Genomic DNA, 140,327 nt, shown 5'->3' on the forward strand with positions numbered 1-140,327 from the left:
ATAATAATAATAATAAATTATCATTATATGCTTTAATTAAACAACAAAGTTTCTAAGTGCTCCTCAAGTAAAACAGGATTCAGAACATTTCAGGACATTCGGTGAATCAAGTCAGACAAATCCTACAAGATACCTGAATGAAATTAAAGATAACAAGAGCAACAATAACAACAAAAAGAAACAGATTGGTGGCAGCTCAAATTTATTTTTAAAGATGAGGGTTAAAAGGTGATTTAAAAGATGTCAGTGATCCTGCAGCCTCAGATCCACGTAGAGGGAACGCCAGAGAAAAAGCCCGCTCACCATTAGTCTCTCAGGGAGAAGTAGGTCTGTCTGCACTCAGGCTCACAGTGGAGCAGAAATTCAACAATGTAGCTGTGAGCATGGAACCATGAATGACTTTCAAAGTGATCAGTAAAACCCTGAAACCACTTCTAAAACTGACCTGTGACCAGTGAAGACAGACTCAAACAGTGTTTTGTACCCATTGAAGGCTGGGCCTCTACGGTGCCTGGGGCAAAAGTAACTCCAGTAAAACATCTGGTGAGATCTTGTCTTACGTTAACCTGTCCACTGGGTTCTGCTTGTTGCCATAACAGCACCACTGTGAGCTAACGGACCCTCCAATCACTGGTCAGCTTGAGTCACGTGATTGCACCCTCTAAGTACACCGAGTATCCTCCAAGCTTTTGCCAAATTAAAATGAAAAAAGGATAAAGACAAAAGAACGGCGGAGAATTTATAAAGTATACCAAAAATAGGTGGTTTCTTCACTTCTGTTAACAAGTGCTCTGCTAAGGCAGCTACTAGGAACGAGGACAGTATGACATGTCTTCACCTGTTGAAACAACTACCGTTAATGTTATCAGCCAGGAGGACACAGACCCCTCTCTATTGGTGGCAAACATGGAGTAAGCTAGCGATGTGACTCCGAGGACCAGCTTGGACAGCTGGAGGCCCCCACTTAGCAACAACGGCCCCACAGTCCGTTAAGGGAATCAGCGATGTTTAGACTGTGAGCAGCCTCTGCACCTTTACACTCGCAGGAGATCCTGCACCGTGAGGACTCGTTAAGGAAGAGGTGATCCACTAAGGGCCTGCAGCCTTCCAGAACTGGGCTGCCAAATATCCTGCATTGTAGGGGAGTCTGGAATTGGGTGTAAGACACGCTCTCTCACCAGCTATTTACTTCATTGCCATGTCCAAAACACCCAAATTGTGCCAAGGGAATGGCTACTTTACTCGCCATCAACTGGTTCAGTTCACTGCTATCTCTGCAAACTCCTGCGACAACAGCATTGACAGTCACCTGACCTGGAGTTCATGTCAGTGAAATGCCGACTCTACCACGAGAGCTAACAGTGGTAATTGTCACAGCTGTTTACATACCACCTGACGCTAGCGTTTACACAGCTCTCTCTCCTGCTAAACATCAGCGTGTCCACCCTGATGTTCTTTCGAATTTCGACCAGCATGTCAAGAGTCCAAGTAGAGGGGAAAACAATATTTATCATGTGTACTCTAATATCAAGCACGCATACAGAGCCATACCTCTCCCTCACCGAGGCCAGTCACACCATCTCTCCCTGCTACTTTTTCCAGCATAAACCCCCCTCAGTCGGCAAACAAGACCCATTATAAAGACTGTCACTACTTGGCCTGAGGATGCACTTTACCAGCTACAGGACTGTTTCGAGCACACTCAGTGGGATGTGTTTGACCATCAGGATCAGGCAACAGTTACAGAAACTGTACTATCCTATATCAAGTACTGGCCTTGAAGCAGTTCAGCTCCTCTCTCTGTGCCGGTCTGGCATGCTTTGAAACACAGTACTCAGCCACACCACTGCAACCTCCTCTGGCCTCCAACATCCCGTCACTCACTTTAGAGGGGCAGGATGTGAGATGGGTAATCAGGGCGGTGAACCATAGGAATGCTTCTGGTCCAGATGGAGTAGTCGGGACGGTGCTCAAAGAATCAGCTCTCACAAGTCTTCACTGACATCTTTCATCTCTCTCTGGCACAAACTGTCACCCCACCCTGCTTGAAATCAGCTACAATCATCCCAGTACCCAAGTGCTTTGAGAGACTGGTTCTACTACACATTATAGCCTGCCTCCCTCCCACCTTCGACCTACACCAGTTTGTCTACAGGGCAAACAAATCCACGGAGGACATCATATCCATAGCTCTCCATTCTGCGCTGAGTCACTTGGAACATCGAAGAAACTATGCAAGAACGCTCTTCATAGATTACAGCTCAGCTTTCAGCACAATCATCCCAGACTTACTGGTTTCCAAACTTTCCAGCTAGAGCCTTCCCACACTCACCTGTGCCTGGATAAAAGACTTCCTGACCAACCGGCCCCAGACTGTGAAACTTGACCCCCACCTCTCCATATACACACTCAGCACCAGCTCTCCACAAGGCTGCATGCTGAACCCACTCCTGTACTCCTTCTACAACCTTTGACTACAATCCAGCCCATCCAGACAATTGACAACTGATTTTAGGAGGGAATGAGTCTGCCTACAGAGGTGAAGTCCTGAAATTAACAGCGTAGAGTTCAGCAAACAACCTGGCACTGAACATCACTAAAACCAAGGAAATGATCATCGGCTGAGACTACATATTTCTCTGTCTTTTGAACAAAGGGATCCCTCTGAACTCAGTTTCCCAGAATCCTTACATTTTCACAAATAGGTGCTAAACGCACCCCTGGACCCAGATTTGCAGCCACCATTGGCCAGTGTGACACATGACCCTACAACCTCAGGTTAACAAAACCAGAGCTCCCCCACTGCTCTCTCTCTTTCTCTGGACCCCTGAGGGTCCAGCTCTCTTTCACCCTGGGCTCTGCTGGAGAGCAGTTCAGCACTGCACCTCATCTCACCAGGACCCCTGAGAGTCCATTTACAGGCCTGCAGCTTTCTCTTCCAGCCTCAGTGTGGCCTGTACCAGAGCAGACCACCTTTTTCATGGCAGCGACACGAAGCTCTGCCCTAACCAAGTTTCTTAGCAGCAGCAGGTATGACCCAAAGTCTGCCAGCTGATCTTCAGAGCAACAGGAGCACACCAGCAGGTTAGCACAGAGCTGCTAACTAGTAAGGAACAAATGGCCTGGTGGCCATTTTGTAGGGAGTCACCATGTGGTTCTCTCACCTGTTGTAGTCCTCCACGCTCCTACCTTTGCCTATTCACATGCACACACACACTCTCCCTGCTGTTTGATAGCTGGTCACAGTCACTTGGTTAGATCGTTTGTATGTCATGTTTTAGTAAATGTTTTAATCCACATGCTGTCTTCTTTAATGTTGTATAAGAGTGAATACTGCCAACCTCTACTCTGTGAAGAACTCAGAAATCCCTCAACTAACTGTCAATGTGGTGATGTTGGTAGTAGTTATTAAGTTAATTATTAATCATAATACCAAATTGACCCATTAATCAATATAATTATTAATAATCTTTGATAGTTATTATTTCTGACAGCCAAATTGCCCCAGAAATGGTGCAAACCCCAACATTTTGGTGCCGCCGTGTGAGGCAAGGTACCATTTACAAACATGGAGAGAGTCCACTCTTTCAAATTCTTTGGCGTCTTCATCTCTGCCGACCTCTCCTGGACTGAGAACACCACAGCAATTGTCAAGAAAGAACAGCAGCGGCTACACTTGTGTGTTCTCAGGAAGGACAATCTGGATGCAAAGCTGCTGGTGACATGTTACTGCTCCTCCATTGAGTCTGGTGCCATACAGTGTTGACTTTGTGATACGTCAGCTGCACAGAAGATCATCAGCTGTCCTTTCCCCTCCCAGATGGACCTTTAAGATATTTTTTCCCAGATGGAAAAACACCCTTCCTACGGTGAAGCATGACAGTGATGATGCTCTGGGGCTGCTTTGCTTCTTCTGGCTCTGGTAACCTGCAGCGTCTGGAGGGCAAGATGAATTCAATCAAGTATCATGAAAGCTGAAGCTTGGGTGTCATTGGACCTTCCAACAGGACAATGATTCCAAGCATACATGAAAGTCCACCAAGGCTTAGCTTCAGAAAAAGTCCTGGACGATACTGGAGTAGCCGTCAGCTTCCTGACATGACTTGATTTTACTATCGAAAATCTCTGGTGGGATTTGAAGAAGGCAGTTACAGCACATAAACCCAAGAATATTAGAGAGCTGGAGGCTGTTACCCATGAGGAATGGGCTCAGATTCCTCAGGAATGCTGTCAGAACCTGGTGTCTGGCTATGCATCAGGTTTGCAGCAGGTCATAACAATAAAAGGGTGCTTTACTAAGTGCTAAAGATACTTGTCAAGATGGAGTTGAATAATTTTAAGACTGCAGCAGTCATTAAAAAAAGTGGCATTTTGTGTTGAAATTGGAGAAACCACCAGTAATATTAGTTTTGTTGAGCTATTTCAATTGTTCTCGTTTTTTGTCAGTTTCACCTAATTTCCAATGGGGGTTGAATAATTTTAGGTGTGGATATATATTTCTACTCTTCTAATATTCCACTGACTGCAATATTTATATATTTTTCTTTTTGGTATGTTTGAACTGAACTACTGCACTTTGGATCTCATTGTACATTATATAATGATAATAATGGCTTTCTCTTCTATTCTATTCTTCTAATGGGTGAGAAATCTAACCAAGCGATAGCCGCATAAATCAGACAAGTTAGATATTTCTCTGTAATCGTTGGCATACACCGACCAACTCACGATTGTTTTTTTTACCTGTGGGCAGTGTAGTAGAAAGATTCATTGGGCTTGAGCCCATCCACAGCCACGCAGGTATAAGCCTAACTGAATGGATAAAATGGTGTCACACTTGGGACAGGACCTGTTAAACTGTCATGGGCAAAGTTACGATGATGCTAGGAATATGTCTGACAAATACAAAGGCCTCCAGGCACACTTAAAAAAGAAAATCCACTAATCCATCATACACAATGTGCTGCCAAATAGTTGAACCTCGTAGATGTCAACAACATTGAGGTCCACCCTTTTTTTGAATGGCTATGATCTCTGTATACATTTAGCAGCACCTCAACCCATTGTTGGGTATAAAGTGCCATATTCTAAAATCGCCCTGCAAAACTACATGTGTGTCTACATTGTGTCTGTCCAAACGGATAGGTGCCTCCACAGGTGTGTGTTAACTCTTTGGTGTTTTTTGAGAGGGACTGTAGCGATTGTAATGTGTGAGAAACAGCTGCTAAACTGAGCTCCACTTATCCCACAGATCTGGACAAATCCCAGGCACACAATCTCATTCAGGTCACACATTTTGAGTGTACTGGACTTAAGACATTTCTACTTTGCACTACAAAGTGCAACTGTGTCAAACTGTGAGGGTGAGAGGTCATTTTCTGTTTTAAACTGGGTTAAAAATGAGTTGAGGACCACAATGCAACAGAGACAGCTCTCTGCACTCTCCCTCCTGGCCACTGAACATGATCTCAGCATGTGTGTCAGTATGTAATGTATGTCAGTTAAACATGCTCTGACAAACCATGTTTCTCATTATTTGGTAGTGAAATTTGCCAAAAATGTTATTTTTGCCAGATTAATGCTGATGTGTTTTCATACATATAAGGTTATATGTGAGTGAGTAACCGTGTTGTATTTACTAGAATTTGTACCATAGTTCTAGGAGTTCAAAAAACCTAGAATGATGTGTGCATCTGTACATCATCATTGCTCCTAATTAAAGTGCTGATTGTCCAGATTGTTAAGCATAGGATATATTTAATGGAGGCTACTTCAGGCTACTGCACTGGGCTCTTTAAAATCAGCAAAGCCTGATTTGTTACATGTGATTAAAATTGATCATTAAAATGCACTTGATGATTATCATGTCCACAATGTGATAATTGTCCTGGGGGTAGGGTGGGGTGGTGTAGGGCCACTTGAATGTTGGTGCCCATGGGCACAGTGAAGTGTTAATATGGCCCTGGCTGAAGGCGATAATTTTTCTTGTGGCTTAACTGTATCCAATGAGTTCCTGTAATCTAGCTGAGAGGAAACAAAAGCGTGGATGACCTTCTCTGTCTGGCCAAGAGTGAAATATCAGACCTTCTATGATAAATGCTTTGAGGCTCCTTGTGGACTGGTTTGTGGACAGCTATTGACACTTGTGTTTTTGCTGTGGTTGACATTTGTCCTCAAATGAACTATAATTACAAATGGGAAGCCTGTGTATTACTCAGTCAGGCTAGATACTAGACCAGTATAGCACTGGGTGGCAAGAAAATTGAATGCAGTGTAATTAATGTGTGAAAAACGTTGGGAAACTTGTACGTTCTGCTGTGTTCCTGGAAAGTGTCCCATTGTAATCTCCCTTCTTCCTCATGGCTCATGGCTCATCTTCTTCCTTCTTCCTCATGGCCGTTAACTGGTATGGGCAGAGTATTGTGATCCAAATCCAGATTTAGACATTGTAAGTATTGTATGTAAGTATTTCATCATTGGCTTATCTGAAAATGACATAATGACTCAAAAACAAGAATGAGCAGATGGGGAAGTTTTCTTCTTTTCACCTTTTAATCCAAAATATATGGAAATCAGCAGGTTATGGAACATACAAAATAATGATATAACCCTGACATCACAGGAATAACCATCAGCCGTCAGGTGTGATGTCACCACCTTGCTTCACGTGTGAGACTTCTGTCGTTTCCAGAACCTCTTGACCTCACTGTGTCCCTGCGGTGTCACCACCATCACCCTGTGAGCCACGTCCTGCCACACCAGACAGCCCAGACCCTGCACCACAACAACGTCATTAAAATGCAGCAGGCCACTGGAGGAACGGACAGTATCAGCACTTCCCTGCCAGGGAATTCATTCCAGAGCTACATCATTAAAGAGTGGTCAGGTGGAAAGGCCAAGGACATGGAGGAGGTGGATTACTTTAGAGCTACTGTGGTTTATATTAGGTGACTTCAGTTATTCCTGCAGGGATTACTGGATCATCAGAAGAGTAAAAACTAAGGTAGATAAAATAAGAACAGGATACGGTGATGTTGATGTTGACCACGACCCACAGGTGGCCGTCTGAGCGAGCCCAAGAAAAACTGAGTAGGTCCCCAATACAATGTGTGTTCCTTAACAAAACCTGTGTTGGACGTTATATGGTTATGGCCACGTTCATGTTTGTTGAAAATGTATCTGAATACATCATTGATCAGTGGCCATGTGAGCGAACTGTCAATATTAACTTCGTATCCTTGAAAGTGGTGCATGAAAATGTATGAAAGGAAAAAGAAGATGGTGAGCAGTGTTGATCTACCGCTGCCTCGGTGTGTTAGTGTTACTGTGTGACTTTGGTGTTTTAAAAATGTAGTTTGGATTCGAACGATGTTAAAACACCAAAGTCGGTTTCTCCTGTGTTCTGTGAGATAAAATGACTGTTTTTGCCAATGGAGTCTGGTGGTTTTGTAGAGAGCAGTTTCAGGTACAAAAGAAACATTGAGAAAATCTGTGATTACATCATTAACATGCTGTGACACAGCAGCAATCAGTGACAGCACAACGTTCAGAGACATTATGTAGAAATCTAAAGTGATTCTAATCTATATAACATCATCATATCATAAAATATTATATTATTCAGTCATGACAAGAAACAAACTCCAACCTGAGCTCTGTCCCGCAGCACCTCAAAGTCAGCTTGGGAGAGGAACTGGTTATAGAGCACTCCTGAAGGAGACAGGGACAGTAACAACACAGACAGGGTATACATGAGCTGAAAGACCACGTCAATCCTCAGCTCTCTATTACAGCTGCACAACAGGAGTTACACCTACTGACTGAGTGAAGCCGGTGGGGGTGGGGGGGTGGGTGGACACTGTGCTGCTCTCACTTTCTCTTTTTAACACCAATACTGTTTACCCCACCAATTATTTCCAGTCACTTTAGTGTGCTGTTTTTTCAATCTACATCTATAGTAACTGTATGTATAGAACATTCATGAAGTCCAGTGGCAGAACTCTCCCCAACAAATGACAGGATCCTGTGTTTCTGACCCAATCAGACAAAGTTAAACATTCTCCAGTTGGTCCTGCAGGTCCTGGAAACATTTTACAATCACTCTCTGTATCTTTTAGGTCAGACCACAACAACTGAAAAATGCAGAATGACAAAGTCATGAGGGAGTAACTTGGAGATTCAGTTGAAATTGACACACAGACACACACACACACACACACACACACACACACACACACAGGAGCATGCTCACCCTCTGTGAACTGCAGTCGATCTCTCTCCAGCTCCCACAGTCTGATCTGATCTGTTATGGTTGGAGGCAGGACTGGGGTCTGAAGCACACACACGGAGGATGAAGACCCATTAAAGGCCAACCAGTCACTCATATTAGAATGAAGTGAGAGAAGAACTGAGGGGTTTGAGGTACCTGTTTGAGCATGACAGGGTGAGCTCTGGTCCTTAGAAAGTGGATAATCTGGAGGGAAAAAAGAACTCTTGCACATATTCAGTTGAATTAGACATGCTTTAAGGGAGCCTGGGTCTGTTCGAGGTTTCTTCCCGTTAAAGAGGAGTTCTTCTTGCCACTGTTGCTCAATATAACATCTGATGCTGCTCATGTGGGAATTCTTGAATCCTTAATGTTGAATTCCTGAATCGTTGGGTCTCTCTCTAATTAAAGAGTTTGGTCTAGACCTGCTCTTTATGGAAAGAGTCTTGAGATAACGCTGTTGTGATTTGGTGCTATATAAATAAAGATTGATTGATTGATGATATGCACGATTTCTATAAAAAAACATTTTGGTTAAATCTTAAGAAAAGCTCACTGTAAAGTGGACATTCTAAATATAAGAAACATAAGTGAGATATGGTTTTGATTTATCATCACTACAATTAGGAATTCTAAAGCATTTTACACGATGAGGGTCTGTATGAATATGCCAGCAGAGATCACAACAGTGAGTGGGAGTCATTTCTCTCATGTTCCTCTGGGCATTGCCTTTTCTTAACCATCTACTCAGGTGTGAAAGAAGAGCCACTTGCTGACTTCTGTGTAGTTTTGTATTGTGGAGGCAAAATGAAGAAGGGGATTTCTATGCACAATGCATTTTAGCTGGACAAAACCAGTTTGGATTGGTTGGCGGTTCCATGGTTTTCAGAATCAGGTGACTTTTTCCTAATTGACAGTTTTGTAATTCAAGAATCAGTTCACATTTTTTCTGCCTTAAAAGTCATTTCCATTAACTGGACAACTAATTGTCACTGTACTGCCGTAGCTGTAGCTTTTAATCAATGTGGATAAATATCTCGGTAGTATTGCTAAATGAATGCATCGTCACTAAAGCTGTTTTAATGTTAGTGATTTGTTGGGTTGAACTTGACGGGGCTGCACTTCAATATTTTCACTATGGGTCAGGCTGCTTAAGCTTCTCTGGCTTGGCCACACAATACGGTGAAACATTATGCTTCACAGAGAACATAATATGTATCCTTTGAAAAAAACAAATGGAATTCTAGACCAAGTTTCCTTCAGACTTTAATGCCCCAAAATGCTAAAATATCAGCACCATAAACATGAGAAAATGTTAATAGGGGGGAATGAGGCACTATTATTATATTATTTATTATATTATAATATATAGTATCTATATATTTCTCTATCAATATTTCTGCCATTTATGTTGTTTTAATGAGAGAACTATAAAAATGAAGGGTGCCTACAATGGATTTATGTTACAGTTCCACTGGTCAGGATTCCCCCCCTTAAACTCCCTAAACCCTCCCTGTGGCAGTAGTTGAGTACCTGTTGTGCAGTGATGCCATTGGCAATGGCCTGTTGCACTGACTCCCTTGTCACCTGAGCCACCACGACATTGGGGAAGTGATAGAGCATCTCACTGAAGAGAGCCACCAGAGCAATCTGAAGCTCTGAGTCTGGGAGGGACACACACACACACAGTCAGTCAGTGCAGGTTCCAGAACATCACGTTGGGCAGCAAACATCTTAAACATGAAAATATGATCAAATCTATTGAGAAACACTGGATGAGTGATGGTAAACATTAGGTTTCATTCTGAACAAAAGCAGACACACATACTTGTGTAGGCGTAGATGCGATAATTGGTTTCTACCACAATGAAGCCTGCATCTCCAGTACCAGGAGTGGAGGCCAAGTTGGAGGAAGAGGAGCAGGAGGAGGAGGAGGAGGAGGAACTGGTCGTGACTCCTGCAGCCAGAGTTATGGCCAGTCTGGTGGGATAGTACCGCCGCGACTTCCTCTGAAGACAAAAGTCAGACAAACTAACACATTAGAACAATACATACTCTTAAATCTAAATCTAAACTAATCTCACTCATTTCCTTTTGTTTAGTTCACTTTCAAACACATTCTAGTCTCAGCAAATTCTGAATTCATACGTCACATTTCACTGTCATTCATCAGTCACATGATGGTTGCTACAAATTACTGAATGTAAAAATGTGATTTTGGCTTAAAATGGATAAATCTGATGTGCCAAAATCTATTGCAATCAACCTTGGAGATAGTTGACTGAGAAGTGCATAATTCATGTCACAAAGTCAGATCTTCCTTGCTCCTGGTCAAAGGAGAAGAATGCTTTTACTATGTAGATTAGTCTCCAAAGTATGAAAGTGCACATACAGACTGGAGTACGGTGGCAACTGCCATCAGTGTATGAATGTTGTGTGAATGTAATCTTTTACTATTTGGCAGCAATAATCTCAAAATTGCCTCCAACAGATCATGATGGGACTTTGCACATGCTGCTTGGCACTAATATGAACACTCAAAACACTTGACAGTTGTAAAATGTCTTCTGTGGCTCCGGAGGAGAAAATAACCTTGATGTTGTCATAGTGATGTCACCAGAGTTTTGTGATTAGAATCAGAACATTTAGGACAGGAAGTCTATTGCAGCTATTGAAACTGCATTATGGGATTTGTAGGATTCAGAAACTGAAAGTCAGTATGTGTCTGATGCGTGAATCTAGTTTTTAATGCGTTTCTTTGGAGTATCCCTTTAAAACGTATGGATGTGTTTTATAGTATTATTACTGCGGGTGCATACAGTATGGTGCTGTTTGTGTTACTTATTGCTATAATCTACCTGAAAACATCTTTCATATTTTTATTTTTAACATGTTCTACAGCTGAATGCTTCTTATATGTAACAATAATTATAAAAATCATTTATGTGCTTTTTATTTCAACTGAATGTTTTGGTTTGTTTTCTAGTTAAAGGGAAGCATGGTTTGGTGTATACCATCACTATGCTACTGCAGTGACCCTGCTTCCCCATGACCATCATCACAGTTTCTCTCCATCTGAAGCAGATGATGAGGAGGTGCTGCTGACAGGACTGTGACTGTGACTGTCGTGGATCTGTGCTCTCTTTCTCACCATCTCACCTTCCTCTGGAAGACCAGTCCAAACTCCCGCAGGTGCTGCAGGAATGTGAGTAATGACTCGCTCATGCCCTCTACTGAGTAATCCTGAGGCACACAGACAACACATGATCACTAACAACATCAGAGTCAAATTAAGCAGGAGCATTGTCATTTTGCTATCCTGCAGCAAACTGCTGTGCACTCACTCTGCCCAGAGTAGAGAAACTGAGCTGGAACAAGAACGACAAGATCTCCACCAGGTCCATCCCTCGAGACTGGAAAACACAAAGTATGAAATATGTATAAGTGCATGTTCTCATTCATCTACAAGTCTAATAACGCTGGGCAGAAAACATTTAGGTGGAGTGGAATAACCTGTGCTCTAATAGCTCACATGGTAAACTCTTCCACAGCTCTAACTCCATCAGACCAACAGTCATATTCACCATTCTGCTAAGTACAATGGTTCACTGTAATACAAACACTGATTCAATCACTACACTCACACTTCCTGCAGATATTAGACATAAACAGCCTTAAAAGGGAGGGGAGGATTATTACCTTGGAACTGCTGAAAGGCTTTTGATGTCTAACACCTATGCAGGGAGTGTTGAGCTAACTGACAGCAGCTTAATGCAGAAATGTACACTACCCTTGAGTAAAAAGGGAAGAAGTGTTGAGTGAACACAGTCGACCATAATCGACCACTGTCAGTCTTCTATGGGTCCTCTTTAAGACATGATTCATCACCAGTTACAATAAAAAGACAGATTCCATGATGCCTTACTGACTACATGCTTTTTTCCTTTATATCCAGTCATTTGTATGAAAATATCTTACCTCGGTTTGCCTTTGATACTTTGAACACAGTCCCTCTCTTTTTGTTAGGAGTATATATTAATGCTGACTTCAAATGACACTCCTGAACAAAATATGCTTGCTCAGAGTCAGAGGAACACTGCAGAGGCTACACTACTGCATCCACCCAGCATTTCCTGAGGTCTGAAGCTGGGGAAGGCTCTCAAAGACCTGGCAGAGGAGCCTCCGGGCTCAGGCTCTGAGGAAAGGACAAGGAGTGGGCAAAGCAGAGGGACATCTCCCCTGCTGCTCTGCCACCTTGAGATGTTCTGAGATTAAAGGAGCCAAACATGAGTGAAGGGTGGTTCAAAGCTGATGACCCTGCAGCTGGCACAGTGGCACTCAGCAGTGCATTGGGCAGGAATGTCCAGAGAGGTCCTATCTAGTGACTGAATGATCGATTAAGACACAGTCCCTGAGCAATTAAGTTTGACAAATGTATAACAGCACTGACAACAACACCCTGGTGAGTATTCGTAATAACAACAATGTACAGTATCCAAAGCTCTGTGGATTCTTCCTTCTGTTCGTGTCCTCTGTTTGACTGAAGTGGAGCAAGACTAGGGATCACAAGAAGAGAATACAGTGTGGTCGGGTCACCTGGAAATAAGGTGGCTGTATTAGGCCAGTGTCATGTTCTACTAGGAAATGATTGATTACTGAGGTGACAGAGCAAAACAGAATGAGATGAATTTACCTGCTGCTGTATTTATGTCTGTCAGTCAGAATTAGTTTCCCCATTAGTTAGTTACAGACATTCTTCTCCACAAACAGGGCACTTAGAAATCCTGACAGTGGATCACTGTGACCCAACCTGCTTGAAGATGCATCATCACAGTAATGGCAGGCTCTAGAGACTCCGTGGCCTTAATGGTACATTGGCTCAACTTATCTAAAGCTTATCAGGTCAAAGCAGCAGGTGACACACAGGTACCTGAGCAGTTTTGAGGTACTGCAGTGTGAAGTACCACAGCTGTGACGCTGTGTCCAGTAGGAGGAACTGGAAACCAGCTGAGGTGATGTAGGGTGCCTCTCCTGCCTCACTGACAAAACAGAGAAGATGACAGCAGGACAACATGAGGTCACACGCAGGGTCTCTGAGGTCTCCTCTTTGGTGACCTCCCTCAGACTTAAAAACATTTCTCTGCCTGGATTTCCCATAATGCAACATAAATTGAAGAGAACATTCTATGAATAGTCTGGTGTTTGGGTGGATTTGAGCTAAGTTTGAAGGGTTACAGGTTACTTGGAAACATTAAAGTAAAAGTAACATGCATTTCTGCAGTTAACATTCAACAAAAGACAGTCTGATGATAAATTTTTGTACAATACTATATAATACTGGGCCTAACAACATACAACACAAGCACTACCCTGCTGCTTTAATTCTATGGCTTCTATAATACACAGAGAAGACTGGTGACTGGTGTGGATGCAGCCTCGTTCTTTACTCCATCATCACACAGCACTGAGTTGATATTGTGCCAGTTGGTCAACCGAAGCACATTTAAAACCCGTTTGAAATTTAGAAGTGTGTCTGTGTTTTAACCAACTCATGAAGCCAATGTTGATTACCCAGCTAGGTGGAGATGAGAAAATCTGTTTTTACTTCAGTGGATCCGTGGGCACTGACTAGAAGTGAGAAGCTGCTTTTGTCTTATGTTTGAATTCAACGACCTACCATGTTAAAACTATGATTTCCCAGTGCTTAAGCTGCCACCAATGTCTTTGTAAACTGCATATATACAATGTTCCAATGGCAAGCTTGATAGGCAGGCTTCTACCACACTATCAATACTAACATCAACACCTACAAGCTGAAAAGGACCCTTTAAACTTGGTTCTGAAACAGCTGTGCGGCTCTCCACGTACCTTTTCATGAGGCCTGCTTGAACCAGCAGCTGAGCCAAGTCCTGACTGACTGCAGCACAGGGAGACCCCACCATGAAATGCAGGATGACCTCCCAGCGTTCCATGGCGTAGCGGTCAAGACTCTCAATGTCCCGCGCGTGGCGGTCAGGACCCAGAGTGCTGCCCTCATCTGCCCACGATTTGCCCCTGAGAGTCAACAGAGCAGTGACGACAAAGTGGTCACTGTGGCTGCAGTGCGGCACTTCCATCTCAAATTCATCTAGTTAGCTTAAACAAAGTCTAAACTGAAGAAATGAAACCTGGAACTAACCAACTGCGTCCTGGCTGAGCAGGAAGTGGAGGGAAGTAAAACCCAGCATGCAGCGGGTGTGTTTGGTTACAGTTATTTCAGCTTGTACATCCGGTGAAGACCTACCCGCCAAGCAGAGCTATCCTTAGGTTGTCTTTGAACACTGGGTTTAAAATGTATCCCTGCAGACCACCCTGCAGCTGCTGACTGTGCCAAAGGCGGAGGCCTGCCAACACTGAGACGCACTCATCATGATCCCTGCAGGCAGACGCCAAAGACAAAGAAAGAAGAATCATCTGAACTGGTTATTACTCTGCCATGTGCAGTCCGCTCTTCTTCTCCCACTGAGCAGGTGATGGAAAAACTGCTAACTCTGAATGGGGTTATTCACTGTTCCAGCCTTTCCAGTTCTTTTCACCTTTACGCCTGAAAGAGAATTCCTGTGGTGACGCGGTCCCACACACAGATGGAGCCCATTAGCATGTCTGTCACAGTCTAAACCAACAGATTTACAGGACAGACACAGTAACAGCAACAGAGAGTCATGTACAGTGGCAAGAAAAAGTATGTGAACCTTTTGGAATTTCATGGTTTTCTGCATTAATTTGTCATAAACTGTGATCTGATCGTCATCTAAGTGAAGGGGATTGACAAATGTAATGTGTCTAGAATAATCTTTCATGTCTTTATTAAGAACAACCTCATAGTGCTAGTGGAAAAAGTATGTGAACCCTTGAGTTAATGACCTCTGATTGGAGTCAGGTGTTAGCATACCTGGAGTCTTGTTAAGAAAAGGAGTTTGGAGGTGTGGACTAGAGCTACTTTGACTGAGAAAAACCATTCAAACTTTTTGAGTTTGCTCTGCACAAGAAGAATATGCTTACGTGAGCCATGCCTCGCCAAGAAGAGCTTTCAGAGGATCTACGATCAAGAATTGTTGATTTACATAAAGCTCGAAAAGGGTCACAAAGTGATTTCAAAGACTTCAGAAATTCTCCAGTCTCCAAATGGAGACACTTTGGGACTGTGGCTACTCTACCAAGAAGTGGGCGCCCTGTCAAAATGACCCCAAGAGCACAACGAAGACTCATCAGTGTGGTAAAGAAACAACCCCCGAGTGACAGCCGAAGATTTGAAGACGTCATTGGAGCTGGCTGACATCTGTCTTCATGAGTCTACAGTACGTAAAACATTGAACAAGCAGGGTGTCTATGGCAGGACACCACGAAGGAAGCCACTGCTTACTAAAAAGAACACTGCTTCACGCCTGAAGTTTGCGAAAGAGCACAGTGACACTCCACAGCGGTATTGGCAAAATGTTTTGTGGACTGATGAAACTAAGATTGAACTATTTGGAAAGAACACACAGCACTACATCTGGAGTAAAAAGGGCACTGCATCATCATGAAAACATCATCCCAACCGCTAAGTATGGTGGAGGAAACATCATGATTTGGGCCTGCTTTGCTGCAAGCTGGCTAGGCCCTGCTGCATCATTGAGGGGAAGATGAACTCCCAAGTGTATCAAAAAAATTCTTCAGGATAATGTGAGACTGTCTGTACGTCAGCTGAAACTCTGTAGAAGTTGGGTGATGCAGCAGGACAATGACCCAAAACACCGGAGCAAGTCCACAACAGAATGGCTTCAGAAAAACAAAATCAGCCTTTTGGAGTGGCCAAGTCAGAGCCCAGACTTCAACCCAGTGGAGATGTTATGGAATGACTTGAAGAGAACCAGTTATTAATTCCAAGGGTTCACTTACTTTTTCCACTACCATTTTGAATGTTGAATGAGTGTGTTCAATAAAGACATGAAAGATCAGAATTTTGTGTTCACTTAGGTGATCAGATCACATTTTATGACAAATTAATGCAGAAAACCATGAAATTCCAAAAGGTTCATACTTTTTCTTGCCACTGTAGAAGTAAAACATGCAGCAGAAACCCTGCCTGACTTAGAGGACCCAGCATTAAGCCGACCGCAAACACTATTTCCATCTTCAATTCAAGAAGCGTCCAGATAACAAGTGTGTTCATGAGAGTTTGGCTGACAGACAAACCTGATGAACACCCTGAAACGGTAGAAATGTGGGGGAGAACCCAAAATATGAGGTCATTCTCAGATACTAGTGGCTCCTTCTCTTAGATATTGAATGAAAATTGATGATAGAACTATAATTTTAGAGAACATTCAGGTTATTGAGAAACCATTAATGTCTCTAGCTGTTCTCACCTTTTAATTTTCACAATAAAGACTTAAACACTTTAACACACATGTAAATCAAATACAAACTTAAGAAAAAGAAGAAAAAACTAAACATGCCATTTCACTGTGTCTTTATGATGGGAATGGGTGTTTGTATCATATGAACAGTATGGAACCTGGACTGACTACAGTGGTGACTCCTCAGTAACAGATCAGTGGGTGGAACATGACGTGAAAAGGTAAGTAACTCACTTCTGACTGTCTTTCTTCACCCACAATGCCACTGCAGCCTGGGGGAGCGGCTGGTCCAGTAACAGCATACGCATCACATAATTCTTGGCCAGAGAGGGGAGTTCCCTGGAGAAGAGGATCACACAGTGGTCAGCAGTCATATGACCACATCACCATCACAGCCATGAGCACAGCTTGTGGCACAGCCAGCAGACCTGTAGACAGCCAGACATGTTGCTGGATGGTTGTACAGTCTGTCCAAAATCTCAGGACTCAGCTCTCTCAGGTACTCGTGCAGATTCTTACACTGCAGCTGGACACGCAGCTTCATTATCTGCCAAAATAAAGAGGAAGGTCATTAAATGCACCGTGACTGTAACGGATAAAACCCGGTTCTCCTGAAGAATGTCGCACCAAACTCCCTTAAAAAACGAGACAATATAAGGTTTCTTTGGTCGTCCTTAACTGGTCATTGTGATCTAATAAAAACTGACTGAAGGGTGTTTATTCTTTGGATCTATCCTGTAATTCGGGACACCTATATTTACCATATAACCTTTAGTTAAGTGTGCAAACAGCTTATTCCTAAATGATGTGTTTCATTCGTGGCAGTCACTAACAACAAGGCAGCTACACTGAGCAAACGTCTTCAAATGACCTTGTTGGCATGTAAATAAAAGGCATTATTTACCGTGAAGGTAGATATAAACTTTTGACGAATTCTTGACGGTAAACTTATTTAATGACACATAACAACTGCATTATTGTCGACCAACAGCTCTCCTGCGCTCTTCCGCTAAACGGCCATGTTCGCAGGTCATGTGACCTTAGAACGCGCGCTCTTATTGGTCATGCTATTTTCGACGGCGATCGTTGTGCATCTTCGGGGACAGTGCCGCCCCCTGTTGGACGGAGTGTGGACCATCACCTCATTAACGATTAAAGCTGAACATGTGTTAGAGGCACACACGTCATAGAGATCATTCCACTCTGCAGGATTTGAATGTGAATCTGTGTTGTGTAACACTCGGTTGCCGGTTTATTGGGAACATCTGACTAAAACTAATACCACATTCCTCAAACAGTGCCATCATTTAACTCAGCGGCCTTTATTTGAAGCAGGCTTGTATTAGTGGCAGGCCTTTATTTCTAAAGGTCATATTTTAGTGAGAAACCTCACTGTTTCTGATCTGAGACCATTTTTCCTGGGATTAACACTTCATCAGAACAAAGAGTTGAAAATAGCATTTTTATTTTAGCATTACAGCATTTATTTTATTCATTTTTGTTTTAATTGAAGTGATGGGCGGGCTGTGACTCAGCGGTAGAGTGGGTCGTCCCTCAATCAGAAGGTCGGGGGTTCGATCCCCAGCTCCTATGGGTCAGCATGTCGAAGTGTGAAAGAACAGTCTCCTCCATATTACATTCCTCCTGGATGAATGATGGGTGAATGAGGATGTGATGTAAAACGCTTTGAGTCGTTGAAATAACTAGAAAGGAGCTCTACAAATACAGACCATTTACCATGCAAATGTACATAAACCCTATCCTGCTTAACTGGCATACTCATATCACCACAAGTTTATCCACCCTTGTTTAGGCTTTTATTGGTTTGCCAACCCACCCTAGGTCATTTTTAGAAGCTTTTATTTAAGGAAATACTAAATCATTCCTTCATGAGAGTTCTAGTGGTCTGTTTTTGTTGGTGTCCAATCCACTATGACTCAGAGAGCTTTGCTGTAACTCAGTACAGTTCAACAGCACCACAAACTACATCCTCCACATCGATAACATATGTCCATGTTGGGTTTACAGCTTGTTTGATGCCCCAACAAAATAATGAATGCAGCTTTAAAAACATTTCAATAAACAACTTCAGCTACACAAATGTCTCATCTTAAGTAAACAGTTATTGTTCAGCATCAAAGTTCAAATCAGAAAATGGTGTTTAACAGAAAAAAACTAACCTAAGATCCTCTTGCAGGAGCTTTTTGCAGCTGTGAAATGTACCTCACATTCATGAATCCATTCGTTTATTCATTTGTAGAAGATCATCAGTGAATGAGCTGCACCACGCTATGTTCATGAATACTGAGCTGTGACACACTGAGTTCCAGAAAATGCTAGAAAGTGGAGTTATTCAAAGTGTGAATGCTAATAATAATAAATAATTAACAGGAACAGTTGGTGAGACGCTCTGCAGCCTCATCAGATAAACCAGAGGTGAATGCTCTGCTCCCTCACACTTCTATTCACAATCTGTGTGTCTGAAAGTGACAGTGGCAGACATGACAGCAGGCACACAGAGAGCAAGGCAGGCGACGAGTCAGGTTTCCTCTCAGGAATCCTCCTTCTCTTGGTGCCTGTAACACCAAAATCAAAGCATCAGCGGTGGATCAGAAAATGTTCAAACTAAGTTCCACCACACACACAATGCTTTACCTGCAGTGCATACAAGTGAAGAAGACCGTCTGTCCTTCATCTGCAGATCTCATCTGCCTGGTGTGGTAAATCATCCCCTCTTTATTACAACGAGAGCAGCGTCTGTCAATCTAGAGGGGGCGGGCGACCTCATTAGCACAGTGTCCAGCTGTACGATCACACCCAGCAGTGAGTGAGCACCAAACACTCTTCTTACCACAGGGCCCTTCAGTTCAGAGTCTTCCTCGTCCTTTAGGGCCACCGATGACTGCTCCACAGAGTTGAAGATGATTGTAGAGTGGATCTCCTGACCTGAGAGCTCTGGACAGTAAAATACGTACATTGCAGAGTTAATTAAACATTTGCCTTTAATATCAACACTTTGCATATTTTGCAATGAAAACTGTTCACTGTGACATTTGTAGATTATTCAGTCTAACAAAGACATTGCCCCTGAAGTGTTTTGAAGACACATTTTCAGTGCGTGGAGCACCACATACTAAAGTCCATTCACCTCCTTTGTGTCTGGGAGGCAGAAATGTCAAAACATACCAGTGAGGGGAAGTAAGGATGCAGCTTTCTGTAATCTGAACCACTGACATTCTACAGAACAAGTTCCATTGTAGGTTTATTATTCCAATATTGGTGCAAGCTGTACATGATTACAATGAATGTGTAGTCTTTTGTCTCTGTGCTGCTCACAGTCCTACTAATGGACTGTGACTGGGGGCTTAGGGAGGACGGGACGAGGACAGGGACAAGGACAGGGAAGGACAGGGATGGGGACAGGGAAGGACGGGGACAGGGAAGGACAGGGACAGGGAAGGACAGGGACAGGGACAGAGACAGAGACAGGGACAGGGACAGAGACAGGGACAGGGATAGGGAAGGACAGGGACAGGGACAGAGACAGAGACAGGGACAGGGACAGAGACAGGGACAGGGATAGGGAAGGACAGGGACAGGGACAGAGACAGAGACAGGGACAGAGACAGGGACAGAGACAGGGACAGAGACAGGGACAGGGACAGGGACAGGGACAGGGACAGGGAAGGACAGGGACAGGGAAGGACAGGGACAGGGACAGGGAAGGACAGGGACAGGGAAGGACAGGGACAGGGACAGAGACAGAGACAGGGACAGGGACAGAGACAGGGACAGGGATAGGGAAGGACAGGGACAGGGACAGAGACAGAGACAGGGACAGAGACAGGGACAGAGACAGGGACAGAGACAGGGACAGGGACAGGGACAGGGACAGGGACAGAGACAGGGACAGAGACAGGGACAGAGACAGAGACAGGGACAGAGACAGGGACAGAGACAGAGACAGGGACAGGGACAGGGACAGGGACAGGGACAGGGACAGGGACAGAGACAGGGACAGAGACAGAGACAGGGACAGAGACAGAGACAGGGACAGGGACAGAGACAGAGACAGGGACAGGGAAGGACAGGGACAGGGACAGGGATAGGGAAGGACAAGGACAGGGACAGGGAAGGACAGGGACAGGGACAGGGAAGGACAGGGACAGGGACAGGGACAGGGAAGGACAGGGACAGGGACAGGGACAGGGACAGGGACAGGGACAGGGAAGGACAGGGACAGGGACAGGGACAGGGACAGGGAAGGACAGGGACAGGGACAGGGAAGGACAGGGACAGGGACAGGGAAGGACAGGGACAGGGACAGGGAAGGACAGGGACAGGGACAGGGACAGGGACAGGGAAGGACAGGGACAGGGACAGGGACAGGGAAGGACAGGGACAGGGACAGGGAAGGACAAGGACAGGGACAGGGAAGGACAAGGACGAGGACAGGACTTAGTACCTGCCACAGGGATGCAGAAGGAGCAGCGGGGGCAGCGCACTGTGTCCTGGATTCCTGGGAGAGGAAGTATGTTCCCACATTCTGGGCAGAAGTTGGGATCACCACCAAAATATGACATCTCTGAAGAAAAGCAGAACGAGCCCCACACTGTTATACACTAGCTGCTGTTTCATTCTTTGCAATGCACATCAGCAGAGTTGTCATGTTGTCCGTAATTAAAACTTTGGAATAAACTGAGTCGTTACGTAGTATTAGCTTGGTCTTGTGTGTGTTTTGTTTGCTTTCTAAGTCAGATAGTAGTTAACACATTACCACGAGGCTATGTGTCCATAACAATCTAGACTACACGACTAAGGCGAGCTGGACCACATCTCACCAGTTAGCTAGCTGGCTAATGTTATATTCAACCAAACATTCGTTTGAGAACAGAATATAGTACATTACCTGTTTGATATGGAAATGATGTTACTGTCCACAATTACTCTGCAGGTACTGTGAATTTGGCACCTGCATGGTCCACGTACTGCGGGGTCCTTCAACTCCTCACCGTCGCATGTTGACACGTCATTTGGGCACGCCAGCGTTAGCGCCTATTTTGACCAGACGCTGTGATTGATTTTTATTTCTCGGTATTTCAAGGTATGTCGCTAAAAGTCCTTTTAACCTACAGCATTAGCAGCAACTTCCACGTAGCAACATGTGTGTTGAAATGTGTTGAGGTTCAAAGCTGAACTGTGAACTGGTTGAGAAGGCGGGTTGATGTGTGTTAGCCGTTGAGCTAACTGCAGCGAGCTATTGAAATAGTTCCTTAGGTTTGGCTGACAGGTGAACGTTCTTACAGTAACTACATAACCTAATAACCCCCCCCTTTATTCGCCTTTATAAGCTAACCAAATACCACATGCTTCCCTTTGTCAGCAAACGTTAGGTTAAGTCAAAGGAAGGAAAAATACGAGGTTTTTTATCAAGCTGTCTAAACTATATTACTCTATAGATAGCGACAACACTAAGATAGAGCTCCTGGACTGTTCCATCAAAATAAAAGCACAGAAGTTTACAATAAACCACATACTTAAAAACCTTTTATAAAGGAGGCAAGTTAAAGGGGGAGTTCACATACTGAAAACATCTGATCAAAGTGAAGGGTGTCAGTCAGTTGGCAGGCAACAGAGTTGAAATAAATCATTCATCAGTCATTAGGAAAACCACCTCTGTTCAGGCTCGACCATCTCCTGGACTGTGACCCTCTGGCACCGACCTAAAGATGACCATCTAAGCCTAGAGATGAAAAACATCTGGGTAAAAATAATGTCTAATTTGAACAATTTCTACAGGGTAGAAGGGTTATCCCTTCGCTACCTGGTGCTAGGAAAAAAAAGATAACCGTTCTAAACTTAGAAATAATGCAGGAAAATGTTTTTTTCTTTTCTGATTTGTTGATCAGTTCCAGACCCCCCTGACCCCCCTGACCCCCAGGCTGGGAGCCCTCAAGGTTGAAAATGTGTTAATATTGGTTAATATTTATTTTCTAAATGATTTTAATTTCTTTAGTAAAATCTTTCTCCTACAAAGTGTTCTATTGCTATTCACTATAAAGACTGAAGTGCCAGCTGTTAATGTGGCTGAAGAATCTTTCAAGCTGCCTGTAAAATAATGAAGACACTCTATTAACAGGCACTCGGTGCATTATTTAGAAATGAAGCCGCCAATTCAATTCTGTTCTTTTTGATAAAGAGACGGCTTTTGTTTAACAGTGAACCTCAGCTGCTGCTAAGAATTATTTTCGTCTGTTATTTGTCAGTGATTAATCAATGATTTCATTTATAATTGTATAGACATTAATTATAAAATATAGAAAATGCAGATAATAAATTGTAATGATGTCTTCAGAAAGATCACTTAGATCATGAATCGAATACCAAGATTGTGGATGGTTTTAAGTAGACCAACAGTTCTTCTGTTGATTATTTGTTTCAGCGTTGCGATGTGTGTCTGTCTGTGGTGGAGGTGTTGAGTAGGAAATCATTTTCATTTAGTTTGAAAAAACAACAGATGTGTTCAAGTCTTAGTTTAGTATCCAAAGAAAACTAAAGTCTGTCTAAAATGTAAAATGTCTTGCAGCTGTGTCAGGATGGCTGAGACGGACGTAGACAACGAGCTGTTAGACTACGAGGAGGATGAGGTGGAGGCTGGGGGGGTCGGGGATGTTGGAGGTGCAGGTGACATGTCGATAAGGAAGGAGGGAGTGAAAGGCTCCTATGTGTCTATTCATTCCTCTGGATTCCGAGACTTCCTGCTAAAACCTGAACTGCTCAGAGCCATAGTGGACTGTGGGTTTGAGCATCCATCTGAGGGTGAGTAGTCAGTGCCACACGGGAAAAGATACAACCTTTTCTCATTTTCATGGTCTCTCTTTATAATTTTCCTGATAAAGACTGCTGTCAGTTCATGCCTTAATAGAGACGTGTTGCATGTGTGCGTTAATTACAGTCCAGCATGAATGCATTCCTCAAGCGATCCTTGGTATGGATGTGCTCTGTCAGGCCAAGTCTGGGATGGGGAAGACTGCAGTGTTTGTTCTGGCCACCCTACAACAGCTGGAGTCTGTCACTGGACAGGTGATCCTTCCTCATGACTCGCCTTATCTATGTAATAATCCTGTCATCAACAGCCCCCCCCCCACACTTTAAAAACGATCCTTTTGGCTCACCCTCTTTGTCAGTTTGATTTACTGAGGAAGTTTCTGCTATCAATTTTGCATACTGTGAAAGTATCCTATGTTGAAGAAAAAGAGGATATTGATTGTACCTGTCTTTGTTGTGCTCCAGGTGTCTGTCCTGGTTATGTGTCACACCAGAGAGCTGGCCTTTCAAATCAGCAAGGAGTATGAGAGATTTTCAAAGTACATGCCCACTGTCAAGGTAAAACACTGTAACCAGACTGTTCCAATAGCCCAAATCTTGACTGTGTCACAGCACATATAGCGTGTGTGTGTGTGTGTCTCTCTACAGGTAGCAGTGTTTTTTGGAGGGCTGTCTATAAAGAAAGATGAAGAGGTGCTGAAGAAGGACTGTCCTCACATTGTGGTTGGGACACCGGGGAGGATCCTGGCGCTGGCACGCAACAAGACACTCAACCTGCGTCACATCAAGCATTTCATCCTAGATGAGTGTGACAAGATGCTGGAGCAGCTCGGTCAGTAAATCTGTCCACCCATATGCCTTTCTAAATTTAATGGAAAACTCCATCTAAAATACTGGACAGTGTTAAAAGCAAGCTATTGATGATGTTCTTTGCATTTCTGTGTCCATTTTAATTTGGGGGTGTATTTGTCTGTTGCACAGTAATTCTGACTGTTATGTAGAATTACTGTAAAAGGTACACAGGGTTAAGATAACTATAGTGCTGATGCAAATTTTGGTTTTCGGTTTGGTGTGGGGGCACACACACTGACAGCCCTGCTAAAAGCAGAGCGCAACACAGCTGCAGAGCCTGCAGACAGGGTAGAGTTGGACAATATCACAATATACAGTACCGTATAAAAAGTTTAGACACATCTTCTCATTCAATGTTTTTTTAAATTTTTATTATTTACTATATAATAGATTAATAGTGAAACATAAAAACTATGAAGGAACACATATGGACTTAAGAAGTAAACAAAAAAGTGTTAAACAAACCAGAACATGTTTGATGTTTCAGGTTCCTCACAGTAGACACATTTTGCTTTGCTGGCAGCTTTCCACACTCTCTGCATTCTGGAGGGTTCTCAGTTAACACATGCTGTTTGAGAGCATCAGTTGTGTTGTGCAGAGGTAGGGTTGGTGCACAGTTCTATACAGTGAACAGTCTTATTCCACTACTCTTCTAATCCATATTATGGTAAGAACCACTCAGCTAAGTAAAGAGAGACGAAAGTCCATCATTACTTTAAGACTGAAGGTCAGTCGATCCAGAAAGTGTCAAGAACTTTCAATGTTTCCTCAAGTGCAGTCGTGAAAACCATCAAATTCTCTGATGAAACTGGGTCTCATGAGGACCCCCCAGGAAAGGAAGACCAAGAGTTACCTCTGCTGCAGAGGATAAGTTCATTTAAGCTTTCAGCAAATCAGCAGCACCTCAGATTAGAGTCACATAAATGCTTCAGAGTTCAAGTAGCAGACAAACCTCAACATCAGCTGTTCAGAGGAGACTGTGTGAAACAGGCCTTCATGGTGGAACTGCTGCAAAGAAACCACTGCTGAGGAAGAACAAGAAGAAGAAGAGAATTTCACGGGCCCAGAAACACAAAGAGGACTTTAGACCAGTGGAAGTCTGTACTTTGGTCTGATCAGTCCAAATGTGACATGTTTGGTTCCACCCCCCCCATGTCTTTGTGAGACACAGAAAAGGTGAGAAGATGGTTCAGAGTGCTCAGCACCTCTGGGAGCTCCTTCAAGACTGATGGAAAACCATCCAGGTGACCTCATGAAGCTGACTGAGAGAACGCAGAGAGTGGGCGAAGCTGTTATCAAAGTAAAAGGTGTCTGCTCTGAAGAATCTGAAACATAAAACATATTCTGGTTTGTTAACACTTTTAGTTTACGACATCATTCCATTTGTGTCCCTTCATAGTTCTGATGTCTTCAATATTAATCTACAATGTAGAAAATAATAGAAATAAAGGAAAACCATTGAATGAGAGGGTGTGTCCAAAATGTGACTGGCACTGTATACATCATGAGGTGATACAGGTGTTGACTGTCATTCCTTTGGCCATACTGTTTATACTATCCATCCCTTTCCTATATCTGGATGTATTAGACCATTATGAAGAGGACTGCTTTATGTATGGTCTCAGTTTGGTGAAGTACTCTGACCTGTCACGATGCCCATTAACAGTTACAAGACATGCAAGATATGTATTTAGATCACTATGAGAGCTAGACCTAAAAATGGACCAGGCCAGGCCAGTTCAGTGGTACACGTGTTGGCCAATAAGTTACGAGACCGAAACGCCACAGCAGGTTTGAGGTGTTTTAGAACACCGTCTCAGTTCCATAGTTGGTCCACCAAAGAGCAATGACTGAAAAACATCCCAGTCCGTGTACATCTTAGTCACAATCAAAAAAAGGTCAAATATGAACAGTTTGGTTGTTGTCTGTGTTTTAAAATGTTGCTGTTGCTGATTGAGAAATTGTCATCAGATAACATGAAACTCCCAAATAACAAGGTCAGTGTTGGCTCAAAAATCCAGCATTGGCTGGGATAAAGTAAATACTGCAATCAGTTGCCATGGAAATAACTCGGGTGCCATTTCCATGATAAAATGATGGACTTCTATTTTTGTCAGCCATTAGCAGGTCTCCTTCAGTGTAATCCTATGTGCTTTTAGTTTGGGTTAGCACAATATTACATCAGTTTGAAGTCTTTTGTCACACTGCTGAAGTGTAGTGAGCTGTAATTTGAAGACTTCATACTCAGTGCATCTAACGCACAGCTACTGTATCTCCCTTCCAAGCTAGTTCTTTGGCTGTGTGCTGGTAATTTAAAAGACTGGATCAACATTTTCGGAAATTTGTTTATTCACAACTGAATTACGAGAAGCAAAGCGGGTTCAGGGAAGGAACGGGCACCATGAGAAGATGGCTATAAAGGAACTCACTGCCATAATTAGGAAACATGAAGGCAACTAAGGGTGGAGCTTTGTTCTGTATTCACTACTACTGAGTCAGTGTGACTGACCGATATACTGACATAATACTGATCTCAGTCACTGTTCTGCTCTTCAGACATGCGCAGAGACGTCCAGGAGATTTTCCGTTTGACCCCCCACGAGAAGCAGGTCATGATGTTCAGCGCCACCCTGAGTAAAGAGATCCGTCCAGTCTGCAGAAAGTTCATGCAAGATGTAAATACGCCTGCACACAATCATCCACCATGCCTCCTCTTGCTCCCTCCACACCTCCACTGCTCTCCTCCCTGCTGTGCCACATCTGCTGGAACAGCGGATAACACAGACCGTGTTGCCCTGCGACCTCCGTGAATCAAGTTACAAGCAAGAAAGAAGTTTTACTCCCGACAGCCCCCTCAGTGCGTGGGGGAACGTCTGGCCACGGTGCTGTCGTGTCACAGGCCTTTGCTACTGTGACCGACCAATGCTACGCATCTGACGCAGCCTATAAACATGCTGCACTACTTTAGCTCGCCCTGGCTTAAATCTACAATATGCAACTTTTGGTCTTGAGGCAAGTGTTGAGGCCGGGAGTGTGCTGTCAAGTCGCCACCCCCACTCCCTACTCAAACAACATTCATCATGAGCCAGAGATATCAAAGAAGGAGCAGAGAAAGCCTGAAATCCTGTTCTTCACTGTTTCTCTACACTCTTGTTCTCACTGCTCTGTAGCCATGCAGCCACACATCCATAGAGGAGATTTACAAACCACACCACCCCAGCTAAATGAAAAGTGTCAGACCAGCAGGGAACCAATCACACACACCGTCTGGAAGTGTACCATAAAGATTTGTTGGAGTTGTATATTACTGTTCAGACAAGTTGCATACTGTAGCTTTAAGGCCAGACCAGAAATTGGCATCGCTGTCTGAATTGGCATCAGTACATAATCCTTCCTGACTTTAATCCCAGGAAGTATTATGGGCCATAGGTTTACCTGTCTGGTACCCCTATGTAGAGATTCAGCTATGAGCCATGTCCCTAGACCAGGGCCCGTATGTATCAAACCTCTGCTCACTAAAGAATGCTCTAAAGACTTGGAGCTCTTGAAAAATTCCTCACTAAAGGTTATAAAAAACACATTTAACTCTTAATTACAGCGTAATTAGAGGAATCTTTTCAAATCACTCACACATGCTCATGCAGCCATCTTGGACTGGGGAAGGACCAGCCCACTTTGTAAAGTAAGCTGTGAGCCTCTAGCTCACACCCTGGTCACTCCCACTTTGTGTCCATGGTGGATGTATCAGTTTGTAATCAGTTTATCAGTAACTTGGTTAAGGCCAAGTCTCTTGGGTGAAATGGACCATGCATGCACAACATAAAGTGAAAAATAAAGGGTTAGGGTTAAACTAGTTTAAACCCAGGCCCTCTGAGGTCTCAGGATTAGCTAACAAGGCCCTGTCACTTCAGCTTATTCTGCACCCAATGATGGATAAGGAATTTACAGAATTAACAATGAATCAAACTAACTGCCACACTGTGGCCCTGGATTCTTTGGGGCCCCTGAGGATCTGAAACTTCAGCACAGGTTTTGGGCTCTGTCTATTAAATAATTCAGACCTGTCTAGGACCCTTACAGGCTCCTTTTATTCCAACTTGCTTTGTGTTGAGCATGAACAGCAGTCTTGCTTACTTATGTTTGAGTAAAAGAAGTTAATGTGTCATATCATGTTACACTTCAGACCAACATTGCAGTTTGATAAATACGGGCCCAGGGGACTAAATTGCTCTCTATAATGCAAGGCTGATTATAAGAACTGCTGCTCTTTATGTCCAGCACTGTCAGCCCCCCCGCTGCTGGAAAAGTGTCCCCACTGAGCCACATACACAGATACAAGAATGTCTTTGTGGCCTTACATGGCACACATCAAGCCTCTGCAGTAGCAGTAAACAGAATAAGTGAGTGCACTGAGGTGTAGAACACACTAATCCTACTTAGAGGGAAATACAACTGAAGAAGACAGGAAGATACATAACCCCAACAATAAAGTAAGGTCAGACAGCTTGTAGTGGAGCACACGCTGTTAACTGCACCAGAAATACCAAAGCAAAGAACAAACCAGATACCTTGCAGCGAACATGTAGATCTTTTGGCTTTGGTCTGAACATCAGATAGTGTTTTGGCTAATGACAAACACGAGGCTTGTGCTGGCAGGACACACTGCTCAGGAGATTTGTTACACCTTCACAGAAACGACGCTCCACTGTAATGCAGAAATAGGTTAGAAACAGAAGGTGTGTGTCTGATAAGCACCTGCTAGTGCGGTGTTTTTAGGCCTGCTTGTTGTGGTAGACTAGCCAGTAGAAGGGTGGGCGTAAATATGGAGGCTCACTCAGACGTCACTCTCTGGTAGATGACTTGTCAGACTGTGCTTATCTCTTGAAGCTGATGTGTTTGCTTCCTTAGTTCCTGCACAGACTGATGGACCCTGCTCTTCCACTCAGCTCAGTGTTTTGCTTTGTTGGCCTTCAATCCTCCATCGGTATCAGACCAGCCGGTGGTCTTAGTGGAGCGTCTGGTAGCCAAAGAGACAGATGTTTTCTCAGCAGCCGGTGCAGCCCAAACCGGAGCTAAAAGGAGAGTTGATGCTGGACAAACAGCACTCCAAATAAATGCCCATGTTGCTCCAGGCCTGTAGGGTGTGTCAGTGTGCCAACACTGTATCAGTGTCATGTTTGAGTCGTGCTATGTGCTTGGAGCCCTGCACACCTGCCTGCTGCTCTAGTGAGACATGCACCACGTGGGGCAGTCTGTCTGTCTGTCTGTCTGTCTGGAGTATTTCTCTGAAACACTCTCTGGACCAATGAGTCTGTGAGTTTGGTGTCAACTGTTGAGAAATCTAGTTCAGCTCCAGTTGGTGGTTCTGGATTGAATGTCAGTTTGCAGGTTCCAGCTTCTCTAGTGTGAGAATTAGTTGCTTTTCTTCATCCTGTCTGATAGTAAATACATATGTTTGGGTTTTGGACTGTTGGTCAAGAAAAATAAGCTACTTTTATGTATCACCTTGTGCTCAAGTTAATTCTAAATGCAATATTTACTGTATTGGGATTGAACACAGGGCTCAGATGATGCACTGAACTATAGATGGTTCCACTGGAGTCCTGACGACTTTACACTGATGGAGGAGCTGCAGGTGTTATATTGATTCCTCCAATAGGCAGATTAGACGAGTGTGTAACCTGAGTTGATCAGGATGTCTGCTTTAGTCTGCAACACAGTGTGTGTGTGTGTGTGTGTGTGTGTGTGTGTGTGTGTGTGTGGTTATATCTGTGTGTGGGTGTGTGGTTATATCTGTGTGTATGTGTGTGTGTGTGTGTGTGTGTGTGTGTGTGTGGTTATATCTGTGTGTGTGTGTGGTTATATCTATGTGTGTGTGTGTGTGTGGTTATATCTGTGTGTGTGTGTGTGTGGTTATATCTGTGTGTGTGTGTGTGTGGCTATATATGTGTGTGTGTGTGTGTTATGTGGCCCACAGTGTTGCCTCTCTCTCTCTCTCTCTCTCTCTCTCTCTCTCTCTCTCTCTCTCTCTCTCTCTCTCTCTCTCTCTCTCTCTCTCTCTCTCTCTCTCTCTCCTCTGTGCTGCCTGTCCTCCTCCACAGCCCCCCCCCCTGTCTGAGCTATATGTCCTCTCACCTGCTGCCTTCTTTTGATGCATTTTCCTGCATCCTCTCACCTCAAACATGTCTGCTCTGATGATCTATCCTGTAAAGCCCCCCCCTACACCTTTACATTCTGTCTCACCTGCTGTAATAAACTCCACTTCCACACTCCCTTATTTCCCCACCCATGTCCTTCTTTCAATCTTCTCACCCCCCCCTAACCCCGTGCGACTCCTGCCCGCTCCAGCCCATGGAAATCTTTGTGGACGACGAGACCAAGCTGACTCTGCATGGGCTGCAGCAGTACTACGTCAAGCTGAAGGACAATGAGAAAAACAGAAAGCTCTTTGACCTCCTGGACGCACTGGAGTTCAATCAGGTACTGTGTCCTGTGTCAGCCTGCTGGGTGTGCACGCACCCCCTTCTGAAAGTCTTGTTGTGGACTTTGTGGAGGGGGATTCAACACTAGGTGAAGGCTCAGTGTGTGTGTGTGTGTGCATGCTCATTTAGTACAAGCATGTTTAGAAGGGACAGACTTAGAGCTCTTTAAGGCTCGAGCTTCAAATGAAGTAGGTTGTGCAATGTGACCATGACTAAAAGCCAAAGTGTCAGGAAGAAGGGGGGGGGGGGGTTGTCACCTGCCAGGCCACTTCTGCAGTTGCCATCTACTGCCTGGACTACTGCACCCCCCCCCCCCCCCCCCTCCCTGTGGCCCACTGGCCCTACAAGAAGTGATGGGAGAAGTACTTCATTGGAAGCTTCTGGAGGTCTTGCTTGTGGAGGTAGATGCACAGGGTGAGCATGCAGAGGCCAAGTGTAGCTGAGTCGGCGTGCTGTGTTGTTCAGGTGGTGATCTTTGTAAAGTCGGTCCAGCGGTGTGTAGCTCTGGCTCAGCTGCTGGTGGAGCAGAACTTTCCAGCAATCGCCATCCACCGAGGGATGCCTCAGGAGGAACGGTGAGTGAGCCGTCAGACACACTCATTACATTTCACCTCATTATCACTCATATATCACATCACATCACATCACATCACATCACATCACATCACATCACATCACATCACATCACATCACATCACATCACATCACATCACATCACATCACATCACATCACATCACATCACATCACATCACATCACATCACATCAGAGATCATGCTGTGTCCTGTGTACTGAGGTCTCAGGGGGATATAATGGAACACTGAAGCAGTCTGTTCTCGGTTGTGTCTGTAGCTTGTCTCGCTACCAGCAGTTCAAGGACTTCCAGAGGAGAATCCTGGTGGCCACCAACCTGTTTGGACGAGGGATGGACATCGAGAGAGTCAACATCGCCTTTAATTATGACATGCCAGAAGACTCTGACACTTACCTGCACAGGGTAAGGCTCTCTCTCTCTCTCTCTCTCTCTCTCTCTCTCTCTCTCTCTCTCTCTCTCTCTCTCTCTCTCTCTCTCTCTCTCTCTCTCTCTCTCTCTCTCCAACACTCACACTCACACACACACACACTCTCACTGTAAGCCACTGTTGGTTCATACCTTTTCAGTGTACCTGACCACCTGAACTAGATCTGTAAATGTGTGTTACAGTGGGTCATATTCAAGTAATGTAAAATATTATATATGAAATATAAAAACTGTCAGCAGCTGGACAAGCCCCCTCAGTGGGTTCAGTGGGTCACACAGTGGGTCACACAGTGGGTCACACAGTGGGTCACACAGTGGGCTCAGTGGGTCACACAGTGGACGCAGCATAAGCAGAGGAGCTGGGCACAAACACACAGGTCCCACTACAGAACCTGCCCACAGTGGAAAGGACTCACCCTTATCACCCTTATCACCCTGATCACCCTGATCACTCTTATCACCCTGATCACTCTTATCACCCTGATCACCCTGATCACTCTTATCACCCTGATCACCCTGATCACTCTTATCACCCTGATCACCCTGATCACTCTTATCACCCTGATCACTCTTATCACCCTGATCACTCTTATCACCCTGATCACTCTTATCACCCTGATCACCCTGATCACTCTTATCACCCTGATCACTCTTATCACCCTGATCACTCTTATCATGTGGACCTGCACAAGCACAGGGTGACCCCCTACATGTGTTGTGCTTTCGTTTTATTCCATAAGATCAAATCTAGTGTTGAACTAGATTTAGTATTATTGGAGTGAAAGCAGTGAAAGATTCAGACGTGAGCTGGTGCTGAACGGTCCTGACTGACTCCCCCAGGGGCTGTACCCAGAACCTCATGTGGCCAGTGAGCCTCTGAATGGATTGTACCACATGCCTCCATTGACAGTGATGGGGGGGGGTGTGTTGTAGGTGGCCCGGGCAGGCAGGTTTGGCACAAAGGGCCTGGCTATCACGTTTGTGTCTGATGAAAGCGACGCCCGCACACTGAACGACGTCCAGGACCGCTTTGAGGTCAACATCAGCGAGCTGCCAGAAGAAATCGACATCTCCTCCTACAGTGAGTTCTCCTTCACCCTTTGGATTTACTGAAAGTGTATTCTGAGCCCCCCCCCCCGGCTAACCTTCCCGTGTGTCCTTGCAGTTGAACCAGCACGATAGACGGCCGGGGCTCCCTGCGGACGCACGCTCGCTGTATGTGCAGTTTCACTTTCATGGTAGATGCAGATGTTTGTATGAACCCTGGCATGTCAGACAGCAGACCCCCCCCCCCCAGCCTGTGATGTTCGCTCTGTGGAAGGAAGGCAGCAGTACTGTGGTGGTACGGCTCCCTCTGCAGGGGGAGAGAACACACTTTGTGTTAGATTCTCTGTTGTGTTTCACCTTGGAATGTCAGGATGTGTTCTAGGATATTTACTTTTCATGTTTAGTGTCTGAAGGATTGCTGCTTCTCTAGATGGGAGAGGTGGGGGTGTTACCAGAGGAACGGTAGAGACGCAGACATGACTAAACTCTGTTCACTGCTGTGTGGATTAATAAATCTGTTTTTTTCCTGGTAAAGTCTCTCTCATTCTTCATCCACCTGTGCATTTTACTTTTGTCTTCTTATCAACAAATCCCACAAAACACCAAAACCACCGATGTGTCCTCTGTCAGTCTGTCAGTCTGTCTGAGGCCCAGAAAAAAACACACCTCTCAGAAACATGGCTGTGCAGTAGAGATGTCTAGAAGCAACAGAGCACTTGGTGGGGACTACTTTTAGTGGCGGACTGATTCTCATGTGCTGCTCTAGTGAGTGTTTCCAGATGTGTGTGCAGAGCAGCAGCAGGCTTGGCAGATATAAAACGTGGCCCTTGTTTGTGTTTGTGAGACAGGAAGTGACGCAGAAACAGGACGGTGAGGGACGAAGCGGAGACATAACTGCTGATCACAGCTGACTTTGCTGGACACATAAGCATGCCTGTATTTTTTTAAGTCTTGTTTCCAGAGGTGGTCCATGGGCCAGAGCCCAAAATGGAACTCTGGTAGCATTCAAGTCGGCAAAATGTAGTTTTCTCTTCTGTCTGTTTCCTGCTGTTAATGGTTCCTCGCCATCATTATTAATGTGTTACCAGGTGGAAACAGGACGTGCCAATTCAATGATTTCTCTTCATCTCAGCAGTTAATCGCATTTGTCACATTTTTGTCCAATAATATTTAATAGAAGTTCCTAAAGCTTCCAGTGGGGGTGGTGTGCTTGGAGACGTGGGTCTACTTTCAGTAAAGAGATAAATACCCTGTGTCAGAAACAGAGACATGGGAAGCTGCAGTGCACAACAGTGGGCCTGAGCAGGGAAAAGCCTGATCTAAAGAGAAAATGAAAAAGCTTACTTTGTAAAGTAGGAAGCAGACACAGAGCTCGAGAAGAACTGTGGTCAGTCTGTCAGCGGGTCGATTGGACTTGCACTGGGCACACTGCTGAGTGATGTGTGTCAGACAGGAGTTAGAAGTGAGTAAACCCTGAAAGATAAGAAGGTATACGTGGTACACCTGCCTGCACTGCAACACGAGTGATGAGGATCAGTGAAGTGTGTTCTGTGTTTTTTCCTAATGAAGTTCATATCAGAAAAGACTGATAGGTCGAACAAAAAAGTCCACAAGGGACCAAGAGCTTGTTGAGACCTGGTAGGACTTGAGGGTGAATGTCCAGGATCCAAGCTGAAAGACACGAGGCTTCATCTTATCAAAGCCACAGAACCTGTCTGTCTTTCTGCAGCCCTGTCGAAGAAGCACTGCCGTTCAGTACTGACAGCACAGACGGAGTGCAGCAGTGTGTTTCTGTGAATGCACAGAGAAAATGACCATCTTAGCTTTACATGCATGTCCAGCACTGATCATGTCGGAGACAATCTTACCTTTGCCTGGCAGGTTTCAGTTCACATGGATCAGTTTCCCACTGAAGTCCATTAAAGCAAGTCTTCAGCCCACAGCTTGTGAAGGTCGTATGTTTTATTCATCTGCTTTCGTGCCACTGTTCCAGCCTAACTCAGTGCTAAGAGTTTTGGCTTTGCAGGGCAGCACTGGCATAAATATTGGCACGTAATGTAATATTAATAGTTACGTTTTCATTATTGTATAATCACCTGAAAATAAGAATTGTGTTTTCATTATCTTTGAATGATCTTTTGTAGCTACATAGACAACAAATGCTACCACACTGCGCTGCCATGAGTGGGCCTTTTGTGTGTTTTCCCTACAAACAACCCAAGGACATTCTGTTCTGGCCCATGGGCTAAAAGTAAGTCCACGACTCCACTATTGAGTCGAGGTGTAGATACTCCTGGTCACATATGACTTCAAAAGGTTGTCCAGCCTCATTTTTACTTGAGTTAAAGTACTGAAGCTGCTTTTAAAAGTACATTTTCTTTTTCATATCAGTGCATTGTTGTGTTGAGTTGTTGCCACAGTGTGTTTACCCACTGACTGGCTCATAGTGCCTGTAGGACATGGTGCACAGCCTGTAGGACATGGTGCACAGCCTGTAGGACATGCTGCACAGCCTGTAGGACATGCTGTACAGCCTGTGGGACATGCTGCACAGCCTGTAGGAATGCTGCACAGCCTGTAGGACATGCTGCACAGCCTGTAGGACATGCTGCCAGACAGTCACTTTGACACGTTTTCTCAGGACTGCAGTGAAGTCATTGTGTGTTTGACCTCTGACCTCATCCACATCCGACACGGTCACAGTGAGACAGGGACACTTCGTATATCACTGCAATACATTTTCTGGGAGGGTTCAGCACTCTTTAAAAATGCTTCCTTGCGGCGGTGTCACCACAGCAGCTGATAATGGGACTAAATCACCATTTTGTTCACTTCAGAATGCTGAACGACTGTGAGACTGTGGAGCCATGCTGACATGTTAGCTGCATATAATTATATCACACAGGGTGTGTTCAAATGTATTTATGTGCCATGTATGGCCCCTGGGCGTTTGGACACACCCTGGTAACATCAGTTAGCTCCACTACAGTGTGTGCAGTTAGACTCCAGATGTGGGTGAAGTGCACAGAAAGAGTTTCCTCACTTTGATCAGTACTTTCTGAGGCCAAATCTTCCAGGACGCCAACATTGCAGGGGACATTTCTGTGCCGATATAAGGCTCAGCCGTTCCTTACAAACCCGCCGTTAACCAAGAGGCACCTCGATGCTCCCAGACATGAACACAGCTGTCAATCACAGACCGACTCCTTGTACATGTGGACAGATATCAAAATAGTTGCTTTTATTTGTACTGTATTAAAGTTATAAACACATCAGGCAGTGGTTTTACACATCACCGTACAGACCTGGGATCAGTCCATCTCCTGGATAATTTCCCAAAGCTAATTACAGTACAGTGATAATCATTCCTCCAGCCACTCCACATCCTTCTTGTTGCAGAAACAGACCGGACAATCAAGCAGTCAGAGGTTTTTCAACAAACCTACACTGAGCACACCTTGGTTTGGATGTCATGTGGTTACATCCTGTCCTGTATGAGGGCGGCTGGGTGGCCATCAGGACCACGTTTGACTCAGTCAGCTTGGAAAACCTGTTAGAACTACAAGTCGACGACAGCGAAATCATTTCAAAATAGCCTTCAAAATCATCCTTCATATTAACAATGTCCTTCTACACATCTAGACACAGAGTTCAGTCCCACCCAGAGAGGTGTGGTGGGAATGCACATCCTGTTACCCTGAAGCTAGAATTACAATGAGGTTTCCTTCAGAAAGGCAGTTCTCTTCAAACATCCCACTGATGGAGGTAAAACCCAGAACCCTTCCACGTATCACAGAGGAAAAAAGCCTTCCCACCCCACCTCACCGTGCTTCAAGCTACGTGCTCGTCTGAAGCACCTTGAGGAACTGTGTCTGTACACCACCGGTGACACCACCCAGAGACTGACGGGTGGGGGGCTTCCACCATCTGTCTGTCCTGTTCACACCTGCTGCATTACCAGGCATCTTTAGTGACCTGTTCTCAGTACAGGTGTGACTGCATCCCGTTCAGGGCCACATTGTTTTAGCAGTGTGCACACATCAGAAGAAGGTACGCCTATATGAAGGCGACTTGTTCTTTTCTTAATCAGAACTGTGTCCTGCTGTGGATTTAGAGGTTTCTGGTGGAGCTGCTGAGCTCTGTTAATCAGCACCTTCATGTCTCTGACACCCAGCAGCTCCCTCCTGCTGCTCACTGAGACTTTGCTCTGCACTCTAGCAGTGTCAAAATTCTGGATCTGGACTGATGTTAGAGATAATGTGATAAAGTTATTGTGACACACCAGGAACAGACAGCCTGTTAAAAGGGAGCTGTTGTTTAAATAGATGTGTTAATTATGAATTAACTAATAAACAACATTTTAAATGAAGTGTTCCAACTCTTATCAGTGTTTGTACAAACCAGGAGGGAAGTGACATGTGACCACAGGTGGTCACTGCCAGCTGTGGACAGATGTGTGGAGAGCTCCATCAGTACAGATGTGTGTTAGTGGCAGGTGTGAACAGGATCTCTGAGTGCAACACCATGGGGGACAGAGCGTCTGGTGGGGGACAGAGCGTCTGGTGGGGGACAGAGTGTCTGGTGGGGGACAGAGCGTCTGGTGGGGGACAGAGCGTCTGACAGGGGACAGAGCGTCTGAGAGTGTGCACCGTTATCCATGTCTGTGAGCTGGCCACAACAGATGGCACCTTCACCTGTAAATCATCATCACACTGCTTTCACGTTCAGAAGCTGCTCTAAGGACAGATGATCCATGAGAAACTCCTCCCATACTGTTCAAACCATTCTCAGGGCTCGTTTCTTTCGGAGCATCATTAGGTCTGTAAAGCTAAAACATGCTTTAAGTTAACCAGCAGAGGTCGGTCTCTTCCCTCCCAGTCAACACCAACCGTGTTAAGTTATGTCTTCTTGCTAGTCGCAGCAGTGCTGCACCCGATGGATGGAGGTCAACACTATGTGGTTAGTACAGACTTCAACACATGAGACTATGGGCTGCACCTTCATGTAATGACTGTCAGCACTGCACGTGTTCTCTGTTTACCACCTGAACACTGTAGAGGCTTTGCACGCCATCGCTGATTAGTTTCATAGATTTAAACAGGAGTGTGATCTGAAGAGTTGGATCAATTCCAAAACCTTTGCTAAATGTAAAAGAAGATGACCTAAAGTTTTTACATAACACTGCTTCTCTCCCGTAGAGATGATCTCTCTGCCTGTGTTCGGCCTCCAGAGTGTTCTCTCCATCACTGACACTTTTCTTCCTGTTGACATTTCACATTATTTTCTGCTACCAAACTCAGTTTCCAGCTGCTGCAAACCTGTGAGTGTGATGTTAAGTCTACATTTGGCCAGTCATTGACAATAAAAAAAAAAAACACCAAACAAAATGGGCCCAGAAAGAAAGGCACGTCACCGATAGGTGTTTTCAAACAGTGCTTGAAGGTGGAGCTCTCCTTTCCTAAAAGCTGTACCTCTTAGTCAAGTCTGTGTGGCTGTTGGTCTTGCTGATCCTAAATGAGCACCCTGTTTTAGAAGCTTCCCTCTGCAGTTTCAGTTCCTTCATGAACCACTGCATCTGCTGCTGCTATTCTTTGGTCTGAGAGGGTGCTCCTCTGAGTAAGGCTCTCTCCCCTCTTCAACACCATTTCTGTTGTAGTCTGGATCAGCCTCTCAGCTCCAGCTAATGTCATACTGCATCCAGCCCTCTGGTGGAGCCAAGAACACCCGTCGACCCCGGTACAGGAAGCTGACTACGCCCCTGTAGCCTGTACGAGGGACTCCAGATTTTAAGTCGTCCATCACCCCCAGATTTCGAGAAAAGACTTTAAAACTGTCCCGGCTGGAGTACTGCACCATATACGGCCCAGGGCCTTTTAAGCTGCCCCCTTGTTGCAGGTCCTCAATCTTCACCAGTGGTGCACTGTAAACCTCTTTGATAAACTTCTCATCATACTTCTCTTTTAGCAGATAAGACAAATCCTGTTTGGTGAAAGGCACAAATTCAGTGTTTAGCTTAATGTAGCGAAGATACTGGTCAAAGAACTGACCCAAACTGACGCCTTTACGGCCAAAGGTGATAGTCCGGGAGATTTCCGGACGGATGCAGGAGCGGTCCTTGCGCTGCTCTGGTTGACGCATCCAGTCGTCCCAGAAGGCAGAGGGCCATTTGGGTTCCAGTTCATTCCACATCTCTTTCAGCAGCATCCAGCCCAGACCGGGGAAGAAGTCTGTTCTGTGGAGGAGCTCGGCTTTGGATGGATCCACCAAGGCGTCTCTGCCATTATCGTTCCAGGCAGAGACGCACCACAGGGTGGGGTCAGAGCGCAGGATGGGGTACAGGGCTCGGAAATATTCAAAGAAGTCCGGTGCCACCTAGGAGGGAAAGGAGGGACACGCACAGGAGTGAGATGATACTTCTTCAGAGAGACAAACAGACCAAACAGTTCAAAGGACTCAGTGAAATGTCAACAGCATGTGGGAGCACAGCAGCGTGACAACAACAGGAAGTACAGCAGGTCAAAGCTGAGGCAGGAAGTTGACAGTTAGACTAACACCGTTACGGTCTCTACCCTGTCGCATCGCATGCTTACTCCTCATTCTCAGCCCTTTATGATGCTCCTAGCTGTTAATCAGTGACAGAAACAAACCACAAACATAAAACCCAGGTTGTGCTGAGAGTATTCCTTCAAATGTTTGACATTTCTTTGCTCAAAGTAAACAGCAGCGTCAACCTTCCTCTGGTTTTATTAGGACTAATGCAAAGGGAAGGAAACAGCCAAAGCTGCTGACGGTGAGGTTTGTGGTCCCACACTGGTTTCTGTCACATCCTCCTTCGGAAGCCTGTCCCAACAGATCTTGTTGACCTGAACCTTAATATTTCTGTTCATTTATGGTTCCTAATGAGTTTGATTCAGAGACACTCAACAGACATTTTAACTTGGAACTAAACACAGAAACGATGGCTCCATCCCAACAGTTACTGAAGTGCAGCAGAAACTGCTATTAGTGACACTTATATTTTCTAAGTCAAGACGTCCGCCTTGAAAAAAAAAAGTCACTTGAAGTTTAGCTTCACTCAACAAGTGTCCACCTGCTCGTGTGCGTCCTCCATTACAACAGCTCTGAGTCTGGGAGCACTGCTGCAGACAGTATGCAGTGTCCGGATAGACAAAGCCATTTTTATGCCTCGAGGGCCACAAAAAATCTGTGGCAGCAGTTACAGAGGATATCTCTTGTCCCACAAAATCAAGTTATTGTAATGTTCCAATACAATCATGTAAATGACTCCATGTACTGACAGTAATGTAAAATAGCTAGTTTTGTGATGAGACTGTTAATACTGATGTGTCTGTGTGATTTGGGTAAACAGCATTTCACTGTTTCACTGCACAGGGTGGAGCAACTTTCCTTTAGTCCACGGGAAAAGGGAAAAAGAAGTGCTGATTTAAAGTTTCTCTCTGGAACTGCTGTTTGAAATCAAAGTTACCTCAAGTTCCCTGTAACTTGTTTCCTGCTGCTGGGGTACTTTTTCCCAGCCAAGTGTTCACTCTGGTGTTTACTGTGTGACAACACAGTAAAATCGGTAAACTGCTGCTGCACATTTTGTTGTTTGTGTCTCAAGTGATGAATGTTTGAGATGATTGTGAAACCAGAGGGACCAGCTCCAGTTATCATTAACCCACATTAAGCCTCATTCCACCATGGAAAGACCATCCAGCCAAGAGACTGCCAGACGTGCTGGTAGGAGCAGGACGATTACGAGCTCATGCTGTGACTACAGGCACCGTTTAAACTCTCAGACTTTTACTTTTTGTTACGACTTTGCTGGAGACTCCAGCTAAGTATACAAACCCTTCATACCATCAGCCATCAGACTGCACAACACCGCAGCACCCAGCACCTCCTGGCCACAGAGACTTTATCATGGTTCACTAAACCACCAATAGCTTTGCCATTTTGCACATAATGGTACATTTGCACTACCTGTGGACACTGTGTACATTTCTTTCAGATTGCATATTGCACTATATTTTATTTTGTACATTTCTATATTTGTATTTTTTGCACATTTGCATTGTATTTTGTATATTTGTATTTTTATTTCTTCACAATTTTTTATCTCCTTTTTCTTTGATTCAGATGTAGCTGTTGCGTAATGAGAATTTCCCCCTTGGGGGATAAATAAAGGGGCATCTTATCTTATCTTATCTTATCTGCCCAAATGAATGTGAAATAAGCAATATTTCCATTTGATGGAAATATACAACTGCAATGAACATTGGCCAGGACAAACAGAATGAAGCTGCCAGTATGTGGATACAGATGGTTTTTCTAACTCCAAAGTCCACAGACTGTTTCATAGAGTTCTGCTGAACTGGTCTGTAACATTTGGTCACTTTGATTTACTGTTAAATGAGTCAAAGTGACTTAGTGTTATGAAAAATACTGCTGTGTGTTTTCTTTGTGATAGTTAGGGTACTTATGATCCTAACTATCTGATGTCTGTTTGTTGAGAGAAAAGCTGGAATCGGGACATGGTTAGCTTAGCTTAGCATAAAGGCTGGAAGCAGAGGGAAAGAGCTAGCCTGGTTCTAGCACAAAAATACACACGGCACTTAAAAAGCTCACTGCTGGGCATGTTGAGTGTGTTTCATCCGTACATAAGCAAAAACAGATGGACATGTGGTTTCACAGAGTTCCGTTTACTTTGCCCCAAATCACCACAGTGACAGCTGAGGCAGCTGGGAGCTCCTTCAGACTTTGCTTCATTGTTTTTAGTTTTTTCGACTATATTACTGAAGCATGTATGACGTGTGACAGAAATGCACTCAACAGCACTGGAAAAGGAAGCACAGAGTTTGGATTAAGAACAGCGGACATTGAGAAAGTCACTGCCCACAGCATCTCCTAACCATCCTAACCATCCTAACCAGCCAAACCAAAATCTGCCACGGGTGGTACGCCCACTCCAGGAGGAGAGGGAAGAGAGGTGGGATCAGAGCCAAACTAACCTACGGCTGCCTAAGGCTCACGTCTGGTCACAGGAAAATGGGATGGATGAAACAGGGAATCAGAGGCTGTTGTTGCCCCTAGCTTTGCAGAAATCTGATTCCACCATGACACAACAAGCTGCTGCACTTGACAGGCAGACGTGCGACAGGATAACGGAACGAGAGGAAGAAGCCTCTGTGTTTGTGTCTCTAACGATTGGTGCTCAAACAGTCAAAGTTGATTGACGATATTACCCAGATGTCAAATTTTTAAATACATATCGTAAATATTAGTGTTAATTTCGTTCACAGAAACTATGACCAACTAGTAACTATGATGTCAGTGACCTTTTTCTGGCTGCAGCACAGTTGCTGGAGCTGATGGCGTCTGTTTTAGTTTATGCTGCAGTGTATTTCGGCAGCGTCCCAGAAGTGGCTCGGCAGATACGCACCAGGTCTTTTTTTGATGGAAGCTGCTGCCACATCAAGCAGCACAGATAAGCTGGTCTGAAGTCAGGCAATCAAATGGCAAATCAGCTCAGTTTTCAAAACAAAACAATTCAATTGTATATTCCATAACCACATCAATATTATTTTATAATCAGTGGTGGATTTCAGTGGTTTTAACACGATAGATGATGAGACTTTTGTCTTGATGTGGAGAAACACTTTGACTGTAGCTGCTGTCTGTAGCTACAACAAGGTGGGAAATACATCAAACAAACACATTTAAACCTGACAGATAAAGAAACCTCCTGTTTGCTCATGTTAGAAGCACTAAAATCACAGGAAAATGACTAAATCAACAAAACATGGGCAAGTCAACTCATCAGCCGGGAAAATGGTTCAGGTCTGAGACACTTCCGGTGAGAAGCAAAACCGGACACCAACTGTCACCATCAACATGCAATACTGTTCAAGTAGAAAGACAAGACTAAAATGTAGTTAAACAATAAAAACTGAACAGAAATCTCTTTATTTATGTTGACAAAAAAAGAGTTTTCCCCCACTGCTCCAGATGCATTAAACTCTGCATAGATTTATAGTCACACCTATGCCTGGTTCTGTTTTATAAATCACAATCATTGTGGAACTGATGGCATGGGAATGAGCCTCATTCCACTCCGCCTGTTAACCAAAAAGGGAAGTAGACACACCCTTAAAAATCCACTGGCATGTTGATACTTTCGCCCACTCCGGCGCTCAGCAGACCGGTCAATGAGGAGGACAGCAAAGACTCACTAAATCGCTGACGCATCAGTGTTGGTTCTCCAACAGCTGTCATTATACAGGACGGGCATTTCTGATGACGCTTTGGAATTCAGGGCAGTGGTTTAAAATGCTTTGTTAATTGGCTCATCTGGACTGAGCTAATTCCCATCATCAATATTTCCTCCGGAAGGACACTTAAAGTACCATCTGACTACTCTGAACAATCTCTTTAAGCCAACAATAATGGGAGGTGTGGATGTGGGTGTCAGTCTACTTAAGCACAGCAGCTCTCTGCTCTGTCCAAGTGTCAAACATCTGGACCAGGGGCTTCATGCACACAAAACAGGGCCTGAAAAAAGGAGTCCCCCACTTCCCACGCAAAAGTCAGGATCTATAAAAACATGGCACCTGTATGGAAACTGAGCCATGTGTACCAACATTCATCATGTCGACCACTCAGTGTTTTGACACTACGTTCACTTTCACCCATTCACACATCATTCATACAGGAAGAATCTTAATTGATGTGGAGACTGGTCATTCACACACATTTACACTCTGAAGCACAGCTGCAGTGGCAATTGGGGGTTCAGTGTCTTGTGGACTGGAGGAGCTGGGGATCGTAGTTCCCATTTTACCTCCGAGCCACAGCCATCCACAATTGAGGTGATGAAGAACTGAAGAAGATGTAGCCAAATGACGCCTCTCGCACATTTTGTTTCACTTTAATTTTCACTTCACTTGGTGCTCGTGTAGTGAGCCAGAACTATTCCATCAGCACCTTTCAATCCTAAAAGATAAAAGCCTACTCAAATCTCAAACACACTCTGCGCAGTGTTTCATCAGTGCTGTGTCAGCATTACAAGCCAGACAACTAAGAGAATGGCTCATTTCTATGGATCAACAGTAATGAGGTGCTTTGCATTGACCTTTCATGAGTGAATGTGAGGGTTAGGGGAGGGGACAGGAGTGCACATTTCCAGGTGGACTGTGATTTATAAAGGGAGCACTGTCTGCAGGTGTGCCTACACACACTTTTAGAAGTCTGACCACTTCTTAACACAAGCCTTCTTCAGCTTTTGTGCTTACATACATTTTAAGGATGGATCCTGAGCACTGGTTTAGAAATGAGGCCCCTGGTGTCCTGCAACCTTCAGCCTTGGCCCATCTACTTTTGAAATGTTGACCATTAAGAAGTCAACAGCCTCTGGATTTTGGGAAATGACCCAAGATTTGCAGCAACAGAAATCTACCATAATGTGGCTTGTGCAAGCTACTGCCAACGAGCATGTTCTACAGCTGTCAACACTACATTCTCAAATCAGTTTAAGTCCTTTCAAGCCTGCAAACAAACAAACCATTTTTCCTGTTTTTTCACATCCCAAGATTTCAAGTGCTAGTTGTAGCTGCTTAGCCACCTGCCTCTTTTGTCTCTCTCTCTCTTCTTTACGTCTCTCTACTCCATTTGGGGATGGCTGCCAGTGAAACCCCACTGCCAGCATCACATAGCGTCATATTGTTTACTGAAGCCTGAAAAAGAACACTGAACATACAACACAGACCTCTGTGTGTCTCTACTGTCGAACTCTCGAAGGCAAAATGCCACAAAAAAGTGAGCAATGTCGGATTACGATGCCTACTGTAATGTACAGTAATGTGAATAAGAAAGAAGTCCGACAGCACTTACCTCCAGGTCATCTTCCACGATGACCACGGTAGACTGGGAGAACGTGTTGAACACTTGATTAAGTGCCCAGCGGTAATGTCTGGCGATTTTATAATAGCCCTGGAACTTCCGGTGCTCTGGCCGGACTCTGATGTCAGACAGGTCCGGCTGGCTTATGTGCGTCACTTGATCTCCATATGAGCCAATCACACGAGCTGTCTCCGCGTGGCCACAGTCCTGGCTTACAATAATTGGATATAGTTCTGGAGAAGGGCGGTACTGTATCAGTCTATCGAGGCTCCGTTTTACCGTCACTCTGTCACAAGCAATAACGAGAATGGGAATGACGACTTCTGGGCTGCCAGTGGAAGTCACTACTTTATTGTTCTCAGTCTCTTCCTTTATTTCAGTGTCCTGCTGCTGTTCTAACTTAGAGTCTGAAGCTACTGTATGAACAGGGTTCTGTGTTTGTTTTACTTCAGATTGGTCCCCGTCGTCCACTCTGTCTTTGAGAGGAAGGGGAGGCTTCGATGACTGGTGGACAACCTTTTCTTTGACTTCTTTTGCATCTTCTGTTTCTCTTTTCCCGATGTCTTTCTGCCGAGCCCACACAGCCCTGTGACTTTCAATCTGCTTCAGTAGCTTTTTCTGAGTCTCAAGCTGAATTTCGACCTCCTCTGCCAGCCGAATCACCTCCCCAGCCAGGTTGGCCCTACCTCCTTTACCTCCGCCCATGCCCCACTCCTCCTTTCCTCCTGGTTCGGCTCCACCACCCTCTCCGAGGCGGCCGATGGGAGGGCGACCCCAAAGATAAAGTAGAAGCAAAGCATTCCAGGCCACAAACAGGAAAGCACCACATAGTATTAGGGAGCCTTTCTTGCGAACCATGGCCCAATGACACTAGAAAAGGGATGGGGTGGTGGAAAAGGCCGCAGGTAGGGAACAAGTGATGGAACCAGAGTGAGAATCCAACAGTGTCAATATCAGATGAGCAGGAAGTTAATAATTTCAGGGTGTCAGGATGAGGACTGTCCAATTTAAACTCAATTTACATGATCTTACTGTACAATTAATGTGTTCCATGAAATCTTCTAGTTACGGAACAGGACTGTCTCAGGACTGCAGATGTTCAAGAAGTTGGAAAAGTGCAGTAAAATAAGGGAAAGTAGAGTCACTTTGGGTTGTGTAAAGTCCTTCGATATTATTCTTCGGCCATTATCCTGAAAAAAGAGCAAGAAAACAATTTATCAGTGAAGAGTGAATGTAGCTTATTTGAAATTGAAATAATGAAGCAAAAACAAAAGCCCTTTTCTGACATGTACTACACATCTGTAAAACTGTGAATTAGTTGCATTCTTTTGTATGACATGTTTGTGCAGAATGTCCGAAACAACCAAAGGACACTAGATACAGTAGATATACTAGATATCATACACTAGATATGAATTATTACTCATTACTTGTCTTATTGTAATTTCTGATCAGTAGCAGTGATGATGCAAGTAGCGCACCTTCCATCTCTGACGCACTAAAATCCAAAAGGATGCAGTAAACTCACTACATTTCTTCCCTGATAATACTACATAGTGAACAACAAATCTGTGCTGAAGTCACAGTAACACACAGGGTCAGTCAGGCTGTGCTGACCAGAAGTGGAAGTAGTATTCAGGTCCATGAGTAAAGCAAAAGTACTGAAACCACACTACGAAAATATTTCACCATGAGTAAAACCTCTGCACCCTAAACATCACTAGGGCAAAATCATTGCAAGGGTGCCCCCGTGGCTCACTTGGCAGAGCGTATACCATTAAGGCTTGGCCTTATGCGGTGGCCCAGGTTCAATTCCAGAAGTTCTTTGCTACATGTCCTCCCCTCTCTCTCCTCTCATATCTTATGTTTGTGGATGAATATTCCCACTGCCTTCATCTGTATATTGCATTTTCCTGCAGTAAATGTTTAAGGTTGAGTTCACCTAACTACTTTATCCACTGTTTGGTTCTTTAATCTGCAGCAATGCATTATGGTCTGATCATCACCATGTTTGCAACATTGCTGTCCTGTGAGAACCATGCATTTCTAAAAATGTGTCATGAACTCAAAAAAACAGAATCTCATATTAAGCAAAATACACTTTCGACATTACATCAGAGGTCAGGGTCAAGTGCATGCGGGGGATCCTGGCCTGTCCTTCCACCACCTCTGGAGACAGTTCCACCATCAGCAGTCTTATTTTACCAATAAAGGGATGAACTTTTAAGAAGGAAGATGGTGCTTTTGACTTGCTCTTCCTTGGTCTTCACCTCTACAGTAAATGGTCTGTATTTGTATAGCTCCTTTCAACCACTACATTTCAACTACTCAAAGAACATCCTCATTCACCCATTCACACATCATTCATTCAGGAGGAATCTAACTTGGAGGAGACTATTTTCACACACTTCAGGAACAAGTCGGGGTTCAGTGTCTTGCCCAAGGACACTTCGACATGCAGACTCATAGCTGGGGGATCGAACCACCGACTTTCCGATTGAGGGACGACCTCTGAGCAACAGCCGCCCTTGCAAGGCCATTTCACTCCGCTTCAACAGCTACTAAAGTATTTCCTCCACACTGGCTGGCTAACCACAGTGCTACCAAGCAGCGCCACTCATCTGGTGGTCTTTGCTGGTAAAGCTGTTCAAACCCCCGGTGGTGTAGCTGCATTGCTATGGGAATGTATTCCCCCTCTCCAAGTTACTCCGGTGAGTAAGCCGTTTACAATCAAGTCATTTCACCTTTCTCACTTTGCAAACATTGTTAGCAGTGTTGATTGGCTCGACTAACATTTTTAGCTTGGGAAGCCATCCTGTTGGCCAGTAGCTGTCCAGTTGAAGAGCAGCTCTTAAAGATTACGGTGACATACAAACAGCTACAGCTGCCAGTCTTTGGAGCAGGACACCTCGCTGGTGAGTGTCTTTTCTACACCTTATTCATCCCCCATTAGGAGTTTTCCCCCATCATCCACTGCAGCTGGCTGGCTGGAGGACAAAGCGAGGGATGCAACTCATTTTGTTGGCTTTAGCAGTTGGGCTTCACCATCAACCACAGTAGCCTGGGCCCAGCAGCCGCGCTCTCCACCATTTAGTGTGCATGTGCCCTGTCCACCATCAGGTCCTATACACCATGGTAGCAGATGTTTGCGCATAGGTGTGAGGCCTGGGGTCTCAACCTGTGCTCATGTCCTCTTCAGGATATTCTAGATTTTCTGTAGGGCCTGCTTGAGAACGGTAGTGCTGCTTCCACTTTGGTGGTGTTTGCAGCAGCAAATGACATCAGGTCATGATGGGTAGGACCGCTTCATGGCTAGTGGATCTAGTGGACCTAGGTTTTAACCAATAATGAAGCCTGTCAGCGGGTGGAGGACATAATTACCTGGATGTAACTCCAGTTCTATGAGTATGTGCATAGCCCTCTCACTACAAGCCCAGCTGGTCTCGATTGCTGTTGCTGAGTCTCAAGGGAGACGACAGGGATACTGCGCCCTGATTGGGCTCTAAGTACTTATTTATCTTTCTCAGGTGCCAAGGCAGAGCCTCATAGGGGGTAAACCAATGACGAAGCCTGTTAGAGTGCTGTGCACATGCTCATAGAGTTACATCCAGGTAACTACTGTTTTACGTAAGAGTTCATAGAGTTCCATAGAGTATATTTTAACTGGCTGTCAATAAAGTGCTTTATTTAAAAGTCCTGTGTTGATCAACTATATCATGTTCTTTCTCAAAGGCTTTATGTAATTTAACAGGTGATAAGAACACCCTGCCAGACTCTATACTTCAGGGTTAGGGCTCTCTGACCATGTCGTAAGAGGATCTGTTGATCAAGTGACCTCCTCCAGCCTTTCAGCGGGCCAACATCCACTGAAAACATCCTAAATCCACCTCCTGTGTTTTTAAGCATTAATCCATCTAGACCTATTTTAGTAGGTCCTCCATATGCCTGGTCCATAGACCTACTAACTTGACAATGCGCCTGATATGAGACCGTTAATACACGTGTGTTTAAAGAACCTCTACCAATCAACTGCTCCTCATCCATTACGTCGCTTTCAAAACCACAGAAATAGAAACAGCTCAGAACGCGGCCAGTGTACAGTCCGAGAGAAAACAAGGCAATCAAACTGATTTTATCTCTGATGTTGCTTGTGTTGCATGCTGTTAGGACACGGTGTAACAGGAGGAGAGAGCTGTGAGTGTTTAAATGTACAGCAGACCATTAAGCTGCTGTAATAAACAATATAGAAAAATAAACTGGGCTGAGACGGAGCAGAAAAACAGAAACGCTGGCAGCCAGAAATGAGACAGTACGATTAATGCAGTGGTCTGGTCACAATCTGGACAGCCATTTCTGTGGCCTCTGATTTAGATATTAGATAGGTTTAGATACGTTTATTGAGATTATTGTGTTTAGACACTTAATTTGATTAACTTTTCATGTTTCATGCATTAATATTTACCTTTTTTTAGACATTGTAAGTATAAATAATTTTGTGTCTTCCATGCGCAGCTGAAAGTTTGTTGATCTATATTCATCTTGTTCATCATTTTTCAACCCACTGTCTCCTAATTGTTGATTAAAACGTTGATTATATTGTTTTGCCGTCATACTATTGGTTTTGCCCTTGGTGCTCTACGTTTTGGCCACGATGCTCCAATAAATTTGTATTTATCAAAGGCCAAAGGCTTCTTCCTGAGGCAGTGAGAGCTCATTTCGATCGGCCAGTAGAGGGCAGTGCTGCCTTGCTAAAGCATGTAGACCTCTAGTGGACGCTGACTCCCTCTTTGTGAATGTGTTTATGTGCTCATGTGAATATGTTTGTGAATCGCCATAGTGATTCACGAGCCCGGTCCCCGTGGATCCTTTTGAGACTATTTTACTGAGCTGTGTGTCACATCCAAAAATGTTGCATTACCACCATTACACTTATCTAGCGGAAAGCGCTCGGCCCTCCCTGCACTCGTTCATTTTATTGTGATTACTTAATTATAAATGCACTATAATTCATATACTTAATTATTAATTTGGGATGCTGTCTACTTGTGGCAGTGTGTGTGCCGGGGTGTGGGTGTTCAAATTATTTATCGTTGTATGGATATGACATGACCTCTATGGTCATATCTCACAGCCCTACTATGATGCATGTTCTAACATGATGATTTACATGTAGCATCGTGTGCACATCTTGACTGGTCCGTCCCTGGTACCTCGTGTTATGCTGACTGGACTGGTTGTGCAGAGGTATCTGAGCTGAGCTGATTGAAAGACTAGACATCATGACAAGGAAGTGTAATTATACATGTTATAATATCTATCATCTCTCTCTTCAGCTTTTTAAACTATCATCTATTTGTAAGTTGGCTGCACTTTATACTACTAACTACTAAAAACTGACAATTTATTATACAGTCAAAGTCCAACCTGTCGTGAATAAACAGGCACAAATGCTTACACAGCGATATCCGGTCAAATAAAACCACCACTGTCAACAGTGTTTGTTGCGGTAAATCTTTTCTTTGCAGTAAAGAAGAAGGTCACACCGACTCCTCCACAGGAGCTCCTCAGCATTAGAAAAGCCTAAACCAATTAGTGCTGATAAATATAGGCCTGCAGTAATCTTGTAAGGATGGATGTTTGACTACAAGAAACAAATGCTCTGATTAGTGAAGGGTGCTCTGCCAGCTACTAACATGTCCTACCTGTTCACCTTCAAATCACCAACACCTTCCGCAGAACCCCACGAGTCTGAGGGGCAGAAGCTTGTGGTCACATCCAGATCTAACACAGTATAGCGTACAGGAGGAGCGGCACGTTGTGCAGCTTTTGCCTGAACTCTTTCTTTATGCATCAGTGACATATAAAGATTATCAAGATGATGAAAGGGTTCTCAGTAATGTCGCGACACTTTAGAAATAAATCAAAGTTTACAGGCATTTTTAGAAACCACTACGGTATATTAGCAACTGACATTAAACTTCTCCAAAGATTTTTCACATTAAAAGCTAGTCTTTAACCCAGGGTTAACTGATGTCTATAAAACGTCCGACTGTTATGAATATGCTGATCACTCAGAGCCCAAAGTCATTACTTCAGATTCTTTTTGTCCCATCAGCAGAGCAGAATCCAAAGATATCCACATTACAATTTCGACCGGTCTGAGCACCCTCAAACTGTGGAGCTGGAACATGAGCACAATTGTTCAGACGCTTTGCTCTGATGTCTGCTCTTTGTGATATCAGCGCAGGTAGGCTAACTAGCCGAAACACATCAGGGTAATAGAACGGCACCACAAACTAAATCTACACCTCTGAACAACAGTTTGAACACTGAACCCCTCATGAGGGAAGGGGGTATTGCAGGACTGCAGTTAGATGTTGCTACCAGACTGGAAAGGGGGTTCACCTTTTACTAATGTGCTTTGAAAGAGTTGATGGACTCGGAGATGACTCTAATGATCACCTTAACAAAGACAGAGGCCACCTGAACTCTTTGTAGCAGACTGGCATTCTAAGGTAGAACCTTTACCTTGAAAACACAAGAAAACCGCGTGCAGACACTCAATAACGTTGAGGAACATAGATGAAGGAGTAAAGAGGTGAAGAGGTGAAGGGGAGAAGGGGAGAAGAGGCAGCCACAGGCAGAGAGCAGAGCAGTGTGAGGACACACAGCAGGAAAATCAGATGAAGCTCAGGAACACAGAGTGAAATGAAGCATACCTGGACCGGAGCAGCCCACAGACCTGTCCTGCTCCCTTTCAACACTGGAGCAGGGTTAGCTTTACACAAGAGGATCTGATGGTGAACGGGGGGGAGGACGGGCACAGGGAGGGAACTGTTGCTCCTCTCTTCCCAAAGTACACCAGCACAAACTCTTCTTCTTTAACCCCCTCCTCCCCAGGTGACACACACACCGTGGAGCTGGCCGATGGGACCAAACAGGAGCCTGCAGACGGTGCAGCAGCCAGCTAATAGTTCACATGACTAACTTCCATCGTAAAGGCCAAGAGGACTGGCAGGTTAGGCCAGCACCCCGTCCTGTCTGCCCTGGGACTGAAGCAGCAGCCTGCCTGCGCTAACAGGACCAGTCAGTAGCGTTGTGTTGACATGAAAGCCAGCTGTCACTTCTTTGAAGCTATTTAGCTGACTGACACCCAAATCTCGGCTAGTAGCTGCGTTCAAACACGGGACCTGATAGATGTGACTGCGGCAGGGGCACAGCCAGGGTTCAGTCCTCTCCAGTCACCAATGAGCACCAGGGACACGAAGCATGTCTTCGTAGCAACCAGGCTAACAGCTGACGTGGTGTTAGCTAGCTGGCTAATGTCGGACAGCAGTGCTAAACACTTTTTCATTCATGGGCCGTCCTGACCGCAGACACAGCTGTAGCAGCGGGAGCCACGGCTCCCTCCCCCCCTCTCTCATGCCGGGCTCAACGAGCCGGGCGGCTCGCCCCGAAAAAGGAAAGAACGCTGCAGCACTCACCGGCTAGCTAGCTAGCTGGCTAGCTAACATTTGCCAGCAACTCTTGTATCCCTTCGGTGTCACATTCGCAGCTCATCTCTGTGGTGGTGTGCGGCGGGCTCGGTGCTGCCTACACCTCCACCCCTGTTTGCCATGACCCCCTCGGCTCAGCTCTCTTCCAACACCGGTGGCTGCTCGCGGTGCGGGTCCACTTCCCTGCCCTCACTTGGTGGAAGAGCACCGTTACTCCAGCCGGCTGTGCCCGCACCTCAGGCTGCCTCTCCTCATGTCGGCGACGATGACCGCATCTTTCATGTAACTACACTAAACTACACTTCCGGATCAGGGTTTGATCAAGTTGACGCGAACCAAGTCTTTTCGCCAATAGTTCCAGTAAATTATCAAATTAAATGTAATTTTCAAATTAAATGTCATCAAATTAAATGTCCTTTTCCACAGTCTATGGTACTTCGATCCAGAATCAGTTTCTCCGTGAAGAAGTGCTGCACTTCTATAAAGTTTGGGGACTTTACATTCAAAGAAGAGTCAGAGCTGAAGAGGTCGAGCTTTGTGCCCAGCTCCCAAACAGGCCTACATCTCCCATAAGTCCAAGTAGCATCCGTCATCAGAGCACCCTTTGCAAGTCAGCTGTGCCCTAATAATGGTATTACACTGCAGTGCTGTTATCAGCACATAACCGAGCTCTTCCCGTGGTTTATTACCAGCGGTGTCAAACAGGAGCTGCCCGGCCTGCAGCACTGCTGTAGTCCTGCACTGGGCCCCAGGGGCCACCTCTGGCCTGCTGTTTCTATACAGCACACACATGCTATGGACGCACTTCCTTAGGATTCATTTGGCTTACTATTGTGTACTGGTTCATATACCTACCTCATGGGTTTTATGACCGTTGTGACTCAGCTGCAGTTACAACACTGCCGCTACTCTATAGTTAGATTGATAGAGTTGGTGCCATGTTTGCAGCACACAGTGGCACTTCAATCCTCACCAGACAGCTATTTCCCTGGTAACAAGGACTGTATGTACAACTACTTCACCCCGATATGTTGGACCCTGATTCCCCCAAGTGTTGCCCCCACAGGGAAACACTTTTAATCAAATCAGAAAGGAAAAGATGCAAGTATTTTAGAAACAATGATCAATATGAAGGATTGTTAAGAGAAATAACATTTAGTGATCACACGACAGCACATAAATACATATTGATCAGGAGCGACCAATGAACCGCTACAAGCGGCCATCGCACTCCTGTGCATTAACCCTTTATGTCCCATTGCAAAGATACCTGCAGCCTACACAACTGCAGGTGAGCTGTTGGTTGTACAGCACAGTGTTGCACTGAGAGCCTGCATTACATTAACCACATCATGGTGACAGTATGCAACATGTCCTTCATTCAAGCAGCGTGGACGTCTCTGCCCCACACCATAAGGCTGTGAAGTGTAGCAGTCCTCTGGTACTGTGATGTCCATTGGCTGTAGTTATTCTGCTGTCTGAGTGTCTTGCAGGACCCTCAGCTGGTCCTCGATGGTCTTCAGTTCCTGTTGCAAGGCTGACGTCTGAGCACACAGGGGGAGGAAGGGTGCAGAGTATGAATCACACCAGGTGGTCAATTTTATGTTAAATAACATATAGTTATAGCAAGCAGTAGAGAACTACAGTATAATGGATACTAGCAAACCAATAATTAAGAAAAAGTGATTATATGATAATAATTAGAATTAAAGATTTTATATTATAATGTTAGTAAAAATATAAATATATAGATATAATAAATACACATTTATATTAGTTAATACAGCAAAACAATAATCTATATATGACTATATTGCTATAGTCAAATGATATTTCATCATTTGGAATTTCAGAGACAAACTTTTGTTCCAATTCATTTTATGGAGAAAGACATTTTGAAACAAAATTGCTATAATGAAATAAAAATGAATTGTAAGAGTGTTGCTACAACATATATCACAAGCATGAGGAGGTTATCTTTCAATATGTTATTATCATGTGGCTTTATTGAATATCAGCCTCTCTGGGCTCCCATAATGTTGTGGTGCTGTTACATCTGATCAATAAGAGCTTCCAAACTGCAGCAGTGAAGATATCGCTGGCTTTCAGAAAAACAGAGAGTTGGTTTTTGCCACCTCTGCTTAAATCCAGTTCCATGAAAAGATCTTCAGACAATTACCTTGAGCTACACAAGCTACTGTAGTAGTTTGTTAGAAATATCCACCTACTGAAACAAACCACCTGTTGGTAAGATGACACAAGGTGACACAAGACAACTGTGTGGGTGCACACAGGACTGAGTCCACAGCCTCTCTGGAGGCTCTGTGAGCTGCTCTGGGCTCAGAGTGAGATCAGTAAGCAGCAGGAACAATGTTCACTGTGTTCACCATCATAGCTTAGTGTGTTAGCATGTCACCATGTCACAAATACTTTGGTCATAAACCAAAGTCAACAGATTCAAATGTTGAGTTGATGAGGGCGCTGGGTCATTAAATCAGAGAACATTTATGTCTGTGCCAAATTTCTCACTGTTCACTGTTTGAGCCTGATCACTCATAACACCCTAAGGGTGTCATTAGGGTAAAAGGCCATTAGGAGGCATCCTCTGGGAACGGTGACCGTCTTCATAATAGTTTGTATTTCTGAATACGTGAAACACGCCGACCTGCAGGAGGCACTAGAGGGAACTCACAAAAACTCACTAAAGTCATTGAGGTATACCCTCTGGATAACGAATGCCTGTGCCAAATTTACTGGCAATTCATCTGATAGTTAGTTATTGATTTCAGTTTGGACCAAAGTGGTGGAGTGACAGAACAACAATGCCATCCATAGAGCCCTACTGCTAGTGTGACACAGTGCAGACAAGAAAAACCTGGGCAGATCCCTGAAGGTTGGACAGTTTCCTAAACTCTGGCAGCCATTTCATTTGGTTTCTCTGCTTTTACTTATTTATTAGTGGCAGCATTGCAAAGAAAAATGTAACACAACATATGACCTTCTCCCCTCGTTCAGACCAATGATGAACGATTGTAAATAAAAGCCCAGTGCTCACCTTACTGTCCATCTGCTGCCTGACCTGGGCAGGGACCTTGGTCAGGTAGTCTGGAGCCTGGACTCTGCTCAGCATTTCCTCCAGCTTCGGAACAAGCTTGTCTCTGCGCTGGGAGAGCTGCAGGATCTGTTTGTCAATGTTCGTTCCACTCTGAGAGAGGAAAGCATATGGGACCGTCTCTTAGACATCATCAACACCATTAAAAGCAAAAACAGTGCACTGCAAAGTTAATACAGAGCCAATTTCACAGTCAGTTTCTAATGACTACCCTAGGGTTAGAGAGTGGGCAGAGCTCACTGACAAGGATGTCAGTTGAGTTTTCATCATTTTGGCAGTGATGATGCATTTGGTTTTTATCTGTCATACATCATGCACACAATAATACATAATAATTAGCTTTCAGAAAAATGTATTGTTTTGAATGAGAAACATGGCACTGTGATTGGGATGGATCAGAGGAGTTTTTCTGTTTGTAGTTGGGGGGGGGCTCTCAGTGCGTCTTTGCAAATCACTCACACACCTGCACTGTATGCAGGACACTGCTCCATATGTTTGTAATGGTTGCTGAAACACAAGCTTGTCTAGAATGAGCTACCTTTAGCTTTGTCTTAATGGTGCGTGTGCTGTGTGCAGTGAGCGCTGGTGAACAACATGACTCCAGTGAGCTCAGGGGTGTTTTGCTCCTCAGAGGACAGTGTTCCAGGACGTGTTACCCAAGAGGCAGATGGCTACGCAGAGACAACAAGCACTTGACATGTTGGTTCAGGCTAAAACACATAGAAATATTTAGCACTACAACATTCTCACTTTGCATTGTAGATTAATTAGTTAGTAGTTTTTTTGTGTAGAAAATGTGAAAAAAAGCCCTCTGAAATTTCTCACAGTCCTCAAGACCTTGTTTTGTCAGTCAGTCTGAAACCAAAAGATATTTAGTTTACAACGCTAGAATCTAAAGAAAAGCAGCAGATCCTCCCATTTAAGAAGTTGGAACCCAAAAATATTAAACTTTCTTTGCTAAAAAAGTATCAAACTATCAAAATTGTGTGTCATTCATTCAGCTGGTCTCCTGATATTACAATCAGCCCTGCATGTGCCGCTTGAATGTGCTGCCTGATTGTAATGTTTGTAGTTGTGAATTTCCATGTGGTCGTGAACGTGGATTCATACCTGAACATGAAGGTGTAGCTGACACGTGTGGTCCACCACGCCAACGAGGCTTCCTTCAGGTGGAGGAGTGGAGTGGACGGGGCCTGCTCCGGGAGGACAGTAGATATGGAGGTTGGAGATCCGGCCTAAGGTCCAGACAGCTGAGCCAAAGTGAAGGAGGACTTGGGCCTGGCTGGGTGAACACACCGCCCACACTGAAACACAACGTACAAGCAACATGGAAATGAATCACGTTCACCACGATCGAGATCCATCCATTCATCAATATGCCTCATCATTTTGGTGTTTTGTATGAAAACAGAGCTAGATTTATATCTAGAAGTCTTTGGGTTTCATCAGTCAGGTTAGTTTTGAAATGGTTCTTTTTGACTGTTAAATTACTTACTGGCAGGTTTTTCTTTGGTCATGCCACACTGGGCTCGCAGTGAGCGAGCCACTCGGATCACTTCCTGGACCAGCAAGAAATCTCTTTCCTCTTCAGGGAAATGCCAGTGTGCCTGGCAGGATGGAGAGGTTACAAAAACCAAAGCATCAGCTAAAATACACAGACAGCTGAAGAGCCAGCCAAAAATAACAGAACACATTTGAGTAAAAACAAACAAGACGAGAGCAGAGTATTAACTCATGGTGAACCATCTGTTTTCCTGTGAAGTCAACCAGTATATCATGTCTAACACAGGTATATGTTATACAATCTAAATGTGTAAGCCAACCGCAGGATGACAGACTTGGTCGGTTTATCTGTCCGGGGAGAAATAGTATTGTGTGTGTGCCCTAGGTATAGTAGATGGTTCCATAGAAAAAAATACTGCAGACTAGCACAACATTCACACACACTCCCAAACTCACCCTTTAATGGGCAGATGTAGACAAGGAAAGGAAAACACTGAATAAACGAGTGGAAATATACAAAAAATGATTTGAGTTATATGAGGTTTGACTCTGAGTCAACCTATGAAAGATTCTGGAGCCACATGTTGAACAGCCCTCTCTCTCCTCCCACATCATTAGGGCCTGAGCACCAGGAGAACCCTGGTGTGAGGAACCCATTGTCTTTATCCAGATTATTCTTATTTTCTCCTACTGAATCATATTTTTGAGGGGCTTAGGATGCATGAAAACTCAAGAAAATTGTAATAAACATCAGTCAACTGGTGAAAATTCAATATTTCTGCAGTGATTGTGCTCGGGCATGGTTGATGGACTCCATAGCACCCCCACATGCACGCTGACTTTGGGATAAAGTCACCTTCATGGTGACAAAATTAAGTGGAATCATTGCTTTGATCTTTAAGAACGCATCAAATGCTTGTGCGTGGCACCTCGGCTCTGTTAATTACTACTATTTCTATTTTTTCATATTCATTTTTAAAGTATTTTTAGGGGTGTTTGAAAACTCACAAAAATGTACACATACATCAGAAGTTAATACCTGATATGGGTCTTGGACTTAAAAGGGCAAGGTAATCTTTTTTCTCTGAGATTATTATGATGCACGCACTTTATTTAATGTTGTTGACAGACTAACAAACCCCTCAGCACCAGTCGCCCTGAACTGCTATCCACCAAATCATGCAAAGACTTCACATCCTTTTTTACAGAGAAAATAGTAAAGATCAGACAGAAAATCTCTTTCTCATCTCTGGGCAAAACATGTATGTCACCTGTGCCTCCATAGAAAACCACTCCACTTTTTTCCAACTGTAGATTAGCCTTGACAGCCTTGACAGACATTGAGTGTAATCTTAAACCCACTACCTGCTGCCTTGATACCTTGTCTACAACCCTTTGTAGAGATGTTTTTATTGTCAACAGTTCTCTTCAGTCAGGCCTTTTTCCTCGGGCCCTGAAGACAGCAGTTATTAAACCGCTCTTGAAAAAGCCTAATCTAAATGCCTCAGTGATAAATAACTACACACTCATATCAAACTTGCCTTTCCTGGGAAATGTCATTGATTTTTTGACATTTCAGTCTGGTTTTAGACCACAGCACAGCACTGAGACTGCACTTGTTAAAGTTTTAAAAGACATCCATCCGAGTAGAACTGCATCGAAAATCTCAGTTCAGATTTTATTGGATCTCAGTGCTGCATTTGATATGTTGACCATGAAATACAGTTGGACAGATTAGAAAAGCGGATGGGACTGTCTGCCTCTGTGTTAAACTGGCTCAAATCTTACTTACAGGATAGGGACTACTTTGTGCCAATTTGTAATTTAAATCTGAGAGAACAAAAACAACATAGGGTTCCTCAAGGGTCCATTCTCGGACCTCTTCTTTTCAACATTTATATGCTTCCCCTTGCTCAAATCATTGAATCTTATATCATAACATCTCGTATCACACTTATGCAGATGACAACTCTATGTAAGTGTGTCCACATGACTACAGTCCCTTACATTTGCTAAATAAATGCATCAAACAGATCAATGAGTTCAGCAGGTTGGACTATTGCAATAGTGTCTTAAGGGTCTTAATAAAATTAAAAAAAAAAACTACATCATCATCATCCAGAATGCAGCAGTCAGAGTCCTCAGTAACACCAAGAAGGTGGAGCACATCACACCAGTTCTTAAATCCCTCTACCGGCTTCCAGTATGCCAAAGGATAGAATTTAAAATCCTATTACCTTACCTTGCCTACAAAGCAATAAACGGTCTTGGACCCAAATACATAACTGACTTACTTATAAGGTCTGAGGCATCCGGACCCCTCAGGTCATCTGGTGCAGGTCTACTCAGCGTTCCCGGAATCAGAACTAAGCAGGGTGAAGCAGCTTGTAGTTTCTATGCCCCCCACCTATGGAACAAGCTTCCTGAACACCTAAGGTCTGCTAAAGCTGTCAGCACATTTAAATCAGGCCTTAAAACATCACTGTTTACTGTGGCTTTCCAATAATAGAGCTACATAACTTCTTTTTATTTGTAACTATTTATCCACGTGTTTTTATTGTATTTCAGTGCATCTTCTCTTAAGCTTTAACTATTCATTTTCTCGTGCTTTTATGATCTTTTACATGCAGTTTAATGTTTCTGTGTCTTGTTTTTATTGTGTTGTATGTTCCTGTAAAGCACTTTGAATTGCCTTGTGTCTGAAAGGTGCTATATACATAAATTTGCCTTGCCTTAAATCTGCTCGAGGGCGCCCCCGTGGAAAATGTCTAAGTCACTGCCCCTTCCTTAGGATTTCCCAGTTTGCACTTCATTACATATTTGTTGTCTGAATTGAATGATCATAAGTAGTACAAGCACTCAATGTTTCTTGTGTTACTAACATCGTTACTTGTGTTGCTACTTTACACAGATACACTAAGTAACTGACTCTGCCCCAATTTTACATGCTGGACAAGAGTGAGAATAAAAATGAAAATTCAGAATCACCTAGATTGGTCGGCATCCAGAGAGGGTGGCAGCAGACCCATATGCACAGGGGGCAAAGGCCTGTTCAACGCTATTTGGAGCTTTAATTATCTATCCTTTGGAAGAATGCTGTTCATACCTGCAGTTTCACACACATGTATGACAACATGCAGCAAAGCTTCTCTGGAGTCTCACAGTGGAACAGCTTTACTAACAAACTGCATGTCTGGGGTTCCTGTCATCCTGTCACCACGGCTCTGGTGCCTTTTCTGCATGCAGCACAGTGCACCCCGTACTGTCTGTTTGTGTTGGTGTTATTAACATTGTTCTTGTTATATTTCCAATAGACGTGTACCATGTTGTGTTATTTCGGCGTATTGTGAGCAGTGTGAATGTGTATTTTCGTACGGTCACCATGTAAACTGTGTGGACCCCAGAAAGAAGAGCTGCTATGCAGAAGCTAACGGGGATTTTCATAAACCAACCAACCAACCACAGGAGTAATGCACACAGTCACACTAACTTTCTTCAACAAAACCTATGAGAAAACATATGAAGTGATCTCTGTGTTTAACTGTTGTGCAGTGTTCTAGCGACTCATCCCAAGCTGAACACAGACAGTGAAGAGTAGTGTGTCATGCAGGGAGGGTTTAGGAAGGACAACTGGATTCACTGTTAACCTCACAATAGATGAGACTAACACCTGTAACCATAGTAACTGTACATGACAAAAACAGTGAAAGCCTCAGAATACTTGGGCCTAAAAAAAATGGCTAAAACTAATATTTCAAGATTAATATGAAGAAGAATTAAAACAGGAATCTGGTCTGTGGATTATTTAGGGCGCCAGGGACACTTTCTGATAAGATAAGTCACAGTCATATTGATTCTCTAATGTTTTAAGCAAAGGAAATTACACTCAGCTCCATTTTATTGTGGCAGCAGCAGATATTTGTATCTTTGTGTGGTCTGACCCTTATGTATGGGCAAAAAACTGCCTCTGTTCTGTTGTGTTGTGTTGGTACAGTTGAACCCCAGTGTAATATTTACATGATGTAAATGTGCTTGTGGTGGCTGTGGGGGGGGTTTGGTGGTGCCAGTCCTACCAGCTGAGAGGAGTGAGGATACCGCTGTAAGCACAGGCTGCTCTGGGCAGCAGCTCCACGTCTGAATGGCTGGAGTCTCTGCCACAGCTCCTCAGTGATGAAGGGCATGAAGGGGGAGAGCAGAGCTAGAGAAAGAGAAACACAGTGATAGAGGACACTGCTGGCCACCTGCCTCGATCCCCCACTGGGCTCTGTGTCAGTCTGTTTCACTGCCCCCTCATCCTGCTGGACCAGTACAGGCTTTAGATACTCCTACAGGAGGCACAGAGGCAGGGAAGGAAACAACAGACACTGGTTACATTTCTACAAAGAGGCAGCTACTGTCAGTTCAGCTCAAACACTCAGCTTTGATTCAGATCTGTCTGTTTACACCAGTCATTAATACCCGGTATTGCCTCCCTCCCATGAAAACATCAGGTACAAATGTCACCATCCTCTTTAGACTGAGCAGTGATTAGATCACTGCTGTCACAAAGGAAGCAAGTCTAAGCTCTAATCTGTCCTTTGTTTGAAGTCATCAAAAGAAGTTCTGCTCCTCACCATGTAGACGTCACAAAGGCTGTGGATCCAGAAGGAGTATAGCTCAGATGTGACAGTGTGCAGCTCATAGGCTTCAAAGGCCTGCTCACACTGCACCACCGTGCTGTAGAGTCTGGAGCAGATCCACCGCTCCATGCTGCTTACAGGAGTCAGCTGACAAATGGAAAAGGGTCGAAGGTTTACATAACTCTCCTCATGAGCAGACCACCTAAAGTCATCAATTTTCTTCAAACATCAGTTGAGTTGATTTGATTTGGGGGGGGGGGGGGGGGGGGGGTGCACTGATGGTGATGGTGTCTGTGCACCCTCCCTGGCTATGGTGCTGTGAACAGTCACTGCAAACAACTGTTGGTCTTATCAAAGTGACCTCTAGGGACCTTTGGCTAAGATAGGCTAACCATGTCCTCAGTCAATACTGCAGTGGTTATGTGACTGCAGAGTTGGTTGTGTGAGGGTTAAAAACACTGAAACAAACAATTGACACAATGCCCCCATATCCATTACATTTGGGATCATTTACCTGAAACAACTAAACGTATCTGACGTGAGGGGTTCATAAAGTACCAGTCACATTTTGGACACACCCTCTCATTCAATGGTTTTCCTTTATTTCTATTATTTTCTACATTGTAGATTAATATTGAAGACATCAGAACTATGAAGGAACACAAATGGAATGATGTCGTAAACTAAAAGTGTTAACAAACCAGAATATGTTTTATGTTTCAGATTCTTCAGAGCAGACACCTTTTACTTTGATAACAGCTTCGCCCACTCTCTGCGTTCTCTCAGTCAGCTTCATGAGGTCACCTGGATGGTTTTCCATCAGTCTTGAAGGAGCTCCCAGAGGTGCTGAGCACTCTGAACCATCTTCTCACCTTTTCTGTGTCTCACAAAGACATGGGGGGGTGGAACCAAACATGTCACATTTGGACTGATCAGACCAAAGTACAGACTTCCACTGGTCTAAAGTCCTCTTTGTGTTTCTGGGCCCGTGAAATTCTCTTCTTCTTCTTGTTCTTCCTCAGCAGTGGTTTCTTTGCAGCAGCTCCACCATGAAGGCCTGTTTCACACAGTCTCCTCTGAACAGCTGATGTTGAGGTTTGTCTGCTACTTGAACTCTGAAGCATTTATGCGGCTCTAATCTGAGGTGCTGCTGATTTGCTGAAAGCTTAAATGAACTTATCCTCTGCAGCAGAGGTAACTCTTGGTCTTCCTTTCCTGGGGGGTCCTCATGAGAGCCAGTTTCATCAGAGAATTTGATGGTTTTCACAACTGCACTTTAGGAAACATTGAAAGTTCTTGACATTTTCTGGATCGACTGACCTTCAGTCTTAAAGTAATGATGGACTGTCGTCTCTCTTTACTTACTGAGTGGTTCTTACCATAATATGGATTAGAAGAGTAGTGGAATAAGACTGTTCACTGTATAGAACTGTGCACCAACCCTACCTCTGCACAACACAACTGATGCTCTCAAACACATTAAGAAGGCAAGAAACTCCACAATACTTTATGCTTGTATTGTGTATTGTAAGAGTGCTGGAAAGGAGGCTCCACCCTCTTGTCGAACCTCGGATCCAAGAGGAACAATTTCCGTCCTGGTCATGGAACAGTGGACCAGCTCTTTACCCTTGAGGGGTTGTTGGAGGGGTCATGGGAGTTCGCCCATCCAGTCTACATGTGTTTTGTAGACTTGGAGAAGGCCTATGACCGTGTCCCTCTTCAAATCCTGTGGGGGGTAGTATGGGGTACTGGGTTTGTTGCTATGAGCCATCCGGTCCCTGTGTAACCAAAGTGAGAGCTGTGTCCGCATTCTTTGCACAAAGTCAAGCTCGTTCTCAGTGGGTGTTGGCCTCTGCCATGGCTGTCCCTTGTCACTCATCCTGTTCGTGATTTTCATGGACGGGATCTCAAGGTGCAGCCGAGGTGACCTCCCGGTTATGTCCCACCGGGAGGAGACCCTGGGGCAGACCCAGAACTCGCTAGAGGGATTACATATCTCATCTGGCCTGGGATCGCCTTGGGATCCCCCAGGAGGAGCTGGAAAGTGTTGCTCGGGAGAAAGACGTCTGGAGTGACCTGCTTGACCTGTTGCCAGCGTGACCCGACCCCGGATAAACGGAAGATAACGGATGGATGGAAATCTCACAAATGAACTCCTGACAAGGCACACGTGATAACTGAAAACCATCCAGGTGACGACCTCATGGAGCTGATAGAGAGAATGCCAAAAGTGTGTCAAACGGTCATCAAAGCAAAAGGTGGCTACTGTGAAATATCAAACATATTCTGGTTTATTTAACACTTTTTGTTTACTAAATAATTCCACATGTGTTCCTTCATAGTTTGGATGTCTTCAGTATTAATCTTTAATGTAGAAAATATCAGTATTGCTCCTAAGGAAGTATCCAACCTACGTTACTACGTTAACAGTATTTACAAGTTGGAAACTGGAATCTGCTGTAATTACCATATGACATTAACACGGCAGTACACACTGTTGTATCATGCTTTAGTTACCACAGACAGACAGGACCATAGACTAAATCACTGGTGGCCTTTGTGTTTTATGCAAGCATCTAATTCCACTGTACTGAAAACGATGAGGTCTTTCACTTTGTTCAGTGCTGATTAAAGATCCTTCATCATACACCTGTTTCTGGTGTAGTGTGTTATTACAGGCACACACTTTCTTTGGACTTTATTCAAACAGAGGTTTACACTGAAGCCAATCCTTCCTTCCACAATCTGAGCATCTCTCTGAGCATCTCTGTCTTCCTGCTTTGCACCATTAATGGATGTGTTTTGTTGTAAATCAAGTCAGCCCAGTGCACCGCACACAAATATTTCCTGTAGTCTTTGTGGAAATGATACAAAGTTCTGAAAAGTAATTGTTGTAATATCTACAAGCTTAGCTTTTTCCAATAGCAATGCATCAGTACAACCATGTCTTTGCTGTACCTCTTCCAGCAGTCCCACTGGTGCGGTGTTACTTAGCACGCCTAGTGTGAATCTCAGCGTCTGCCACATTTTATTACAGAAGTGTCTGCAGCTCAGGACCTGAGAGATGGACAGGCTGATGTCTTCTCCTAATAGAGAGGCAGAAAAACAGTGTGACGAATTCGCAGTGTGAAAGTAAACAGACTTTTAAGGTGAATATTCTGCCCCACTAGCTGCACATTAGGTTCATTAGGTTCAGACCAACTTCAGCCCTGCATGAAGAAATGCAGCCCTCTCACTCATGTGAATGGGTGCCAACACAGAACACTCATGCAAACAAATGCAGGTCTGGGCAGCAAAAACTTGTCAACAACACCTTCCATCCACCCACATGTGGATCCATGGTGGATTACTTTGCAGTTCAAACTGTGTATTCTCATGGTTTTGATCAGGATTTGTCATTTGACTCCCACATTAAACAGATCTCCAGGACTGCCTTTTTCCATCTATGCAATATTGTTAAAATCAGGCCCATCCTGTCTATGAGTGATGGAGATAAATTAGTCCATGCATTTGTCACAGAATGCAGGTCTACTGGTGGTTCCTAAAGTCCTCTAAAGTAGTGATGGAGCCAGAGCTTTCAGCTATCAGGCTCCTCTCCTGTGGAATCTCCTTCCAGTTTGGGTTGGGGGGGCAGACACCCTCTCTACATTTTACATTACACACAAAGCTTATAGTTTAGGGCTGGCTCAGGCCTTAGACCAGCCCAATGCTGCTATAGGCATAGACTGCCGGGGGACCTCCCATGATGCACTGGGCTCCTCTCTCCTCCTCTTCCTCTCCATCCTTATGCTTCATGTCTCTTTAATGTATGTTACTAACTAACTGAAAGCAGTTAAACAGCCAGTTAAACAGCTGCATTTCACTGTCACAGAGTGTGAATGAACAAACTGAAGAGGAGACACAGAGCAGACCTGTTGGACTAGACTGGGAAACCAGTGAGTTACAGCAGGTCTGTGAAAACCAAGCAGCTTTTCACTATAGTCCCTAGCAGCTTATCTCTGTTTGTCAAGCTAGCTAAGGTACACCCCACCTGCTTTTCCTGCTGCACACATTTACTCTTACAAACATCTTCCCGGGCAGATAAAGTGAGCAGAGATGAGAGTCACTCACCCTGAATCTTGTGAGAGCAAAGGGCGAATCTCAGAGCGTCAGTCCCACACTGAGGGATCCCCCCAGGGAAGTCTTTCCTCTGTGGGGAAGCAGATGGAGCAGACAGATAAGAGAGGAAGTAATGAGCTTGCTTAGTCAGCCAGAAAGAAACAGACAGAGGAGAGGGGAGCCGACCTGTGCTTCCATGGCAACCAGCTGCTCCCTGGGGTCAAGGTTTCCCTCCTTAACTTTCTCTTGAAGTCTCTAGAAGGAAAAAGAAAAACAAGGAAGAAAGAGTTTCACAACAGAAAGTCATTTGAAGGAATCTGAGGAGACGGCTGTCTTAGTGGGCTCATTCCTACTTCCAGCTGTCACTTCAGCACACAAGAGCTCATCAGCTCTCTGACAGTTTTAGTCCTTTCACTGGCCAGAGGATGCACCATGCCATCCCTTTTCATAAACTTATGATTATGGAAGACATGCGTGTCTCTTTTACTGGCTGCTTCACAGCACAGAGTCACAGCATGAGAGTCCTGCCCATTCATTTACAGATATCAAATATGGCCACCTACCTCCAGAGACACTCCGTGTATAACATCTAACGGGTCAATGACATTTCCAAGAGATTTACTCATCTTCCTGCCATGCTTATCTCTCACCAGAGAGTGAAGTAGAACCTGAGAGGCATGATGGGAACACACAAGGCAGAGAGAAAAAGCATCAGGATGAGCTGGCATTGTGATTCATCCATAGCTTTTGTAGAAATGCTGTTTATTTTGGCTTCCTCATTTTCTCTGTACTTGTTTAAAGGGAAGCTGTCCAGTCAGCTCGGTGCCCAGCATGACCATCCTCGCCACCCAGAAGAAGATGAGGTCACTGCCTGTCTCCAGAATGGAATTGGGGTAGAAGCTCTGAAGGTCAGCGGTCTGTGAGGGGTGAGGGTGTGGTTATAATAACAGTAATAGTAGTTGTAATAATAATAATAATGCCCCTGTTTTTGAGGACTGTTGTGCTGGAGCAAGTGCAATACCTGCTCAGGCCAGCCCAGCATGGCAAAGGGAAACAGCCCCGAGGAGAACCACGTATCTAGGACATCAGGGTCTGACATAGGGAGCATGCAGAGGTAAGCAGTAAAGAAACACATGTGCATATTTAGTACAATGACTAAATTCCCTGTGTAATAGGAGGCCTGCCACAGGTTGGTTGTGAAAAACATACGCAGACATCTGCCAGTTGAAAACTTCTCATGGAAGTCTGTGGCTGCCAATAATATAATGGAGGTCAAAGCCAAACACAGAGAGCCGGGCACAGTCAGATTTATAAACTGTACAGAAAAAGACTCATATGCAAAGCTGCACGCTGAGCATTATGGAAATGACCACACAAAACATTTTACATTTCATTTTCAATAGACTACAGGATCTAATTCAAATGCCGCTCAGTTTGCTACTTCATTCTCAATTTTATACACCGTCTGCCTACGTGAAAATGAAAAGGTGGGGTTTTTATTTTCATTTTCAAACATGACCATGAACATTTACTGGTAGAAGTATAATTCAAGTGATGTCATACACCAAGCTTACATACTGTGAATAAGAAATCTATTTTCAGTTGATTGAATCACTTCAACTTAATATTGGCAGCCAGACTTCCAGATAGGTGCTTCTTGGTAAACTATTTAACGGCTCGTCTATATGGCCCCTAAATATGTTATATCCTACATCCAGTGTCTGCTTAGCTAAACTGTCCAGTACAATCAGCTGTGCTAAAGCACTGGTAGAGATTGTCTTAGGTGCAGAAGCACTAGTGCTAGGGGTGGATGTGACGGTAAAAGCCATAACAACAGATGTAAAAAAAAAAAAAAAAAACTCTGATCAGAGGATAAGTGACCATTTCCTTTGTGAATGTGATGGCTACAGGAGTGGAAGGTTTTAATCAGCTGACACAGCAGCAAGTGAAGGAGTGAAGCAAAGGTGAGTCACCCTGAGTTAAAGTGATGGTTTGTGGCTTCACTCCATATTTGACAGCAGCTCTCTGTCGGGCCTCATCCTCGCTCCGTCCCCAGACCCACTGCTCCTACCAAATACAACAGGAAAACACACCCAAACCCATTAATCATCCATTTCTATACCCATTTTCTTCTATTCACTTGCACTGGATGAACAAACCCTGCCAGTCTAACACACGGACGACACACATTGTTCAAACACACATATCCATGGAGCCAACCTCTTGTTTGTCAGTGGAATTGGGAAGCTCCACTTGGTAAGCAGGGATCTGGTGTCCCCACCAAAGCTGCCTGGAAATACACCAATCACTGCGAGGCAAACAGAGATACATTGTTGACGACTCACACGTTGAAACAAGAGCTCATTCATCATCAGAGTGGTGTCACTTCATGCACACGTCACACCAGAGACAATGACACACACTGCTATTGTTCCTCCTGTTTAAATATATGCATTCTGAAGTCAGAGTTCAGGACAGTCTACCTAATGTTGGACAGCCAGTTCTTCCAAGTCTTGGTGTAGAAATGAGGGATGATTTCCAGCTGTCCGTCCTCCACAGCCTGACAGGGACAGAAATGATCACATTCACATGTTTAGTGTTTGCAAAGGGTTGAAGGATCAGAAGACGCTACATAACTACTCCATTCTTCACCATGTTCACGTGATTTCACCTGAAATGGTTAAAGCACGTGATGCAACTACCACAGACTTTAAAAATGGAAGTAGCTTCCGGGTCTGAAAAGTTCTGTCTACTGCCCAGCAGGGGGCTGACTGCAAACAGAAGTCTGATTGGATTTATCATTTTCCTGATGAGTTTCTGGTCTCAGTCTCTAGTTTACAGTCTCCTTCAGCACAGCAGGATGTTCATTTAGTAAATTATGGTCCCATTAAGAGGTGATAAGGGGGGGGGGGCTTTAGGGCAGGGCAACATTGTGATTAACCAATCAGAGGCAGTCTTTGTGGAATGAACATCACTTCTGGCTCCAAAAAACCAAAATGGCAAAGCCCAAACTTAAGGCTTCAAAACCACAAACCAACAAGTGACTACATTAGAGTCTGCATGTGTGGAAATGAGTGCGCATGTGTGGATGTTTTGTGTGAGAGGCAGAGAAAGAGATGGGCACAGTGTGAATGTTAAGGTCAGCGCAACAACAACACACAATATGACTCTTTATATACATTCAAATATATGGTATGGACAGTCTGGACAGACTGGTGCAGCGTCAGCAGTAATGCAGGCGCTGTATAAGACCGTGGTGGTGAGGAGGGAGCCGTCTCTTGCAGCAAACATGTGTCAGCCTTAAGTTTTAAGATGGTTTAACATTTTTGTCCACTTTCAACTACAAACCCTTTATGCTCAAAGAGTGAGCTATATATGAACATCGCACAGCTTACCTGTATAGCTTTTTTAGCCATTTCATCACAGCGGACGAACCACTGCTTCTTTAGAAGAGGTTCAACAATATCTCCTGAGCGGCTGAGACAGCGATGGAGGAGGAAAAAGAGAAACCACAAACATATCAGAACATTACCACATTACCAGAGTTTCAGGAAGATGAAGAAAAGGAAGGAGAAGCTTATTATGACATTGCTGGAAATACCTTTGAGAGTAAATACTGTATTTGTGACTCCATCTGTACATAGAAGGTTTGTGTACTTACCCTTAGTCAAGATATTTTATCTATCGCGTATGTCTGGAATACAAACTAAGGTACACTATGGTGCAAACATGGTGACAGAGGCCAGTAGCTCCCATAAACTCACTACTAGAACATGTACTGTCTTTGACAGAAATACACTCATCAGCATCAACAAAGGAAGCGTTAGGATTGGATTAGGTGCAGTGGACCACACTGAGATGATCACAGCCTGCAACATCTTCCAACCAGTGGAGCAGCGGCAAGAGGAGAGAGCTGTGGTAAGAGCTAAGTGAACCTAGCATAGACCTGAGGCTAAGGACTACCTAGCTCGACTCTCCCCGTCCTAGAGACTCGACAGTGTCGGGGTGATACTTCTATGATGTCAGTGTAATATTGGTGAGAGTGTCAATCTGCCAGCCAAAGCCACAGACTCTCCAGGTAACAGGGAGCAGATTTGTCTCTCAGCTGTCCGTCACACAGCAGTTACAGCTGAGCAGAGCAAGTGGACCACTCATTAGACACCCATAGACAGGAGAGGAGACACTGCTGCTGTGCTATTGACATTTTCAACATGTTGCATGGAAAAAAAGCTGCAAACTCACAGACTAAATGGGCTGACTGGTTTGTGCTCAGTTAAAAAGATCTTTTCCTGCGTTCACTCTGTGATTTTTTGTAGAGAAGCTTTTTCCTTCTGAAAACAGTTGTTGGAAATGTTGCTACTAACAGGACAGAGAGTGTGTGTGTGTGTGTGTGTGTGTGTGTGTGTGTGTGTGTGTGTGCTCCTCTACCTGCAGACGGGTAAAGTCATGGCGTGACTCTTCTTTCCTCTGAACAGCTTCTTCTCAACCAGGGCATCCACAACGAGCTGCCGGGCATCAAAACGCTTCACTCCCTTAAAAGAGACAAAAGGAGTCTCAATGATGACACAGTTCCAGGTGTGTTTTACAAGGCTCGCTCTTTAGTTGAGTGCAGCCGACATACCCAGATCAACCAGATCTCTCCTACACCTCATATGATAAATCAAGGTTTACAGATAGGAACGACGGAGGGCTTCATGCACCTTCAGCCATTGTCCACAGGGGGGAGTCATGGTCCCGTCCACTCCGATCACAGTGAGGCGCGGCAGTGAATGTCTCTGTGACAGCAGGAAGTCGGTGTGGTCGTGAGCAGGAGTCACCTTCACCGCACCTACACACCCCAGACACAAGGAGCTGATCAACAAAAACAGGAGCAGCCCTGCGATAACCACGCAGTGAGCCTGATGTTCAGTTTGATGGGCTTGTGTCAGGGAGGGGTGCTGCTGTCACCAGTTCCTATCTCCATGTCCACCATTGGATCAGTGATGATAGGCAGAAGTCTGTTGGTGAAAGGGTGTCTGCACAGCTTCCCATGAACAGCCTGAGCAAAGGGGACAAAGTAGGAAGACATGAGTACATCTCAACAAATGTCCCGTCGTATTCAGTTCTCATTTATTTCTACACTTCAGATCTGATCTGGTCAATCATGCAGAGTTAGGAGACACATCTAATTCATTTGCAGGGAGGATGTCAGACAGGCATGGAGCCTGCTTTTAGACACGCAATTCAATATGGCGGACTTCCTGTTGGGTTTAGGTCATGGCTCAGAGAGATTTTTTTTTAAAATCTCGGCATGGTCCATATGCCGAGTGAATTTTGCACATTTATGTGAAACTTAGCACAGGGGCTACTTTGTTGAAACTCTGTTGGGGGCGCCGTTGAGCCCTCTTGCCACACCCAAACCCATAAACTGCATCAGATTACACATTTCAGGCCTCCAGATGTGTAATCTAAGGAGGCTGTGGTTAACCTGCTGGGAGGGGTATGTCAGAGAATAGAATATATCCTTTCCTTTTGCCAGTAGGTGGCGCTATGACTATGATTCAAAGTTGGTCTGTAGATGTCTTCAGACCTGGACTGTTGTCAAACATGTGAAATTCAGTAAAGTTAGGTCCTTGTGCAGTCCAGTTACAACAGTTTGTTTGTTCATGGCAAAGGATCGAAACTGGCCACGCTGCCACACCTACGCTCTCACGGGTTTCACAATGAAGCTTCATCAGACTCTGAAGGCTATGCTGACCACGTTTTGAAGTGGATCAAAATAGGGGATGCTATTGAGGCATTTTGCCACGCTCAAGTCCAACAGCCATGCTTGCAAAGCTTGGTGAGTTTTGGAGCACGATAAGCCCGTCACAAATGCAATAACGTGACAGAATGATAATAATTCCTCAGATTTATTTCCATTTTAACCTAATTCTTTTATCTACCTGCCTCCTTGAGGTGAACACTTGTTTCAGCCTTCCTGTGCATCATTGCTGCTCTAGTTTTAAGTCACACCACTTGTGTGTCATGTTTCTACAGCCAATCAAACCAATGCTTCTATACCTAACTATTGTTTTTTTCTGCAGGTTAATGAATACACTTTGGTCTGTTTGGCTGAAACGATGCAGTGAATACTTCGAACAAACTGGAAATATATTTTGGCCAATTCAAATTGAGTGAAATTCCACGACTGTCTCACCCTCAGTAAAACATCAATCACTAATCGGTACGAGCCTGATATCGTGGATCATCTGGGTGAACAGCTACAGCCACGTCTCCCAGCATGGTCTCAGGACGGGTGGTGGACACTGCCACCTCTCCATCTAAAGAACAGGGGAAAGGGAAATTTAGCATCACATACACCAGAAGGAGCCCAAGCACAAGTATCATATCTCCAGGCAGTCACACCTACTCACCGTGGCCCTCTACGGGGTACGCAAAGGTCAGCATGGTTCCAAACTCCACCTTGTTTTCATACCCAGGAACAGACAGCATCGTCTTCCCACACAGCTCCTTTGAGTCAACCTGACAGCAAAGCCACAACATGGTTCAACAACCCTCTACAACCGTACAACAGCAGTGGAATCCAGACCAAAATGAATGCTGATCCTGTCAAAAACATGTACAGTAGGTGGATCAGGGAGAAAAATGTTAAAGCCTCTGTCAGAGTGTGCATCATGGTTGGTTTATAGGAAACAGTGGAACTCATCCTGCTGTTTGAGCCATGTTTACCCAGCTACAACATCCAGTATCCACACGGTGTGTCATACTATATGTTGCAACATTTGCCATCCCCTAAATGTGGTAAGCATACTTCTGTCCACCTGAGGAATGTACTGTGTGTCCATGTGAAGCAGATTCACCTCTATGTCAGAGATGGCCGACTCCAGAGCACAGCTCCAGTTGACCAAAGCCTCGGAGCGATAAATCAGCCCAGAGTCACACAGCCGGACGAAGGCCTCCGTCACAGCCCTGCTGTAAGCCTGGACTCAGAGAAAGCACACAGCTCAAAGCTGCTACTCTTTAGCTGTGGTTAACGTTACTACACAAGTCTGCTCACCACTCCTTATAGAAAATACATACAAATGTATATAATTACTGTAATATAATTAAGCAGAAAGAAGAAAACTTACATTGTATGACGCCACAGTAGTATGTATGTTGACAATAACAGGTAGAGGTTTATTCACATTTAATGCGTCCCATGATGGAAAAGGGCACTGCTTACTGAACTGAGAGAATGGACTACAAAGCTGTTGGCTCAGCTCAGTTCACATTGGAGGGAAATATTTGAAATAATGCTGTAGGACTCTACATGTGTCTTTCAAACTAAAAGTGGCAATTAGAATTCTTCAGAGAAAAGGAAAAGTGACGTACAGACTAATGGACACCAGTCATAGAGCTGTGACCTCCCACGGCCAGTGTACAGCATCTAGTTTATAGTCCACTCTGATGGACTCATACTCACCGCTATGTGCAGTGAGCAAAATCAGACACATTAACATCGTGCTTTCATTTCAACAACCGACGATACTCTTACAGTTTAGTCCATTCTCTCACATTTCTACCTGTTTTTCTAATGTGGAACTCCTGGGGGGCTCCATTCTCAAAACCCCATCAGAATGATCTAAAACAACCCCATTCCAATTCTACACATGCTGGTTTTTCCAGCTGCTATGACAAGTGAGTAAAACCCTGTAAGTGCCTGGAGTCTTACTGGATCCATAGTGAAACACGCTCTGCTCCAGTCCAGAGAGGCCCCCAGCCTCCTCAGCTGCTGGTAGATCTCGTCTCCTTTCCTGGGACACGCAGGAGCAGAAGAACTCCGCTCACGGTGTGGACCACACAGCAGATAAGGAGTGAGGATGTGAATGTGAGGACTCACTCGTTCTTCCAGTTCCACACCTCCTGTAGAAATTCTTGCCTGGTGAAATCTTTTCTGTGCTTCCCTTCTTCCCTCAGAAGTTTCCTCTCCACAACAGTCTAACACACAGGAAAGAGTACATGACACGCACTCCAGAGCAGGTAATACTTTGCAATGGCAAAAACATGCTGTAGATATGATATAAAGACCTTCAGTTACCACTGAACAATCAAACAATTAATGTGCTTCTTTTCTCACATGTTCCAGATGTGTTGAAGAGTCATTCTATGACCAGAGCTTTGAGGGGTGTCTGGGATATGAAGTCTTTTTGAATGCAGCCTGCCATAAAGGGCCAGCTGCATAAATCAAGTTAAGCTCATTAGCGCTAATTGACATGTGGGAATAACTGAACTGTGATTCTGGAGCAAGTTTTCTGAGAAGCACTTTGTCTAATGGACTTGAAGAATACAAATCTAGAAAAGGCTTGTGTTTCAAATGTACCATGCTTCAAAATAGTTTTTGTTTGTATAAAAATGAAATAGTCCCAGTGAGAACTGGGGCGGTGTGTAGACACTACGTGGACACGCACAGACGTCTGTCACAGGTCTGCATGTCCTCTCTGCTGCCACTGGGTGTCACCACAGGCTCAACCGCTCACATTATACACATGAGGGCTCCAAACAGACAGCGCCCAAGAGACAGGCTGGGTCTCCACTGCGCGTTTGAAACGGGTATTTAGAGTGAGACAACTCTGGTCTTCACTGTTTACAGAGGAGGCTAAGTGATCAAATCAAGCAGCTTAACTGTCATCAGATGTACTGACATGTCCTGGTCAAATAAACCGGTAGCACTATTAAAATCTTACTACAACATTTACAGGCCCATGCACATTAAAACTGTTGCTGGGTGCTGTAATTGTTCGTGCCGTCCATCTCACTCTATGCAAAATGCTTTCCAAAGCTATCATGAAGATTCAGCAGCCTGAGTGGATCACATCAAATGGGGATTTTCCAAAGTTACAGAACCAACGGGCACTGTGGGTTTGTCTCCCATGTGTTATCCTATGGGCCAGTATGAACAGGAGGAACATTTACAGCAACCAACAACCGTCAGCTTACATGTGGGCATGTGACAATTGTACAATAATCCCTTAAATCCCAAAGTGTCATGAAAGAGAGAAGAAGAAGAGAGGAAGCTGTCATACCTGAGTTGCAATACCTGCATGGTCGCATCCAGGAAGCCACAGGACCCTGTAGCCCTGCATCCTTCTCCTGGTGGATTACACAGCAACACATCAATCCTTAACTGGTGCCAACTGATACTTCACACAGCATGCTGAATACAGGGGTGTTGTGGGCAGTTACCGTCGAACCAGAGCGTCCTCTACAGCTACAGTCAGAGCGTGGCCCAGGTGCAGAGTCCCAGTCACGTTGGGTGGAGGAATACACAGAGAGAAGGTCTGATCCACAGGCCCAGAGAGCCTCTCCTGACGGACACACAACACGGCATGTTAAAGTTTGTTAACAGAAGACAGACAGACACAGCTAACCTGCTGTATGTGCAGCCACTGCTTCCATTACACATTGTTTTTGTCCTCGAACTCAACTGTCCCTCGTGAAGTCCAAAATCCCATCAGTGATTTTTTTTCTCAATTATAGAAAAGTAAAAAATAATAGTAACTTTATTTGTATAGCACTTTATATAAAATAGTTAAACAGTGCAGAGGACATGAGATTTAAAGTTACATTACCAGACAAATTCCAAAAACCAATAAATTAATTAAATACATAGGACAATGTCCATGACATATGACAGCATTCAAATCAGTTAGAAGGTTTAAAGATGTATTTTAGCTGCTGTTTCAAAGCAAGTAATGAATTGTGTATTGAGAATATTGCCAACAGTGATTCACTCCACAGTTCAGGTGCTATGACAGCAAGCACACTCTTCCCTGATTCAAGTTTTCCACTGATTTCACTGACTGCCAGGCTGGGTGGGGCAAATATCATTAGGATTTCAACAGGCATGGCTGGAATGGAGCCAGCATTCATGTCATAGTTTCACCTGGGTGTCACCTGGGTCTATGACTCAGATTCATTTGGGAACAATAAAGAAACAAGAGTGCAGTCTGAATCAAGTTTATCTGGAATTTCCATTGAACAGCTAAACCTGGTTAGAAACATGCAGTTCATGTTCATGAAGAAAATGCTTGGATCCTGTTTTACTGCCTTCCCTAGTATTGTTCCCCACTGTGGCTCCTTTTGCTTTCTGTCTCAGGCTGTTAGTGGTAAAACAACAGCGTTACTGCTTTATGCTGTTATGCTGCTGGCACGAATATTGTGACCAGATCCCAACAAACCAAAGGTGGGACAAAGAGCAGGCCTTTGCTTGTGCAGGACACATTACCAACGCTGACTGGTGCTCGCACATTTTGACAATTTTGACATTTGCTCACAGTGCAGTAATTAACATGATTAATTACAGACATCAGATAAATTAAAGGTGCTTTGTATGCCAGTTTCAGTTGTCAGATGAGTTTTCTTTATTTATTAAGTGTAGGCGTTTTAGAGATCATTTACGGACTGAGCAGCTTGTCTCTCTGAGGGAGAGAGCCACAGTTAGCACCTTGACCTTGCACTGTCTTTCCTCACAGCCACTGGATGAAAGCCTGCTTCTAGAAAAGTATCAGGTGTGCATGTCATATGGGAGGTGGGACAAGGGATAAGAATGCTGTGTAGTCCTGCATAAAGTCTAGTCACACTAGTCATGAACGAATAGGTTGGTTTTATGCAAAGAATTTCTCCGTCTCTGCCGAGAACCAACTGGATTCTGATTGTTAAGGCGTTTCATTCCAGTTAGGTGTGTCAGATTCTGACCAATTCAAGTGAACATTATTTCTGACTAACGTTTGAGCTGAAGGACATTACATTACTTCATTTATCTAGCTTTTATATTTTGATGGGTTTTGCCATTCTAGAATGCTCACATGTCGCTCTGGAGTGAAGAATCCCTCTTTGTCCCACCACTGGTACCAGCTGGACTCCACATACTCTGGACTGTATGCAGACGGGAATGGCACGCTGGTGTCTACAAGAAGAAAAAAAGGTTTCTAAGTCTGCAGACGGACACAACAGGTCAAGCTGTCAACACCAATGACAGGAAGTGTGCATGCGGACTCCTGTGGGTGACTTATTTTCCAAACATGCATTTCTCTGTCTGATGTGTAGGTTAGAAATCTAGTCTAATTGTGTGCCGTTCTTGTGGTGTCAGTTGTATATAATCTTTTGGTCTCATTTCCTGTTTTCTTGGATTTCAGCCATTGGTATTAGTAAACTGTGCTGTGGCAAGTAATTATTAGTTAGTCTATTCTTATGTCACAAAAATATTCTTTTTTGGACTAGGGTTTGTGCACTCTAATGTTACATGCACCTAGGGTTGTTGTAGACTAATCTAATACCAGGGTTTGGTTTCAACGTGGCCCACTCATAGGAGACTGCCCTCCCTGCTGTCACAGCAGAGAAAACACCTGATCTTCCGCTCAACCCTCCATGAACTGGAGTCTCAGGTTCTGTACTCAACTTGCTCACATCGTACCTCAGGATAGGGTCACTTGGAGACAATGTTTGTCTGAACCTTGGAGCATTACTACTGGGGACCCTCAGGGTTCTGTTCTGGGTCCCATCCTCTTTTCTCTGGACACCAAGTTACTGGGCTGTCATTCACTCACAGGGGTTTTCCTACCACAGCTATGCAAACAACACTCAACTAATAGTGCATTTTCTCTCAAAAACCCTGGTGCAACAAGACCAAGCTGATCCTTTGACATCAGCACAGCAGAAACTGTACACACCCTCTGTCACCTTGGCCCAATAAAGAAAAAAATCTCTATCTCTCATTGTAGGTTGATGTTCTTGCATAATTCTTGTAATTCTTGAGTTGTATACACATGGTTGAATCCATCTTTTGTCAAATGCTTTGGAAAAATGTGTCAGCTAATGAAGTCACCTCACCTTTCTTTGTCCCAGGGGGTGTTTGAGCAGTGTACACTATCCTCTGCTTCTCACTCCATTTCACTCCTTTATCTTCAGCAGTCTGGAAACAAAATATCAGAGTTAAAACAGGGTTAGGTCAACAGAGTTTATGCTATACCAGTCATTCCTTTTTAATATACTTCTGTGTATTAGGACAGTGTGGACAATGTTACAAATCAATGAACGTCACTCTTTCATTCCCATTTTCATTTCTCTATCATTTTATATTTACATTTGTCATTAACATGCAACACGGCGGTTTGCACTTCAAGCCTGGGTCCTTTTTGTGTGGAGTTAGATGTTCTCTCTGTGGGTTCTCCTTGGCTTCCTCCCACAGTCCAAAGACATGCAGGCTAACTGGTGACTCTGATTATTATGATAAATTATTATCATTTATTTATTTATTCATTTTTCACTGTGATCAAGTGTTGGGCTGTCATGTATTCAGTTTTCTGGGTTAGGCAAAACAGATTCTGTGTCTGGTTATTTCATCCATTTTCCGTTTCTCACTTCATTTACAGATGTTATGAAGCATATACAGAGTTGTAGGAATATATCCATATAGCTACTGGCTGTGACTAACAGGCTGCGACATATCCTTTAGATATTCATGGTCCTAGAGGATCAACCCTTAAATGTGTATTTTCAAACTCTAGTTTCAGTTTTATGAGAGAAAAGACTTGAAGGCTAAGAAGTAAGTGTGTTCTGTTTTAGAAAGTGTACACTGCTTCCCCAAGCTTCTCTATGGGACATTTTCAGGATTGTCTGCCACGCTTTGGATGAGACAATCCCAGACAGGGCTAATGTGAAGCTAAACTCTAGTTTTTGGTTTGTTTCTTTGTCGTTTAAAAAAAAAAAAACGTTTGTTCAGTGACAAACCTCAACGTTTGTCATGCATTATTAAGACTTTAACAGTATGAGAGTTTGTTAGTGGAAGGAAGGAGACAATATACTTAGTAAACAAAAACCTCATGAACATAGCTGATTCATGACTTTTCTTTAGAAAGCTGTGAATAGATTTATTTAAGTAGCTACTCTGTGCCACGGGGGGGTGCCGCTAAGTAAATGGTAAATGGTAAATGGTCTGTATTTGTACAGCTCCTTTCTAGTTATTTCAACTACTCAAAGCGCTTTACATCACATCCTCATTCACCCATTCACACATCATTCATACAGGAGGAATGTAATCTGGAGGAGACTATTCTTTCACACATTCACACACTGAAGCTGCTTCAGGAGCAAGTTGGGGTTCAGTGTCTTGCCCAAGGACACTTTGACATGTTGACCCATAGGAGCTGGGGATCGAACCCCCCTCTGATTGAGGGACGACCCACTCTACCACTGAGCCTCAGCCACAGGTCCAGGCCCTGCTGCTGCCCTGATGACTTCATGCATGTGGCTCTTTCCTACTTACACTGTGTTCACTCGACAGTATGGCCGCCTCCCGCCCTCGTCTCCGCCTCTGTTTCTCGGCGTGGGGCCGTGCAGAGGAGGCCGGCTGAGGTGAAGAGGAGGATGAAGGCTTCGGTGGGTTGCTGGAACAGAGTCTGGCCGCTGCTGCCCCCCCTGCCAGCCTCAAACTTGGGACAGCGCCTGCCCTCCACATCCTCCTCAATAACACACTGCAACAGAGGCAGAGGTGTTGTGTAAAAGCTGTCTTTCTGATAAATTAGCTACACCTGAAATAGGTTTATTTACGGTGACAATAAATAATAATAAATGACAATAAAATAGTTAATATTTGACCCGGGAAATTGACTTACTGTGCTTTCAGTACAGAGTGCTGAGGCAGCCCAGCCACGACCTTTAATTTAGCTCCTCCGAAACCCGACAAAGGACATTACCGGGATGTCGCTAATTATATGCACACATTACATTATTGTATAAAGTCGTAAAAATGTATCTCTTTATATGACTCACTCATAAGTTTCCTTTTATTGACAGCATGAGAGTACTGTTTGCTGACGGACCAAACTGGACGGACAACAGGAAATACTTTCTGTCCGTCTGGAAATATCCTCCCCGCATCATCACTGCTGTCAAGCTGAACTTAATAAGAAAGAGCGCTTCCTGTCTACGCATAAAAATAAAGCTATTTATGGACACAATGTGAACCCAAAATGCAGTATTAGTGTCTTAAATGCTCTTACGTTGCATACATGATTATGATATAACGTGATGGCTTGGTCTGATTTTATGTGTATTTGTGCGACGCAACAATGTTAGCTGATAGGCGTTTTGATGTGAAAACATTTCACTTCCGTTTTGAGTCTGGTTCTCTCATTTGGCAGCTTAACTTTGTGTTAGCCACATCCCACCAAGTGTTCAACACCTCATAATCTTCCGGTCAACAACCTTAAATCTTAATACAGTTTGTGATTTTAAAGCCCAGGCCAGTCATTGTAGCTATCAGAACGTTAGCTGTGCTACAGCTGCTGCCTCCGGCTCTGTCCCTTCTTAAAGCTAGTTAGCTAACGGTAAGTTAGCGTTAGCAGAGCAGCTCCAGGTATGGCGGAGGTCCCGGGGACATCGAGTGAGACGATAACGGAGACAGTCCAGACCAGCACACCGCCGCCGCCCCAGCAGGTAAGCGACGAGCGGCCGCTCCTGCAGATGTTCCGCTAACCAGCGGTTACTTCCTGCTGAGGGCTCAGCCGTCCGCCCGCTCCAGCAGCAGTGAGGCCGCGCTAAGTCCGAGTTATTAGCCTGAAGTAGGCGGCTCGAATGAAGCCGCCCTAATGAAGCTTCTCTGGGGAGGGAGGCCTGTGTTCTCATCTAGATGTGTGCATGAACAAGTACATCTGTGAACAAGAGGGCAACAGTGCAGAGCTGCTGGAATAAATCAGGGATGACTATGTGCAGATTACAGGATGTGCATGTCCACAGTGAATGCGGTGTATATACAGCATGCTTAGATTTGTGTATGATAATGATGATATGTTAAAGTGTTTATAACTCCAGCAATAAGCCTACTTTAGAATAAATAGATACAGTGGCTGTTTCACTGTTTCTGACATTGCACGACTGATGCTAACTCTTCATCAGAGTGAAGGATTGAGGGTAGAAACTGTTCTTGTTTCTGGTTGAGCTCTGTAGCGCCCCCAGAGGGGAGAAGGTGGAACAGGTTGTTTCCGGGTTGTGATGGTTCCTGACTGTGGACATGTAGAAGTCGTGGGTGGGGGTCAGGTTGGCACCAGTGATTGTCTCCGCCCTCCCGACAGGCTGTTGTAGTGTGTTCCTGTCCTGTTCGGTGGCCGATCCAAACACAGGACAGACTGGAAGACTGCAGAGTAGAATGGGATCACAGCTGCTGAGGCAGGGCTCCTCCCCAAGTCCACCGTCATCTCCACGGGTTGGAGTTTGTTAAGCTCCAGGTTGTTGTTGCCCACCAGAGGGCCGGCTGGTCCAGACTCGTCGTCATCCCGATGACATCAGTGGCCGCTGTGTCGTCTGCAGACTGCAGGAGTTTAACAGGGGCACCAGTGCTGACGGTCGTGGTGCTGGATGTGATGTTACCCAGCCTCACCTGCTGCCTCCGGTGTGTCAGGTGGTCCTCTGACAGGTGGGGGCTGGCACAGTGAGCTGGGTGAGATTGCAGAGGACTTCTGGGATCCACTAACAGGATCCTGGTGTGTGCCCCTGGTGAGGTGTTACAGTATGCTGTCCATCCCATGTTGACCGCATCATCCACTGACCAGTTTGCCAGGTAGACAAACTGCAGGGGGTCCAGCGGGGGGCCCGTGATCCTTCAGGAGGGCAACACCAGTTTCTAAGGATTTCATGAGCACAGAGGTCAGGGTGATGGGCCTGTGGTCATGTCATCCTGTGATGGAGGAGTCCATTTCCATTTCTTGGGGACCAGGATGATGGTGGAGTGTCTGGAGCAGGAGGGGACTTGACACAGCCCCAGTGATCTGTTGAAGAGCTGTTGAAGACAGCAGCCAGCTGGTGTGGCTGTTCTGTAGTGTGTATGTTGAACTTTTCTCTGAATGAATGTAAACAGCAGCAACAATGTAGTGTTGATAGTATGGTCTTCATCTCCACATCTGGAAAACACTGTCCATCAGCTTTCACTGCATCATGGATGCTGTAGGTGCTGAACATGATTCACCCACTGAGTGCAGCAGCTTGATTTGGGGGTTATTAATGTCTATAGTCAAAAATCTGTGGACAAGCCCTTTCTTGTTCCAACGTTACAATGTCCCAAAATCGGAGAAATGGTTGTCCCAGTTTGGTGTGGAAGAATTGGGACGTTTAATGGGAACATTCACATGGCCACATGCACACTAGAGAACATGAAAACACCAGAGAGAGAGAGTTTTTTGCTGTGTGATGGCACAGTTAACTACATTTGATGCCCAGAGTCTCACAGTAGACCTCTAACACGTTACAGGAGGGACGGAGTCTGACAATCAAGCTGAGGAAGAGGAAGACTGAAAAGAAGGTGGAGTGGTCGAGTGACACGGTCGACAACGAGCACCTGGGAAGAAGGTCCTCAAAGTGTGAGTTTGCCTCCCTCAGCAGCACACACCGACATGGAGTTCACGTTTCTTTGCTGCTAATAAAAGCAGCTTAAAGTCTTGTCATTTTATAGGCTATCAGACATTTCTACCCACACGTCTGCAGGCCTTTGGTCTTTGGTCAGACACCTCACTATGGGACCACCAGCAGCTGTAGAGCTGAGGAAACCAAAGCAAGCCGACATCCACATTTAGTGGTCAAACGTAGGAGCAAATGGTCACAGTGTGACGACCACAACCACAATCAGATTGCAACAGGAAGTGATGTAGAATAGACAGACGATACTCTTTTTGCCTTGCCTCTTTCTTCTATTTACACTCAGTTGTAGCCTTCATGTTACATTATACTTCCAGTTTGTATCACCCAAGGGATGATGGGAGGTGAAGTTCTGAAACTTTACACCGACAGAAGCTGTCGTTATCCCATACATCATGTGCATGCTTTAATCTTAATCCTCCTCCATGCTGACACAGGGCGACCATTAAACATTAAAATGTAATAACCTCCTCGCTACACAACATCAAACAGCAGCTGCACAGCTGTTTTTCCCACACACGGTCCCTGTCTCTGTGGCTCAGTGAAGGCTGATCAGTCCTAACCCTGGATTTTGTGTTCCAGGCTGCTGTATTTATGAGAAGCCCCGACAGTTCGGAGAGTCGTCCTCTGAGAGTGAGGGAGACGACGATGAGGAAGGCTGTGGCAGTGCTCACTGTATCCTGGGCCACGGCAGAAGAGGCCATGGACAGAGGGGGGGTGAGGGGGCCACAGTGCCCCCAAACTCTGGAGGGTCACACACCCACTAATGAGCACCGCACGCTGATTGTAGGGGGTGGGGGTGGTCTGAGGGGTTTCTCACCATGACACATTGCAGAACTGCACTCTTCTTTTAATTTAGTTCCATGGTTAAGGTACAGGCAGGCCTACCGCTGGGCTTCTGGTGCTGGTGTTTTCCTGGTTTCCCTGGCACCCATTGGTTTCCACTCATTTCACTACGCTCTGAAAAGACGCAGCAAGCTTTGTAATTCATCACAGTGGACATCATGTTTGCTTTATTTTTGCCAGAGTTGTGTGGAATTGCAGCAGATTAATCTCATCATCAACTCACCTGCTGGATATTTTTTTACACGCTTTGTCCAAAAGCCCAAAGATATGTACACTACAGATCTATGTGTTCGTTAAATGGCTCAATCTCATCATTTTACCGTTTTCCCACCTCCAACAGTAAAACACCACAAGTGATGGATTACATGAGCTAAGCAGGTCTCAGCCTCCACAAGCATGATTTTTCTACTGCCTGAATGTGAGGTTCTAAAAGTGAAAGAGTGCAGCATGCTTTGGAAAATGGTCAGCAGCAGTAGGTCATCAATGTGATGAGTCAATAATCAATATGTGATGAGTCATTAAGCAGCAAACACCTGTCAGAAGACTGCTATGTACCTGTATGGTGTAGTGATGTCACCATGTACTACAGTAGTGAAATGATTTTGCACGTTTAGCCTGTTTTCTCCGTTTTACTACATTCACAGCTATGTACATTAAACTGCACAACACTGTCGAGCACACGCTACCGTTGAAGAGCTCCAGGTCTGTGAAGTATGATTTTCACACTGCAGTGAGTGAGTGGAAACGGCGTGGAGTGCTCTGGAGCGTGCAGTATGTGAAGTGTACAGTGTGGCTTGTCCTGACGGAGCTGAAGCGTGGAGCAGCTCTAGTTCTCAGTGCACAGCCACGTGCCTCCGGCCGGGCTCCACGCTCGCAGCGCTCCCCGGGAGACTGTGGAAGGCAGCGTCCACGCGTCAGGAGCTCTGTTTACAGTTAGAATTGTATAGAACGCTGCACTCTCTTATTTATTTGCCGTCTTCACTCTAAATGAGCTCCTAGCTGACGTGCAGTGAGGCGCTGGGTGTAGTAACAGAGCAGTGCGTGACAGGCAGAATGAGTGTTTAGACAAGTACACGCTGTGTCTGATCGGTCCACCGGTTGTGTGTCCATGGCAGCGGAATGATGTGGTCACTATCAGGATCAGAAGCCGGCCCGCCCCCTGTTCCTCCCCCTCCTGGTACGGGGATCACATCGTTAACTTGTTTTAATTGTAGATGACTTCATGTTAAGCCTGCATTTTCCATCTTCTCTAGTTCATCTTTAGCTCCAGCTGTTGTCATAGCAACCAGCCTTTAAGCCCAGACCTGCAGAAATGCAGATCATTCAGTGAGCTGGACCCTGACCACCGAGTCACTCTCTCCTTATCAGGGCGTCACAGGTCCAGGACAGAGTTAGCGTTTTAGATGAGATGTCAGATGTCAAGAAATCCTCAGATTCACAGAAACCCCATCAACTCATTTGGAACTTGGAAATCCTTGATTGATCATTGATTTTTAGGCAAAGCTTAGTTTACGGTGGACAATCCTAGAAATGACGTGCATCGGAAGGGTTGGGTTTGACTTGTTTGTCTACAGAGGACTTGATGCGTAAAGGAAGGTTGGCATGTCGAAGCCTGTGAGGACGAAGAAGAAGAACAGTGCTTCTCTGTTAATGCGTTCATTGATGAAGCGCCCATGGGTTCTTAAATATGTTCAGCTGCATGCCTTTTCTTTTTAAAAACTTGACTCCAGGCATGTGTTTAAAGAGGTCCTGCAGATACAGACAGGTTTTATTGATGGAAGGTGAAGAGGATAAAGACACAGCTGTGATGTGATGGGTGGGGGGGGGGGGGGGCACTCCTGAGCAGAATGTATGCATATGTAACTCCAGGAGAGAGAGCGGGTGGTGAGGGGGCGTGGCTGCTGGCCCAGGCTCTGTACTGACGTCTGAGCTATGACCAAAACTCACCAGGTAAAGGCACCATCATCATCATCATCACCATCATCATCATCATCATCATCCAGCCCATGTTTTAGACCTTGTTTGATATGTAACAGTAGTGTGGACGACACCACTTAATGTATTATCTATACACATTGTTATATATGTACATTGTTCTTGTACTGGTAATGCACCTTTCTGTATATACTATTAGACACAGTGAGAGCAGATTTAATGTGAAATAAAGTTTTGAGCTGTGATTAAACTGGTTTCCAAAGGTGTGCTTTGTGTGACACAGGAGTGAGTCACTGGAGTGAGTCACAGGAGTGTGACACTAGTGCTCACAGGCAAGTCATACACACAACATGTTTCATTAAATGGGCACACAGAGAGCCTGAGGCCAGGCCGCAGTGGTGGTGCAGCATGGAAATACTGTAGCAATGCTGACATGGGGCTCCTGGGGGCCCCTGGGTCCTGGGGGTCCAGGGAGTGACCAGTTAGATATTCACTTGGCTACTGGACTAATTGAATGCTTGAAACAACATTTTATAGAAGTTTGCCATAAAGCCCCATGTGATGCTGAAACAGCTGGAAACAGTCTGACCCAACAACATGTAGAATGTCATGCAGTTGACACTGAACTGCAATGAAGGTGTGACTGGCTCTACATTCACTAGGATGGGGGGGGGGGGGGGGGGGGGGGGGGGGGGGTTGCTGGCTCCAGGAGGTCTGCAGTGTCTCTACATTCTGACAGCACACTGACATGGATGGAAGCGACGTCAGAAATGAAGCCGGCTGACAGTACAACAGGAATCCTGTAACTAGCACGGTCAGGACGCTTTGTGTTCTGCCTCTGTGCTCTCCTGTGGCCCGACCATCCCAAAATAATAAGTGCATTTGTTTCACTACATATAGGATTTAAAGAAATGCCCAGGGTGTCAAAGCAGAGACGGAGATGGTAATAAAAGCTGAGTTTTATTTAGCTCAGTGTCATGTTGGGTTCAGAGTGGCCAGAAATAACATACAGTAATAGTCCCAGCAGATACCTCCGTCCTCTACTTCTTCCAAGGGAAATGACACTGGGGTATCACAGAGCTCCTTATTCAAGTTTATTTAGCTCCAGTGATCCTGCCATTAGGCTGCTCATATAAAAATAGCTTTCCTTACAAGAGATAAGTGTTAATATCACTGCAAAAAGCTCTACATGAGCAAATGTTGGACAGAAGGCAACAAGACCGTGTTGATGAGTCGCTTAGGACTCAAATTGTGTGCAGAAATTTGGTGCAGTGCAGAAAAGCCCAAGATTAATCATCTTTCTTTCTGCCGACAACATTCAAACCAAACCGTGAGACATTTTCCATTTGTGTGCACATATGAAACAATTGAAATAACACATTTAAGCCCAGCTTGGGTGTCTGATGATGCTCCAATGCTGACAACACTTTGGCAGTTGTGCATTTTTATGAAAGTGATCTTATTTGTTTTCTACGGTTGTCCTATGACATGTACACAAACGGACCACAGCATTTCATTGGACTCAATCGTTTCATGTCAGTCCTCCGGGCTGTGATACAGGTGAGCTCATCTTTGTGCCTTTACATCTGAAGCATAACCAACAAGTACAATAATTGTGGAGAGTGCAGCCTACATTCCAAGGAACATTTCAAACATGGCACAGAAAGGAAGTGAGTACAGAGGAGGGTGCTGCTGATGTGTGAGGGTTTCTGAACACGTTGCTCGTTGACATGGTCACAGGTGAGGAACATCAGTGTAACATACTTATGCTGCTTGTGGTGAGGCTTCAGAAAAAGAAAAGAAAAGAGAGAAAATCGATAGAGAACAAAACAGACGGGCCAGCACAGAGGATTTCTAGTGGGGAGCAAGCAGCAACCATCAGAGCAGAGTGCCGAGGTCACTTCCTCTGTGGCTGAAAACAACGTCAGAATCACCATGTGAGGCCTCCGCTGACGTGGCGATGACTTCTGCCTGTAATATGGTGAATTCTGCTGCGTGTGCTTGATTGACGGGTCAAACCTGTAGGTCAGCGGTGATGGTTGCTACTTGCTTGTCCCTCCTCCCAGTCTTCCTCCCACTTGATCCAATTTGGGTTTTGGCTCCAGTAAAGGCACATTAACATTGGCCTTGTGTTCAACATTTCCCTGCACTCTTCCCTGAAAGGCATGTCATGTTACAGTGAGTGTAATACTGTACGCAGAAAGTTAATAACTTCATATTTCATTTCCAAACACGGAGTGTTCGAGTCTCCGGAGCTCATCTGTGTGAATTTGCAGGTCGAAGTCGACGAAGGACGACGGACTAATTGCAGTGAGTAAATCCAAGCCGGCTACAGTTTAATCACTTCATAATAGGAAGAATATCTGCAGCAAGGCGTGCAATGTGGCTGCACCTCAAGGTGCTACGATGGGAGAGAGGGGACCAGTGAAGAGCTCAGTGGCTGTTGAAGTGGTGTGTCCTCTGGTGTTCTACTCACTGACAGTGTCATTGCTTCAGAAAGCACCTCATCATTTTCACCGTCATGTTCCTCTAACTCTCGTGTGTGTGCGTGTGTGTCCTCTGTCTGGTGACCGTCTCACAGGGACTCAGAGGAAACGTGGTCCTACGAGACGAAAAACTCGATGGAAAACAAGATCAAATGCAACACAGTGGACTCCCTAAATACTCGGGATTATCCTAAATTTGCATTTCATCAACATCCATGACACCGAGAACGTAGTGCGGCTGTCGGCATGGCAGAGACAACATGAAGATCAGTGAGGACAGACGTCGTCTATAGTGTTGGACAGTAGTGTGTGACTGAATGAAAAGTTGAAGGAGTGTGTCACATTGCTGTGGAGTCCCAGAGTCCCACTGCGTTGATGTCCAACACTTGGAGGAGGTCTGATACAGGTGAGCTGATGTTAGTGGACTCCTGGATAGACAGCAACTTCTCAGTCTGTAGAGAAGACACAACTCTGTTAATGGAGACAGTCCAAGGGTGGGGTGGGGGGGTGTAGCAGAGGTTGATGCACTGCCACTCAATTTTTATTTCTGTAAAACTGCTCACCTACACTATGAGCCCAACCACACCTGACTCAACTAAAGCGGTGTTTTCCTCTGCTTCTAGGATGAGGGCGGCTTCAGAGTTTGAAATGTCAGAGCATGATGTTGCTGCTGCAGTTAACAAAACTGTAGTTATGTACTCTAATGATCTCATTATGTGTTTGTTTAGCTTAAAACATGTTAACACCAACCTAAAGGTACAGTGTGCCCCCTCGAGGTGACCTGTTGATGGTTGGTGTGCTCGGCTCCTCTAGCATGGACCTGCTCATTGGTACGCTGTATGTGTTTCTATTCCATTCATGACGTCTGGCTAAAGGTTGTTTCAACATGGTGGGTGCCGATGGCCCACTTCTCTGTGAACAGATGATTAGGAGAAGCGAGGCAGTGGGGGGGTGAGAGGCCTCTGGCAAAAAAAAACCAGTGAATTATCCATGACTCCCAGAGGAAAGCCTCCTTTCTGTCAGTGGTTTCACACAATGTCACACCACTTTTTCTATGGTAACAGGCTCAGAATAGATTCAGGACGGCCTGGCTCTGTGTGTGTGTGTGAGTGTGTGTGTGTGTGTGTGAGTGTGTCCATAATCCCCCCGTTCTTCTGACAGTACCTGAATATGAAACATTTCAATAACCATACATTGAGCCACTCTGGTTAATCCTCACACTGAAAACCTGTAACCCCCCCATCACCACATCAGAGGAGTGATAGGGCTTACCTTCACTTTAACTTGTGTTCTCCTCGTCTTTAGCAGGCAAGCTTTTCTTTAAGCTCTCTACTGTCTCTCATTTCATCACTCTCCTTGCCCTCCTCAGTCTTTTCTTCTTTCTCTTCCTCTCCAAGAAGGACACTCTGTCGGACACTGACCGAGATCACCAACGCCTGCACGATGCCGTAGATCAGCGCAAACTGAGGGAGGTACTCCTGGATCAGCCACAGCAATCCTGCCATTCCAGTGGTGGAGACAAAGAACATGGCCATACCATGAAACCACAGCCGCAGCGCTCCCTGGACCCCCAGCACTTCTAGCATCAGCTTGGCAGGGGGGGACACGGTCCACAAGAAGCCGACAACAAACAAGTCAAACAAGTGGCGGAGGAAGTTGAAGCAGATCTCGTGGTGCTCTGGTAGGATTTCCAACTTCCAGCTGTGTGCAAAGAGTCGAAAAGGAGACGTGAGCGGAGAGGAAGGAGGCGTAGGAGACGGCGGCGGCGTTCCGTAGTCTGAAAAGTCCCCGTCCACATCACGGTCCCACACGTCTCCACGTTTCCTCTGCCGCAGCTCTTGGCTTGGCTCTCTCGGCCACAGGCGGTAGACAGTCGGAAGGTATTTATTCCACCATCTAGACGCCTTCTCCGTCTCCCGTTTCCCTGCACCCACATCTTCAACTTCCACGGGCTGAAGCTTCTCCTGCGCCTCCCAGTACTCCTCTACGGAGCTACTTTGGTCACTCTGACTCCTCCACCCCCCCCAGATCCAAGAGGTCCACGCCCTGAGACCACGCTGCTGCCCCCCTGCTCTCACGGTCGTGGCCATCTCTGACCTGGGACTGCTGCCCCACGAGCACACCCACCCCCACGCTCTGCCCACCACAGCTGTCATGCCTGTAGGGAGGGGTGTAGGCAGACGGTCCTCTCAGCTCCTCTGGCTTCAGTTCTCCTGGCAGTTTGATGGAAAAGCTCGTCTGTCCTGTCTCTCACCTCCAGCTGCTAACTCTTGCTCACATGGACTGAGGCCTGGGGCCAGGGACACACCTCAGGGAGTGTGTGAGCAGACAGCCTGATGAGTCAAAGCTCCTCTACATGTCTAGTGTTGCTTTGACGTGGCAGCTGCTGATAACTCAGCATGGACTTCAGGTAGATCAGTTATCTGTCTGTGACCGGGCTGGGGGGGGGCGAGGCTTCGACTTCAGCACGTCCGTCCAACTTCAAGCCTCTCAAACCTGCAGAGGAAACAAAAGACACCGAGAGTTGGTTTAAGCAGCTCCCCCTCCACCCCCACCCCACGTCCACACAGAGGAGAGCTAGCTGACGGCACACAGGCCGGGACAGCTAGCTGCCCGCCGGGGGCACGACACAGGCGGCTTAGCGAACAGACCCCGGTTCTGTCACGGTTTGTGCTTTACCCGTTTCAGGTGTGACTCTGGTCCGACGAAAACAAGCTCACCTTCAGCGACGTTAGCTAGACTTCGGCAGACCCCGGCTAACGTTAGCCCTCCTTGTTAGCATCCAGTAGAGCGCCCACACAGAGCGGAGCTGTGGTGATGGCGGGCTGGAGGCACAGACGTGTTCATGTGTTGGAGTCAGAAGTCATCTTCCAGTGGGGGCTGCCGAGTACGGGGCTGCGGCGAGCCAGCAGGAAGAGCCAGCAGGAACATCCGCCTTCCTGCCAGGTCGTTCACCTGATCTCAGAGCGGGGGGGGGAGGACGGACTGCCGGTCCGGACCGGCTTTCACAATAAAATGCACTAAAATACTTTTACTGTTCATGTACCAACATGTCCCCGTGCTGACACTAAACATGTCCCCAGGAAGTGCTTAAAGTCCGCAGTGGTGCCGTCAGGAACTGCCAGGTGGTCCCGGGTGTCCTCTGTCTTCATGTCCCCCCCCCTCTCAGGCCTCCTGATGCCTTCACTGACTGCCCAGAAGCGGTTTCTGCACACGAGGCCGTGAGCTGGAAGTTCACCAGTACGACCGTAAAGGCAAAAGCTCATTTCGGCTGTAGACCAGCGGTAGAGGTTCGATCCCCAGCTATGAGTCAGCATGTCCAAGTGTCCTCGAGCAAGACACTGAACCCAAACTGCTCCTGAAGCAGCCTCAATGTGAATGAACAGTCTCCCCCAGCTTAGATTGCTCCTGAATGAATGTGTGAATGAGGATGTGATGTGAAAGTGCTTGAAGTGGTTAAAGAGACCATTTACTATTTCTGGGGGACAGATGCCTTCATGTGGGCAGCTGAACAGCTGCTGTCTGCTCAGTCATGATCTGCAGCCACTACAGCAGCAGGAATACCAGGGAGTACACTGACCCACCCCCAAGTTATGTAGCACTCACACCAGTGAACTTAGTTACTTTCCAACTTAAAGCACATCTGAAGCTGTGTTTTGCTCTTAAAGTTCATTTATTGGAAGCAACCTGCAATCACTGAGAAAACAAAAACAGTCAGAGTCCTTGAGTTGTCAACAGTTTATTTGATTTGTTAAATACATCTACATGTCATGTCAACAGTCAGCCTGTTGTAGAGCCGACAGGAACATGGATCCTGCTGTGACAGGTCGACTCTTCAGACCAGTGGAGGGACGAGTATCAGTCAGCAAGGATTCCCTTTCCAGGCTCAAATGGCATCTACCACCTCTGAAGCTTCTTCAGGTCCCAACTCACCATTTGCAGCACCTGAGAAGGGATATTAAATCTTTGGGTTAATGTCTCAGCACTTTAGTGTCCTCACCCTGAAGAACAAGAGTTAGTCTGCAAGGAAACTATGCAACCCCCCCAGTCTGAGTGTCTCAGTGCGCTGCGAGTAGACATCAGTTAAGATCAGTAGAACCTTATAACTGCATCATCATTGACCAAACTCAGACACAAGAGCTGCTACAGGATAATTACACTTAAAATCCTATCCCATCTTAGCAGGGCCTCTGACAGATGTACTTACAGCCGTGGAAGCAGTGATCACGCCGACTCCCAGAAGTCCGTGGATGAGCTACAAGACAAAGTGACATCATCAATACCACTGTGTCAGAACAGGATGAGGTTCAGAGACTACTGTTCACATGTTTTAACCCATTTACTGCAGTGGCCAGCTGTGAAGACAGCCCACATGAGAACAGTTCAGTGAGGCCCTTTAGATACATTTTCCAAGTAGTTGGTCAATAACTCAACCTTAAAGCATTCCTCTCCATAGTACTGAGGTAGCTGAAACCAGACTCCAATACTCAAATTATTCTAAGGGGACACTTAAAAGTTTAAAGTTGGGAGTGTTTTGAGTCTGGCTATCAAAAAATGGCTATGTTGATAGTAAAACTACTGGGCCAGCCGTCATCCAGTCTACATAAATGGGTTTAACACATCTTAGTGCCGTTATGTGGTCAGTGCACTGTGAAGAAGCTTCATTATTTTTTCAGAGACTCTAGTCTATGTAATCATCATTCCACATAACTGAGGAGCATAGAGAGGAGGCCTTTAGGTCCCACACTTACCGAGGAGCGGTCCACGTCGTTGCTCTAGCTTCCACACCTGCAGGGTACAGAGAAGTCTTAGAACTAGTCGGATTCTGAAAAAATGGCTATGTTGATAGTAAAACTGGGCCAGCTGTCATCCAGTCTACATAAAAGGGTTTAACACATCTTAGTAGTGCCGTTATGTGGTCAGTGCACTGTGAAGAAGCTTCATTATTTTTTCAGAGACTCTAGTCTATGTAATCATCATTCCACATAACTGAGGAGCATAGAGAGGAGGCCTTTAGGTCCCACCCACACTTACCGAGGAGCGGTCCACATGTCGTTGCTCTAGCTTCCACACCTGCAGGGCACAGAGAAGTCTCAGAACCGGTCGGACTCTGCAGTTTTGTAAGGACGATGAGTAACATGCATGTTCAGTGCATTGAAAGGGCTTCATGGTTAAGTCAGAGACTCTAGTCTTAGGAATCATCATAGTAGCATTTGGTTAACGTCTCATTCTGTGCTATCCCACCAGACACTCACCGGCTCATGGCACATGGCATACAGTCCTCTCTCCTGAGGGGGCCGCTGCAGCCATCTTTACTGTGATCCTGAAACAGAACAGTCATTCCATTACACACAAGTTTGTGAATACTGTCTGGAATGGTTTATTTATTTCCCCTTTGAATTGAAAGTTAAATCAAATATCTGCACCAGTTCTAAAAGCACAAAAGAGGGTTTAAAGTCTAGAACTACAGGCATGACTTTCATACATTTTTAAAGCTCTTGGTATTTGAGTGGCATTTAATCCATGTGGTTCATGGAGACTGAATTGGAATTTAAGAAAAGCTGAAACATAAGACTAGTCACATTTATTATTGAGCTGGGGTTGGACATGGTGAATTCCTATCTGCATTCGTAAAATGTTGGCTAAGCCCTACAGAAGGTGCTGCAACATTAACACCAGTGTCCTTACACCCAGGAGATCACGGATGTCCTTCGATGCCCTCACTGCCACCTTTAAGGATTAAATCTCATTAAGTCTTATTCGAGACTTGTCAAATAGTTTCTCTTTAGTCCACATTTATTTAGATAAACACTTCCCACTTAGGTAGCATCTCCAGGCCAAAAACAATCTACGCCCTGGTGGTCTGATGAGCACTCACTTAATTTATCCATCGGCACATGCGGTTCCCCAGTAGATCCTCCCCGGCCTAGTAGGCTCCCTCTGCAGCGTGCCGGGAGGACAAAGACCAGACAGGTGGGGCTCGTTACCTCCATGGTGTAGTCCCATGGCGGTGCCACGTGCTGCCACTGTGGACGGACGGGCCTGCCTGTCTGCCTGTCTTCCTTCCTGCTACTTCTGGGTCCTTTGGCACAGTGACTTGCGTCACTAAACGAAGCTAAAGTCCCTCACATTTAAACTCATAAGTCCCGTTTACCTTCCATTAATTTGAGCTGACATACTTGTCGACGAGCCCCACCACCTCCTCACCCTGTGAGCAGTCAAAGAACAAACCACTGTCCGCCCCTGGCTTATGTAGGGGTCCTGCGCAGCGCAGCACGGCGTGCTCTGGGTGCCCTGGATACTGCCTGTTTGTAATACCACCAGGTACACACCCATAGACTGTACAGAAAAGCATATACAGTCCATGTACACATCAGATACCGTGAAGTAAATGCACCTTTCCTAAAAGGGAAAATTCAGGAAAACCTTTAATAACTAATAACATTTAATGTAAAGTCATTATGACCGTATAGTTTAGGACATGTGGACGGTGGTTTGTGGATTACATATCATATTATATCATAAAGAGGTATAGATACAGATACTCAACCTCCACCAGGATACAACTATGAATTCACTTCTTATTACTACTTGAGACTACTAATTGCACTTTAGAGGACCATGGCTCATTTCAGTACGTAATCTCTTCTACAAACGCTGGCTAATTTTATTTTAGCTTATTTCATTTGAGTGTACAGTTGCCGTATGTCCCACCCACCGTCACGCCTTCGTGGGTGCCAGGTTCTCCACGGTCGGAGGGGAAAGCTCCGTCTCAAGCACGGTGCCTCGTCACGGGTTCTCCTACCCGGATCTGGCAACCTGCGCAGCCCCCTCTCACTGCTGTCGTCACTGAGGTCAGGTAGACGGAACGAAGATGGCGACCGCCTACGAGAGATACAATTTGTAAGTTCATATAATGTGGTAGTATTTTTAAATCCCTCTTGTTATTTCCAAGTGTGTTAAAATGCGAGCAAGCGGCGCAGGCCGTGCTGAGGCGGAGCAGCAGCTGGAGCTCAGGGGACTCTGTCGGTCAGGCTGAAGTTGTGACTCGGCCGGTGGAGCAGAGACGCGTCAAGTTTCTCTCCCAGACGTTCGTTATGTATCTTAAGTGTGTCGTAATGGCATCGATATTAGGCCGGACAGCAGGAGGTGTGCACAGCTGTCAGGGGCTGCGTGTCTGTAGTCACAAGACGGCCCCATGACGATGGCGGTGGTGGTGAGGGCTTCTGTCGCGGGATGTGGAAAGTTAGTGTAGCTAACGTTAGCCGGCAGCAGAGCGTTTTCCACGGCTGTCTGTGTCCCGGTCTGCGTTCAGGGGACTCGGTGGGTCCGCTGTGTTCCAGTCACACACACCGTTCCCTTAAAATGGAAGCTGCTGCTTGTACTGCTGTCTGTGAACCCCACGCTGACTTTTGGTGGTATTTCGCGTCAGCTGAGGCCTTTCCAGCTTTTGCAGCTCTGCGTACTTTTCCAGACACACCTTGTTGAGCTCATTCCTGAGGAGCCTCTCCCCGGCAGGTGTAGCTGAGCTGGCTTCCGCAGGTGAGGAGGACGGAGAGCCTGCATGGTTAAACTAAAAGAACCCTACCACTGCTGTGCCCCCTCACAGCTACTTAAAGGCCACACGGCTCATTGGAATCCTCAATCCAAGTTTAAAGAAAGGGGATTTTATATATCTTGTGATTTAGCAGCTGTCTAAATATATGAAACGTGAAGAAAAACTTCAGACTCGTGGCCTCATCATTTATGTGAAGCTTGGCTACAGATCTGCCCGAGACCCTTTACAGGGGGGTAAGGAAGGGAACAAACAAGACCCCACATCACGCCACGTCACAAGTTCAACATAACCAGCCTTTCACTGGAATCCTGGCCTGGAAAGGGCAAACGCTCGAGTGTTTCACAGAACAAAAGCAAAGAGAGGACAGGCAGAAAAATATACACAACTTGTGTAGAGGAAATGGGTTTACAATGGTATTAGTCCTCTCATGACCCCCCCCCAGATTTAGCTTGGCCCCCCGTAGAAGCTTCTGAGCCACAGTTCAGGAACATTAAAATATTAATCTATACCCTACTAACATGTCTGACTTTCAGATTGAGTCTCAGCATTTCAGGCAGCTTGGTTTCTACTCTTTATCATAGTGCGCTCATTATTTTGGAAGTCCGGACCTCGATTGCTCCTGGTGAATGTCATGTCTCAGTAATGCTGCTTTGTGCTGTTGTAGCACAGGCATGCTGAGTGTGCTCTAGATTATGCATGTGCAACAATAGAATGTTTGTGTGGTTGTGTCACGGCAGCCGCTGAGTTTCTCACCACATCACCCCGAGCTCCGAGCGTCACTGCAGCTGAACAAGAGGTCACATTTTTCTGCTGCAGGGATTTAAAGTCGTGTGTTCTCGAGCTGTTGCTAAGTTCTCTGGTCCATTTAACACTTTGAATTAAGAAACGTTCCTTTTTTTTTTTTAGGGGTCTGATGCTCATTACTAGAGCCCTGCTGTTTCTGTTCTCCCTCTCCTTGCATGGTTGGACCTCCTGCTTCTCTTTGCTGCTCCTACACAAGCAGCTGACCTTTATTTTGGAGGAGAACATTAGCTTCCGAAAGCCTAATATGCAATTTATAGGGATGAAGCTGACCAGATATTTCCAAGCTGTAATCTTACTTTTCCATCTGCCTTGTCCTCTCCCAGGCACACAACCCCAGAGAAGTTCTTCATCGAGGCCTGCGATGAGGGGGCTGATGCTGTGCTGGCAATCGACAGGGTCTCAAATGAGATGACCCTCACAGGTACAAAGTCTTTGCACTGCCAGCCATTAAGCTGTCCAAGACAAAACTGTTTAAGCTATTTGAGACACACGTGTAGATGCACATCTCAGCTCTCATACAGTGCACCTAGAGTGGTTCCATACATGTTGTAGTTTTTTGAGCAAAAAACGTGCAGGACAATTTGAAGGTGTTTGCCTGCATGTCCACAGGGTTTGACATACATTAAGTCAGAGGTGAAGTGGGCCAGAGGAGAGGGCCGGTGCTCCAGGAACATTAGAACCATGTTGGTGGGACTCTGAGCCTTAGCGTTGTCAACAGGTGTGCCGACAGAGTAAAACCAAACAAAGCTAATGTTCACAATGGTTACAATGGAAAAAGCAGATAGCCGATAAGCAGTCAACCTCTAACACACACCCACGTTAGGTGGGGTGTCATCATCGAGTCTCCTGATTCTGTCTTTGTGCACCATGATAAGTGGTGATAAAGGTAAACATAGAAGCATATGGCATATTGAGATTTTGTCTTATCAGTCTGCCCTACAGTAGATAGTTGACACACCTAGCAGGAAGTTGAAAATCCAGATGAAACATCAAGTTAAACGATGAGTGATTTTATAAAGAATCTAACTTAAACCACTGTGGTGCTTTCACAGGTAAAAAAGATGTTCCTCCCTCAGCAGTCACCAGGCCTATCTGTGGCATCATGGGAACCATTCGCCTGGTAGCAGGTAGGTATCGTGCATACACAGCATTGTGTTGTCAGTCTCTGAAGCCTGTACAGTACAACAGCTGTGACTGCCCCCCCCCCCCCCCCCCCCCCCCCCACCACCACCACGCAGGGATGTATCTGATCGTCATCACCAGGAAGAGGAATGTGGGCAGCCTCCTAGGCCATGCCGTGTGGAAGGCTGTGGATTTTGATGTGATCTCTTATAAGAAGACAGTGCTCCATCTCTCAGAGATCCAGGTGAGCTAGAGGCTGCAGTGCACGCTAGGTGCACAGATTTGCAAATGAATCATACATGAAGCATGTGACTTAAACATAAACTGCTCTGGAGAGGGGAAAACATGGGATGTGTGAAGCGATGGGGAGACTGTACCACTTCTCACATCAACACAGGACACGTGCAGAAATGCCATATGTCCAGCATGTTCTCTACGCTTTGTCCCACCACTTGAGCTGTGACTGATGCTCCTTTAATGATGACATCTAGTTGGCACCTGACTGTAGCATTAGCGTCACTTACTGCTTGTATCACTGTAACAACTCCCAATGTTCACACAACAGTAGCGGATGGAAACACACATAAATTCAAATTTCTCCAGCCAATTTTCATTTGGAAGGAAACATGGCTACAGATTGTGTAATCCACACTGGAGTAGATACTGTAAGATTTTGAGCAATGAGTTTAGTTCTTTTGACAAGCGTGTAAAGTTCTAGGCCTTCCTCAACATCACCTTTTCTGATTTTGGCAGCTTGGTGAAGCTCGTGTGGCCACGAGCCATGAGTCTGTCAGCAGAAGTGGTGTTTGATAGGCCATCACGGCTGCTCCATTCACTGGTTTGGAAACTGAGACAGTTTGTATAGGTTTCTGCCAGGCGCCCAGTGTCTGTGAGTGGCAGCTCATGTTTCAGGAGCAGCCATTCTTTGCAGTGTGGAATCACACTGTGCTATCTAATTTCAGAGAAGGGGCAGTGCATTATTAATCTGCTGCTGCTGCTGCTTCTATTCTTGGTGTACTAATTAAAAGAGTAGCCATGGCTGAAAATGATGTGGTTCATGGTAAAACACTGTGTGCAGTTCAGAAATAGCGATGGGAAACAATAGACTATTGGTTGCAGTAAATTAGACGGTGTTGCTTATATCATGCAGACAAATACTAGTGATACTAGTGATACTAGCTGGGTATTTATTTTGTTGTTGTTTTGCGGTTGTAGCACGAAGACACTAGTCTAAGTATAGTCGGTGGTAAACAGGATGGCTCAAAGCTGATCTAGTGAGAGGAATGGAAGAAAGCAGATGGAGTGAGTGAACAGTGGAGGGATGGAGGTGTAACTGGAGGCTTCAGTCTATGTACTAACTGGCTTAGCATCCAGATCCTATTAGTGCAGCAGAGAGGCACAGAGCTCAAAAAGCACGAAATACAGTGCTGTTGATTCTCTCTCCAGAGGACTGTGTGGAATGGTGGAAGGCTGTGCTATGCTTGGCCAGCAACCGCCACTTTCTAACCATGAACGAGACCTTCAGTGGCCCCTCATGCTGCTGCCTGATGAGGCTCACACTGACAAGGCTGCAGATTTACCAGTGAAAAATTTTCCACCCTTACTCTGAATGTGAGATATTGACCAAAAGCAGGAGGTAAAATGCTTGTGTCCAATGGCAAATTCAACTTGTTTGTTTATACTTTATTTATATTTATGGACATGTGTCCATTAAACACATTGCAAGATTGAGGGCAATGGACCACAGTGACGTTGTCATACTTTCTCCACCTACCTAATTCACAGGTTATATAGTGAATGATGCTAGCCATCGGCACGGTGTGCTGCCACTGTCACAACAATAGAAGCCGTCAGATAAAGGTGAATGACAGGAACAGTGAAGGGTCGAGATTTAGTGTCCCTATGAACAAAAAGGAACGCTGTCATCTTGCCTCAAACACAGTGCCAGTCACTGAATCTCAGCACCTCGTCCCCTCACCAAGGTTACCTGGAGCTGGTCAGACACACCAAAAGAAAATGAGACTGACTAAGTGGAAGGTGTTTTGGACTTGATGTGCATTAATTTTGTAAAGGAACAGTGCACACTAATTTCTGCATTTTCGTATGTGGTTTTGGGTTTAGGCCTGGAGCCTTTATGCCTGGCTGTCCATACATGCCTGACATTGCCCACATGTTGTGGAGAGCATTCACACTCCCCAGTCTCCAGACCATTTAGATTTTCCCACAACATGACCATTCCTCTAGCAGCACCCAGTTTATTGTTCCACAGCAATCTCAGGTTTCATGGAACTTTGCCAAGATGTTCCATGCATTGAGGTATATAGATTTTAATTGTGTGTGTGAAACAGAAAGCTGGCATCAGACTGGTGCTTTGTCAGTAAATAGTGGCTAGAGTTGGGTATTAAGAGAGGAAAGGTTAGAACCTAACATATACAGTGCCATGGAGTTCCCTGTAAGCTCCAACATGAGTCTGCATAATGAGTCTTCCTGAAAACTAAGTCTGTTTTCTGTCCTCTTCTAGTGTCAGGAGAACAAGACTTTCCTGTCCATGATTAACAATGTGCTGACTACAGACGGGTTTTACTTCTGCACTGACTACGACCTGACACACACTCTGCAGCGGCTGGCCAACACCAGCCCTGACTTCCAGGAGATGAGTCTTCTGGAGAGGGTGAGATATCCAATAACGCACTCAGCAGAATTTTTCACCAATCCTTAATACTTGCAAGTGTAGGTATGTGAGAGTACGTGTAGGAATGTGTAGAGTCATAAATGAATGTTTTAATGTGCACAAATGTGTTCTTCTTTTTTACATTGGAATTCACTTCCTTTTTGCACTACAAAGGACTTGTGAACAGGCCTGTGTGTGAAAGGGCCAAGTGCTCTGTAGAAGTCAAAAAGGAACGACATGAATGAGCAGCAGTACCAGAGAAACAATTTGTTTTGCATCACATTGAATTGTGTTAAATCACATTGTGTTCAGTTGCACTGCATCACAGTAGGGGGGAATCTAACTGTTGTTGTTTCATATGTATTCCTAACACATGGGATCGCTGGCAGTGCGTCAAGTTGCGCATCACATTGCCCTCACTGATGGAGATGCACGTTTCTTGCACACATACATGGGCTGGCTGTGGCTCAGGAGGCAGAGCGGGTGGGCCAGTACCCACCTCCTCCTATCCATATGTCCGTATGACAGCAGTGCCCTGCGTGTAGCTCCCAGCTGTCAGAGTGGGTGAAAGCTTTCTAGAAATGTAGCCATTCAAGAGGAAGCTGTGGGGCTGACAGTCCCAGTGGAGGGAAGTCAAAGGACTGAGACATGAAGTAACACATCAGTGGCTCAGCTATTTCCTTGGAAATTGTTGACTGTAAGAACAAGATAAAAAAAATTGCCATCCCTCAGGTTTTTGTCATTGTATTATGGTTATAGATGGTTTGTAAGGGATCACAGTGTAGTGGAGATTCTAGGTCTATTATTTTTAGATGAAAAAATATATGACAATGCATTCACTTTTAAATCTGTAAATTACTGCTCACATTATTCACCTGTAATAGTAATATGTGTCAGAGGTCTGTTTTATTCACAGTGACTTCATCATTAGCTAATAGTCATTGTGTTGTGTCTGGAAGGGATTTATTCTGTGCTCATGTCTTACTCGCTGAATCGTGTTTCTTGTGGTTTTCAGGCGGATCAGAGGTTTGTGTGGAATGGGAACCTCTTGAGAGAACTGGCTGCACAGCCAGAGGTAACGGGTATGAGTGTAGAGCTGGGGCTCATTTAGTGTGTGTGTTTTTGTTCTTATTTGATTTCACTGGAATGACACTATTGTGTGTCACTATTTCCCCACAGCTTCATAAGTTTGCTCTCCCCATTGTCCATGGATGTATCCTTTTCACCCAATGTCTAGTGTTTTATCTTACCAACAACACATTAGTGGTGTACCAGACTGCAGTTGATCCATGCTCATGGCTCAAAGTCTTTCCTTGACCTTGTGATCCAGTCATTGTCATGAAGCCATGTCGTATAAACGGGAAGATCTTTGAGTGGATCCTCATATCCAGGAGAAGCTGCTTCCGGGCTGGTGTCCGATACTACGTGAGAGGTAAAAAAAAAAAAAAAAAAAAAGGGTGATGGTCACATAGTTACATGCAGACTAGTGGGGAGCAAAGGAGCTGATGGCCAACATATTTTCAAAAACAGTTTAATCTCCATCCGTTGCCTCATATGGTGTGAGATGAGACACTAGTGAGTGCTCATGAACGTTCACTGTGCTGCTGTCTCTTCAGGCATCGACTCTGAGGGCCATGCTGCTAACTTTGTGGAGACTGAGCAGATAGTTTTGTATGAAGGAGCAAAGGCTTCATTTGTACAGGCAAGTATGAGGACGGTCTTTTTAGTTTAAATGTTAAAGCATTTAAGTTTGAAAAGAGCAAGATTAATGAAATCACTTTTCAAGACAAACTTTTCTTTTCGTCCACAGACACGAGGCTCCATGCCCTTTTACTGGAGTCAGAGGCCCAACCTCAAGTACAAACCTAAACCTATAATCAGCAAAACCACCAACCACGTAAGAGCGGGCCGTTTCATGTTTCTGTGCTTGTTGAAAGGTGTGAAAGTCTGATGTTAACCACTTGGAAACTTTGTGTAGATGGATGGTTTCCAGAGGCATTTTGACTCCCAGCTCCTCATCTATGGGAAGCAAACTATTCTGAACCTGGTGAGGAACCCTTTCTCAAAGCTCCATTCATTATTTGTTGAAAAGCAAATCTAAGACTTCCTGTTTTTCCAGGTGAACCAGAAGGGCTCAGAGAAGCCACTAGAACAGGCCTTTGCCAAGATGGTGTCTGGCATGAACAACGGTATGCTCAAGTAAGTGTCACTCAGTGCCATCTCCAACTTCAGTGTTCACTGAGAACACTGACTGTTAGTGATGCAACATGAAATGTAGCGAATTAACGCAGAGTTAGAAACAGAAGTCCTGATAATGGAACACAAAGATGTCCAGAGAGGAGCTGATAGCCCCATGTTCTAAATGTCTGTGTTGACTGGGCGAATGTCAGGGGGTGTGAGAGGTGTTACAGAGGACAGAGGGCCGGTTACAGAGGGACAGAGGGCCGGTTACAGAGGGACAGAGGGACTGACTGGACCGGTTACAGAGGGACAGAGGGACTGACTGGACCGGTTACAGAGGGACAGGGGGACTGACTGGACCGGTTACAGAGGGACAGGGGGACTGACTGGACCAGTTACAGAGGGACAGAGGGACTGACTGGACCGGTTACAGAGGGACAGGGGGACTGACTGGACCGGTTACAGAGGGACAGGGGGACTGACTGGACCGGTTACAGAGGGACAGGGGGACTGACTGGACCGGTTACAGAGGGACAGGGGGACTGACTGGACCGGTTACAGAGGGTCAGAGGGACTGACTGGACCGGTTACAGAGGGACATACACATGGCCTCCTGTAGTAGATGTTCTTAGTCACTCTCCTTGAGGACTGTGATGACTGCGTGTGTTTCTAGCACCACTGTTTCAAATAATTGCCCATTCATCAAACCTGACCTGGGACACTGTCTCCTCTGTCCTCAGCTACATAGCCTTCGACTTCCACAAAGAGTGCAGCCACATGAGATGGGACCGACTCCAGGCCTTGGTGGACCATGTTACTGAGACACAAGAGGAGTATGGGTAAGTATAGCAGGAGCTGTTCAGGGCTGATATGTAGCTTTGTCCTGTGAGGGACGATACAGACGTGTGTGTGTGTGTGTGTGTGTAGTTACTTCATGGTGAACATGGAGGAGAAGACTGTGGCCCAGCAGAGAGGAGTCTTCCGCAGTAACTGCATGGACTGTTTGGACAGGACCAATGTCATCCAGAGCCTCCTGGCCCGCCGCTCCCTCCAGTCTCAGCTGCAGGTCTGTGTAAACGCTGCTCAGCCTCGTAGAAGAGAGGGATGGTGCTGCCTCCAGTAGTTCCTGATCACTGACACATTAAAGAGCATTATCCCACCCTCCTTTAGTCCCTTGAAGAAAAAACATTAATATTTTTGTGCATTTTGCCACTAAAAGTTTTTCACAAGCATTATCTCTTTTTCCTTGGAAACAGCTGAGGCTTTGACTAATACCTGGAACAATCATCACTATCCCTTGAGGATCTTAAAGGTTAAGGTTCTATAACCTCTATGTTTCTATATAGAAACATTGTTCACTACTCCAATGCATAGGACTTAAGTGCAGGAGTGTTCACTTTAGTATTGGTATTTTTTGTTTTCCTCCCTAGCCTTCACTTTTTTCACTGGGCCATTTAACTGTGTTGGTTCTTTGCTCATTAAGCTATTGATGATCCTGATTTAGGCAATAGTGCTACAATAATAATAATACGTCCACCTGATTAATCAGAAATTATATGTATTTCAGAGTTTGCACACACTTTCATACAGTTAACTTTATTCTGTACTTCTTTCAATGTGCGGCTGTCCGAGTCTGGCCGTTTACTTTGCAATCCTGTCGACAACGCAAATTATGTTGTGGAATTTTGATACTAAATTACATATAAATCATCATGTATTTTTACCACAATATTTCCATTCAGCTCAGCTCATAGAACCCTTTGGCTCAGCTGTTAGCCACAAAGCTAATGCAAGGTAGCAAAATTCAAAGTCAATAACGCTGTGTACAGTCGACAACAGTGAATATAACCTGACAGCCATGTCCCTGTCCCCAAGTCAATGTCAGCATGTTCACCAACAGATGAATGACCATGTGTAACGTCACTGTCAGCCCCAGCCTGAAGCAGCCAGCTGAAGGTGGGATGAGAGATGATCGCTTACACCAAGTTTACACTACAGGACTGTAGCCCCACACTGTGTGAACTGTAGACACGCCCAGAGGGGCAGTGTACTTCCTGCAGCTTGTGTGTTACACTCCATCCTGTGGTCTTGTCCTGTGATGCCAACGCATAAATTCAGAACAGACTTGCATCACTTTTTAATAGACACCCTGCAGCCAATCAGAGTGGAATATTCACCCAGACTTCCTGATAATAATAATAACTAGCCACACAACACTGGGCAGTTTACTGTGCCAGTAAACTTTAGAAAGTTCACCAGAAATTCAACAACAGTGAGAGAAGAGTAATAAGTAAGTAAGTTAGTTTCCAATCTTAAGACTAAACTTTGGAGTTGGTGTGATATATATGTTTTCTTTTGGAAAGATATGGAGAGGTTAAGGGATTTCCCCTGCTGCAGCAGTGTTGTGCAGCAGTAGATGCTGAGTGTGTGTGTGTGTGCTGTGTCTGTGTCCACAGAGACTGGGCGTTCTGAACGTGGGTCAGCGGATAGAGGAGCAGGCTGAATTTGAAAAAATCTACAAGAACGGTAATGTCTGGTGTATTGTGGACTGCTAGCATGAGTTGTGTCATGAGTAGAGTGTCTAGCTTCTGAGTGGGCCCTCACCCTTCTCTATGTGTGATCTCTAACCAGCATGGGCTGACAATGCCAATGCATGCGCTGTACAGTACGCAGGAACTGGAGCCTTGAAAACAGACTTCACAAGGTAACGTCCTGCACCACACATCAGTCCCTCTGCACTGTTATTATCATGGCTGTGTTTAATCTAAGTTCATCTCTCCATTAGGACGGGGAAGAGGACCAGGTGGGGGCTGCTGATGGATGGCTGGAACTCCATGATTCGCTACTACAAAAACAACTTCTCTGATGGATTCAGACAGGTGTGAGGTCTGCGACAAGATCTGTTGGAGTTACAACATCACTTAAGAAAGAGTTTTTACTGCCAAAGCTCAGAGAAGTCTATGGGAGAGCTACACGCTAAGCTTCCCTCACTCTGGCTGTGACAAGAAAAACAACACACAGTACCTCCACACAATGATTTATTCACTCCACACGTTCTCTATAGCAGAGTATTTTAAAGTTATCAGGTTCTCCTGGTCCTCCTGCTCAGGCCATCCTCTAAGCACTCAGCCATGTTTAGCATTTCAGTGAAATGGGCCCCACTAAGAAAATGAGTTTGATTTAGAGTAGTATGTATGATCAGTCCAGTTCAGGTGTCAGTCTGTTTTGTTGGTTGCAGGACTCCATTGACCTGTTCCTGGGTAACTTTGCTGTGGATGAGTCAGATGGAGCCACTCCTCTCCGTGTGCAGAAGGACTGGAAGTTCCTCACGGTCGGTATCACAGTGTGTCTCTGTTGTCAGCAGCGGTGACTGGGTCCGACTGTCCAACCCTGACCACTTCTGTTCTCTTTGCAGCTGCCCATCATTATGCTGGTGGCATTTTCCATGTGCATCGTCTGTCTTCTCATGGCCGGTAAGTTCTGTCCTCCTCAGTCTCCACCTGTACCACCTGTGTAGGAGGGCCAGGGGGGCTGAAAGACAGAGCGTTTCACTGTCCTTGTCCTCATTCGTTCGTCAGTTGAAACTGATGTGGGGTATTATGGTGTGTTTCCACCAAATGTGAAGCAAATTTTTCACGGAACCAAATTAAATACAAAGTCAATGCAAAGGCACGACTTGAAAATATTCAACTTGAGCAAGAGTTGCAGAGAAGGCTTCAGTGAACGTATCCTGCAGGGGAATCGACAGGCTGTTTCAGTGAACCAGACATGGAGCAGCCCGGACGTATTCTGCAGGCACCGGGAGCTCAATGACGAGAGAGCTGGAGAAAAGCCAGCGGGAAAGTCACATAGTTAGCATAAGCACTAGCCCCAGTTAGCACAAACAGCATTAGCAATGGTGGAAACACTCGTGGGTGGGAGGTCTGAGGTAATGGGATAAAGGAGTGTTCAGGTTGGTGTGAGCAGGCGTGGAGCCTGAGGAGGCGCCTGCTGCAGTGCACAGCCGGGCTTCGTAGCCTGGGAGTGATTGTGATAGATGGACAGCTGAAAGCAGTTTCTTACTGTGGCTCTGAAAAGAAAGACTGACGGTGGTTTGTGTTGCAGGCGACACGTGGACAGAGACGCTGGCTTACGTGATGTTCTGGGGAGCGGCTAGTGCCATCACGGCCACCATCATCCTGTTTAACGGCCAAGACTTTGTGGACGCCCCCAAACTGGTTCACAAGGAGAAGATGGACTGAGTGTGTGTGCGTGTGTGTGTGTGTTGTGTGTGTGTGTGTGTGTGTGTGTGGAGGTGCTGGGCCCAGCAGGCTCACATAACTCAGTACCTTCACCAACCGGCCCCTCGGTCTGGACACTGACTGGCCTGCTGTCTCTGGACGGCCTCCACTGTCCCATCCAAAGCCGTGGATCTGTCTCCTGTCCACAACATGTGTGACCTTGTTCTGTTAGACTGCACACACTCCTTCACACATTTACATTCCCCACGCTGCGCGTCATACGGAGGGGGTGTCAGGGCACAAGAGTGGGCTGTTTGAGTGTTCTTCTATAATACTATAACTCCACTGCTCATTTTCCTCTTTGTTCCCATCCTTCAAATGTAAAATGAGTAAAGATATTGGACCAAGCGTTAATGTTTCAGTGAAGGGCCCAGCACACCCACACAGGTGTTGTAGGTGACTCTGGGTGATTGGACTGTCCCGCCTTAACAGATCTGGGACGCTGCCACTACAACTACACTGCACACCATCATTTGATCCATTATTGATATAAAACTGTTGATTAGCGCAGCTTTAAAGATACTGAACATAAATGTCGTCATCCCAAGCAGAGGATCTGTTTGTGTCAGTGAAACATGTCCCATCGAAGCATGACGTATGGAACTGATGGACACAGAATGTACATGTTGAGTTGTGATGGACCAATTCTTACAACCATGCATATGAAGTAGGAGTATGTGTCTCCTGTGTATGTAGGTGGAGTGAAAATGAACTCGGGAGATGACTTGAAATGTGCTGCCTGCATTCGGCTGCTAATGATTTCTCCGAAGGTACCGAGTGTGTCTGTAGCCTGGCTCCAGGTGGCTGCCCTCGTCCTCTGTCTGCTCAGAGATTGAGAGGGGCTGCTGCGGGGTTCATCACACTGGTTTGTTCAAACTACTGGAGAAACACTTTGAATCCAACTTAGAGCTTTGTGGTTGTGTTCAGGAATGAGGAGGTTGTCTTCCTACATCTCTACTCAGGCTGTGATGACCTCATGTCCTCACTGTTGTGGTTGTATCTCCTGGGTGCAGCTGAGTTCTGTCTAAATAGCTCACAGACATCAACAATGGTTGTTTCTGATTAGCCAGAGAACAACTACAAGTGATTCACATGTTGGATTTTTAATGCCTTTTATCATAAGATGATAATTGTATTTTGTAGCTGGTTTCTGTTTCCTCACGTCTTTCTTTCCATCAGTAGCAGCCGATCTTTCCATCCCATGTACATAATTGTCCATCAACAGTGAGCAGATAACCGGACCTTTTTCACGACACTCAGCCACTCACTCAGTTGAAGTCATCTCTATAAATCATCTTCTAACAAGCTGTTCAAGTGTGCGTGTCTGTGCCGTGCCTGTGCAGCTCCTGTGTCCAGGACGTGTAGGACGGTAATGACCCGGTGTGCATTGGGCCTGCACAGCTCTGCTGGGCCAGGAGCAGACCTCTGTAGTGCTCAGTGGTACGAGGGCACCAATAAATGTAGGGGTTCCAATTATGTGTGGACAATTAATCCTCTGCCTCATACGGCGGCACCAAAATGTTGGGGGTTGGTACCTTGTATGGAGCAATCAGAAATAATAACTACCAAAGATAATTATATAAATTAATGGGACTTAGTGTAAAGTCCACCTCGATAAACGAGGAAAAAGATTTAACTGATTCAGTCAAAACACTAAACTATCAATTTGGTATTATGATTAATAATTAACTTAATTATCAACATCACCACATTGACAGCTAGTTGAAGGATGTCAGAGTTCTTGACAGAGTAGAGGTTGGTAGTATTCACTCTTGTACAATATTAAAGAAGACAGCATGTGGATTAAAACATTTATTAAAACATGACAAAGTCAAACATTTAAACAGAACCAACTGTGATTAGTTAACAAACAATAGGGAGAGAGTGTGTGTGTGAGAGTGAAAGAGGGTGTCAATACATTAACAAGGTTAAACCATTGCTTAGCCATGTATACAGTAATATAAAGCTATATATGTCCAGTCAGAGTTTGTTACCAGTCCTCAAAGGGAAAAAAGAAGGTCGTTCAGTGTGCTGCTTTCTCAGCCTGTTGATGAACCAGGCTGGAAGAAGGTTGTGGGTCTTTGTCCTTGCTGTCCTGGTTGCAGGTTGGAGGAATCTGGTCGCTCCTTTGTTCCTTACTAGTTAGCAGCTCTGTGCTAACCTGCTGGTTGCTCTGAAGATCAGCTGGCAGACTTCAGGTCATACCTGCTGGTGCTGATAAACTTGGTTCAGACGGGGCTCCGTGTCGCTGCCATGAAAAGGTGGTCTGCTTGGTACAGAACACACTGAGGCTGGAGCTCTGGGAGGAGAACTCTCCTCAGTCCAGATGAGGGGTCAGAGAGCTGATTTCTCCTCCGTCCAGGAGAGAGATCAGAAAAAGAGTGAGAGGGTTCTCTGGTTTTGTGGCCTGAGGTTGTAGGGTCATGTGTCCCACATTGGCCAATAGTGGCTGTAAAGCTGGTTCCAGGGGTGTGTTTAGCACCTCTGTGTGCAAACTTAAGGACTCTGGGAAACTGAGTTCAGAGAGGGAGCCCTTTGTTCAAAAGACAGAAACATGTAGTCCCAACACCTCTCTGAACGTCGGCACCACAAAACACTAACGCTGTGCTGCGTCACTCTGTTGAGACTGTTCGATAACTAATGGTCAAGTCAAAGCGGTTTACCCCAACATCATCCTTTCCAGTGAGTCGGTCAGGATGTAAAAACCTGTGGGCTTCCAAAGCCCACGGGGAAGCTGCTCTGCTGCAGTTTCCTGCTTCCTCACAGAGGTTTGGGCTTTGTGTTGCTCAGGTCTAGAGGAGAATGAGTCCAAATCCATTCTGGGATCACTGCCTTACACATGTGCCCCTCAGTGGAGAGGACACGGATGCTGGAACCTGTAGATCCCACGAGGCTCTGAGACCCCTCTGATGTTCCGTAACACGACCCTGTTCTCTGTAGTTTTAGGGGAGTTGGTCTCTGGACTTCATTCCTGCAGACACCGTCTCATGTACCATACCAGCAGTACAGGCCGTGAAGTGATGCAGCCTGCTGGTTTCACTGTGTTCTCACCATGCTAGCGTTGATCTGGACCTGGACTCTAAGCTCTTGTGACATGGAGGTCAGGCTCCACTCGAACAAGAGAACCTGTGCAAACGGTGAGAGTCTGAGCGACAACATGATGACCTTTGTGAACAGGAGGGGAACTTGTGTGAAGAGGGTCTGGTTTGCACTAGATAATAACTTGTTCATATTAACTACCTGTGCACCCCAGATTTTCAAACATCATCTTTGGGGACTTCAGGACTTCTTCAGCTGTGTCTCATGGTTTTTATCTATCACTGGTGTTGTATGTGTGCTTGATGTGGAGTTGCTAGTAAGCTACAGTAGTAAGTGGACCTTGAGTAAGGATTGTTTTCTGTCAAATTACTTTTCACAAGCTCATGAGAACACTTCCCCTCATATGTACTTGGTGCAGTGTAGGTGAAACCCTGTAATGCCTGTCCGTATGTAAATGAGAGACGTGTGATTACAGATAATATCTGATGCTGCTCATGTGGGGATTCTTGAATCCTTAATTTTTAATTCCTGAATCGTTGGGTCTCTCTCTTCATTAAAGAGTTTGGTCTTTCCTGCTCTTTATGGAAAGAGTCTTGAGATAACACTGTTATGAATCGGCACTATATAAATACAGATTGATTGACTGACAGATGGACATGTGGACGAGCAGTGACAGCCAGGCAGCAGCACCTTATCAGGAGTGTGTGTGGGCACTGGTCCCAACTGTCATTACAGTAAGAAAACAGCGTAAACACACCAGTGGAGGCCACAACATGTTAGTGGGACAGAAAGCTGCTCGTCTTATGATGTGTGTGGTGTAACATGCCTTCACTGTACTGCAAGCTCACATGGTCTTCATCTGGAACAGGGCCTCAGAATCACTCATGGTCTCTTCTGTTTTCTCTGGAATGTGGAGGGAGTTCATTCTTCATTTGAGATAAATGAGTGAATAAATACATAATCAAGTTTTCAAAATGAAATGCTTTTAACATCTGTTTGCAAACTGTACAAAGGATCATCAAGACACTGGTGCCAAGTGTATCACACACAAGGAAGGAAGGATCCAAGCGAGGATCCAGGAACAGTGTAAATTGCCTGCTGTTAAGTTACATAGTCTACCTAGAACACATGAAGGACACCATCACCTCCCTCTCCTCCTTGTCCCTCCCTCTGACCTCTTCGTCCACTCCCTTCCTCCCCTAAATGAGCAGCAGAGGCAGACTGCTTCAACTGTGATGATCGCTGAAGTCCACTTTAGCAGTAACACTGCAAACACTGTCCATCCTGACAGTTCCACTCGAGCTTCGACACCTCAGGGGTCAGCAACTCCAGTGGCTGTCGTCATGCCCACTGGTGGTGCGAGGGCCGCTGATGACACTGTGGTATCTGGACCTGAGTCTACAGTGCACACCTATACCCAAGATCCATCCCATCATCATAATGGGGGATTCTAATTTGGCCCATACTCTACACTCTCAGACCCAAGTAGATAGCTCTCCTAGGGCAACACTTATTCATATGATTGAAATCCTAAGAAATGAACACCTTCACATGGGGTTGATATTGTCACAAGGTGATATTGTTGGCAGGACTTGGACTTACGTCTGCCTTTGCAGGGACCACATTTCCAAATGAGTGGTTTCATGTAGCCCTGGTCAACTATTCACACAGAGCGGACAGGAAACTACAGCAGTGACTCAAAAAATCTAACCAGAGCATGAGGTAAAAAAAAAAAAAGAAAAGAAAATTATACTTCTACTTGATGGTCCTCACTTCCAGGTCCAACCCGGGGAATAAAGGTCCAGAACCGCCTCCCCTTTCCTCAAACATAACCAATCTCTGCTTCTCATTTAGTCTTAATCCAGCTGAAAGAGGGCTCACTTCATCAGGAAGGATGAGGCCTTTTTGGACCAATACTCAGTTGGGGATACCGTTAGGTCTAATATTACACAGACACACTGTGACCACTAGTAAACAGCAGGATATTGTTATCAAGCCGGCAGACAAGGGGGAGGGGGGACCTTTCAGAGGCCAACAGACAATCGGGCAATTCCCTCTGTGATGCCGAGCTGTTGCAGCCAATGCAACCTAGAACGCAGGCGATGGTTCGTTATAGGCTCGTATTGCACAATATTTAGGTTACTGTTTGAACCCTACATTGATAAGACACCCTAGTTATAATAAAGATACCCATTAATCTGCTTCTAAATTAAGAAACGATGAGTGGCTGTTCTATGGCTCACAAATATTCCCCAGTTTATGCAAACCTCTATTTAGCTGATTGGGAACAAACTGCATTTGTAAAATGCCATTTAAAACCTTTGTTACACTTATGTTACTTGGGTGACACTTTGGCCAGGGGGGAATACGGAGGTGGCCTTTGAGGACTTTTCGGCTGTACTGAACTCGTCACCCTCAAGTTAAATTAAAACATAATCTGCAAAAAAATAAAGTAACATGAGGGAAAAAGTTTTTAGAACCACAGAAATAGAAGTCTCCTGGTACACACTGCACAACCTTGTGTTTCTTGAAACACATTCCCTACATAACAATTAGACATTTGGACCTAGGGGTGTTTACCTGATCGAGTGCCTTCAGTGTCAGTGATTTTATGTAGGTGACCCACAGGTTAGTCCAGTCGAGGTCCTGAGGCAGGAGAGCTGTCATGTAGCTTTTGAGCACTTATTGGTTAATTTTTTTCTGGTATTCTTATATGATATAGTTTGCTTAGCTTGTAAACTGGCCCTTAGTACAGTATTATGGATTCGGTTGAGAATGGTCTTTGATTCGTAGCATTTATACACGTTCATTTATCTGTTTTGATGGGATTGTATTCTCCAGCACAGCTGCCTGTGATTGGACTGGAGTAGAATTCCTGTTTTGCTCTCAGGAGATCTTCTCATCCTGGCAGGTTAAAGACGCATTCATGATTTGACCCTTATGCCTTCACAGGGGCAGGTTCAGAACACAACAGAGAGCATTGCTTTAACTTTTCTGTTTCTCTTTGTTCATTCTTCAGGTCCTGGTGTGAGTGGTCCTCTTTCCTACTTGCACTACTAATCCTGTTTGCACCTATAAAGCACTGTCTCTTGGTCTGGGGGTAGATTGTCTACCCTAAACCTTAGAGGAGTGGCTTTCTACATCAGCACTCTTAGCTGGTTTACAGCCTGGCCTGATCTTACCCCAACCCTAACCACTAACCCTAAGGTTAGTGGAAATGTTGATTTCAGTAGTGGAGTGCACTGGTTCACCTTACCCATGGGTACCCTACCCATAACCCTATCCCCTCGCTGTACATGCTTTTTAGTCTGACCCTGACTAGAAGAGATGAAAATTATTATTTCACCTTTGAAATGCTATCCTAACTTTCTCTTGGGGGGCCTCAGTTGAATTGGACCTGCACAAACAAACAGCAACCAAAATAATAACAATTACAACAATAGGAATATGACTAATAATGATCACCATGGTAACATTGAAAAACATGACAATAGTTCATGTTAACTAACAGTTAATGTAAATAATAATAACAGGACTAATATCAGAAAAAGTGTCGGTGACTGACGATCCTCAGCAGTGATTCATGAAGCCAGAGCACCACAGCAGGAGAACCAGGACCAGGATCTACAGGAACCAGAGAACCACAGGAACCAGAGAACCACAGCAGGAGAACCAGGACCAGGATCCACAGGAACCTGAGAACCACAGCAGGAGAACCAGGACCAGGATCCACAGGAACCTGAGAACCACAGCAGGAGAGCCAGGACCAGGATCCACAGGAACCAGAGAACCACAGCAGGAGAATCAGGACCAGGATCCACAGGAACCTGAGAGATGAGAAAAGCACAGAAAGGCTCCGGGGAAGATACCAAGTTAGTAACAGATATTAAAGAGACATGAACCAGAAGGATGGAGAGGAAGAGGAGGAGAGGGGAGCCCAGTGCATTATGGGAGTCCCCTGGCAGTCTAAGCCTATAGCAGCATAACTAGGGGCTGGTCCAAGGCCTGATCCAGCCCTAAACTATAGGCTTTATCACAAAGGAAGGTTTTTAGTCTACTCTTAAATGTAGAGAGGGTGTCTGCCCCCCCAACCCAAACTGGAAGGAGGTTCCACAGGAGAGGAGCCTGATAGCTGAAAGCTCTGGCTCCATCACTACTTTAGTGGACTTTAGGAACCACCAATAGGCCTGCATTCTGGGACCGCAGTGCTCTAGTGGGGTAGTACGGTACTATGAGCTCTTTAAGATATGATGGAGCCTGACCATTAAGAACCTTGTAGGTGAGGAGAAGGATTTTAAACTCTATTCTAGATTTTACTGGAAGCCAATGAAGAGAAGCCAGTACAGGAGAAATATGGTCTCTTCTCTTAGTTCTCATCAGAACACGAGCAGCAGCGTTCTGGACCAGCTGGAGAGTCTTTAAGGACTTATTGGGGCAGCCTGATAATAAGGAGTTACAATAGTCCAACCTAGAAGTGACAAATGCATGGACTAATTTTTCTGCATCATTTATAGACAGGATGGACCTGATTTTAGCAGTATTATGTAGATGGAAAAAGGCAGTTCTGGAAATATGTTTAATGTGGGAGTTAAAGGACAAATCCTGATCAAAGATAACTCCCAGGTTCCTGACAGTGGAGCTGGAGGCCAGAGTAATGTCATCCAGAGCAGTTATATTGTTAGAAAAGCTGTCTCTAAGGTGTTTATGTCCAGGACTTTATGTCCTCAAGGCAGACTAAGTTTACTTAACTGATTCATCTGGCTTTATTGATAAGTATAATTGTATCATCTGCATAACAGTGGAAATTAATGGAGTGTTTCCTGATAATATCACCCAGAGGAAGCATATATAAGGTAAATAATATCGGTCCCAGCACTGGAACTCCATGTCTAACTTCAGTGTGGACAGAGGACTCATTGTTAACGTGTACAAACTGAAGTTGACCTGTTGCTCAAATGTAATGTAACTAGTGTGACACCGTTCTCTTTCCAATGACCAATGTGCTTCTTAAAGTCTTGGCCAATTACAGCATTCCACTTAAGCAGAATGAGGAGCATTAAGAGGAACGGCCCGTGCCTGAGAGAACCGTGTGTCTTCATTAAGAATGTCCTTCATGTTTCCCTGCTTGTCTGTTCATTTGTTCCATTTGCTTTAAAATCATGTGCCCATACATTTAGCTGAAACCCCATGAACCCTGACCACCTCTTATTAGCCAAGAATGCTTTCCTTCTCTTTACTGGACTCATTCCGACTGCTCTTCCTCTGTGTCCTTCATCTATACATACATTTAGAAGAAGAATAGAGGATGCACTTTTTTCACACGTGATGTAGGGGGCATGAGGAGCGTATATGGCCATGCAAGTTATTTATGCACTATAGGAGTTCTGTGTTGAGCAGTAGGTGACACTGCTCTCCACCCTCAGTGTGAGACTGTGAGGGCACATGGGACACTGACATTTCCCACAGGCTGATGGAGACGTGCAGACAAAGTGTCTGAGGATGTCCCAACAGCCTATTGAGACTCCCTGGAAGACTCATTCACTGAAGCAGCCTGTTGGAGGCCGGAGCTCTCTGCCAGGTGAATTTTTCCTCCTAGTTGAATATTTTCAACTCATGCAACACAAAAAATTCCACGTCGTCTCCTGTCATTGAATTGACCTTATATGGACTTTGTTGGAGAGAACACTTTGCGTTTGGTGGAAACAGGCCTTACCTTGTGATCCACTCTCGTCCTTTCTACTACGTTCCCTCTTTTGTACGGGTATTGGCTCATACAGTTCATAGTAAATATGTCCTTATTTGAGATTAAGTTGACACAACAAAACTACACAATGCATTTGTTTTGTGGCAAACTTGAACCATGCACTGTAAATGATTTCTGTGATTTAAACTGTGTTTTACTGTAGTATGTAAATCCATTTACAGTAATAAACCTGCCCGCCAAAAACTGACCAATGGGAAGGCAGATTTCTTTTTAAAATCTTTACTGTTTTGGTGGAAGTGACGGTTAAAGGACAGAAGTAACACTGGATTACCGACAACAATATCAAACACGTGTGTATATGATTTCTATCATTATTTTCAGGAAAACATTTTCAAATGTAGTCACTTCTATTGAGAGAGGCAGCGTTAGGTCGTTTATTTATCCCCATGGAACAATTCCTGAGACTGTAAACCATGAGCCAAGGCTATAATAGATTTTACCTATAGGCTGACCGTAGGCTAGAATAGATTTTACCTATAGGCTGACCGTAGGCTAGAATAGATTTTATCTATAGGCTGACCGTAGGCTAGAATAGATTTTACCTATAGGCTGACCGTAGGCTAGAATAGATTTTATCTATAGGCTGACCGTAGGCTAGAATAGATTTTACCTATAGGCTGACCGTAGACTAGAATAGATTTTATCTATAGGCTGACTGTAGGCTATAATATCACCAAAAGGCTGCTGTGCTGGTTGATGTTGTGTCTGTTACAGGTGATTCACAGAATAAAACCTATTGTAATGGGTGGAGCTTTAATGATCTGACTGTGATTGATTATCAACTAATCACATACAGTGCCCTCCCTATAGGTTCAAATGTGTGTGTAGTACAAGATGCTTTTACAGGCAAGGTGATTTTATGCATGTAGTAAATCTTATGACAGATAAATGAAACACTAAAGGGCATACAGCACCTAGTGATGAAGATGAGGGAAGAGGCAGCAGCAGCTGATGATACTCAGTCATAGTTCTGATAACTTGACTTAAGAGGGTCAGAGAGGAAGGGTGGTGACTAGATGAGCTCATACTGGAGAGGAGAGATGATTTTAACAGTATGGTAGATGGAAGAAGTAAAGAGGGCAATAGTAAGATTGGAACTAATATCACCTGGAAAAGAGGAAGCATTATATGTAGTGTGTATAAGTGTGTTCAGGTTTTATAATAAAGAACAGGAAATAGGAAACTTGCCTAGCTGTCATCATAAAGAGGACAGATCAGGGAAAGAATGATTCCAGAAAGATGGACATTTTACATGGATAGCAGAGGAATTCTATCAGCTCCTCAGAGTGGATAAAGGTGGGGGAGGGGAGAGGAACCATGTAGCCTGTTCTGTCTCTGGAAACACTTAATAAAGAATCTGTGATGGCAGGGTTAATATAACAGCGAACATATTATGGGGAAAAAATACAAGAAGCCGTTGGTGTGGTTGAAAAGTGGTCTTATGAAGGGGTTCAAGTTTTTAGTAGAAAAAAACCAAAACAGTCACATTCACTAGAAAGAGGTGATTGAAAGAGTTTAGTGTTCAGTGAAATATAGTTCCTTTCCAAAGGTATGTATCGGTTTGCTACGAGGAGGATGAACTGTGGTTCACTCTCCAGTAGAGGGCGGTGGTGCTGTCCACACGGCATAAAATCAAAAAGAAGAAGAAGAAGAAGAAGAACGCGGAACGGCCGATGACGCAATCACGTAATGTTGGTGCCATTTCCAGCTTTGCTACCCTGCTAGTTAGCGCCATGGTTAGCTTGTACGGCTTTCTACGTTCAGCATAGTTTACGACTCTCATTTTCTGGAAGTTCACTTTGGATGAAGCGCTTCTGTCCGGCAGCACCATGAGCACGTTGTGGATGGGGAACGTGAGTTGTTTCCTTCGTCTTCAGGCCGTAATTCACTTCAGTAGAGCGGCTGAACATCGTGTTGGCAAACTCCACACTAGTGTCAGACCTGACTGAAGTCCCTTTAGGAAAGCGGCTCTTTCATATTGCCTTGCTTTCTGGATTAGCGGGGAGCTGAGACAACGACGCTACGCTACTAGTTAATGTTATTCGGCCCCTCGGTAATGCAAAGCGTTCCATTCAGGAAACGCTAGCTAACGTTGAAGCCTGACGTCCAGGGTTCCACACTCGTGCCCCCCCCCCCCCCCTCCCGCAGCGGAGATGTGATGGAGTCTGACTCTGTGGAAACAGAGAAAGCATGATGATCCACGGTGTTCTGTCTCTCCTGTTAGACCTCACCTGACCAGGTCTGCACGGAAACGCACTGTGCTAAATCCTGGACTAGCTAACTAAATAAAACACTTGGTGAAAACAGGGTAAAGGGCAGTTTCACATATTTCTGCACCCAGATCAGTCCAGACCAGGTGCTGATTAAACGCCATTTTACTCAGATCTGTAAAACCTCGTCCAGATTAGCATGGGAATGCTCAAGGCTGTTTCAAACCTTGTTAAAGATTTGTGAAACCACTGTTCTGTTTGTGAAAACAGTGTTTTGATGTAGATCAGATGTAGATGGTGTTGTCTGTGTGTAGGAAGATCAGTGAAGCGGCCTTCTGTCAGTTTCTACAAATGGAATCAGAATCAGAATCAGAATTCCTTTAATAATCCCCAGGGGGAAATTGCTTTTTGTTACACACAGCTCCAAAAGAATAAGAATAAACTTCAAACACAAAAGTAAATCAGGTGAGTCCAGAGTCCAGGGTCCTCTCCTCTCTGGTGGAACAGTTCACGTACTGGGTGAAGTTGGGCAGTGTTGCCATGGTGACATGGTTGAAGACAGAGATAGCAGTGAGTGCACTCTGGTGTAGAGTCTGTACCCGGGCTATGGCAGAGTGGATGGCGTCGCACGCTGAAGTTGGGTTGGCAGAAGGAGGAATGTAAACAGTCACCATGGCAACATGTGAAAACTCCCGTGGCAGATAATATGGACGAAGACCACCAGCAGCATGTCCGGGCTGCAGATGCGCAAAACAGAAGTGGTCGCTCATAGTTAAGTCTGCTCCTCTGGTATTGAGGACCTGTTCTCCACTACAGGTGGCTGAGTGAGGCCAGTTGCTTTAACTTGCAAAGTGGAATTTATTGAACTGAAAGCCAACTAGAGCCTTGTGCTAAGCACTACCATTACTGTATGATTCATGAGCTGTGTGTGTGTGTGTGTTGCTCTGTAGCTGGAGACCTACATGGATGAGAAGTTTATCACCAGGGCCTTCTCCACCATGGGAGAGCAGGTGGTCAATGTGCGGATCATACGCAACAAAATGACAGGGTAAGAATGAAAACCCTCAAGCTGTCCTCCCTGTCCTCGTTTTATCCTCACATTAAACAGTGGGTCCTCCCCCAGGGGTGCTCTGGGTTACTGCTTTGTAGAGATGACGGACGAGGCCACAGCTGAGAGGTGTCTCCGCAAAATCAACGGAAAAGCCTTACCAGGTGCCAATCCGGTACGTAAACTATTTAGTATTCACAGCAGTCATGTTTTTTTCTTTCTCGTCTCGGTGGATGGAGATTGGTGATGTGGTGGACTTTCATGTCTCTTTCTCACAGCCCACAAGATTCAAGTTAAACCGAGCCACCTTTGGAAAACAAGACGGCGGGTGAGTCCAAATGTTCCAAAGAGGGTAGATGACTTTGATGCAAGTTGTTTAAGCCACTACGAAGTGCTCGGTGATTTCTTCTTCCGTTGGCACACCATGTCTTGACTGCACTGGAAAAACCAACCCAGCCTGTGCTTTTTTGCTTGTTGCAGTCAGATGTACTCTCTGTTTGTGGGGGATCTAACTCCAGAGGTGGATGATGGAATGCTTTATGAGTTCTTTTACAACCGTTACCCTTCCTGCCGTGGTGGAAAAGTGGTGCTGGACAGCATGGGCAACTCCAAGTGAGTATTAACACGTCACCACACAATATGGAGAGAGCATGTAACCAAAGTAGGAATACACTGGTGTAGACGAGCGTTGCTGCCTTTATCTGACTGGGGTGTCTGTGCCGAATGGGCAAGATTCAGCATGTACAGCTAATGAAGACAAAGCACTCGCCTTGATCTGTCTTTCAAACATCAGGATCATTACTCATGAGTACCTCAGTATTACATTCTACGACCGGCTGTTGGACTTCCCAACAAACAGATCCCAGACAGTCTGGATTTGCAGTCACACCTCCTCCACTCTGGTGCTGAACCCCGGAGCCCCCTTCTATTCACACTGTACACCCACCACTACAGGCCTTGAGATGGAGAGAACTCTCTTGTGAAGTTTGCAGAGGACAAACACCATCATCGGCTGAGCAACTTTTAGAATTCATATTGGGGGAGGGAACGCGCTCACAGAGTGGCACACAGTGAACAAGCTGCTGCTCAACATCAGCAAAACTGAGGAGCTGATCACTGATTTTAAGCAACAGGACCAGTAAAATCAGCCTGATGTCATGACAGAGCTGGCATCACAGTATGATGAGCTTGGTCAGCACTATCCCTGCCTGAGCTAGTCTGCTGCCATAGCGCTCATTATTCCTCTGAGCAGTGTGAACTGTGAAAGAGATTTTTCCACCATGAACAACTTGCACAACTCTTCATTATTGTTAGCAATATAAGTCAGTCTTTAGATAAGAATTTCCTAAAACCAGACAAATCTTCACTTTTGGTAGGTGAAACATGACCTCAGGAACAGGCTGCAAGGGGAGAACCTGGCAGACTGTATAAGAATCTCCTGTGGGAAGATATCCTCACCACGATGCCGTGGTGAAACTCTTCTGCAAGCCAAAGAAGTTAATGTGCAGCCATCAGCAATGCACAATGTGTTCGACATGAAAGCAATTATTAAGTAATTCTAGTTTTGTGATCACTTTGTTGAAAGTGTTTTACATGGAAAGAACCATTTATTTCTTGCATTGTGCAAGAAGTAAATTGCCAAATTTGGCATCAGCACACAGTCCCTAAGAACTCTTGCCACCATCTCTAGCTGTGGTCATCCAGGCCAGATGTTCTCATCCTGACAAACACAGTAAGGTCCCAGATGATGTCATTTCTATGACCTGATTAATTTTTGGATGTGATCATCGAAGTAGAGATGGTGGAGAGTGGATTATGTAAACCACCTAAAAAAGGAAGTCAGACAAATAAACGGCAAAGAGAAGCGGGTCAGTTTTCAAAATAAAAGCCCCTGTGCAGACTTTCAATGGTGTATTCCAGCAGCACATCAATATTATTTTGTAGTTGATGGCACCAGGCCAGACATTAACTGGGCAGAGGACTTTTTAACACCATGTTTGAGAGGATGTTCATCTTGGATGTGGAAAAAAATAGTTTCACTTTTACTTGAGCTGCTGTCTGTAAGCTACAACACAACAAAGCAATAAATACACACAAACACATCGGCCATGCAAAACGCTCTGAACGCTCCCGGTGGGTTTTATAACCATGCTGAGGACGGAGCAAAACTGGACTGCAGTCGGATCGCGACGCAGACATCCCCGGTGGGATTTCAGGGTTACAGTCGTTCGTTCTCTCCAAAGCCACTCACATCAGAGACGAGGCCTGGTCCAAGGCTAGATCCTGTCACACCCCTGAGGATGGGGTGACCTTAAGACCACAAACAAGCATCTGCATCTATCTATCTATCTGGTCACATTACAGATAGATCATCCATGGTTGAAGCTCTTAATCACCATTTCTTCTCCTCTACTCTTTTATTTAATATGTTTAACTGTAAATAATTCACATATCTGTCTGGCAGAGAGTCCCAAGCTACAAAGCTACAAAGCTTCTACAAAGCTCTGTGGAGGTTAAAAGCATGCAAAAGCATTGGTGCAGATAATCACGACCCATATCTCTTTCATGTAAGCGCTCCATTTATCTGCCCAAACTTACCTCATATTTTCAACCAAACCGCTTTAAGAGGCTCAATTCCAGTTACTAAAAGTAGCGCCTCACTATTGTTGCATAAAAAAGGTGATCTTCAACATACAGCTATATACAGTACATATACTGTATACGATACATTTACTAAGTGAACATACCACAGCCACAGCAGCCTGGATTCCACAGCACAATAACTGCTGCAGCTTCAGTCACTGATAGCATTGTCTCTTTCCTGGATAAAAAGCTTTCTTTGTGCTGCCGTACATATGATAATTTTCTATGTGTGTCCCTGGACACCGCTCCAGCTCAGCACCTGACTCGTCTTCAGTCTGTATTTGATTCTTTCCAAGTCACACTTCTTAATCACAGACTAGCTCTAAATGCAGAGAAGACAAAGTTCATGGTATTCTCCACCTGCACCAATGACTCTGACTGTCCTGCCATTACAACTTTGAAGGGCGCCCATGTCACTGCTGCTGAGACATCTAAATATATAGGAATTTAAGCAAACTATCATTTAAGATTCATATTCAACATTTGACTCAAAAACGGCAAATGAAGCTAGGCTTGTTATGTTAGATAGAGGATGTCTTGTCATGCTGCCCATCAGCTCTGCTGCAGTTAAACCCTGTGTATCAGTGTGTGCAACAGAGTGCTTTCTGCCGGATCACAGATGACGGGTTCTGTGCTCATCACTATTCTCTGTGGATTTCCTAACTGTCACCTTGTGTTACACACTGATAAAGCTCTACTGTTGAACCTTCCAGACTACCTCACATCTCTTCTCACGTTTAAGTCCAATAACTACAGCACACAATCCAGTGACTGTGAAACATATCCTTGATAACGTTTGCACAACTGCTTTCAGGTATTATGCACCTTTTTGAATAGAATGAACTGCAATCAGCCCTTAAACTGGACTCGTACTGTGTGTGTGTGTGTGTGTGTGTGTGTGTGTGTGTGTGTGTCGCTCTAGGGGCTGCGGCTTCGTTCAGTTCCCAGATGAGCGGCTGCAGAAACGGGCATTGGAGGAGTGTCAGGGTGCTGTGGGACTTGGCGGTAAACCTCTGAGACTGAGCCTAGCTGCCAACAAGTGAGTCCCTCTTTAAGTCCGTGCTCCCGTTGATCTTCCGTGGCGATTGGAACAATAGCCTAATGAAGGGTGGAGTTAAGCAATGTGTCTCGTCCTCCCTCTTGAGTTTAAGGAACAGGCAGCAGCAGCAGCAGCAGTCGTCAGAGCACAGATCTTGGCAGTCCAACTCAGGATACAGAAACAACTATGACCAGTACAACCAGTACCAGCAGCAGGCCTACCCTGGCTATTACTCCTCCTGGGGCTACGACCAGTCTGGAGGGGGGTATGGCTACAACTATCCACAATATGATTACACGCAGTATCCCCCACCACAGGTAAGCTCTCTCTGTTACAGCCAGCGTCGACACTCATCAGTTGGCACGAGTCACTCCAGCATGTTTTCTCTCCGTAGGAAGGTGAACCTGCTCAGGATGATGGACTCGAAGGTTGGTATCAGGATGGACGGCTGCAAATTACTCTTCTTTTCAATTACATTTTTGGTAGCTTAGTCCCAAGACGATTACTTCAGGTCATTTACTGTTGCTGTTCAACAGTCCAAACTCTCTGCTGTTTCTTGGATAAATCCGCATGTGTGAAGCAGTGGATTTGTCCTTAGTCCCTTTGGTACAAGTTTGTGTTTGGCAATAAGTGCTCTGACACTTTGTCTGGTGATATCATCTGAGCTCTGAACAGCAAACAAAAACCCACAATCCAGGACTTACGGTCTTAGACATGAGTGATAACTGTCTGAGACAGCTCACCCTGTGAGATGCTGTTCCTTTAGGCTTTCTTCTGTGTGTTAAGCTCAAGTAGAGGTCGGGAGGTGGTCAGCTTAGCTTAGCATAAAGACACTGATGCTGCTCAGTGTTACTAGAGAGTTTAGGGAGAGGTCTGTGCTGGAATGATTTCAGTGTTGGTTAGGACAATTCCATGAAAGATATATTTGTCATGCCAGCCACATGTAAGAGCAGGCTTACCTATTTCATGGCGTTATGTGGTCTGCCCGTGTGAAGCACTGTGTAAGCAGCTGTCCCTGTGTCACAGATCCCAGTCCGGAGCTGGATGTGGTGGAAGCCAACAGGAAGTTCATGGAGCTCAGTGAGGAACTGTATGACGCTCTGATCGAGTGTCACTGGCAGCCGGCAGAGTTCTCTACAGAACACGAGTGCACGACGCCCAGCCTGCCAGAGCCCATTTACTGCTGAATGTCGGCACACTTTCCCCTCTGGCCTTCTGAAATATTGACTGTATGGATTATTTTTGTAAGGACATAAGGAACAACGGTCATGGTAACGGATCATATTCAAGTGTTTAAACCTGTTCAGGTGTACTGTGAGTTACAATGACAAATATTTTTTGGATTATCTATTGATCTACAAAACATTCTAAATTTAAGAAATGGAGTGAGAAGTCTTACTTCCAACACAGATCCAATATTTCAAACGACGGACACAAATCTGCTAACTAATAAAACTAACATGACTTGAATAAGAAATGGATTTAGCGGGTATGTGGTGTGCCTGGCTGCAGGTGCAACACACTCTGTCCTTTAGGACATGTAGGAATGACAGTCACTGCTGAATACAGCTGCAGCCCCACCTGTCTGTGTCCTGGGTTGGATCTGTCTCTTGATACTGACTGACCAAAGGCAGAAATTTTGAATGAGGCTTTGAAGAGGATGATATTTGTGAGCTTCATAGGTTCCAGCAGCAGCAGTGCAGTAATGTTCTAGTAGAAAGTCAATGGGGCCAAGTGTTCTGTGTTCTTCATATGCGAGTAGTGATTTGATTGTTGATGTTTTTGACACAAGTCTGGATGTTTTTTTCAGAGGCAACAAGTGATGCTCAGTAACAGGAAAGTGGATCATGACCTGGACTTTTCAGGGTCACATTTACACATCCATTACTGAGAAATCATCAATGTGTCGTGGAGTTTTTATTAATTAATTATCACAATAAAGAGTCAAAAATCTGGAAATGCTATTCAATGGCTATTCAGTAAGATGGGGTATGAATGTAGTGCAGGATCCAAAAGAAATGTGCTGAAATCTGTAAGACTGACTGGTACAAACAGCTCATCATGCCCCCTTATCTTTGTCATTTGAACACCAAAGTGAATAAAATGTTGCATCACTGGTAGAAATGATACCGGACTGTTTCATACTGTTGAAGCTCTAAATGTAAATGTACAGCTGTAGCAGCAAAGTGTTCAGGCTCAGCCCGTCACACGTGTCTGATATTACCAAAGAGGGAGCAGCTATTACTTATTGTGAAGCTGTTTACTCCTCCATCTCTAGCAAGCACAGCACTGTGGGACGGCAGTGTTCATCAGCTGTCCGCTGGCCTGACCACTGTGTCTGTGGACACACGTCCATTGTGATGGCTGGATGGGCAAACTAATCTTCACACTGCTCAAAATCATCATGTTTAGCTCGGCTCCAGATAACAAACTGCTCATTGAGCTTACCCTCAGTGTTCTTGTTTATGGAGGACAGATGAGCATGGACGTGGTGCCTGCCCATTGAACTTCCTATCCCACGGTGTGACCCCCAGGCTGCTTGCTGTGGTTAAAAGATAAAGTAAAGAACAGTTCTCTATGAATGTGTGTCTATAGAACATACAGCCAGGCTCCACTGGGCATCGTAGTCCTGCAGTGATCTACCAACAGACTGTAATACACTCACATGAATGTATGAAATACATTAGTGGATATCCAAAGCAGGCTAGAAGGCTGAGGGACCACTACACTAAAAGCTAATCATTTAAAATTAATTCATCATTGTGGGAACAGGATTAATTATAATGATCTTTATGATGGGAACATGAGGCTGATGGTGTGTGTGTGTGCGTGTGTGTGTGTGTGTGTGTGTTTACTGTATTTATTTGCATAAAAATGTGGAGGGACCGAAAAGACCAGAAGCACATCATAAATTTCATTGCATATTAATGCACAACGAAATGCAGTTAAGCAGCAATCCCACGCTTAGCAGCTTAGATAAAACAAATGAAAAGAAATAAGGTTGTTAAATATGATCAAATATATACATAACAACATGAATATCTACAGAATTTTGCAGGTCTTTCTCCTCTGCAGTGCAGCTACAGGACCAGACTGTAGCAGTAAGTCAGGATCCTCTTGATGGTGTAGCGGTAGAAATGTGTCAGGAGTTTCTGGGGGAGGTTGTTGTGCCTCGGGGTTCTCAGGAGGAAGAGGCACTGCTGGGCCTTCTCCACCAGTCACACACCGCTCTCTCATATGTGGACTCCATGGTATTCAAAACTGGCAACCTGCTCGACCTCCTCCCCAGTGATGCATTTTCTCATTTTTCCTGAAGTCTATCATGACTTCCTTTGTCTTGTTGGTGATGAGGGTCCTTCCTGTTAACCAAACCTCCTCCCTGGAGGCAGCTCCATCATTATTTGTAATCAGACCTATTTTGTTTGTGTCATCAGCAAATTTTCTTAATGGTGTTAGAGCTGTGGGTGAACCAGTGGGGGCACCAGTGTTGAGGATGATAGTAGAGGAGATGTACTCGCTTAGTCTGACCTGCTGGGTGTGTTGGTGAGGAAGTCCTTGATCCACAGACAGAGAGGGGTGTTAACACCAAGTGTCTGTAGTTTGTTGACCAGTTTGTGTGGGCTGATGGAATTGAAAGCTGAGCTGAAGTCAACAAAAAGCATCCTAACGTAGGTGTTGGGGTTTTCTAGATGAGTAAAAGCAGAGAGAAGTGCCAGTGGGATGGTGGCGTCATCAGAGGATCCATTAGCCTTGTAGGCAAACTGGGTTTGGTCGATACCGGGGGTGTGGGGGTGTGTGGGGGGGGTGCAGGTGATGAACGTGCACTGAATGTGTAGGGTTTTCACACTAAAGCAGTGTCCTTTGGATGTGTTACTCCTCATGAAGAAATGCTGAAGAGGTTGTGTTCATGAGCACCAACGCTCACAGTGGACCTGAGAGAAAATGTACATGAAGAAGGAAAGCAGGTGAGTGAGCCACAGCATTACTGAGATACACAGCATCACAGGCCGGTTTCTGGATCTCTGGCATTTGTACATTCAAGAATAGACTTTAGATAGACCCCAGAAGTGGTAGTAAGTAATAAAATGGTTGAATTCTCCTTTAAATGGAGCAGGCTTTACTCTCTCTCAGGTCCACAAGTCCTTCAACCCGTGGCCCTGCTTCAACTGTCCAAGAGCCTGAACCCACCTAAATGTCTGACATGTACAAACTCATCTGAACATCCGATGGCCAGTCGGGAGCATTTGATGGGTCTGTGCCCCCCCCCCCCCCCCCCCCCCCCCCCCCTGAGGACTGAAATGTGGGTTCAGGACGCAGCCTTTGCGGTCACCTGTGGACAGACAGAGGTTTGGAATCACTGCCGGCCGGCCGGCCGTAGCCCTCCAGGCCGGACTGTGCTGTGTGACATCACTTCCTTTCCATTAGGTGGAGACAGAGAGCCATGTGTGGGTCCTCTCAGTCTCTGGGGTTAGGTGTATGTGCTGATATGTATCCTGTGGGACAGCAAGAGAAGACATTTCACTGCTGCTGTCCCATTTGCAGCAGCCCGTTTGCTTTCTGTGGAGGGCCAGAAGCACTGGCAGCGGTGGTGGGGGGGTACGGTGCTGTGTTCTGAAGCCGAGCAGCAGCCAGTGGACGCTCAGTCTGACTGTGTCCAGCTAAGACCAGGACCTCTGCTGTTGATCTGATGGTGAGCTGGTGTGGTTTCAGTGCTGTGGTTCCAGCAGGGGGTGAGGGGGGGAACAGGTCTGTAAAGAGAAGCAGCACTCACCCCCCCAGCCAGGCAGCATGAGAGTGATGAGGGCATCAGAACCCTGTCCTCCATCTGGTGAGGAGCACAGTGACCACCCGGGCTGTGGAGCCTGGCCTCTGGCTGGCTGGCTGACTGACTGACTGGCTGACTGGCTGACTGGCTGACTGACTGACTGACTGACTGACTGACTGACTGGCTGATTGACTGACTGGCTGATTGATTGATTGACTGACTGACTGACTGACTGACTGACTGACTGGCTGATTGACTGACTGGCTGATTGATTGATTGACTGACTGACTGGCTCGCTGACTGACTGACTGACTGGCTGACTGACTGACTGGCTGATTGGCTGGCTGACTGACTGACTGACTGACTGGCTGGCTGGCTGGCTGGCTGACTGACTGACTGACTGACTGACTGACTGGCTGGCTGACTGACTGACTGACTGACTGGCTGGTTGACTGACTGGCTGGCTGACTGACTGGCTGGTTGACTGGCTGGCTGGCTGGCTGGCTGGCTGGCTGGCTGACTGACTGGCTGACTGACTGGCTGGTTGACTGACTGGCTGGCTGACTGACTGACTGACTGGCTGGTTGACTGACTGGCTGGCTGGCTGGCTGACTGGCTGACTGACTGGCTGACTGGCTGGCTGACTGACTGGTATGTGCTGTAGGTGGAGCTCCTGGTAGAATAGCCCTCTACACTGTGGTAAATGCAGCAGAGGGGGGGTGAGGATGCAAAGAGACACTACCGTGGCACCCTTCTGATGCCGGCAGGACTTTTATTTTGAAAAGCGCGCAGCAGCCTCTGCAGCGGAGCTGCTACTGCTCACTTGACTGTTGGTCCATGAGGGGGGGGCGCAGACGGACCACAGGCGGACGACAGAGACACCACGGAGACAGCGCGGAGCGGGGGCTCTGCTGCACCTCCTGCCCCCCTGAGGGAAGCAGCCTCCTGCTGGACTCAGCCCGCAGCTCCACTCTGGACTCTCTCCATCCTGCACGATCCGGACCACGATCCGGACCTGCTCCTGCCTCCTCCAACTATGAACGAGTTGCTGCAGGGCCCGAGACACACAGGTAAGTTTCCCAAAGTGCCCCCATCACAGAGAACTTCTGACACCTTCACCCGTCGGACCCTTCACACCCTGGTCGGAGGGGACGGTGTGTGTGTGTGTGTGTGTTGTGGAGGAATGCAGCAGCTCGGTCCGTCAGACAGTCAGTCCTCCGTGTGTGTGTGTGTGTGTGTGTGTGTGTCTGGGGGCTCAGCCGTCCTCCGCCAGGTAAACATGCTCTGTGGCTCCTCTGCAGAGCCTCTGTCTGTCTGTCTGTCTGTCTGTCTGTCAGCCTGCTTGCCTGTCTGCCTGTCTGCCTGTCTGTGGACTGACTGCTCCAGCTGTACCGGAGTCCTCGGAGCTTCAGACAGAGTCTCGGCTCGTGTCTCTGGTTCGGTTCCAGCCCCCCCCCCCCGCGCTGTCAGCCTGTCACACACTCCTCCGTCCCCTCCATCAAGCACAACCTGTGGCTCCCCAGGTGTGACCAGCCTGCTGTGGGGAAGGGTGTGTGAGATGGTGGAGATCAGATGAGTGTTTCCACCAAGTACCAAGGGGAGCCTGTCCCACAGGGACCGGGGGGGGCTCCTCTGTTCTGTTACTGACTGAAGAGTGCAGTGGGGGAGGCTGGGCTGTGGTACAGATGATGATGATGATGATGCTGATTTACATCATAGATGCCTCACTGTGGACTGAGAGCCTGAAGAGCATGCAGCCTAACATGGAGGATGATTCTGTGTCCGTTTAGCTGAACACATTCATCGCTGTAGGGACCAGTCCCCACACCGACCAGCGCTCCGGCCCCCAAACATGTCCACTGTGCTCGCGTCAACACAAGGCAGGCCGTCACGTGGAGAAGGGGGGAGGAGGGACTGTGTGAAAGGAACAGTAAGCGGGAGTGAGTTCTCCGTTGCCTTGGCCACAGCTCAGTCAGGAGGTCCTGACAGTCCGTCACTGGCCACACATTCCAGACTCAGGGGGTCTGAGGGTTGCTTTTGAACGGGGGGAGGGGGGGGGGGGGGAGCTCAGAGGGGTTGAATTCTGTTCTTTAGAAGCCTAAATGAAAAGGGGAAATTCATTCTTGACCTTGGGATTAGTTTGATAAGTCAAGGTCAGAATACTGTTTTTTTCAGGAGCTTTGAACAGCATCTCATGGACTTCATTGGCTGATGGAGTTTGCTCTGTTGTCATGGACACGGCCCAGATGAAATGCACTTTACAACTTTGGACCTGGGGTTAAAGTCATTTTATCAAACTGTAAAATGTGCTGTTAGATAAGAATGTATAAAACAGTTAGACAATAAACGTTGATTATCCTCCAAACCCAAGGCCCCCATCGTACTGTCAGTCAAACAGTGGCCTCTGCTCACAGCTGGACTGGACATAACTGAGCAGGTCTACGGGGGCTGGTGAGGGTGCTGAGAGCGACGGCCAGGCTCTGGCACCGATCACAGCTTTATTTATGACAACCATCCATAAATCCAGCGGTTTGACATGGAAAGACAAGAATGTGGTGTGTGTGGCTGTCACAGCCATCCTGCCTGTGTGTGTGTGTGTGTGTCCCTGCCTTCTTCTTTGTCCTCCCCAAGCCTGAAGCTACACAGTTCAAGACAGAAAAAAGGGCTCCTGATGTGTTTTAACATTCAGCAGCAGGAAGCACCCCCCCCCCCGGTCTGTGGACAGCCTCAGACCGTGGTTTAGTGAGCGAGCACACATCCATGGAGCTAACCTGTGAGCCTGGGCAGCGGGACCTCTGAGCTAAAGCTGAAGCTGTCCTAGCTGTGCTGTGTTAGCAGTGTTTGTATCACTGTGACGTCCCCACAGTTCTGTCTGACACACTGAACGACTGTCGCTCAGTCTTCTCATCACCACCGTGGCCTCGTCCTGCAGCAGTAACATCAGTCAGGCAAGCGTTCATGTGTTGCGGGGGAGGGGCTTTGGAGAGAGGGGGTGGGATATCGTGGTTGGAAAACTCTTGCTACTGTTGCTCGTGTCCTCTGTGGGGCCCCCACCCCACCCTCTAATGTCATCATTAACGTTGGGCTGCAGAGCCAAAACAACAAACCAAAAGAGGCTAGAAGAACTGCAGAGAGTCCCTGGGGGTGGTGGTGGTGGTGGTGGTGGTGGGGGTGTCAGCATGAGCAACAGCTTTCCCCCAGTGGCCAATGATATACTTTAGTGGAGCATCCAGTTGATTAAGTTCTGTATTTCACACCGGCTCCTTGGGCAGTTTGGAATCTGTTCACAGATAAAAAGGATGAAAACGTGGTCATGTTACCCAAAGCTAGGCTCTGAGGAAGGCAGTGTTGAGGCGCTGGCTTCACAGCTCAGCAGTGAAAGTGTTGCAGTGATGTCTGGAGTCTCACTTAAGAGCTGCTCCCACCTGCAGACGTCCACTAACTAGTGATTAGTTCTCCATGTTTCAGTCATAGTATGTTGTCATTAGTCACAGCTGGAAATCATGCTGCTTATCACGGTATCATTCACACACTGCTGTAATTAGCACCAGCTTCTCCTCTGCGTGATTACATTCATAAGGATGAAAAGGATTAAGGGAGAAACCATTTGACAAACTAAATGATTTCTGTAAAACACAATTGATGCAGTTGACGATGCTCTCGTGACCAAACAGCAGTCGGACTCTGTTTTGAATGCTGGCGTGGCTACTTCACTAGACTGAACCTGCTTATTTCAATAAAATGATCAGATGCGTCCCAGATATTGTTGATGACGCTTTAGCTCTGGGGGGCGAGGGGGCATGAATATATGCTGTGTGTTAAGGGGGCATGACAGAAAAAGTTTGAGGATCTCACCCCAGGACCCCAAGGCCAAGGCATATGTAGAGGCGTGATGAAGAGTGATGAGGCCCAGCCCAGCTGGACATGAATATTCACACAGGAAGGAGGAGACGGAGAGGTGGGGGGGGGGGGCTCTGAGTGTGTGACAGCCAGCATGCTGACAACAGCTCACACACTCTGTGAGACCTGTGAGGACCTGACGGTAACTCTGCTCTGTCTAAGACCATGTGGGAACTCAGGAAGAACAGCACATGTGTGAGTGTTTCACTACTTTTGTTTGTGCCTCGGTGAATTTACAAGCTGCCTGCAGACATGGGGGGTTTGGAACAGTTTGAGGAGTTTCACTCTCATTATTTTCAGTGGTGATTAGCAGTGAAAAAGGGCTGTGCGTGTTAAACAGCCACTGACTAATGGCTGACCACAGGGAGTTTAGGCAGGGCCAAATGCGCCAGGGCTCCAGGATGTGGAATGTCTGTCTCAGGATGACAGACACAGTGCTTTTTCAGGGGGAAACTGTTTGGTTGTATCTACAGCAAACTCCTGGTCTGAAGCCAGAGGTATGCTTCTCTGTCAGCGTGTTGCAGAGGCTCTGAAGATCTGCCAGAGAGCCCGGCAGGACTCAAGTACAGCACCACTATTAGGGGAGCCACCAAGATCCACAGCATCGGCTGCTAGAGAACGACTCAGTCATCTGCTCCATGTCTGTAACACTAGACCCTTTTGTATTTTGGGATGTATGAAAGCTGTTTCCAGTCCAAACCTTCCCCTCATCTCCATTGTTTCCCTCCGTCACACAGTAAAGGAGAGACTGCCTCCACGTATCAGTCTTTGGGGACTACTTCTGCTCACGTGCTGCTGGTTCTGGTCTGTGCCCCCTCCATCTCAGGTCCCCATGCCATTTATTGTGGCCCATAATAAACTGCATTACCAAGGGTGGTGGTGGTGGTGGGGAATTTCTGACAGCTGCCTATCACCTCAGACCTCATCTTTTCCATTTCCATCCCAGAGAGAGAGGGGAGGACATGCAGCAAAGGACCACAGGCTGGTATTGGAACCTGGGTCACTGCGGTTAGGCCTTTAGTATAAAACCTGATAAGATAAGATACCATCTTTTCCAGTTTTAAGGACGTTCTAAGAGATGGATGAGGCTGGATTTCCAGTGGAATACAAGCCCCTCGTGCTAATGAAGATGTGAAGACTAAAATGTCTCAGTGTGAGGAGGTGAATGGGCTGCAGGCCTTTGGGAAATTGCAGTAAAGCGAACGTTCCTAAATTCTTAGTCTTAAATATTTCATAGTACTTAATGATATAGTAGTTATATTATTATTATATAGTAGTAAAATAGCTGTACTAGAAATGATATAACATTGAGATGGAATAAAACATGTATGTTTGATTGCATGAAGAAGCATGACATGTATCCTCTACATGTGGATGTACTTCAGACACACGGCTGGTGAGACGGCACAAGAGCTGACAGTCCTGTATGCCACCTGTGACAGCCAGAAGTAATCAGATTTGTGGATACTCCGTAATGCATTCATTCCCAACACTCTGTGTAACAGTCTGCAGTATTGAAAAGATCCCTTTAAGCTGGGGACTGTTGTGCCGCTGCCTTAGCGCAATGTTTGGAGAAAAACACCTGCACATATTAAAGCTGCTGCATGTAGCTTCTTTGTGACGATGGAATATTTGAGATTGTTCTGATTCTGACATTTATGTTTCAGCACAAGCTGAAAACAACACATGGACTGCATTTAAGTAGAAATCGTCTGTTACGGTAAAACTAAAAGGAAAAATGCATAATTATGTACTTGTAGACATGAATCATCTACATATCACAGTTTGTCTGTCGGGTCCAAATAGAAAAGACAAAGTGACTGAAGTGTTGTTCATCCCTTTATACAGACTATATTTTCATTTCAAGTCATGGGTGCAGCATTAACTCTTGAAATGTCCTCGCAGTCCTCTGACAGGGTGGACCCAGGAGCTGAAGCTCTGGACTGATCTGTGCCATGAAGACCCAGGGGGCCCGAGACGTGACAGCTCCTCCTTCCTGCCGACGCAAGTCTCGCTTCACATTACGAGGCAGAAAGAAGAAGGACGGGGTGATCCAAGGCAAGCTTCGCATCCGCTCCATCCCCGGAGCCTTCCTGGTGCTGGGGGTCGTGGTGGTGGCTGTCGGCACCGCTCTGGCTGTGGCTGGGTACTGGCCCTACCGGATTACCAGACCGTCCATCCTGGGGCCTGCAGAGGGGGAAAGTATCTCCGAGTCGCAGACCTCTGGCTGGAGTCTGGGAGCAAAGGGCTTCCTGTCCACAGCCACCCTCATCCACAGTGAGCGGATGAAACTGCTGGGACCTGTCATTATGGGGGTGGGACTCTTCATCCTCATATGTGCCAACACTGTCCTGTATGAGAACAGGGACAGAGAGACTCAGATGCTGCTGGCTCAGATGCGCAGTGTGATCTGCTCCGTGTCTGCGGCCGTGCCCTCAGCGGACCTCAAAGAAATGGCAGCAGCCAACTCCATGGCCAAACATTACCAGTGGGTGAGCAGTTTACCTGCTGCCCACCTCAACATCCTCTGTGTGCGGCATCTGGCCAGCTCTGAGCCCCTGCTCCAGACCAAACTCCCCAGAGAGCAGGTAGACAGCGTGGAGGGCATCTACCAGCAAGCTGTTCTCCAGACAGAGGCCCTCCACCACCAGGAGTCTGAGCCCCCGCCTTCCCTCCACTCCTCCCACTCCAACTCACGTAATTCCAGTCAGACCGACTTTAACAAACAGTGTCCGTGTGGCTCCGGGCACGAGGGCAGTACCAGCTTCGACCCCCTGCCCACCATGCTTGTCAAGCTCAACAACTGCCTGGTGTCCGCCAGCTCCCTGTCCACCCTGGGGGTGGACGAGGTGGAGACCCCAGCTACCCAGCCGAGGCGCTGCCACAGTATGAGCTACAGGACTAACCCCTACATAGGTCCAACCGCTGTGCATCAGGAGGAAGGACTCCACACCCCCGCAAGGGGGGCGCCGAAAAATCAGCCGCTAGTCCCAAGGAGAGAGGCTGCTTCACAGGTGTATGTCAACATCCCAGGGCAGGTTGTGGACTCAGAGGAGCAGACTCACCGGAGCTGGCCTCGGTTAGACCTGGGCAGCGTGAGACGATACCTGAAACTGGAGAACAAAGAGGACTCGGTGGACAAACTGCTGGAGCAGTTAGAGCAGCAGGGCTCTCAGCGGGACAAAAGCTTTGGCTCTGGGCCTTTCCAGTAATTGTTGCTTTAGCCTCACAGTGCAGAGGGTACTTCAGGAGACGAGCACCCTGACAGCCCAGGAGTACACTACTTTCCTTACTGTGGATTCTAAAACTGCACTATGTTTGGATTTAAACTCTGTGTGGGCAGGGTGAAAGGGAGCCCTGGATCACGTGGAGTACAGTATCTGATCTTCCAAAACCGGAGCCTGTTCTCAGTCTAGAGTGGAATATTAATAAACAGACTATGGTCTTTGGACTTGGTACATGTTTTCTATGACTGAAGGAGATGAACAATATACAGACCCCACACTGTCACAGATGAGCGGAGCAGTTTGGCACAGACTGTTTACTTGTGCAGTTCGGGTTGGCAGCAAAGCCGAAGCTTGTGTCTGGATGTCAGAATGGGTTTGCCTGTTTCCAGGACGCAGTGTGCACAGCTGAGTGAAGGAGAGACAGAAGGGAGCAGGAGGATAGGGACACAGACTACCTGGACACCCTGAGCCCAGAGAGCGCAGACAGCGCTTTACAAACACAACTAGCATCTACTTTTCCTAAGCTGGGCTCCCATGCTCCAAATGCAATGCATGGCAGTGATGTGCAGTATGTTACATCGTAATACTTCTGTAGAGTCATATCAGTGCTGGTGTTATGTGTATATGAGGTAATGATTGTTCAAAGATAATTCTGGTTTATTACAACCTGAGTCTTGTTTTCTTAGGTTTGGCCATTTCGTTTGCAACAGAAAGTGTAGGAAATTATACCAAGGGCCCCTATAAAGATATAAAATATGACTGTAAGAGAATGATTAACACTTCAGATGTCATTATAGCTGTGTACAACTACGGTATAGTGTGTTATAAAACATGTATTAAATGTTGGATCGCTGTCTCGACATGCTAAATGGGGGACTGATGTCCTACTGTGTCCTACTGACTTCGTGCTAGTGACGTCACTGTGTTCCCAGACCTCAGCCATTCACTTGGTGATTACAGTGTTATTATCACACTGCTGATGAATACTAGATTCTGATTGGTCAGTTACGGTGTTCTCTACAGATAAAACAGACAGTTCTGATAGTGGAGGCACTAAAATCATTTTTTAAATCAATAAAATCATTTCTAAACCAGTATTTTATGTCAAATGATTGATTTCTTTAGCATGAAGCCAAGTAATAAGACAAGTAACATGTTCATGTTCAGTGAGCAGCGTCATCACTGCCAAACGAACCCCAGCAGGGGGATTTAAGACGGATGGCCAAAACTATGAAAATAAGCCGGGAGATGTAAAACATTGTGTTCAGTAATGACGAAGACTTAATGTGTGTTGTCCCTCTGCTGGTTGTCAGCGTTGTGTGGGAGCAGGGACACCTCCCCCATCACCTGCAGCCAGTATTAATAAGGAGGCGCACACACACACCCTTCTTTGAACAAATGGCCGGGGGGGATGCAGACGAGGTGGTCCCCAGCTCCGCTTCGATCTGGGGAGGTGGTCAGTGTTGCTGCATACAGCTGTGTGTGCGCCAACACCACCATCACACCAGGAGCAGATGTCAGAGCCAACCCCCCCCTCCCCCAGGTTTTTCTTCTGGTCTTCTATCTGTGCTGTCTGTTCTGCATGTTCTGGATGTGTGACGCTGTCTTTAAATGTACACCAAGCAATATGAGTGCTGTGACAGATGAGCAGTGACGGTGTGCTGCCCCGTGTCCTCCACCACATTAAACAACATGGCCATGCCTGTGTTGCAGATATAAGGCAAAGCAGCTCCCGTTTGTTGTTGTCTCATTTATTCAAGGTGAGGGCACCTGCTTGTCTTAGTATGCAACAGCATAGAATCATCTGTCCGCCCCGATCGCTCCTTGCTGCCCTGTTCTTCACACCGAAGGAGACCTCGTCCATATTTGTCAGGCTGAGAACATCCAGCGGGGATCTGGACCAGTGAGGCTGCTTCATCACCTGATGAATGAAAATGTGAGAAATGGATTTTTCCCCTCTCTTGCTCCACAGTACCAGTAGTTCTGAGGGGGGGTGGCGGGTAGGGTGGCAGGGGGAATTCCCCAGCTGCAGCGCCTCCCAAACTTTCCCCCTTTTATTAGCTTTTCTGGTTTCTTCTGGGCAGGTATGCAGTCCCTCCAGATCTTTTTTTCCTTTAATTGGTCATTTACGAGATGGCTTCAGGGTTTCTAACGGACCATAAAGCTCGCAGGCAGGACTTCTGTCCTCTCTGGCAAAAGCACAGGAAGGTAGAAGATTACGTGGCTGTCAGAGGGCAAGGTGCAGATGTGAAAAATCTGGGATCATCTTACAGCCTCGGTGCCAGACATGAGCTCCTGTTCCTGTCTGCTCAGCTGATCTGTCAAGCTTTTAGCACGCTGCCAGCCGAAGCAGAGCAGAGTGACGAGCCCCAGCTCTCTGTAATGAATGACTCTATTGATTCAACATGCATCATTTGGACTGGCACATAATTGTTACCATCCATTAGCTAATATAGCCATGGCATTAGTGTCTGGCGCGCAGCGGTTAGTAAAACAGTGTATGTGCATCTGCAGAATGAGCTGAGAGCAGGAAAATAACGATTGGTTTGTTCATTCTGGATTATGCAAGTTGTGTTGAAGAGCTTATTGTGAACAAAGGCAACATGAGCAGTATGTTGAAACTAGGATTGGCTCAGAGTGAAGATAAATGACTGTATTCATGATTGGCTCGCCTGAAGCGATTTAAAGCTGCTCACTGTCAGCATAATTACAGCTTCTAACTCAGCGTTGTTCATATGACTGAGCAGTTCAGTTAACCAGCCCCCGCTGACCAGTGCTGACCAGTGTTAACCAGTGTTAACTAGTGTTAACCAGTGTTAACTAGTGTTAACCAGTGTTAACTAGTGACCTGCTGACCGGAGTTATCTGGTGTTAACCAGTGTTACACACTCTGTGACTGATCAGTCCATCATTATGAACACAGGGTTCTCCCTTGTCTCTGTGTTTGGCTGTACAGAGTGCGGAGGAGGGGACCGATGCCCTGTTCTACTGCCTGGCACCTGAAGTGAAAAGAGCTCTAGAACGGTAAATGGTCTCTGTATATCTGTATAGAGCCTTTCTGGTCATTTTGACTGCTGAAAGCACTTTTACATCACATCCTCATTCACCCATTCACACATCATTCATTCAGGGGTTCAGTGTCTTGCCCAAGGACACTTCGCCATGCTGACTTAGAGATCCACTCTACCTCTGAGCCACAGCTGCCTAGAAGATCACTAAGAAGTGTTTAAACTGTATGATATCCATCATCGGTGAAGAAAGTTGCGAATGACATCAAATCATAGCAATTAGATGCAAAAAAAGAAATGAAAAGAAAGCAGGCTGCCGCTAGAGCGACGCCATCTTGCATTGATGAATGGGCTAAAGTGATAAAACCATCAGTCATCCAGGTGGACTCGTCACATCCTCACAGCGGTGCCCAGGCATCATTGCACATGATGTTCAAAGGACAGCAGGAGTCAGTAAGTTAACATTTAACTGTTAAAAGTGATGTGTTTGATGTGTATTTTTGGCTAATACTTAATAATGATAATAATAATAAATGAAAGGAACAGAGGGATCTTGTTGTCATCCAACAGCTGATTAACCATCACAGTCACATGACCCGGTTATCTCTGAACACGTTGACGGTACAAATGCTCCAGTTGTGCTTTTGATGCCTGAGTTCAAGCATAACCAACCAACTAACCTGCACGTCTTTGGACTGTGGGGGGAAGCGGGAGAACCCGGAGAGAACCCACACAAGCAGGGGGAGAACATGCAAACTCCTTACGGTGAGGCAACAGTGCAAACCACCGCAGCACCGTGCTGCCCTGGCCCTGAACACTGTAATGGTATTTAATCCAGCTCCAGTCAGCGTCACTCGTGTCCCTCTTCTCACTCTTTTTTGGGATTTCATATGCAGCACGAATGACCTTGTTATTTGTGTCCCTGTGTGATGACTGCATGCATGCTTGACAGATGGCTACCACCTCTGCATTAGAAAACAGAATCTACTGACAGCTTTCCTCAGTTCCTTTCTCAGAATACTTGTGTTGTCCAATAGCGTGTAAGAGGATGTCAGTATGGACCTTTGTGGCAGGAGGACTGGTCACTCGGGGTCCAGATAACCATCTGTCATCATGTTTCCTTTAACTAGCTGCTAGTGTGAGTTTAGTATGCACCTCATGCACAGTGTCTCAGTGAGGAATCTAACCCTTATTCTATGTGCTGTCTGCAAGAAACACAGACAAATACGTGAGTCACATGTCTGTTTACATGATCTGCACATAGTTTTGTGTGCAAATGAACCATGGGCTCAATGCTGCAGCCAGTAGTTTCTACTAATTTTACAATCCAGTCATTAAAGACGGTACCTGACTGAGCGCCTCCTGTGGGTGCCTCCCCTCCTCTCAGCATCACGTGTTTAATGCCATGTGAGCAGTGAGCTCAATTAAAGTCCCCCCCACAATCAAAGTCAGGTCTTCTTGTTACTTTAGAAGAGGAAAAATTAGAAATGTGCAGCGGCTGTTTTCACATTCATCTGTTATAATATTTACATGTTGAGGGCCTGCTTTTTATGGGGGAGGCTACATGTCATTTTAAGAATTTGTAAGTAGTAGATTGAACTTTTTGTGGGAAAATTAGGTCCAGAACTGTTGCAAAATATCTGGTGCTAAGCAGTTAAAACACCTCTAAAAAAGGTTGTAGGTATCAAGACAGCAGGTAGTGGGCCTCAGATTACACACAATGTCTGTCAAGCTGCACAATCTACCGTATGAAGAGGTGTCAAGTTAGTAGGAGTGCTATTATGTGGAGGCACAGGTGACATACAAATTTTGCTTAAAAAGGAGTTACAGACTTTTGTCTTTGAGAAACAGGGTGACTGACTGTGCAGTAAATGTTGTGGTATCGCAGCATGAAGACCCAGACAGGTCTGAGCCTCAGTTACAGAAACCTGCTGAATATAACCGAGACGACTAGTGTGACATTTATTACAAAGACTTGATACATTTGGAGTTTTGTGCTGTGGCGACATCATGGGGTCAGCCTGTGGGCTTATGGTGCTGCTGATTTGTGATGCCTTTTTAGCTCCTGTGGTAACTTTGGAGTGTACAGAGAGCATATTGTGCCTTGAAAGGTTCATCTTATCTCTGCCCAGCAGCTGCAGTGAAACATTTCAGATGCGTGCGGTCTATTGAAGAGCCTCTGGACTGCTTCGGGGCTCATTTCCTCTATAATTCTCAACATGTTTGGTTCATAGCTCAGAGGTGATGGGTAGGCTGCATCTCAGAGCACCCACACACCAGCTCAGACAGTAGAGCACTGAGCACTGGTCACACAGACGGACGGACAGATGGACATACAGATGGATGGATGGACTGGTGGACGGAGGGACTCGGCGTGGTTTCTTTGGCTGCTCCAGTGGGCGGGGCTAAGGGTATCCAGCCACTCACAGGCTTGTTCAGCACTCAGTCTGACAGAAAGACAGAAAACAGCCCTGAGCATATTAGTTAGCAAAGAGTGCAATTGTTTTCATTTGATGGTTTTGTTACTAAGTCTGACAATATTCAGTTTTTTACCGTCGACATGTGCTGAGTCAAAGCAACAATGAATTGAGACGAACTAATATTGTGTGTGTGGCTAAAGCCTGATATATCTAATTCCTTTGTACTGTTGCACGAGGGGAAATATTCCTTCATTACCATGAACACACACCATGTAGTTAAATAAAATACTCAGTTGAGCTCCAACTGTGCGTTAATATGCTGCTGAAAAGCACTCCTCCTACCTGAGTAACATTTGTGAAAACCGAATGTCCAGCTCTTTTAGGTAGGAAATTGCTGAACCTCTTTAAAAATAGAACTACATACTTTTGAAGCGTTGTAAAGATTTATGTATTTTTTCAGTGTGAACAAATGGTGCTGGTGTTCCCACAAACAGGGGAGGGAAGGAAGGGAAAAGAGGTCGGTGTTCTGTCTTTGGACTGGTTGACTGTAGAAGAATATAGACTAGTTGTGGCTCACTCTCTGCTGTGCTGCACTTACAGGTACAGTGGTACCTGTCTCTGTCTTATGGTACAAATGAAGCAGTGGTTTAAACATTAATTTCTTCTGTCATTTAATACAAGACATTCATATTCTCTGTCCGGCGGGTGATCCTCCGTTTGGCTCTGAAGGCTTTTTCATCTCTTTCATTATGATTGAACACTAGGCAGTCAAGCCAAGCTTGGGGTTCAACATCCCTCAAGAGATCCTTTCCCCACACCACGCTGTGATAAAGCACTGCGCTGCACTGTGCTCTGTGTTAGAACGAACCATCTTTGAAAGAGGGATACTCATAAGCCATCCAGAATTTGAATTTGTAGCATTTGTTCCGTAGCTCATCACGAAGACTATTTCTTTTCAGTTATTTGTGAAGATTGTAACTCATCGATATTTATACTGATCTGACGGATCAAGTTGGTTGAATATTTCCATGAAGCTGATTGGAGGAGGCGCACACAGCTGATGCTGCGCTGCTCTGATGGGGTGGACAGAATTGTCAAGTGGGAGCAGCCATCTTGGGCACCCCTGGTTCCATTAGCAAAAGCCCCATTAAAAAGTCAAAGGTACATGCCTGTGTAGATAAAATGTTCCCGACACATCCAGTGACTGAGCTCTGAGGTGCATTATGGGAGTCACTAACAGCAGCTGGAAGCCAATGTGACCGACAGTGTTTAGAGAACAGATGAGAGAATCTGCAGCTTAAACCAATTCACTTGAAATTCTGGCTCCATTTTGGGTCGAGGTGTTCTG

At 45.5% G+C, this 140,327-nt stretch overlaps 9 protein-coding genes and 2 non-coding genes across 16 annotated transcripts; 5 read left to right on the forward strand and 6 right to left on the reverse strand.

Annotated features, from left to right (window-relative positions):
• Window positions 1-6,530: 6,530 nt before the first annotated feature.
• On the reverse strand, window positions 6,531-17,664 carry gtf2h4 (general transcription factor IIH, polypeptide 4). The gene is made up of 14 exons (XM_070846371.1): window positions 17,552-17,664; window positions 17,076-17,194; window positions 16,882-16,986; window positions 14,550-14,681; window positions 14,135-14,320; window positions 13,197-13,305; window positions 11,611-11,679; window positions 11,426-11,509; window positions 10,095-10,275; window positions 9,800-9,930; window positions 8,426-8,473; window positions 8,252-8,330; window positions 7,649-7,710; window positions 6,531-6,774 (listed from the first exon to the last, which is right to left on the reverse strand). The coding sequence occupies exons 2-14, from the start codon at window positions 17,189-17,191 to the stop codon at window positions 6,664-6,666; spliced, it is 1,413 nt and encodes a 470-aa protein (XP_070702472.1). The 5' UTR covers window positions 17,192-17,194; window positions 17,552-17,664; the 3' UTR covers window positions 6,531-6,663.
• Window positions 17,665-18,113: 449 nt separating this feature from the next.
• On the reverse strand, window positions 18,114-21,633 carry polr1h (RNA polymerase I subunit H). Its single transcript, XM_070846706.1, has 5 exons — window positions 21,557-21,633; window positions 21,113-21,232; window positions 19,499-19,602; window positions 19,303-19,412; window positions 18,114-19,223 (listed from the first exon to the last, which is right to left on the reverse strand). Exons 2-5 carry the CDS (start codon window positions 21,228-21,230, stop codon window positions 19,199-19,201), a joined length of 357 nt encoding a protein of 118 aa, XP_070702807.1. The 5' UTR covers window positions 21,231-21,232; window positions 21,557-21,633; the 3' UTR covers window positions 18,114-19,198.
• Window positions 21,634-21,669: 36 nt separating this feature from the next.
• Window positions 21,670-33,410, forward strand: ddx39b (DEAD (Asp-Glu-Ala-Asp) box polypeptide 39B). The gene is made up of 11 exons (XM_070846708.1): window positions 21,670-21,751; window positions 23,234-23,466; window positions 23,603-23,730; window positions 23,941-24,033; window positions 24,124-24,307; window positions 26,884-27,002; window positions 30,676-30,807; window positions 31,275-31,384; window positions 31,661-31,805; window positions 32,763-32,910; window positions 32,995-33,410. Exons 2-11 carry the CDS (start codon window positions 23,244-23,246, stop codon window positions 33,009-33,011), a joined length of 1,299 nt encoding a protein of 432 aa, XP_070702809.1. The 5' UTR covers window positions 21,670-21,751; window positions 23,234-23,243; the 3' UTR covers window positions 33,012-33,410.
• A 2,686-nt stretch (window positions 33,411-36,096) lies between these two features.
• On the reverse strand, window positions 36,097-52,518 carry mgat1b (alpha-1,3-mannosyl-glycoprotein 2-beta-N-acetylglucosaminyltransferase b). 3 transcript variants are annotated; one of them, XR_011585523.1, is made up of 5 exons: window positions 51,494-52,170; window positions 45,844-45,964; window positions 44,766-45,786; window positions 36,769-39,248; window positions 36,097-36,733 (listed from the first exon to the last, which is right to left on the reverse strand). XR_011585523.1 is itself a non-coding variant. In XM_070846539.1 (4 exons), exons 3-4 carry the CDS (start codon window positions 45,630-45,632, stop codon window positions 38,547-38,549), a joined length of 1,569 nt encoding a protein of 522 aa, XP_070702640.1. In that variant the 5' UTR covers window positions 45,633-45,786; window positions 45,844-45,964; window positions 52,259-52,518; the 3' UTR covers window positions 36,097-38,546. The 3 variants fall into 3 exon arrangements, 2 of the variants coding, with proteins under 2 accessions (XP_070702640.1, XP_070702639.1); XM_070846539.1 differs by lacking the exon at window positions 51,494-52,170 and adding an exon at window positions 52,259-52,518 and having other exon boundaries at window positions 36,097-39,248; XM_070846538.1 differs by having other exon boundaries at window positions 36,097-39,248.
• An 875-nt stretch (window positions 52,519-53,393) lies between these two features.
• Window positions 53,394-79,468, reverse strand: vars2 (valyl-tRNA synthetase 2, mitochondrial). Of its 3 annotated transcripts, XM_070846188.1 has the most exons (30): window positions 79,240-79,468; window positions 78,891-79,098; window positions 77,456-77,537; window positions 76,432-76,532; window positions 74,810-74,931; window positions 74,650-74,716; window positions 73,467-73,564; window positions 73,299-73,380; window positions 72,445-72,564; window positions 71,998-72,106; window positions 71,816-71,904; window positions 70,550-70,640; window positions 70,303-70,430; window positions 70,031-70,134; window positions 68,998-69,079; window positions 68,086-68,162; window positions 67,823-67,910; window positions 67,576-67,669; window positions 66,624-66,694; window positions 66,394-66,519; window positions 66,166-66,270; window positions 65,789-65,857; window positions 65,615-65,693; window positions 64,463-64,590; window positions 61,499-61,651; window positions 60,959-61,210; window positions 56,878-56,989; window positions 56,493-56,686; window positions 55,326-55,475; window positions 53,394-53,814 (listed from the first exon to the last, which is right to left on the reverse strand). In XM_070846188.1, the coding sequence occupies exons 2-30, from the start codon at window positions 79,080-79,082 to the stop codon at window positions 53,737-53,739; spliced, it is 3,243 nt and encodes a 1,080-aa protein (XP_070702289.1). In that variant the 5' UTR covers window positions 79,083-79,098; window positions 79,240-79,468; the 3' UTR covers window positions 53,394-53,736. The 3 variants fall into 3 exon arrangements, with proteins under 3 accessions (XP_070702289.1, XP_070702288.1, XP_070702290.1); XM_070846187.1 differs by having other exon boundaries at window positions 73,299-73,564; window positions 74,664-74,716; XM_070846189.1 differs by lacking the exons at window positions 76,432-76,532; window positions 77,456-77,537; window positions 78,891-79,098; window positions 79,240-79,468 and having other exon boundaries at window positions 74,664-74,716; window positions 74,810-74,892.
• Window positions 79,469-79,753: 285 nt separating this feature from the next.
• On the forward strand, window positions 79,754-83,893 carry ppp1r11 (protein phosphatase 1, regulatory (inhibitor) subunit 11). Its single transcript, XM_070846405.1, has 3 exons — window positions 79,754-80,062; window positions 81,870-81,978; window positions 82,616-83,893. The coding sequence occupies exons 1-3, from the start codon at window positions 79,985-79,987 to the stop codon at window positions 82,798-82,800; spliced, it is 372 nt and encodes a 123-aa protein (XP_070702506.1). The 5' UTR covers window positions 79,754-79,984; the 3' UTR covers window positions 82,801-83,893.
• An 8,044-nt stretch (window positions 83,894-91,937) lies between these two features.
• On the reverse strand, window positions 91,938-92,005 carry LOC139216097 (small nucleolar RNA SNORD52). The gene has a single exon (XR_011585558.1). It is a non-coding gene; the product is annotated as a small nucleolar RNA SNORD52 (small nucleolar RNA).
• A 211-nt stretch (window positions 92,006-92,216) lies between these two features.
• LOC139216098 (small nucleolar RNA SNORD52) lies at window positions 92,217-92,284 on the reverse strand. The gene has a single exon (XR_011585559.1). It is a non-coding gene; the product is annotated as a small nucleolar RNA SNORD52 (small nucleolar RNA).
• Window positions 92,285-93,537: 1,253 nt separating this feature from the next.
• sacm1la (SAC1 like phosphatidylinositide phosphatase a) lies at window positions 93,538-107,392 on the forward strand. Its single transcript, XM_070845962.1, has 20 exons — window positions 93,538-94,203; window positions 95,986-96,083; window positions 96,715-96,789; window positions 96,901-97,028; window positions 99,306-99,455; window positions 100,471-100,530; window positions 100,635-100,668; window positions 100,786-100,887; window positions 101,072-101,157; window positions 101,266-101,352; window positions 101,434-101,502; window positions 101,575-101,654; window positions 102,377-102,475; window positions 102,564-102,702; window positions 104,093-104,162; window positions 104,268-104,340; window positions 104,422-104,515; window positions 104,875-104,967; window positions 105,052-105,109; window positions 105,741-107,392. Exons 1-20 carry the CDS (start codon window positions 94,175-94,177, stop codon window positions 105,875-105,877), a joined length of 1,761 nt encoding a protein of 586 aa, XP_070702063.1. The 5' UTR covers window positions 93,538-94,174; the 3' UTR covers window positions 105,878-107,392.
• A 9,012-nt stretch (window positions 107,393-116,404) lies between these two features.
• Window positions 116,405-123,786, forward strand: LOC139215354 (tRNA selenocysteine 1-associated protein 1-like). 2 transcript variants are annotated; one of them, XM_070846293.1, is made up of 9 exons: window positions 116,405-116,572; window positions 117,880-117,977; window positions 118,038-118,152; window positions 118,256-118,305; window positions 118,458-118,589; window positions 121,543-121,659; window positions 121,766-121,976; window positions 122,054-122,087; window positions 122,686-123,786. In XM_070846293.1, exons 1-9 carry the CDS (start codon window positions 116,549-116,551, stop codon window positions 122,844-122,846), a joined length of 942 nt encoding a protein of 313 aa, XP_070702394.1. In that variant the 5' UTR covers window positions 116,405-116,548; the 3' UTR covers window positions 122,847-123,786. The 2 variants fall into 2 exon arrangements, with proteins under 2 accessions (XP_070702394.1, XP_070702395.1); XM_070846294.1 differs by having other exon boundaries at window positions 118,053-118,152.
• Window positions 123,787-127,303: 3,517 nt separating this feature from the next.
• On the forward strand, window positions 127,304-133,896 carry tmem200b (transmembrane protein 200B). Its single transcript, XM_070846967.1, has 2 exons — window positions 127,304-127,494; window positions 132,230-133,896. Exon 2 carries the CDS (start codon window positions 132,280-132,282, stop codon window positions 133,534-133,536), a length of 1,257 nt encoding a protein of 418 aa, XP_070703068.1. The 5' UTR covers window positions 127,304-127,494; window positions 132,230-132,279; the 3' UTR covers window positions 133,537-133,896.
• Window positions 133,897-140,327: the final 6,431 nt, after the last annotated feature.

This window comes from Pempheris klunzingeri, chromosome 16, assembly GCF_042242105.1.
Source record: "Pempheris klunzingeri isolate RE-2024b chromosome 16, fPemKlu1.hap1, whole genome shotgun sequence".
NCBI lineage: Eukaryota > Metazoa > Chordata > Actinopteri > Acropomatiformes > Pempheridae > Pempheris > Pempheris klunzingeri.

Bases quoted from the DNA above. Each gene is read 5' to 3' on its own strand.
- gtf2h4 (XM_070846371.1), bottom strand. From the start codon at position 17,191: ATGAAGCTGCGTGTCCAGCTGCAGTGTAAGAATCTGCACGAGTACCTG. The intron at 8,331-8,425 runs GTACCTCAAACC...TGTGTGCTTCAG, and splicing joins ACCCTGTCATGCTCAAACAG to ACCCCAGTCCTGCCTCCAAC. The intron at 6,775-7,648 runs GTTGGAGTTTGT...GTTGTGGTGCAG, and splicing joins TGCTGCGGGACAGAGCTCAG to GGTCTGGGCTGTCTGGTGTG.
- polr1h (XM_070846706.1), bottom strand. From the start codon at position 21,230: ATGTCATATTTTGGTGGTGATCCCAACTTCTGCCCAGAATGTGGGAAC. The intron at 19,603-21,112 runs GTACTAAGTCCT...TTTACTGTCCAG, and splicing joins CTTCTGCATCCCTGTGGCAG to AGCTCTCAGGTCAGGAGATC. The intron at 19,413-19,498 runs GTAAGAAGAGTG...CGCCCCCTCTAG, and splicing joins CTGAACTGAAGGGCCCTGTG to ATTGACAGACGCTGCTCTCG.
- ddx39b (XM_070846708.1), top strand. From the start codon at position 23,244: ATGGCTGAGACGGACGTAGACAACGAGCTGTTAGACTACGAGGAGGAT. The intron at 23,467-23,602 runs GTGAGTAGTCAG...CGTTAATTACAG, and splicing joins GTTTGAGCATCCATCTGAGG to TCCAGCATGAATGCATTCCT. The intron at 23,731-23,940 runs GTGATCCTTCCT...GTTGTGCTCCAG, and splicing joins TGGAGTCTGTCACTGGACAG to GTGTCTGTCCTGGTTATGTG.
- mgat1b (XM_070846539.1), bottom strand. From the start codon at position 45,632: ATGGTTCGCAAGAAAGGCTCCCTAATACTATGTGGTGCTTTCCTGTTT. The intron at 39,249-44,765 runs GTAAGTGCTGTC...TTTCCCTCCTAG, and splicing joins TCGTGGAAGATGACCTGGAG to GTGGCACCGGACTTCTTTGA.
- vars2 (XM_070846187.1), bottom strand. From the start codon at position 79,082: ATGTGGAGGGCAGGCGCTGTCCCAAGTTTGAGGCTGGCAGGGGGGGCA. The intron at 77,538-78,890 runs GTAAGTAGGAAA...TTTTGTTTCCAG, and splicing joins TACTGTCGAGTGAACACAGT to ACTGCTGAAGATAAAGGAGT. The intron at 56,687-56,877 runs GTAAGTAATTTA...GTTGTGTTTCAG, and splicing joins GACCAAAGAAAAACCTGCCA to TGTGGGCGGTGTGTTCACCC.
- ppp1r11 (XM_070846405.1), top strand. From the start codon at position 79,985: ATGGCGGAGGTCCCGGGGACATCGAGTGAGACGATAACGGAGACAGTC. The intron at 80,063-81,869 runs GTAAGCGACGAG...AACACGTTACAG, and splicing joins CACCGCCGCCGCCCCAGCAG to GAGGGACGGAGTCTGACAAT. The intron at 81,979-82,615 runs GTGAGTTTGCCT...TTTGTGTTCCAG, and splicing joins GGGAAGAAGGTCCTCAAAGT to GCTGCTGTATTTATGAGAAG.
- sacm1la (XM_070845962.1), top strand. From the start codon at position 94,175: ATGGCGACCGCCTACGAGAGATACAATTT. The intron at 100,531-100,634 runs GTAACGGGTATG...ATTTCCCCACAG, and splicing joins AACTGGCTGCACAGCCAGAG to CTTCATAAGTTTGCTCTCCC. The intron at 101,655-102,376 runs GTAAGTGTCACT...CTCTGTCCTCAG, and splicing joins ATGAACAACGGTATGCTCAA to CTACATAGCCTTCGACTTCC.
- LOC139215354 (XM_070846293.1), top strand. From the start codon at position 116,549: ATGAGCACGTTGTGGATGGGGAAC. The intron at 117,978-118,037 runs GTAAGAATGAAA...CACATTAAACAG, and splicing joins ATACGCAACAAAATGACAGG to TGGGTCCTCCCCCAGGGGTG. The intron at 121,660-121,765 runs GTGAGTCCCTCT...CTCCCTCTTGAG, and splicing joins CTGAGCCTAGCTGCCAACAA to TTTAAGGAACAGGCAGCAGC.
- tmem200b (XM_070846967.1), top strand. From the start codon at position 132,280: ATGAAGACCCAGGGGGCCCGAGACGTGACAGCTCCTCCTTCCTGCCGA.